The sequence below is a fragment of the Oncorhynchus keta genome, chromosome 19, assembly GCF_023373465.1.
Source record: "Oncorhynchus keta strain PuntledgeMale-10-30-2019 chromosome 19, Oket_V2, whole genome shotgun sequence".
Lineage (NCBI taxonomy): Eukaryota > Metazoa > Chordata > Actinopteri > Salmoniformes > Salmonidae > Oncorhynchus > Oncorhynchus keta.
In genome coordinates, this window is record NC_068439.1 from 68932834 (window position 1) to 69077012 (window position 144179).

Sequence of the window (144179 nt, forward strand, 5' to 3'; positions counted from 1 at the left end):
TGTGCACTATATAGTGAAGAGGGTGCCATTTGGGACTAGGCCTCTGTCTGCCTGGGACATCTCCACACCTCCACTGCTGCTGTTAGTCATATGGCAATACTCTCTTCTTCTGGTGGGACATGTCTGGCATGAGAAGAAAGGACATAGATTGAGGAATGCAATGAATCTTCATACCTATACTGTCAACATTGCATTTTAAACTAATCAGTTGATCCACGTGTACAAGTAAAGACACTTTTTACTTGTTGGTTTCCTGTATCTAACCATTAATGGCTGAATTTTATATTAGCAGATCATTTGCATAAACAACTGACATAACTTCATTTTGGCTTTTTGTGGTGTTGAATTTTGGTTTAAAATATACAGTTGAAGTCGGAAGTTTACATACACTTAGCTTAGAGTCATTAAAACTCGTTTTTCAACCACTCCACAAATTTCTTGTTAACAAATTATAGTTTGGCAAGTTGGTTAGGATGTCTACTTTGTGCATGACATAAGTAATTTTTCCAACAATTGTTTGATTATTTCACTTATCACAATTCCAGTGGGTCAGAAGTTTACATACACTAAGTTGGCTGTGCCTTTAAACAGCTTGGAAAATTCCAGAAAATTATGTCATGGCTTTAGAAGCTTCTGATAGGCTAATTGACATCATTTGAGTCAATTGGAGGTGTAGCTGTGGATGTATTTCAAGGACGACCTTCAAACTCAGTGCCTCTTTGCTTGACATCATGGGAAAATTAAAAGAAATCAGCCAAGAGCTCAGAAAAAAAAATTGTAGACCTCCACAAGTCTGGTTCATCCTTGGGAGCAATTTCCAAATGCCTGAAAGTACCACATTCATCTGTACAAACAATAGTATGCAAGTATAAACACCATGGGACCACACAGCCGTCATACCGCTCAGGAAGGAGACGAGATCTGTCTCCTAGAGATGAACGTACTTTGGTGCGAAAAGTGCAAATAAATCCCAGAACAATAGCAAAGCACCTTGTGAAGATGCTGGGGAAACAGGTACAAAAGTGTCTATATCCACAGTAACCGAGTCCTATATCGACATAACCTGGAAGGACGCTTTGCAAAGAAGAAGCCACTGCTCCAAAACCGCCATAAAAGCCAGACTAAGGTTTGCAACTGCACATGGGGACGAAGATCATACTTTTTGTAGAAATGTCCTCTGGTCTGATGAAACAAAAATAGAACTGTTTGGTCATAATGACCATCGTTATGTTTGGAGGAAAAATGTCAGATGTATATGTTTGTGTCCGGAAGAATTTCATGGTACAGTGCGATGACATATCATGTATCTTTTATTTAGTCACTTGTCAATGCAGCGTGGAATCTTGAAATGACCACATTTGTCACTCTGACTGAAGATTCATTAATAAAAGTTTACAAATTACGCTTGTGGAGATGTTTGAAAATGCGGTATCATCCGTTTACATTATGTGCTCACTCATCTGAGAAACCATGACTTTATTGCATTTCATATACATTTACAGAGGATACTGCAGGATAAACTAATGTTGATTTGCTGATTTTCCGGGTTTCAAGGCATCAGCTCCCAGTACTTCACTTTCACCACCCTGAATGTTTTGCTCAGAATCCATTTGAGTTGTAGACTGTGGGATATTTCACTAGTTGAAACATGATACATTTTCAACGATTGATGTCCTTTGCTGCCAGATTTTGAAACATAAAACACAACCTTGTCAAAAAAGGGAATGAGGGCTAAGGAGAGTGCCCACATTGATAAATGACTACCACGCAACATTAAGTCAGAAAAGCAGGCAGGCTGCAGTATGCAAATAAAAGATACATGATATGTCATCGCACTGTACCATGAAATTCTTCCGGACACAAACATATACATCTGAAATGCACTGGCAGGTGACATGGGAGATATTGCAGGTTACTTGCATCATTATACAATTGTTTGAAAATACTCAACTTATGTAACGCAGGTATTCCTTCAAGGGAACACGCAATGCCATCAGGGGTACGCCAATTTTACTTTTTTTAAATATTCACATTTTCAACAGTCCATTGAGTAAGGCCCGCATCCATGGAGACACATACCAGCTCTACTGGTAGTACTGATGTGCGAGCATCAGTAATTCTACATTTGTTGTTAGCCTAGCTAGCATGGATACTGACAGTTGTGAATCTGATGCAGCTGAAGAGCTACTGCTCCCTCACCCGAGAAAGCACCGACCAACAGGCAGGGACGTTGGACCATCGAAGAGGAACAAATATGATGAGAACTACATTGATTTGGGGTTCACTTACTGTATATTGGGAGTAGTGCCTTTTCTCAGCCACATTGTGTTATATGTGCAAAAGTACTATCTCACAACTCAATGAAACCTTCACTCTTACACAAACATTTAGAAACAAAATATGCCAATTTGAAAAATAAGCCAAGGGAGTTTTTTGAGCGAGAATTAAGATGACTTTCGAGTAGTAAGACATGTATAAAAGCTACAGATAGCATTAATTTGAAGGAGCTAGTAGCATCTTATATGGTGAGCTACCGAGTGGCTAGTACATGCAAGCCCCATACTATTGTGAAGGACTTAATTCTTCCTGCTGCCGCTGATATGGCTGGGACAATGCTGGGGGGAAAGGCCAAAAAAACTACATAGACAATGACTTCATCAAACAACACTGTTTCACGATGCATCAGTGACATGGCAGGAGATGTTTTGAAACAATTACTACTTCGCATACAAGCCAGTGAATTCTATGCGTTACTGCTGGATGATTCAACAGGTGGCGGGCCTGGCACAGCTCCTGGTATATGTCCGTTACGTTTATGGGGGTCAATTAAGGAAGAAATCCTCTTCTGCAAACCACTGGAAACCAGGACAACAGGAGAGGATATTTTTAAAGTACTGGACAGCTTTTGTACTGATGGCCTAAAAGCCATGACAGGGATACATATTGGAGTGGTCACGCGCGTGCAAGCATTAGGCTCCTGATGCCACTTGTGTACAGTGCAGCATCCACCAAAAGGCTCTTGCTTCCAAGGGAATGCCTGGCAGCTTGAAAGTCGTTTTGGACACTACAGTAAAAATGGTTAACTTTGTTAAAGCAAGGCCCCTGAACTCTTGTGTGTTTTCTGCACCATGCAATGATATGGGCAGCGACCATGTAGCGCTTTTACAACATACAGAAGTGCGCTGGTTATCAAGGGGCAAAGTATTAGCCTAGTGGTTAGAGCGTTGGACTAGTAACCGGAAGGTTGCAAGTTCAAACCCCCGAGCTGACAAGGTACAAATCTGTCCTTCTGCTCCTGAACAAGGCAGTTAACCCACTGTTCCTAGGCCGTCATTGAAAATAAGAATTTGTTCTTAACTGACTTGCCTGGTTAAATAAAGGTCAAATAAAAAAATTGACATGTTTTTTTTAAATTGAGAGACGAGCTTAAAGTTTTCTTTTCTGACCATCATTTTAATTTGTCTGACCGCTTGCATGATGATGCGTTTCTCACACAACTGGCCTGTCTGGGTGATGTTTTTTCTCACCTGAATAATCTGAATCTAGGATTACAGGGACTCTCTGAAACTATATTCAATGTGCGGGACAAAATTGAGGCTATGATTAAGAAGCTTTTCTCTGTCTGCCTTAACAAGGACAACACACAGGTCTTTCCATCATTGTATGATTTTTGTGTATATCGAAGCACCTAAGTGAGTTGGGTGAGCAATTACGCAGGTACTTTCCAAGAAACGGATGACAGAAAGAACTGGATTCATTATGCCCTGCCTCTAGTCCATTTACCGATATCTGAACAAGAGAGCCTCATCGAAATTGCAACAAGTAGTTCTGTGAAAATTGAATTGAATCAGAAGCCACTGCTGCTCTCAGAGTATCCTGCCTTGGCAAATCTCACTGTTAAGACACGGATGCCTTTTGCAACCACGTACCTATGTGAGTCTCTCCCCAATACAACCCAACACTGCAGAGTTATGTGAATCCTTTCAAGCACACCCTTCTCATGAACCTGTGGTGAGTTATTCACAATTTTCACAACAAATAAGGTTTTATATGTAAGATGGTTAAATAAGAGCAAAATGATTAATTATTATTATATTATTATTTGTGCCCTGGTCCTATAAGAGATCTTTGTCACTTCCCACGAGCCGGGTTGTGACAAACACTCAAACTCATTCTTATGTTTAATAAATGTATAGTGCCAGGCTTACAATGATGGCAAAAAACAACATTTGAGAGTGGCTAACCCTGGTGTTGGAGGGGTTACGCAGCTGGAGGTTGAATGTTTGAAGGGGTACGGGACTATAAAAAGTTTGGGAACCAATGTTCTAGGAGAAAGGGATGTTTGATTAATCACATGATTGGAGAAACAGTCATTTGTCAGGAACTGAACATGGAAGGGGTGCTGAATAATCAGAAACAGACCATGGTTGTATTGCTGCTATTTATGGATACACCAGATCAACAAATGGTTTCCTTTTATGGTTTTCTCAGCATTTTCACATATTCAGATTTCTGCAGAAAACATTTGGAAGTTAAAGACCTGGTGTAGCCAACAGTGTGATTTTCCTGTGTTTGAAAAGGCGGCCTGAAATTTCTGCCTGTTTTGGTGGGATGGAGTGTTGGCCTGCCTTGTGAAATCATTTGGAAGACATACCTTTGCTTCGGTTTTTCCTTATGAGAACTATGAGAGGAGTGCAGTAGGTTTCCATGACTACGTCCCAAATGGCACCCTAGTGCCTATATACTGTAGAGGTAACCTATATAGAGGGCCCTATGGGCCCTGGTCAAAAGTAGTGCACTATATAGGGAACAGAGGGACATTTGGGACAGAGACAGAGAACCACTGGCTACAGATGTCAATGGGAAATGTGTTTTATTCAAGAGCCAGTCCCTTCAAATAAACATGATTGATTCTCAGTCTGCATGACACCATAATCACTGTGATCGCAACAGGAAGTTTCCAGTTCAAAAGAGCAGTTGAGAGGCATCCTAATGAAAATGAAAACGTTAATTCCCTGGTGATAGGGCCTTGAGGATCTCATTCCAAGCTCTATGTTACACTGTGGGCTCATCTGAGACCCAACAGGACAAAATGTATGACACGGTGTGAGACCCAGATGGCAATGTATTTTGCTTGTGTCACTGTTCACCTGATTGGCATAATGTAGTCACCAAAATGATTGAACTATATACAGTCAAAATACACACTCGTTCCTAAATCATTCAATGTAAAGGTTTAGCAGCTTTTTAAATATCACATAAATATCCCAGATAAGCTCTGTTCTGCCTCCTCTCCAATCTGAGTGTCTATTCCTCATGAACCTAGAACCTATTGGTTCATTATAGCCTACATTTGTCATTTAACTGTGTAAATATATTACCTTTTATATGTGGCATAAACATAACCAGCCACAACGTTTTTAATCTGAAATTAATCTGAATGAGTGAACTGTATAACCTTTTTTGACTGTATCTCTGTAATTGTAAATGTATTTATGTAAAAAATACATATTTATTATTTTTTTACTAACAAATTCAATCAATCAATCAACACGTGCAGCGGCCATTTGATGAATGGAAAGAGACTGTTACAAAACACAAAAGTTGTCAAGCCAAGGCTTCGATACTGGTTAGGCCTACGAGGTAGGGAGGGATGTATTTTCTGTTTCTCGAGATTGACATAGTGTATTTATTGTGATGTTGAAAACGCAAACCATGATATTGAAGCTCCTGATGTCGGTATACTTTGTTTCTTGGTTGTGTGGTGATTTGGCACAGAAATCTGTTGGTGGAACATTTGTTACATATACTGTATTTTATATAATTAGAAATATACCATCAAAATGTAGAACATCTGATTTCCCCCTAGCTGATCATTGTCTGCAGCTGGCTCTGATCGTAGTGTAAATGAAACGGGGAGGGAGAAGGAGCTCGTCTGTGGTGGTCGGCGAACCCTCAACCTTCTGGCCCATTAACCACCCTGCGTGTCATCGACTGTGGCACAAAAGCATGTTGATGTCGATATCCACATTCATACACAGGTTCGTTGCAGTTATTGTTGTTTGCGGTCGTAAACATTATTTAACATTAATTTTAACAGTGTGTGTGGGGGGGGTGGACCAGGCCATATTTTGGTGATTTATACAACAAATGAATGTGTTATCCCTTGCTTTATCTAATAACATAACCAAATGACCTGGATTGCAGTGAGTTGAGATTACATTAAAAATACATACATGGTGCAAGTGATCAATGCTGTTCGAGATTCTGCGCAGATTACAGCAATTTTAATTTTCTCCACAGACCAGCAACAACCTATGCATGCTATCTTGAACATGCACGCTTTATATGATTACGTAATAAGACATTTATAGTTAGAGTAACCAAAAAAATGTGGCCATGGATGTGTTACTCATTTTAAGGTTTTTAATTGTATTTCAAAAGTGATAATGAATTGTGTTTAGTTGTCAACGCAACCAAATGAATGTTCTGCTTAGATAGTTTCATCTGTGCCACTGACTTAGTCTGGCTTAATTACAGTTTGTCTACAAATGAGTAATTGACATGTTGAATTCACAACTCCAGCTCAACCAAAAATCCAAGTTAAAGAATATGAATAAATCTAGATGTATGTATATATATTTTTTAATTCTGAGTTGAATTTACACAATAGCTGTTGATTACTTTCCAAATGCTATATACTGTAGGCCTAAGTAACATCATTGATGATATATGAGTGATAAAGTATGGTACATTTAATTTGCTCTGTTAAACCTACCATATGGAATGACTTTGATTGCAACAGTGAATCTATCTAGTTTAAGTGGAACTCTCTCAACAACCAGTATCACGATAACACATTGGTAATAGTCAGTGACAAATATCATAGCTAAGCAGACCTGGGCTTGGCTTGGTTAAAACCCTTAACGGGAGACCAAAGGAGAGCTGTAGATAGATCAATTCTCCAGTACGAGGTGCTTTCCAACGTACTTTCTTGTATGTGTGTGTGTGTGTGTGTGTGTGTGTGTGTGTGTGTGTGTGTGTGTGTGTGTGTGTGTGTGTGTGTGTGTGTGTGTGTGTGTGTGTGTGTGTGTGTGTGTGTGTGTGTGTGTGTGTGTGTGTGTGTGTGTGTGTGTGTGTGTGTGTGTGTATGTATGTATGTATGTATGTATGTATGTATGTATGTATGTATGTATGTATGTATGTATGTATATATATATATATATGTGTGTGTGTGTATATATATATATAGTGCATATAACATTAAAAATCTGACATTTGTTTTAAAATATGGGGGTGAGTGCGGTTCTCTTGCAGGAAGTTTAAGACGGAGTGGATCGGTTCGTCAGTTTCTTGTCCCGTAAGTTCAAATCGTGGCAGTAAAGGTACTCTACAATTGAACAAGAGACGCTGGATTTATTGCTTGCATGCTCTCTGGTCATGGCTATTGTGGAGAGGTTGATTGAGTGTGTGGACAGGTGTCTTTTATACAGGTAACGAGTTCAAACAGGTGCAGTTAATACAGGTAATGAGTGGAGAACAGGAGGGCTTCTTTAAAAAAACTAACAGGTCTGTGAGAGCTGGAATTCTAAATGGTTGGTAGGTGATCAAATACTTATGTCATGCAATAAAATGCAAATTAATTACTTAAAAATAATACAATGTGATTTTCTGGATTTTTGTTTTAGATTCCGTCTCTCACAGTTGAAGTGTACCTATGATAAAAAAAATTACAGACCTCTACATGCTTTGTAAGTGGGAAAACCTGCAAAATCGGCAGTGTATCAAATACTTGTTCTCCCCACTGTATATATTGAAAGTTAGGTTGGAGAAAGATGCAAAACAGAACAAAAACAGAATTGGACATTGTTTCTAAGTTCCCACTGAATCCATAGCCAGCCTTGTCAGGGCGTGACAACCTAGATGCTATTTCAGCAGAGAGAGAGATTGAGAGAGAGAGAGAGAGAGAGAGAGAGAGAGAGAGAGAGAGAGAGAGAGAGAGAGAGAGAGAGAGAGAGAGAGAGAGAGAGAGATGTGGATAATACTCTTCACAGTCAACACACCTCTAAAGGACGTTTTAATAGGCTAGGCCATTGGTGACAGTCTGAAATAAAAAGTATAGACCCTGATGAGCACTTGGTTTATTATTTCTCATTTTGTTCGTTTACTGCTGTTGATGTTTTTATTACAGACACAGATAGAAAGTGTTGGCCTCCAGGGGTCAACTCAAACTTTGATGACACTGAATTCAAAACATGATTGACTTTGTTTAATCAAAAATGCCATACGCGCTATAGTTTCATGAACACTTTCATGACAATGTTGTAGAAAGTGGAACTAGAAAAAGGCTAACCTCTCAGCTGTGGATTTTCACTGCTACTCTTTTTTGCACAAAAGCAGCAATGGGGGGCTAAGATATTGGTACCTAAATTAACTACAATTTTTGTATTCTTCACCCCCCCTACAATCAACACTGAAGGATACACCTCTTCATGGGAGGTGCACGCCCAATATTTCAGTTTTTGATTTGTTAAAAAAGTTTGAAATATCCAATAAATGTCAATCCACTTCATGTTTGTGTCCCACTTGTTGTTGATTCTTCACAAAAAAATACAGTTTTATATCTTTATGTTTGAAGCCTGAAATGTGGCAAAAGGTCGCAAAGTTCAAGGGGGCCAAATACTTTCGCAAGGCACTGTATACTGGTTATCAACATGCCCATGCACCTCACTCCTCCCCCCTCGCTGGCACGCCACGTTATTTCAACTTGGATAATGGGTCATATTTGGTTGATCAATGAGATTACAACCTATATTCACCCACTCAATTAGACAGCCAAAAGTTAGTTGAATTTCCCATCTGTAATCCCTATGCGTTCAACCATATGAAAGCACAAACAAATTCCAATGGAAATTGACAATCTCCACAGAACTGTGACGACCTTGCTATGTTGAACTTGCGCACTTTAGTTATATGATCACATAAGAAGAAATGTATAGTTACATTAACCTCAGAATGTGGCCAAGGATGTGTTACTCATTTTAAGGTTGAATGTTAAATTAGTTTGTAAGCTAGCCTTAACTGTAGGCTATTTACTGTATTAAAAAGTAATATTGAATTGTGTTTGGTTGACAATGCAACCAAATATAAACATTTGAAGGAGATGTATCTGCTGCTTGGATAGTTCCATCTGTGCCACTGATTTAGTCTGGTTTTAATTCCAGTTTTTGTCTTCAAATTAATAGTTGACATGTTGAATTCACATCTCCATCTCAACTTTAAAAAGTAGGACAAAATCAAATCAGAACTTTATTTAAAGTGCATTTACATTTTTGGGAGATTTAGTCCTATTCTTTAACTTGGACAAATATCATAGCTAAGCAGGGCTGGGATTGGATAAAACCCTGAATGGGACGCCAAAGGGTAGCTGTACATAGATACATTTACATTTAACATTTAAGGTAGCTGTACAGAGCGACTAGATACATTTTCAGCAGTCTAGGAGATGCTTACTTACCCTTACTTACCCTAGATACATTTTCCAGTAGGAGATGCTGCGTAGCCTATAGTTTTTTTCTGATTTTGGATGTAACGTTGAAGATCTGACCTTGTTTTAAATGTAAAAACTCAACATATTTCAGACAAGGTTTGTCTATGTTGAAACTTGCTTAACATGATGACATAATCCTGTGATTGATCTTTTTTTAAATCCAATGTATTTTCCATGTGGATTTCACATCACAATACGTTGACAAATTATGTTTAAACAAGGTTGATTCAACCAGTTTGTGCCCAGTTGGCCCTCTTAGATATCTGCCTTTTGAGGTCAATATCTACAGTAATTGATCATAAGACTGACAATGAGCTATCCCAAGGGCATTGTCCTTTCATCTTCTCTGGCCTATATAATCCTTAATGAATAACATTACAGTGATGGGAAAAACATACATGTAGCAGTCTGGAAAAGAAACAGATGTCTAAAGAAAAACACAGGCTAATGATACAAAATGATCATTTGACATAACATACTGTGCTGTTGAGGACTACACAATGCATGGTACTTCTGAGGTGATTCATCAAAATAATGAATCCAGAAGATGTCTAGGCTACTCTCCCTTGCCCCACTCTGCATATGTCACATCATTTACATTCAGTGTGTGCCACTGACAGGAAATCACCTAACGGATCACTCACTGGTGGGATTCAAATGAGCTTGTTTAAAGCAATATTTTAATTGGAAAAATATAGATAAGTAGCCTAATGAACAATAAGTTCAAACAAGTTCAATTTAAAGAATATTATAGAATGTAATGTTTCATTATAACACATCATAGCCATTGAAATCATGAGAAATGTATATTTTGCCTTATACAAGCTTATCCATATGTAAACCTATTTGAGCCCTAATGCACTGAACCTGTTAAAGTACCTGTATGTGCAGCTATCGTTTTGTCCAAGTGCAAAATTCGTTTATTGTTCTTACAGTTGAAGGCTGCTTTGGGGTTGGCTATATAAATCTATGGAGAGCGCGTTTCGCAGCACGTGATGTGGCTTTCGAAAGTGATGCTTCATAAATATGCACACACAGAGAGAGACTTCAGACATCGCAGCAGCCGCAACTTAGGTCCACTGCGGGAGGCGCACATGAGAGAGCAGATGCCATTCTGAGCGCCCATCAATAAACCGTATTAACCAATGAATAACTAGATCGTTGGACAAATATATTTTCTATATAATTGTAAATGTTTTTAACGTTCCTTGTTTTAATGATTACATTTATAGTTCTTTTGTCAGGTATTACGAGTCAAGGTTGGATTAATGGTTGGATACATTTTGGGTGGAGGGACCTGTGCGAGCAATGTGAAGGTAAAGACTTTTAATTAGGTTATTATAAAGCCCACTGGAGCCGAGGACTGTGGCACTTCAAATGTTCTACTGCTTGAGTTCATGCACATCTTAGAATATTAGCTCAAAAGTATTTCAGAGTTCCTGCACCTACATATAAACGGTGCCGGCACTCAAAATTAGTTTTTCATTCATTTCACCGTACAAAAACGAGAGGCTATAGCAACGGCATCGAATTGTAGATCTATAATTGAGGAAAAATAACCCGTTAATTAATGTAAAAAATAAATGCGAAACCTAATTAACAAATAATACATGCTGGTCTCATAGACTAGACGTAACATAGTGAAAGTAAAACCCGAAAACCTCAAATTAGTATGATATGTTACATTTGGTATGTTTACATAAAACAGAAGGTTACTTAATTCCAAAACGAAAGGAGTGTGGTTGGTCATGGTGGAAGGGTGTCCTATAACACGAACTTCTAGTAACCTGAAGGTTGCGGGTTTGAATATCATCATGGACAACTAACATTTCAGCAACTTTTCTACTACTTACTACTTTTTAGCTACATTGAAACTACTTAGCATATTAACTAAACCTTCCCTTATCCTTAACTCTTTAACCTAACTCCTAACCTTAAGGTGAATAAATGTTTATTCCCATTTAGATAACAGTATAATACCCCATCAGCTTCGGTATGATTGCACCTGTGCACCATCCTGTGGCTACTGCTAAACATGAGCATGACTGTAAAGGGAATGTATAACAGGAGCTGCATTTAGTGATCTCCGACATAGCCTAGCTTGGCCAAACGTGAACAAAATAGACTGCCTCTTGTTGCACATGACTTATCTGATAGGAATGGAATTGTTCTCTCTGTGTGACATGCAGGGCAACAGCTAAGTAACAGTGAACTCTCTTTGACCATTCCTAATGGTTAACCTAAAAAAATGGAATAAAAAGCGTTGCCCCTCATGCACCCCAAAAATCTGAGGAGGCACCAAGTACGTAAGGATGGCTGGAGGTGGTCCGGGAGTTGGAGAATTTCGATTTTTTTTCAAACACCTGAAGCCGTTTTCCTGCCATATAGAGCCATAATCATTATGCTTAATTCTATGTAAGAAATATGTCAATTTTTCTGCATAGCTAAATTAGCTAAAATGTAATAATGAATTATAATTGTAAATTTAAAAAACGATTTTATTTGGTGTGCCACTGTGTTTTAATGATTATGACACCTCTGCTGATCATCATTAGACAATTCAAATTTTATATAATTAAATATACAGGTAACTGCCAAAATAAAGGAAACACCAACATAAAGCGTCTTAATAGGGCGTTGGGCTGCCACGAGCCGCCAGAAGAGCTTCAATGCGCCTTGGCATAGATTCTAGTGTCTCAACAATTTTTCGATGAGAAATTCCATCTTTTGATGTTTTGTTCATGGCGGTGGAAAGAGCTGTCTCAAGCGTTGCTCCAGAATCTCCCATAAGTGTTCATTGGGTTGAGATCTGGTAAGAGAGACACGCGCACACACACACTTCTAGTCATGGTAACTAAAATCATGGGCAACTGGGCATTTTTATACATGACCCCAAGCATGATGGTATGTTAATTGCTTAATTAGCTCAGGAACCTGCTTTCAGTATACTTTGTTTCACTCATTTACTTATGTTTCCTTTATTTGGGCAGTTACCAGTTAGAAGTTTGTAATTAGAACACCCCGATGATTTTGCTCATTCAAGCAATGTGAGAAAAAGCCCAATCTAAATTATAGTTTAATTTTGGCAAATAATATAGGATTAAATACCATTTTGATACGACAACTCTTTAACAGTTTAACTGTCATAAAAGGGCACAATTCTTGCTGTGCTTTCCAATTTCTCCTGTTCAATGTTAAGGCATAAACACAAACATTTCTCTTATAATTTCATAGGTTAACCAGAGGTCATCTTAAACCCCAGTGTTCACCTCTCAGGCCCAGTCATGAAGTCTGTGCTGGATGGTGTGGCAGACACCACCTTCCGGACTATAACCTCTGGACTGCTGTACCTTGGCTCCAATGATGCCAGCTATGATGACGCCACCATCAACACTGACTTCACTAAGGGTGGATTGTCCGTCCAGAAGCCTTTACCTGCTTTCCGCAGTAACTCTTTCCCAGACAAGGTGCCTGGAGATGAAGAACTCATCCTAAAAGGCATTCCATTCTTCCCCACCAATGCCACAGACCTGTTTGGCAACAGTAGCGGCTTTGGTGATGAGGGAACCGGAATCCAGTGTGCGGAGAACTTCGTGGACATGGAATGCTTCATGATCCTGACCCCTAGCCAGCAGTTGGCAGTGACGGTGATGTCCCTCACTCTGGGAACCTTCACTGTGCTTGAGAACCTTATCGTGCTGTGTGTGATCCTCCAATCCCGCACACTGCGCTGCCGCCCCTCCTACCACTTCATAGGAAGCCTGGCTGTAGCCGACCTGCTTGGCAGCGTCATCTTCGTCTACAGCTTCCTGGACTTCCATGTGTTCCACAGAAAGGACAGCCCCAATGTGTTCCTCTTCAAGTTAGGTGGGGTCATCGCTTCGTTCACAGCCTCTGTGGGAAGTCTGTTTCTCACTGCTATAGACCGCTACATCTCCATCCACAGACCCCTGGCCTACAGGCGCATCGTCACGCGGACCAAGGCTGTCATCGCCTTCTGCGTGATGTGGACTATCTCCATCGTCTTCGCAGTGCTCCCTCTGCTGGGCTGGAATTGCAAGCAGCTCAACTCGGTCTGCTCAGACCTTTTCCCGCTAATCGATGAGAAGTATCTAATCTTCTGGATTGGGGTGACCAGCGTGCTGGTCCTCTTCATCATCTACGCTTACATGTACATCCTGTGGAAGGCCCACCACCACGCAGTGCGCATGCTGAGCCGCACCTCCCAGAAGAGCCTGGTGGTGTACTCAGCAGACGGAACGAAGGTGCAAACCATGCGCCCTGAGCAGACGCGCATGGATATCCGGCTCGCCAAGACCCTGGTCCTCATCCTGGTGGTGCTGGTCATCTGCTGGGGCCCTGTGCTGGCCATCATGGTCTACGACCTGTTCTGGAAGATGGATGATGATATTAAGACAGTGTTTGCTTTCGCCAGCATGCTCTGTCTGCTCAACTCAACAGTCAACCCAATCATTTACGCCCTGAGGAGCAAGGACCTGCGACACGCCTTCCTCAGCTCATGCCAGGCATGCCGGGGCAGTGCCCAGCAGCTGGACAATAGCCTGGAGTCTGACTGCCAGAGCAGGCACATCGCTGCCAACAGGGCTGCAGAGAGCTGTGTGAAGACCACTGTGAAAATAGCCAAAGTGACTATGTCTGTCTCCACTGAGACATCTGCAGAAGCTGTTTAGCTGGTCATCATCATGCCACAGCGATATTGTGCAACTTATCTGTTTCAGAGGAAACTTTCTCACAAGGTGGTGGACCTTCCACAGGATGTAATAAATTACACAAATAGCTAAACGCTTCAACGGTTCATTACTTCATTGTTTTATGTTTATGAGGTGTGCTGGTATAGTGTTCTAGTGCCTAAGTGCCAAATTGATTTGTAAAGGTGATGAAGAGAGTGGATGGACTCAAAATGTGTTTGACCTATCCAAGACTGTCATAAGTCTACTGCTGATCATAGACTTAATGATTATCAAACTGTAGATAGTACTGATGGTGAATTCATGAAGGCTTAGTATATTTTTGTACTGTGAATTCAGGTTCTGAAACAATGATATCTTAATTCATGGGATAAGGGGCTACTGAAGTTTTTGATTAGAAGTATGTGTTATCAAGATGTCAATATGTGTACGTACCATAAAGAAGACAAATCTTTGAGGCTTTGAGCAGCCAGAAGAGGCATTGACTTTGTCCAGGCATCATGTACAAATATACAGTATGTTTTGTGAATAGTTTACATTAATTTACATAAGGGTATAACTTTAATATGTATTTATTTAAGACATGTATGATTCATAAAGCAACAGAGTTACTCATGTATTTTCTTTTTGTACCTGTCTGAGTTTATTATTTAATACAGAAACAACCGAGGCGTAGGATAAATAAAGCCTGACCTGACTTTGTGTAGACAGCTCCATTGATTGTTGGGAGTCATCTTTCATACAGAAGCTGGATGAATCTGAAAACCACATTGTTCAATTTAATGACATCAATTTGTCATCTGAAGCCATAATAAGCTCATCTGCAAGATGTGTTTAATAAGCCAAAAATCTACAATGGAATTCTCTGTAATGTAGGTACTGACCGACTGATACGTAACTCCTCCCAACAAAAAAATCACATGTATTCTGTCTTTCACTTCTTCCTCTCTACTCTTGGCTATAGTAGTATTTTTTCAATAAAAATGAATGTACACCAAACAATTGTACAGTGTTACATACAATGCAGTTCTGAAAAGTGGTGGCCACACTACCATAATAATCATGCCATAGATTAAATTCAGATGATTTAAGTGGTTTTCATTCAATTCAGTACATTTGTGAATAACCTTACAACTTGATAAAAACAATGTCAACCTGTCAATCTTATCAAATTGTTTCAGTGTTACCGTCAATAAATATAATTTAGCACTATTGACGCGGATTCTTTTGATATTTGAGGAGACAACAGCTACCCTAGAGCAGGCCGAGAACTCAGCTTTTGGATTAACTAAAAAATAAGATAGCCTGTTAACTTTTTGGTTTTCTGAGTATTTTTATCAAAAGCAAGCCTTTCATTATAACTGACAACATGTTAGAATGGAAGTTATACTGTGTATGCATTGTATGGAAATGAGCCTTTTACAAGTGTTGATCAAAATGTAATTTTCAATTAGATTATATAGGAATTTTAATCTAGAACTATGACTCAGTTAGCACAATTGTTCTTTAGATATTTATCTTGGTGTTAAACTACTACTGACAGCTGTTTACCAGTGTGCTTTGCTGCCTCTTGTATTGTTGAGTGTTGAAGATCAAATGTCAACTGTCAAGTGGCTTCTGTACAGTGGTGGCATCTGAGGATTGTCTGTGGAAAAAAATAATCTGCAGGATTCTTTTTCTTCCGTATTGCAATGTAATGTTTCCAAGCTTTTGAATAAAGTCACAGCTGGTTATGATGTCTGCTGACCATGTTCATTTTTATTTGGTGAATAGTTGTAAGTACAGTGTGTTCAGCTTACAAAAGGCAAGAAAATCACAATAGAACAAATTTGATATACTCATAAACTGTGGTAGCGGACACCTAGGTCATGTTTGAACAACATGCTTCCTTCCTTCCTCCCGCCTTCCTTTGAAGTAATCTTTGATAACATGGTGTTAGATCCAACACAAAGAAGTGTAAGCAATCACCCATATAGCTTCTACACCTACATCAATCAAGTCAGATGTGTTATTACTCCATCTCAAAATGGCTGGAAGGAAAGACACAACATCTTTTCTTTTCCATGAATGGAAGGGAAGCAGTGATTCCTGAAGATGATTCTCGCCCTCTTCTGGACTAACTACAACACTGCCCTCACATTCATACAGCATGGGAATTTCCCAACAATTCTTCATTGTCCACATTATAGGCCTTTTTGGAAGATGGTTTATCAGAACAATCCTGCAGGGTGAATGAATAATGATACTATGGCCAAATACAGGGCCAGGGGTTTGTATGTATAATGCATCTCCGATTAAAAATTAGGTCCCACTGTCCATGTAATCTCATTCATTGTGATCTAAAAGGTCAAAACGGATCCTTAATCAGCTCTCCTACTCTGAGACTCTTGATACATATAGGGCCCTCTACATGGGACTTTGAACCAGTGCTATTAGCACTGCTATACCTTGTCTGTTTATAGAACAGCTCAGACTTACAGCTGAACAGAGACATATGACAGAGGCAATGTTATGACTATGATTTAATAGGATGTCAGTTCAGTTACATTTAAATCAGTTACATCTGAACATGGACTCATGGACAAGCAAATGACATGTAAGTAGAGAAGGAAGTGCACCTCAAACACAATGGGGCCAGTCCTAAACTAAACTGAAAGTATGTAGCCTACTACTGACATACATGGGAATGTCCTACATAAGAAAGACACATTGAAGGAATATTGAACTATTCTCCAATCATTTGAAACAGCTGTGGGATGAGCTGTTGAATGAGCTGTAATAACCTAATATATCTCCTGGAAACTTCATGATGCTTTTTCCTGCTGGTAAATTAATCACATTGCAGGACAGGGCCAGTTTTCCCAAAAGCATCTTAAGGCCGAGTTCCTTGTTAGAACCTTGGTAGCAACATTGTTAATTATCTGAGCGGTTACCAAAAGCCATCTTTATTAAGGTTGCACTTGTAAACGCTTGTAATCCAACGCCGGCCTCAGACCAATAGTAGAACAGTTAAGTGCGTCATTAAATGTTTTTTTGCCCTCCTGCATTACTTAAAACCTCTTAAGGATCGGACCCTTTTTTTTCAATTTTCACCTGAAATGACATACCCAAATCTAACTGCCTGTAGCTCAGGACCTGAAGCAATGATGTGCATATTCTTGATACCATTTGGAAAGGAAACACTTTGAAGTTCGTGGAAATGTGAAATTAATGTAGGACTAGGATAATATAACACATTAGATCTGGTAAAAGATCATACAAATAAGAAAACATTCCTTTTATTTTTTGTTCCATCATTTTTGAAATGCAAGAGAATGCCCAATATCTGATGTAGAAATCTAGGCGCAATTTAGATTTTGGCCACTAGATGGAAGCAGTGTATGTGCAAAGTTTAACACTAATTCAATGAAGCATTGCATTTCTGTTCAAAATGTTGTATCAAGACTGCCCAAATGTGCCAGATTGGTTTATTAATACATTTTCTGTAACTGTGCACTCTCCTCAAACAATAGCATGGTATTATTTCACTGTAATAGCTACTGTAAATTGGACAGTGCAGTTAGATTAACAAGAATTTAAGCTTTCTGCCTATATCATAAATGTCTATGTCCTGGGAAATCTTCTTGTTACTTACAACCTCATAGTAATTATATTAGGCTACGTTAGCTCAACTGTCCCACGGGGGGGACACCGATCCTGTAAAGGTTTTTTAATACACAGATCTCGGCTACACATAGAATCACATGATTAATCCATCTTTCTGTGACCGCGGATAACATCAGAACAAATCAAATCAAATGTTAATATTCACATGCGCCGAATACAATGCGCCGAATACAATACCTTACAGGTCCAAAACGATATCATAACCACCATCGATAAAAAACAGTACTGTGAAGCCGTCTTCATCGACCTGGCCAAAGCTTTCGACTCTGTCAATCACCGTATTCTTATCGGCAGAGTCAACAGCCTTGGTTTCTCTAATGACTGCCTCGCCTGATTCACTAACTAATTCTCAGATAGAGTTCCGTGTGTCAAATCTGAGGGCCTGTTGTCCGGACCTCTGGCAGTCTCTATAGAGGTGCCACAGGGTTCAATTCTTGGGCCGACTCTGTTCTCTGTATATATCAATGATGTTGCTCTTACTTTGATCCACCTCTACGCAAATTACACCATTCTGAATACATCTGGCCCTTCCTTGCACACTGTGTTAACAAACCTCCAAACGAGCTTCAATGCCACACAACACTCCTTCCGTGGCCTCCAACTGGTCTTATACACTAGTAAAACTAAATGCATATTCTTCAACCGATCGGTGCCTGCACCCGCCCGCCAAGCATCACTACTATGGACGGGTCTGACTTAGAATATGTGGACAACTATAAATACCTACAGTTGAAGTCGAAAGTTTACATACACCTCAGCCAAATACATTTAAATTCCGTTTTTCACAATTCCTGACATTTAATCCTCGTAAAAATTCCCTGTTTTAGGTCAGTTATGATCACCACTTTATTTTAAGAATGTGAAATGTCAGAATAATTGTAGAGAGAATTATTTATTTCAGCTTTTATTTATTTCATCACATTCCCAGTGGTTCAGAAGTTTACATACACTCAATTAGCATTTGGTAGCATTGCCTTTCAATTGTTTAACTTAGGTCGAATGTTTTGGGGAGCCTTCCACAAGCTTCCCACAATAAGTTGGGTGAATTTTGGCCCATTTCTCCTGACAGAGCTGGTGTAACTGAGTCAGGTTTGTAGGCCTCCTTTCTTGCTTACGCTTTTTCCGTTCTGCCACAAATTTTCTATGGGATTGAGGTCAGGGCTTTGTGATGGCCACTGTTTCATCGGACCTGTGGACATTTCTCCAAAAATTATGATCTTTGTCCCCATGTGCAGTTGCAAACCGTAGTCTGGCTTTTTTTATGGCGGTTTTGGAGCAGTGGCTTCTTCCTTGCTGAGCGGCCTTTCAGGTTACATCGATATAGGACTCGTTTTACTGTGGATATAGATACTTTTGTACCCGTTTCCTGTTTTGTACCTGCATCTTCACAAGGTCCTTTGCTGTTGTTCTGGGATTGATTTGCACTTTCGCACCAAACTACGTTCAGAATGCGTCTCCTTCCTGAGAGGTATGACGGCTGCGTAGTCTCATGATGTTTATATTGTTTGTACAGATGAACGTGGTACCTTCAGGTGTTTGGAAATTGCTCCCAAGGGAAACCAGACTTGTGGAGGTCTACAATTGAGTTTGAAAGTAGGCCTTCAAATACATCCACAGGTACACATCCAATTGACTCAGATGATGTCAATTAGCCTATCAGAAGCTTCTAATGCCATGACATCATTTTCTGGAATTTTACAAGCTGTTTGAAGGCACAGTCAACTTAGTGTATGTAAACTTCTGACCCACTGGAATTGTGATCCAGTAAAATATAAGTGAAATAATCTGTCTGTAAACAATTGTCGGAAAAATTACTTGTGTCATGCAAAAAGTAGATGTCCTAACCGACTTGCCAAAACTATAGTTAGTTAACATCTTCTACAACCAAGCCATAAGACTCCTGAACATCTAATCAAATGACTACCCAGACTATTTGCATTGCCCCCCCTCTTGTAAAACCGCAGCTATTCTCTTTTGTTATCATCTATGCATAGTCACTTTAATAACTATACCTACATGTACATATTACCTCAACTAACTGGTGCCCCCGCACATGACTCTGTATTGTTACCCCCCTGTATATAGTCTCTCTGTTGTTATTTTACTGCTGCTCTTTTATTTCTTATTCTTATCTGTACTTTTTTAAAACTGGATTGTTGATTAAGAAGTCTCTTGGACCTAGACTTGGCGCTTCAGTACCGCTTGCAGTGCGGTAGCAAAGAGAAGTCTATGACTGGGTGGCTGGAGTCTTTGACAATTTTTAAGGCCTTCCTCTGATACCGCCTGGTATAGAGGTCCTGGATGGCAGGAAGCTTGGACCCAGTGATATACTGGGCCATTCGCACTACCCTCTGTAGTGCCTTGCAGTCGGACGCCGAGCAGTTGCCGTACCAGGCAGTGATGCTCTCGATGTTGCAGCTGTTAAACCTTTTGAGGATCTGAGGACCCATGACAAATCTTTTCAGTCTCTTGAGGGAGAATAGGTTTTGTCGTGCACTCTTCACGACTGTCTTGGTGTGCTTGGACCATGTTAGTTTGTTGGTGATGTGGACACCAAGGAACTTGAAGCTCTCAACCTGCTCCACTGCAGCCCCATCGATGAGAATGGGGTGTGCTCGGTCCTCTTTTTCCTGTAGTCCACAATCATCTCCTTTCTCTTGATCACGTTGAGGGAGAGGTTATTGTCCTTGCACCACACGGCCAGGTCTCTGACCTCCCCCCTATAGGCTGTCTCATTCTTGAGGCAAATACAAAGTTGTTGATGTTTTGCAATTGATAGACCTATTAACAAGCAACATACAAAAATATGCTTCAAATGAAAACCGATATGACTGCATTAAAATATAAACAGTAGGCTATAGGTGTTTTTAATCATATTGAAATAGATTTCATGTTCAATCAATTGAGTTATATTTTGCTACATGTAGGCTACTTTCTGTGATTTGTCTCAATATGTTCCTTATGTGTATCTTGCTCAATGATGTTCCTAATCAGTGATTTTGTGCATTTTTATTGTGTAAACATTCAAATAAGCCACCTCAATATTTGCAGTCATAGGTGGTAATATCGCTCTATATGAGCTGACCCATCCTCAGTATTGTGAAATAATTAAAATATTTGAATTGAGAAAGCTGATCTGAGAGCAGCGCTCACTTTCTTTTGATCCTATCAGTATTGACACGTGCTCCAACGAAGCACTTAAGAGGCGTCCGCATGCGTCATGTACGAAACAGTTCGGAACAGTTCCTGCATATATTATGATGACATTTTGTGATGTCTTGGTCTTCAGAAAAAAAATAATTTGAACGTTTGTGCACACATATTTTTTTCTTGAGGCAAGCCGAAATTCGGAGCCGAAGTCCATTCCCCTTCCTCTGTCATTGGTCAACAGTAGGGATTCTTCAATTTAGTATTTGTTATCGTTCAAAGATAGATACAGTAAAGAGGTCAATCGAGCCTTAATGCCCCTCAAACTCAACTCTGGACCTCGAAACCAGATCCGCTGCATTTTTTCATTGTTCCCCTCTAATACGGGACTGATGTAGACCTGGGACACAAAGTGTATGCAATTCATTATCAGGTAGAACAGAAAACCATCAGGCTCCGGAACTTGTAGAGTAAAGAGTTGAGTACCCCTGCTCTATGCTATGCTAAACGGAATATATGAATGGGAGTTTTTTTAAATGTATTTGTGGAATATCTTTCCTTCTTAATGCATTTGAGCCAATCAGATGTCTTGTGACAAGGTGGGTGGGTATACAGAAGATAGTGCTATTTGGTAAACGACCAAGTCCATATTATGGCAAGAACAGCTCAAATAAGCAAAGAGAAACGACAGTTCATCATTACTTTAAGGTCAGGCAATAGGGAAAATTTCAAGAACTTTTAAAGTTTCTTCAAATACAGTCACAAAAACCATCAAGCGCTATGATACTGCTCTCATGAGGAATGGAAGAACCAGAGTTACCTCTGATGCAGAGAATAGGTTCATTAGAGTTACCAGCCTAAAAATTCGCAGCTCAAATAAATGCTTCAGAGTTCAAGGAACAGACACATCTCAACATCAACTGTTTAGAGGAGACTGCATGAATCAAGCTTTCATGGTTTAATTGCTGCAAACAAGCCACTACTAAAAGATCCAAATAAGAAAAAGAGACTTGCTTGAGCCAAGAAACACGAGCAATGGACATTAGACCAGTGGAAATCTGTCCTTTGGTCTGGAGTCCAAATTGGAGATTTTTGGTTACAACCGCCGTGTCTTGGTGAGACGCGGTGTTGATGAGCGGATGATCTCCACATGTGTATTTCCCACCGTAAAGCATGAGGAGGTGTTATGGTGTGGGAGTGCTTTGCTGGTGACACTATCTGTGATTTATTTAGAATTCAAGGCACACTTAACCATCATGGCTACCACAGCATTCAGCAGCAAAACACCATCTGGTTTGGGCTTAGTGGGACTATCATTTGTTTTTCAATAGGACAATGACCCAACACACCTCCAGGCTGTGTAAGGGCTATTTGACCAAGAAGGAGAGTGATGGAGTGCTGCATCTGCAATCACCCGACCTCAACCAAATTGAGATGGTTTGGGATGAGTCGGACGGCAGAGTGAAGGAAAAGCAGCCAACAAGTGCTCAGCATATGTGGTAACTCCTTCAAGACTGTTGGAACAGCATTCCAGGGGAAGCTGGTTGAGAGAATGCCAGAATGTGCAAAGCTGTCATCAAGCTGCTATTTGAAGATTCTCAAATATAAAATACATGTTGATTTGTTTAACACTTTTTTGCTACTACATGATTCCATATGTGTTATTTCATAGTTGTCTTCACTAATTATTCTACAATGTAGAAAATAGTAAAAATAAAGAAAAACTCTTGAATGAGTAGGTGTTCTAAAACTTTTGACCGGTAGTGTACATACAAACCATATACACACACTCACTCACACATGCTACATTGACACTCCCACACACATTCACACACTTTGACACTCATAAGTAGCTGCTGCTGCTCTGTTCTTTATTTTAAACATATTATTACCTATCCTGATGCCTAGTTACCTTACCCTGCCTTCATGTACATACAGAATATATACTAAAGTATGTGGACACACCTTCAAATGAATGGATTTGGCTATTTCAGCCACATCCATTGCCGACAGGTGTATAAAATTGAGCAGAACCATGCAATCTCCATAGAGAAACATTGATAGTAGAATGGCCTGTACTGAAGAGCTCAGTGACTTTCAACGTGGCACCGTTTGTTAAATTTCTGCCCTGCTTGAGCTGCCCCAGTCAACTGTAAGGCCTTTAAAGAGGAAACGTCTAGGAGCAACAGCGGCTCAGCCGCAAGGTGGTAGGTCACACAAGCTCACAGAACAGGACCGCCGAGTGCTGAAGCATGTAGTGCTTAATAATTGTCTGTACTCAGTTGCAACACTCACTACCGAGTTCCAAACTGCCTCTAGAAGCAACATCAGCACAAGAACTGTTCGTCGGGAGCTTTATGAAATAGGTTACCATGGCCGAACAGCCGCACACAAGCCTAAGATCACCATTCGCAATGCCAAGCGTCGGCTAGAGTGGTGTAAAGGTTCTCTGGAGGGAAGAATCACTCTTCACCATCTGGCAGTCCGACGGTCGAATCTCGGTTTGGTGGATGCCAGGAGAACGCTACCTGCCCCAATGCATAGTGCCAACTGTAAAGTTTGGTGGAGAAGGAATAATGGTTTGGGGCTATTTTTCATTGTTTGGGCTAGGCCCCTTAGATCCAGTGAAGATAAATCTTAACGCTACAGCATACAATGACATTCTAGATGATTCTGTGCTTCCAACTTTGTGACAAGAGTTTGGGGAAGGCCCTTTTCTGTTTCAGCATGACAATGCCCCTGTGCACAAAGTGAGATCAATACAGAAATGGTTTGTCGAGATAGGTGTGGAAGAACTTGACTGGCCTTTACAGAGTCCTGACGTCAACCCCGTCGAACACCTTTGGGATGAATTGGAATGTCGACTGCAAACCAGGCCTAACTGCTCAACATCAGTGCCCAACCTCACTAATGCTCTTGTGGCTGAATGGAAGCAAGTCCCCGCAGCAATGATCCAACATATAGTGGAAATTCTTTCCAGAAGACTGAAGGCTGTTGTAGCTGTTTCGCTCACAAAGATGCTTTCTCAGGTGAAATGTAATAGATTCAGAAGCGAGGTGTAACGTTCGTCTTCATCCTCCTCTAACGAGGAGTAAGAAATGTCAGACCAATGCGCAGCGTGGTAAGTGTTCATCCTTTTAATAAACTGAACTGAACACTAAAGATAAAGTAACAAAAGAGAACAAACGAAACAGCTCCGTCAGGTGCAACACACACTAAACAGAAAATAATCACCCACAACTCAAAAGTAAAACCAGGCTACCTAAATATGGTTCTCAATCAGGGACAATGATAAACAGCTGCCTCTGATTGAGAACCATTCCAGGTCAAACACAGAAATCCCAAAACATAGAAAAAAGAACATAGACAACCCACCCAACTCACACCCTGACCATACTAAAACAAAAACATAATAAAAGAACTAAGGTCAGAACGTGACAGTACCTTCCCCCCCAAAGGTGCGGACTCCAAAACCTAAAACTATAGGGTAGGGTCTGGGTGGGTGTCTGTCCGCGGTGAGGGACGTGGACCCCACTCCACCACAGTCCTTCTCCGCCTCTTTACCCGCCTCCGTGGCCTCTTTAACGCGGCGACCCTCGCTGCCGACCTCGGACTGGGGACCCAAGCCACGGGTCCCGAATAGATGGGAGACTCCGGCAGCACCGGACGGACGGGAGATTCCGGCAGCACCGGACAGGCGGGAGACTCTGGCAGCTCCAGAGTGAAGGGCGGCTCCGGCAGCTCCCGGCTGACTGGCTGCTCCGGCAGCTCCCGGCTGACTGGCGGCTCCGGCAGCTCCCGGCTGACTGGCGGCTCCGGCAGCTCCCGGCTGACTGGCGGCTCCGGCAGCTCCCGGCTGACTGGCAGCTCAGGACAAACGGGAGACTCTGGCAGCTGCTGCTGCCACGCTGCTTGGTCCTTTGGTGGTGGGTGATTCTGTAACGTTCGTCTTCGTGCTCCTCTGGCGAGGAGTAAGAAATGTCAGACCAATGCGCGTGGTAAGTGTTCATCCTTTTAATAAACTGAACACTAAAGACAAAGTAACAAAAGAGAACAAACGAAACAGCTCCGTCAGGTGCAACACACACTAAACAGAAAATAATCACCCACAACTCAAAGGCTACCTAAATATGGTTCTCAATCAGGGACAACGATAAACAGCTACCTCTGATTGAGAACCATACCAGGCCTAACACAGAAATCCCAAAACATAGAAAAAAGAACATAGACAACCCACCCAACTCATGCCCTGACCATACTAAAACAAAAACATAATAAAATAACTAAGGTCAGAACGTGACACGAGGAAGAAGCAAGCGAGAGGGCTCACTCTCGCCAAACTGTCCAGAATAATCCCAAGGCGTCTCTATGGCAGACCTAAAATTGTCACCGACCTTCCCGCTTTTTGGACAAAGACTCCCCTTATTAGGGCGGAGACATGAGTATCTCGTTATTATATACAGATCTATGGTTTCAGCCTCTTGCGAACTGGAAAGGAGAGTTAGCGGATGCACAGTGCACTGTTAGAATGCTGGACTCCCCTAAAGTAAATTGATGTTTTGCCAAAATTATATAATTACTCCTGTCTAAATAAAATCCTTCTTCAAAATAATCCTCCTTCAAAATAATTCACCAGGTATCATTAGCTTCTTTTTTCATAGCTGTGGATTGTTTCAAATCCCAAGTGTGTTGGCCCTATGCCTATTTGGGAGCAGTGGTGAAACTAGACTTTTATACATGGGGTGGCCAAGGCTAGTTCAGGGAGACCAGGACAGAAAATGTGTGTGTAACCCTAACCTGGCATCTAAGGAGCATGAATGAATCCTATGATTGTTGATTAGAGGTAGAAGTGATAATTCACTTAACCCAGAGTTCTTCAATGTGGCAGATAGTGTGGTCCAAAAGGGTTACTTCACTAGAATTCTTTAACATACTATGAATAGTCAGTGTCTCTACCTCAAAACTGCAGTTCAATTTCTTTCTTTCTTTCTCTCTCACACACACACGCGCACACACACACACACACACAATACTGTACTCACATACTGCAGAGACTTGAGTCACTGTTTTCATGAATATATAATCTGGGTCTACGTGTTCAACATCAAAATATTTTCAGAAAATAAAGCTCAAGCCCCAAGGAGATAAGATAGCATTTGTGTGTTACATAAATTCCATAGTTAATTTACTTTTTAAAACATTTTTAAACACTGCAATTTGACATAACAGGTATCCATCAGAAAATTAAAATTAATTTGGTGTCCATCAATATTACAAACTTACAGTATCATATTTAATGCTCCTATATATTATGTTTACTAATAGCAAAGAAACGTTTTGGAATTGGGCTAATCAAGAACAAATTAAATCTGTGACATGCTACCTTTGGAATTTATCATTTTAAAATGTCACTGTACTAGATAGTACACAGTGCAGGTTTTAATCATGACCAGAGGGACCGCCTAAGTGCCAAATTATCCTAGGTAGATTTAAAACAGCATAATTCTGCGGTTCTGGTGAGAACTGGCTAAATGTTTCACAAACATGTTGAGGGAGCATGCCCTCCTTGACTCAACACTGAGAATTCCGAGGTGACTTAACCTGTCATCAACCATTATTGTCTTAAGGTGGGTTTTAATCAGTTTTAATGCTAAGAAGCTTCTCTCGCAAGAAGCACTGCTGACTGGTGTAACAACAGAAATCTTACAAAGTCGAAATAGCCCATGGAAGACCTCTTTATAAGGTTCTAGAAACACAACAAAGTAAAGAATAGTAGACGGTCTGTCCCTTCCACTTTTCTCTCTCCTATCAAGAAGCCACTTGGTTTGATGAACCTCATGTTTGAGGTCCTCTAAATCTGACTCAAAGGTCTGAGCAAAGGCAAACAGAGGCTCCTCATTCAAGAATGTTGTCTTCTTTGGGTTGTGAGACTGGACCCCTTGCATTATCTCGCAATTCTTCTTTGAAAAACGTCTGTCAAGCACCTGATAAAAGAGAGCTCGTTGGAAGCTCACTTTGGTCACTATTTTTCTGTCCTACAGTGCTCATCATCAATGATTTGTAAAATCTTAAGCTTGTTTTCGGCTGGATTTTACACACTGTTTGTATACTTATTTTGCAGTGATTCTCTGCCTTCGAATGGAGCTTAAATCCAGAATCTTTAAACATGACCGTTTTCCAGTTACAAATATTCAAGCCATGAATTGTCCTTGTACCAGGAGCTGTTGAAAGCCCTAGTAGTACCTATGCTGAGTTCTGGGAAATGTTTTCAAACACGGCTGTACAGGACCCTCTTCTCTGGATCTTGAAATGTCTGAAATACAAGTTAAATAATGTGTCATATCTCTCTGGAAATGTATAATTAAGGGATCCACAAGATTAGATACTAACAGCTGCTAACTAAAATGTGTAGTTTAAAGTATAGGCCTGGCCTACCATTGGGTCCTTTTGGAACAGCATATCTGGTGCTTGACGCAGTTGCAAGGGGCTCGATGACATCTCCTGGCAGCTCTGGCTCACTGTCTTGCTCAGAGCCAGAGGTCTCTGTGGCATCCCTTGATACATCAGTTACATTAAAATAACACAAGAACCATTGGTGTATAATAAAAATGGCACAGCCATCAAAACAAGAACACACATGAATCATCAACCATAATTTTGAAGTGAGGCTTAATCTGACAAAATTACCTATTACAAAAGAAGCTAAACTTAAATTCTGAACTGGGCATGTGACTGACTGTCTGGTAGGTGGTGGTGGTGGTGGTAGACTGGTCCTTGTGAAGTCTGACCACACTCAGCTAGGGAGCTGCTCTGGGGTCCAGTAGTGATGCAAGGGCTGGGGTCTGTTTGCACCTGATCTGCCTGTTTGTGCTTCTTTAAAAATAAGTCTGGTATCTCTCTCCCTTTCTTTTAATGTTTAATTGACACTGCAAAAAAAAGACAGTCTATGGTTACATCTAAGCATCCAATTACCCACATTTTTGTCCAATCTCAATCTTAATTACAAATCCCCATTATCGTGACTGTACTTTAAAATCAACTACCAGCCTAAATTACAAGTCAGATCATGGCTAACGTTAGCCCTACTCTGCAGTAAGTAATTTAGCTAGTTATAATTTCTTACACTTTTTTTTAACGATAGCAAACAGGCTATCTGCAAATTGTGGTAATCTTTTGAGTAACGTTAACAAATTGATAATAAACAATTGTTCGTTTTGAGTTCAAGTAAGAAAATCTAACTGAGTTAATGGATTTCAAATTGCTGAATGTTAACCTTCTTAACACTGACAGCTGTAGCCTAGTAGTTACCCCACATTAGCTAAACATTCGTATACTGTAACTTACAACAATGCACTGTATATGCGTGTATTACTAGCACAGATGTAAACATAATGTTAGGCTAACAGTCTGTTAAAGGTAACGTTAATTTACACATCGACTCAACTTTCGTAAAAGCTGTTCAGGAAACCTAAACCTGATGCTAAACCTTAAAATGTACTACAAATATCATGCTTTCGCCAATCGCGAAAAAAGCTCGTGGAGCTGTGGAAATATTCTCTCTTCATTTTCTGTATGTTATACTAATTATTCTGTATCTCGCAACCAACTAGAGCCGGCACTTGTAGGTGAACGTTGGGAGGAGGCTCGCATACGTGAAGAGACGAATCTAGTTATAGAAATATTAAAACATTAATATATTAATAATCAAAGGATTTAAATTAATATAATTAACAAATGCAAAGAACGAAAGAAGAAATACAATTATATTGTAGCGATGATCTGATGATTCCATATATCCAGTGGAAACTTCATAAAAACAGCAGTCTGTCGTGAGCTCACTGGTGCTGGAAACTCTGAATAGGCTAGTTGATACAATGTTGCAAGTTCGCTAGGGACAAGTCAAGACAGATAGAAAGGGGTGCAGACAGGCTGAGTAGAGATGTGATTGAAAGATCCATCACTTATCAGGATAAACAAAAACGTTATTATTGAAATTAAACTGTTCCACGAAAATGCGCATATAACAACAATCATAATTGGCACGTATAAATGGTAGGATAAATTGTTATCTTCCACAACCTTGAAACTCACGAGCTGCCTATGGTCTTTAATATTAACACCCGAGGTCTTGTGACAAACGTGTCCACCTATGGAAATCAAAGGCCCATCCAACTGATTCGTTCTAGCGGCCCTACTTGATTGTAGTCTAATTGAGTGGCCCAGCCTAACCGAAGCATGCACAAGCATTTAGAGACCGTTCTCATTGTGTTTTGTGATCTTCGGCCGTTGTAGAGAAGATACATCTTTAAAACACTTATAAACCTAAATTACATCACTATCGGGAAACTGGGCCCTGAACAATCGAGAATACGTCTACCACATAACTGTTATGTACAAGAACAATACAATTAAGTTGAATCCGATTTGCACATTCAGAAATGAGACCATACTTTATAATGAACGGTGATTAACTAATAGCTTTATTCAAATTCTTCAAATCGTTTGAACGTACTGGATAATTTAAATTTGGTAGGTGGTTTTGGTATTCATGGTTTGTGGGGAATGTAGTGCAAAAGCCCAACTATTGGATATGAACGAATGAAAACTGTATGGCAAATACACTACATATACCAACATAACAATAATTAATTGCGCATGCCCATTGGCTCAGAATTTGACGCCATGTTGGTTGTCATCAAGGAAAGAATTTGTCAACGACATTGGCAGAAGGAAATACGTGTCCGAATCTACTATCATCTGGTTGTATATAATAATTAATATAAAAGGATTGACTAAATTAATTTAAACTAACACTCGGCCATTACAGGGTTTGCGATTTGGATGCTATTAAGACTCACATAGGCGAAATAACTACGCCATTTGTTTCTCATCTGCATTTTCCTTGAGGTAACGTTAGTCGGAGAAGAACGGCCCTGTCACAGGAACTCTGATTGTTGTGCCCTCTGATAGCGAAAACCACAGCTTTCTCGTTTTTATAGCGAGAAGATCTTGTGCACGGAATGGCTTGTGGGGCTACTTTGAAAAGGACTATGGATTTCGATCCATTGATTAACCAGGCGTCCCCCAAAAGGAGGAGATGCGCCCCAATGTCTCCAGCCGCGTACACCTCATCACCCCAGAAATATCTGCGTATGGAGCCCTCGCCATTTGGAGAAGTGTCATCCAGACTCACAACCGGTTAGCAACATTTCATAGCTACTAGATTTGAGGCAGGCATGGGAATTTATTCATGAAATGTGTTGTTGGGGTACCTTCGTGTGAAGTTAACTGACAAATCGTTAGCTGGCTAGGAAAACTCAGTTGGCTTAGCGTTTACAACTAGTAATTTACATACTGATATGCTTGTAAACACTTTGCATGTGTTGTTGGCTAGCTTGTGGTAGCGACAGACATACTAACTGTCCATAAATGTTGTTTGCTAGCCACTTAGCATGGCAGCTAGGTCGGTCATAAACATTCAACCAACAAACTAAGCTAACTACTGTAGCTAACGTTAGATATTTTAAATGAGCATTTTACATTTAGCTGAAACCCTTTACCACCAACATAGGATGATGCCATGTCACCATATTTTGGCAGTATAATACTCTTAACATGGCTAGGATTGGCACACCCCTTGTTCTCTCAAATGGCTGTGCACAGGAACTGTCTCGGGGGTGTTTGGGATTGTTCTCATTTGCTAGGGAAGTGGCTAACTAGAGTTTTACTGCTTCTCTTCTCAAATTAAGGTCATATTGTGATTTTTATTTTTTTTATTTAACCAGGTAGTCTAGTTGAGAACAAGTTCTCATTTGCAACTGCGACCTGGCCAAGATAAAGCATAGCAGTGTGAACAGACAACACAGAGTTACACATGGAGTAAACAATTAAAAAGTCAATAACACAGTAGAAAAAAAGGGGAGTCTATATACAATGTGTGCAAAAGGCAAGGTGGTTAGTTACTTTAAGTATAACTACACTAACAAAGTATATTACTAGAGTATGTTGTGCAAATGATATTTTGAATAAGTGATTAACTTGCCCTAACCAACTATTGCCCTTGTTCTCCAATCCAGAGCAAATCCTGCACAATATCAAACAAGAATACAAACGGATGCAGAAGCGAAGGCACCTGGAGAACAGCATTCAGCAGACAGAGGTCTGTTGTCCCCTGGAGTCACAATCGCATAGCTCCATCCTTAGTGGATCCAGTCTGCCAGGTATGTCCAGTCTGCTTTTACTCAGGAAGGACATCAGTAAGAATAAAGACATGTCTTAGGGTCTTCATCAACTGGATACCATTGGTTGTCTCACAACAATTTCTATCCCTTTTGTTAGCTTGCAGTTGTATGCCCCTTGGCTTCATTTAATGTCAGAATTATTTTAGGGTAAGTGGTTTTGAGAACGCTCTCCCTGATAATATACTCTCATTCTCCATACAGGTACTATCTCCCCATCTAGAAAAGAGCAGCCTCTGTTTACCTTGAGACAGGTTGGGATGATATGTGAACGACTGCTTAAAGAACGAGAGGAGAAGATAAGGGAAGAGTATGATGAGATATTGACAACAAAACTAGCAGGTATGTTGGAGAAACTGTTTCTGTGACTTGTTTTCTGCAGAAGAAGGTATTGCACAATCCATTTGTCTGACCTTTTGCTCTTTCTGCAGAGCAATATGATGCTTTCGTTAAGTTCACTCACGATCAGCTAATGCGGCGATTTGGAGAGCAACCTGCTAGCTGTGAGTAACAAACTTTATCAGCGACATGCCTCCCCCTTGATAAACATCCCTGTCAATTCTGTACCATGCTGAATGTTAACCTTTGTTTCCATTAATCTGTATTTATAGTTGCTCTCTCTCCCTCTCCAGATGTTTCCTGAGTGAAACCAGTTTCCCCATTTTATTAATCGCTGAAAACTCCTCAGCTGATTCTCTGCCAACGGTATTCTCCAGGGACTCAGTGGGTCAAGTTGAACTCGTAGCAGTGACATATCTCCCCTGTGGGCACAGGCTGCCTGAAACTTCTGTCAGTGGCAACTACGTTCTCTTCGTCTGGAATTTGGTGTGTGTCCCAAATGGCACCCAATTTCCTGTATAGTGCACTACTATTGATTAGTGCCCATATGGCTCGTCAAAATTAGTGCACTATATAGAGGGAATAGGGTGCCATTTTGGATGAAGCCTTGGCCTGCTCCTGGCAACGCATATCTGGACCTCTGCTACCTATTACTCTACCAGTGGCCTGTTTTCATTGCTGTATTGATATTTATTCAGGGTTTTTTCTGATCCATTTTTTGTTAGTGACCTGCCATTCCCAACTCTGCTAGGCTTGTCGCAGATGTTTGTGCTCTTGCCAACTAGATTGCTGTCCTTGTCAAGCCCAGACAATGAATAACAAGTTGGCATTATAGCCCAAACAGACTGGCACAGGCTACAACTCTGACAGTTTTTGTTCCATAAATATGTTTGTTGCAAAGATGCCACATTTTTTAGCAAATCAACATGCATCTTTGCAGGGGTGGTCACAAAATAGTGGATAAACTAAAGAAGCTTCTGGCCTAGACTCCAGAAGAGGACATCCTGGCCTTTGATCAGTTGTGGTTAGATTGTACTGGTGAATGACTATGTACATTATGTAGTTTTGCTTGACTTTTGTTCGCTATGTAGATTAATGGACTTGGGTTGGGAAAAGCTAAATAATAAAATCTATACAGTAAAGGGTGTTCTGATTTGACATTGTGGTATTTTTTATAAATTGTAGTTAACATCTCTGGCAATGCATAAGTTCAGATTTATTGCCATTAACATTGAAGGTCAACAAATGTATTTTGAATGTTCAAAACAGACGACCCAAGATTGTATTATAGATAATGACAGCTACAACAATGAGATTGTATATACATTTAGTACTGTGACAAGTGGAATGACTGACAAAAGATTAGTAACTATTGTCCGTGACTAACAGCAGTAAAACAGGTAATTTCTATGTCTCAGCTCCACAATATTGAAGTGTATTTTAAAATCCCTTAATTTATGCTCCAGCATTAATGATAAATTAAAGTTCCTTGCCGACGCTCTTATTCTATACGCAACAGAGGGCCTCAGGCATGTCCAGCTCAGTGGTCAGGAAAGGCCATAAACGTTTAAGTTCTTCCAGGCCTCAAACAGTGATTAGTTTCTGCTTGGCAACCGTGTCTGCTCTTGGAAGCTTGGTGGTGTCTTGTTTTGGGAGTCCATACAGGTATATGGAGATACACACTAGCATTGCTCCACTGGCAAAGTTAACAGCTGAAAGAAAAGAGAAAATGGTTACTGAAAACCTGCAATGGACTATAAATTCACTCACAGCCAAAATATGTTCGTCAGATTCTAATTTTATACGATATAGTAACGAGTCTCAAAGCCCAGTGTCTGAACAGTAACTCATGATAGTCCCTGCCCACAGAGATCTGATTGCTCAACTCACTTATTTGTAGCCCAAACAGAGCGACAGATGCCACAGTAGAGAGAACGATGGCGGCTGCAGCAGAGAAGCCTTTCATGATATTGTCTGTGTACTTCACCACCACTGATGTGTACAAACCACCCACACTGGACAGAACTGGAAGGATAAAATAACAAATGTAACTTCAATGTACAAGACAAATTCAGGTTAGAAAAAAACATCCCCAGGCATGGTAGAAAAGTAAGAACCTTAATTGCATAAAAATCTGCCTTGCTCTTTGGGGTTTTGGGATGGGTATCTTTGACAACTGCTGCTGAAAAAACAAAATGGTTGTGTTTATGTATCAAGCTTAAAATGACTCACAAACTGCAAAGCACACCCAAGGCGTGTAACCGTAGAAGAAGCCTTTCTGTATAACCTGAGTACCCTCAGTCATGTAAACAACAGCGAGGGTGACCACGATGCCAGACATGTACAACTGGATGTTCCGCACCCATAGGGATGTGTCTGAGCTCTTCAGGACCTTCTCAAAGTACACACCTGTTCAAACACAAAGTGACACCATTAAATATAACCTGCCATTATCATCATGGAATATTAAAAGGTATGAAGATAAAAATTAAGATACATTACCTGCAAATCCAGAGCAGAATACAGCGATAGCAATGGCCATGAACCCCCAAAAAGGGTTCTGCTCAACCTGATAAGATTAGAACATGTGTAACATCCTTATCAAATCCTTGGATTCTAAAACAAGCCATTATGAACCCTGAATGCTGATTGGCTTATATCAAACCATATACCACAGGTATGACAAAACAAATATTTTTACGTTGGTAACCAGTTTATAATAGCAATAAGACACCTCAGGGGTTTGTGGTATATTGCCAATATACTATCTAGGCCTTCTGCGTTGCGTCGTGCATAAGAAAATCCCTTAGCCGTGGTATAACCATAATACAGTGCATTCAGAAAGTATTCAGATCCCTTCACTCTTTCCACATTGTTAGGTTACAGCCTTATTCTAAAATATATATTTAAAACAAATTATCCACATCAATCTACACACAACATCCCATAATGACAAAGCGAAAACAGAAAATAAAAACGTATTCAGACCCTTTGCTATACTGTTTCCATTGATCATCCTTGAGATGTTTCTACAACTGAGTCCACCTGTGGTAAATTCAATTGATTGGACATGATTTGGAAAGTCTATCTGTACAAGGTCCCACAGTTGACAGTGCATGTCAGAGCAAAAACCAAGCCATGAGGTCAGAGCAAAAACCAAGCCATGAGGTCAGAGGAATTGAGCTCCAAGTCAGGATTGTGTTGAGGCACAGATCTGGGGAAGGGTACCAATAAATGTCTGCAGCATTGAAGGTCCCCTAAAACACAGTGGCCTCCATCATTCTTAAATGGAAACCGTTTGGAACCACCTAGACTCTTCCTAGAGCTGGCACCCAGCCAAACTGAGCAATCGGGGGAGAACGACCTTGGTCAGGGAGGTGACCAAGAACTTGATGGTCACTCTGACAAAGCTCCAGACTTCCTCTGCAGAGATGGGAGAACCTTCCAGAAGGACAACCATCTCTGCAGCACTCCACCAATCAGGCCTTTATGGTAGAGTGGCCAGACGGAAGCCACTCCTCAGTAAAAGGCACATGACAGCCCACTTGGAGTTTGCCAAAAGGCACCTAAAGAACTCAAACCATGTGGAACAAAATTGTCTGGTCTGATGAAACCAAGATCGAACTCTTTGGTCTGAATGCCAAGTGTCACATCTGGACGAAACCTGGCACCATCCCTGCAGTTAAGCATGGTGGCAGCATCATGCTGTGGGAATATTTTTCAGTAGCAGGGACTGGGAGTCTAGTCAGGATCGAGGGAAAGATGAAAGGAACAAAGTACAGAGAGATCCTTGATGAAAACCTGCTCCCGAGCGCTCAGGACCTCAGACTTGGGCGAAGGTTCACCTTTCAACAGGACAACGACCCTAAGCACACAACCAAGACAACGCAGGAGTGGATTCGGGACAGGTCTTAATGTCCTTGAGTGGCCCAGTCAGAGCTGGACTTGATCCCAATCTAACATCTCTGGAGAGACCTGAAAATAGCTGTGCAGCGACGCTCTCCTTCCAACCTGACAGAGCTCGAGATGATCTGCAGAGAAGAATGGGAGAAACTTCCCAAATACAGATGTGCCAAGCTTGTAGCGTCATACCAAAGAAGACTCGAGGGTGTAATCACTGCCAAAGACGCTTCAACAAAGTACTGAGTAAAGGGTCTGAATTGTTTTTTTTTTATAAATCAACTTGCAAACATTTCTAAAAACCTGTTTTTGTTTTGTCATTATGGGGTATTGTGTAGACTGAGAAAAAAAACAACAAATTTAATCAATTTTAGAATAAGGCTGTAAAGTAACAAAATATGGAAAAAGTGAAGGGGTCTGAATACTTTACAAAAGCACTATATACACACACCACACCCCCGCGTGCCTTATTGCTTAATAAGAACATCATCAATACACTTGACATGCCCATTGGCAAGGTCTCCCTTGTACAATAAGTATTCTGACATCAAATGGGTGTTTTTAGATTAATGCAGATTAAATTTAAAAAATAATGCTAGACAAATACCAAGGGTACCTGGACTTTAGTGGCCTCTGCAGGTTTCCACTGGACCAAAGCAACACCCCCACACAGCATGCAGACAGACAACCACTGCAGCCTGCTGAGAGAGCGGTTCAGCATTAGGACCATGCATAGGGCTGTGCACGGGATCTTCAACTGATAGGTCACCTTGGTAGGGAGATGCAGTGGAACAGTGAGCATATGAACCAGGAATAAAGTATACAAGTCAATTATTAATGTGCAGTTTTCTGAAGAAATCATTTAATTTCAAGTTAATACCTGATACACAGCTGCATCAAGATTGCTCAGGGCTATGAAGGCCATGTTATTCTGAATCGCATAGACCACAGAGGGAACACTCAGTTTCAGCAGCTCTTTTGGACACTGAAACACATGTTCAACTATGGATGCTTTTAACCTGCCAAAGCTGCCAGCTTCTCTGAAAGGTGAAAATTAAAACAAACATATACAAAAGTTGAGCAACTAGGGCATTAATTCTTTCAACAAATTACTCAATACAAGGCAAAGATTGACATTTAAGGTCTGAAAGGCACTCCCCTATCGGGCAAGTCAGGAGTATTATTTGGTTGCTCGAAGATTATGATCAATTTAATTAAAGTAGCTAGTTTCACCTACACACAGGAGGAGGAACAAATAGGACTACTGGAATACTTTGCATGTTGGTAATCAGTGTAAAAAAATAAATTAAATAAATAATCTGCCTAATGGGGCTACCAGAGGGCAAGGCTCAACTTGCAACTGCTCAGGTCACTTGCCTGGGCAATATGGCAAACTATTATGTCAATCCCTTCAAGGGTATTCTATATATTTATTCAAGGCTGAGACCACTTGGATAGCAATCACTTGTTTAGTTTACACATGGATTAGAAACATTATTTGGTCTGTCATGAAAACACAGGATATAGAATAGGTGGCAAATCTGGGCTCTCGATAAAGCCTACTTACTTGGTCAACATCCCAAGGCTCAAGAACAATTTAATAACCTCTGTGACGCATACTGCTGTTGTAGAGAAGTACATAGCTGTTGATGATATGGTCCTTGTGTATCGTAATACCAGTGTGTAAGTTGCTGCCACCATTGTCATCACTGACAGACAGTACACCTTGAACACCACACTCACTGGCTCTGTGGAGAGAGGACAGAATCTTGACAGCAGAAAGTGTAAAGTTGACAGCAAGTAGGTCAGTGAGGCAAGGAACCAGAAATCACACATACTAGGCATGTTCACACTGCACCTTAGCCCAGGGCTAAGAGCCTGCTTAGTCCTGGGCTAAGGGAGATTTTAGCCTGGGGCTAAGTGTGTTCACACTTGGAACATTCTAAAATGGGCTAGCACCAACCTTAGTCCAGGGCTAGTTGGCTCTGCTCAGGAGCAAGGTTAGCACTGACTTTTCGGGACTGTTGGGACCCCAGAAACATGATGCAAAAATAGCCAGTGTGAAAAGGGTCAGAATAACTCATTTTCATTGTCCAATCACAAAAGCTGCACTTTCACTTAATTTGCATATGCTGTGATGCCTTTGTAGCTATTTTGATAAGTAAATGTATACACTTTCATCCTTCCATCTAAACTGGAAGGGCAGCATACGCTCAATATCACCTGTGTGAAGCTAGCCACAATAAGGAAGTCACAATAGTGGAATTTGGGTTTCGCATTAAAAATGAAAGTCCCCCATTGAAAGTGATGCACACCTTTATTTAACTAGGGAAGTCAGTTAAGAACAAATCCTTATTTACAATGAAAGCCTACCCCGGCCAAACCTGGACGACACTGGACCAATTGTGCGCCGCCCTATGGGACTCCAAATACAGCCGGATGTGATACAGCCTGGATACAAACCAGGGACTGTAGTGATGCCTCTTGCATGGAGATGCAGTACCTTAGACCGCTGCACCACGCAGGAGCCTTCCAAACAGTAGAATCAAGCCATATTTGGACTAGATATGGCTAAACAAATCCAAAATGAAATACAATTGTTAATTTACAGACATTTTTTTAAAAATCCCCACATCTGCATTGGGGGCATACTACACAGCTTATACAAGAGATTGTGCACCCATGAAATGGGGTATCAGCCTACTCGGTGACACCCACAGAACACAACTGAGTTTACACAAATATTAGCATCTTAACTCTTACAGTGCAACACTAAAACCAGTGTGAAATTAACCACATTAAGCCTATAATAAGTGTTGACTATTGAACTCATATTGGACAGTAGATGCCTAAGCGAGAGATTGTTCACCCATGAAATGGGGTATCGGTCTATATAAGTGACACCCACGGGACATAACTGAAGAGTTTTCACAAATATTATGGTCAATGCACTTATTGGGGGGACTTTGAAAACAGTGTGAAACTCGCCACATTAAGTTCACTACTTAACCAACAGTGTATTGAACATTTATCTTGCAATGTACAACCTTACCTATGGATCTTAGGTCCACGGTTATCAGCCTACTCGGTGACAGTATTTAAGATACCCAATAATAACAAATTGCCACAGAAATGTTTTATTCAGTATTTATTTAAAGAAACAACTTTCCAGAGGGAAGTAAAAAACAGTAACCAATTTGAGCCAATATAGGAGAAACTGACAAATTCGTCCCTGTTCTCTTTTTAATAAGACAACCGAGCAAGCTCCTGGAAAATACACAAATCAACATACACCCATGAAATATTTACAAGAAAATGTAGAATAAAGTAGATTGAAGAATAACAGTTCACCCATCAGGGCTTCTCTTCACCCATCAGGGCTGCCCCCACCTGCTCTTTACGAGCTGCAGGCTATTACACATTTGGTTCTCGACCAGATTCTAATACTCTTGGTAATGTTGAGCAGTTGATTAGTAAAAAAAAAAAAAAAGATTGGTGTGGAAGAAAGGTGACCGAACATCCACCTCCCTGTCACACTGACCATCAAGGGTGATCCTGGGGCTGCAGATAACCGCACTGTTCACTTTACCCTGTAATCATATGGATATTTTAGGTTTCGCATTGATTACTAAATACTTTTCAACACATGCACACTTAAACATATATTGATGACATTTCTACCAATAACAGTAAATAACATACCTTGCGAGTCGGCTGAAAGTACTTATTTGCCTCCACACGGCTGAACTGATGGAACGACAGCCGCTGGGTGTCAAACCTTGCCTCTGCCCCCATGCTGTAATAATAGAGGTATTAGACACCTATAATTTCTGGTCTGGATAGTGCACAAGTGCAGAGAAAATAAGGAACGCTTGCGCTTGTAACGCCAGGGTAGTGGGTTCGATTCCCGGGACCACCCATACGTAGAATGTATGCACACATGACTGTAAGTCGCTTTGGATAAAAGCGTCTGCTAAATGGCATATATATATAAGGAACAATCACATTCAATTCTAACATCTTACACTGTGGATCTCAAGGCCAGCCATTGGAGGAGCAGGTGGTGCTGCAAGAGGGGGTCCTGCTGGGGGTGCACAAGAAGTAGGTCAATCTTGTCTCCACTCCCATCCTGAAATGAATGCATTCGACACTTAATTTGACTGGACTATGCAGAAATGCAGAAAAAAAAGAGAAAAAAGTGATGATTAAAATGAGAAGTTATCTTCTTACACTTTAAATCCCAGCAGAAGTAGGCCTAGCAGCAGCCATGTCCCTCAAACGAAGTGTGATCAGCATGGCCAAAATTGCAATCCCATAATCATCACTCAGTTGTACTTTATTGTGGGACCAGGGGAACCAGTGGGAAGGCACAAGTCACACCTAGCTCCCATGCTTGGTCTTCATACTCCAATGCCAGCTGCTACTGGTACTTTGGATCCTTTACGACGTCAATGCGACGTGGGAAGTAATGTACAAAGACCTGCAAATAATTACATGTGACATTCCAGGGTTTTAGTCCTTTGCAAAACATGGTCGTGGAAATTGTGATTTTCACTTACGTCATTCCTTTATGCTACTAGTAATGGTAATTAAGGATTTACTCAGTCCACTTGAACAGAGCATCATCGAGTTCTTTAAACCTTTTCCCTGCCTGATCGATGGATGGACAATGGCAGGGACAAGAACTTGTGGTAACACAATCCCATAAACATCTGCCTCCAGATGTGGAGCTCTGGCTCCAGGAGAGTGGACATGAAGCCAAGTCTGGTCAGCATGACCTGTGCTACCAGCTCGGTTTGACATGGGCACAATATCCACGAAGGCACAAAGATTAGAAATACCGACATTTTAGAAATGCATATCCTCAAACTAAATTAAGATTGTGGACTGTAGGTGTTGCTGTGAAATACAAATAATAAGGGGGGAATAAAACTCAACTATTATACCAAGGAATGTGCAATACAAAAGAGAACATCCTTATTTGTAGTCTGTCAAATTTTTTAAATAATTTAAACAGTTATACAAATTAAACCAATTCTTGCCTCTTCACCCAAGATCTCTCAGCCACGGCAAGTGCGTCTTGTGGCACTTGGGGTGGGGGTTGTGTGGTGATTGGGGCCTATTATTAGCTCTATGGCGGGAACCATATGCATACATGAAGTCTTGCATGATTGAAAGATGAAATGTCATTAAACATGATTTTGGGCTACATATCACTGACGACAGGTCAAATCAAGCTTTTACCGCTTGCCCTATAATAAAAGTCGTATTTTGATTTAAGTAACAATTTTCTTACATGACTAAAAATAAATATTTTGAATGGGAATGTTACAATATATTGTTGAACATACTCTACAGGCATATCAAATTTCCAGAGTTGGATCTCTGCTAGTTTTAAAGTTATGCCAATTTCTCTATAAAATGGATCATAGCACATCCTGCAAATAACCAGCAGAGGGTGCCAAATACCATAGGCATGTACATTTTGAATGACTAATAACAAAGAAACAAACTATTGATAACTGTCTACTTGAACAGAGTAAAACTGTAAATGAAGGTGAATTGGAGAGTCTATGGAACCATAATGCATGTTGCGCAGTGTGATCCTCATCTCATTTAAGTGTTGAATTTAGGCCTCAGGGTTGGGGTCAATTTGAGAAATGATATTCCAATGCAATAGAGGTAGGTTTATCTATTTCCATTTACTTATAAATAAGCGGACAAGGAGAAGCTATTTATGTCAAGTTCTCTCCATTTTGTAAATTCAAATCACTTCCTGAATTGACTGACTTCAATTCACATTGACCCCAACTCATGTCACTGTTGGAGCTACAAACATAAGCATTTCACTACACCCGCAATAACATCTGCTCAATGTGTATGTTACCAATACAATTTAATGTAGGCCTATTAAATTAACAAAGGCCAACATACAAAGAGTACTAGTTACAACAAAATTGACCAATAACAAAAGCACCATTGACACCCTTCATACCTGATAAAGCAATGAGGCCTCTCTCCAATAATTGAGATCAAGCTGAAAGTAGCATCGCCAAGCTGAGTCAACCAAGGTATGAGTTCAACCAAAGTGTGTGTAAATGTTGTCCCATTTCTCTGGTTAAGGGGATATGACCCCTCCCATTTTACAGGTAGGCCCTGGCCTATTCTATGAAGTCTGCAGTTGTGCCTATTTTTTTTAAACAATTTTTCTTACGTTTTTTTTACTCTTTAGTGTGTACTTTACTGTATTTATACTTATATCAGGCCAAGCGATTGACTTGATGCATTTTTGGCACATATCAAGGCGAGCGTTGGGCTGATTTAAATGTGCATCACCATTAGGATAATATAGGTAATTAACAACTATGCCAGTCCATCATGGATTACATTGTCTTTGAAGCAGTTCGTTTTTCAAATAATTAGCTAAGACGCGAATATGTGTTTACAAACTCTACAGTTGTGTTCTGTGAGTGTCACCGAGTAGCATACCTTGTCCCGGACCTGCTGTTTTTCCTACGCTCTCTCTCTAACGCAAATTCCACTATTGTGGCTAGCTTCACACAGGTCTCAATTTCCGTCGGTTTTCAGTAATTTATTCTGTTAACATTTATCCAGATATTATCATGGATGGTAATATTGTTGCATGCTTTTGCCTGGATCAGAAAAGTTGATGATGTCTCGTCCGTGAACAACATTCTCTGTGCAGGGAGGGGCAAGATCACATTTCAAAAGTGAAACCTTGTTTCCGAGGTCAGGGAAAGGAGGCAGCAATGTTTTCAAACATTCATTATTGGAAACAAAATGCTATGCTAGCAGCAAGGGGACCTAATATGCTAATAAATGCCTTGCATGTAACAAATGGTCGCGTGGCTGAGTGTTGGTCGCATCAGCAAGTTACGTTTGTCCGTTTGCACAGGGCTTTGGAATACACTATAAGTGTGAATCCAGGGATAAAAGCTTAACAATGCAGTTTGAAAAGGGCTAATGTGGACAGACACTTGACGTGATTCGTTATTTTCTGAATTCGTTTACAAAAACAAATCTTTGCAGCCGGGGGATTGGTTTAGCAAGATCCACCTTGCTAAATCTGCACCTGGCTAACTAGCTAGCTACATAGCATTTGCGCTTCCATGATTCAGAGACTACTCTATTCCGTTCGCAACATAAAACACTTTGTTTAACTTACTAGCAAATAAATTCACAACCAATAATATTACTGATTTAAACGCTAGCTTACTGAGTTTAGTTTCGAAACATTAAAGACTAGCTAGCCATCTAAACGTTAGCATTGCAAGTAGCTAAGAATTGCAAATTCCACTTACCGTTAGCCATGGTTAGCTAACTTGATTGTTATGGTGCGTTGTAAAATGAATGGGTATTTAACGTTGAACGAACGAACCAGACTTCAAACCATTGTTATCTGTCTGCATCTAAGATGCATCCAGCTGCAGTCCCGGAGCCTAGCCGCCTGTCACCAAGCGAATCACAAATAGAACAATGAGACGGATTTTTCACCGGATGTATAAATGTCAAGCATTCTCTTGATGTTTGTCAATTATATGTCAGTCCGCAAACCAACGTTAAATGTGCATGCCGCCAACTTTATTAATCTTTATTTAACTAGGCAAGTCAGTTAAGAACACAATCTTATTTACAATGACGGCCTAACCCCGACAACGCTGGTCCAATTGTGCACCGCCCTGTGTAACTGCATATCAAATTCAGGAACTTAAACACCTGCTCCTGTATGCCCACTAACTGGGTCCTTGGATCCATCTGTGAAATGGAGCAAAACAGTCATCTAGAACAGTAGCAATGGGATGCACAACCTTTCAACCTTACCCGAAAAGCTAATAAAAAGCTAATATTTTTTTTACGGCATATATCCAAAAGCATCTCACCTGCCTCCACTAGTAAAGCACATACAGAGATGTTGATTTAAACGCATCAATACATATCCTTAAACTATTTACTGGATTCTGTCCAGTTTCTGAAGCCAAGTCTTCGCCGCTGTTCCATAACCTATACACCTGCAATCAATTGTCGTCCTGATCAGAGCCCTATACCTATCCATTAACGATGGTCTGTCAGCAGCCCATTCGTAACCAGAGACCGAGGGCATAAGATTCACCACCTTCTTACACTTTGTTTCAACATGTATGACATTACCTTTCCATATATATCACTCATTGAACCATAGACCCAAATAGTTCTACTTAGAAATCCTCCCCCATAGGCTGTCCATACAGAAACACCTGTATCAGATAAAATTGATCCTATTGAAAATTGATCCTAACTTGAAGAGCAATTAAATTAGGCAGCCAAAACCCAGTTATAATCTCCCACCAATACCAAGTCTCATCTTAAATTAGTAGGCCTTCTCTCCATAGCGTCATAAGCCTTTTCAATGTCAAAAAAAGACAGCCACTACTTCTTTTATGACCAGACCAGAGTTTTTTCAACTTAATTTCTCACCTTTACTAATGCATCCAAAGTAGATCTACCTTTACAGAATCCACTTTGACATCGACTCAATAAACCTCTATCATCTTTTCCATCAGTTCACACAAGTTAGAGGTCAGTGCTATTGATCTGTAACCATCAGTGCATGAAGGGTCCTTACCAGGTTTCACAAAAGGTGATATTACTCCACTTTTCCAACCAGAAGGTCTAAGCGCCTCACTCCAAATCTTATAAGCCCAGGAAAACATATTTGACCTCATCAGGTAGATGCTTAAGCATCACAGCACAATTGATCATGACCTGGGGCTGTATATACACAGCCTTTTAAGGCTGAACACATCTCATGTATGGTAAAAACAGCATCCAAGGAAGAGTCAACAATATCCCTTTTCTTATACACATTAACATGAGCATTTAAAAACTCCCACCTGTGTTGCTTATATACTTCAGTCAAATTAACCCAACTATGTACCCTAGCAAATGTCTTCCCCAACAAGTCAGCTTTTTCTATCAGTTAAGAACATTTTTTGACCCACAACCAAAACTGGAACTCGATTGGGCTTGCTTCTTCCAGTCATCTTCTTCAACATAGACCATACATCCCCCAGTTCAGTACCCCTGCCGATTGTAGAGCAGAACTGTCTCCATGCATTTATCTTGACAGACTTAATGATCCTGCGTTCTAAAAGCGCTCTTCCTTTGAAAATCAACAAAATAACATCACAGTTCATGGTACACAAAATCAGGAACTGATCACTTCCAACAGTAGAATCATTCATTCCATTCCATTCACACACATGCAATAGAGTCAGAAACCATTGTGAGGTCCAGGCAGTATGTAACCCCTCTAACAACAACTCTTGTACCACACCCATCATTAAGACATATCAATGTTCTTGTTTCCATCATATCTTCGACAATAGTACCATTAGCATCTACAGTGCCTTGCAAAAGTATTCATCCCCCCCTTCACATTTTTCCTATTTTGTTACGTTACAACCTGTAATTTAAATTGATTTTGACTTGTATTTCATGTAATGGACCCCTCAATGAAGCACAAAAGTCAAAAGTGAATTTAAACTTGTTTTAAAAAAATACTGAAAACCCCCCCCAGGAAAAGTGGTGTGTGCATATGTATTCACCCCCTTTGCAATGAAGCACCTAAATAAGATCTGGTGCATCTAATTACCTTCAGAAGTCACGGAATTAGTTAAATAAAGTCCACCTGTGTGAAATCTAAGTGTCACATGATCAGTCACACATATATACACTGCTCAAAAAAATAAAGGGAACACTAAAATAACACATCCTAGATCTGAATGAATGAAATATTCTTATTAAATACTTTTTTCTTTACACAGTTGAATGTGCTGACAACAAAATCACACAAAAATTATCAATGGAAATCAAATTTATCAACCCATGGAGGTCTGGATTTGGAGTTACAATCAAAATGAAAGTGGAAAACCACACTACAGGCTGATCCAACTTTGATGTAATGTCCTTAAAACAAGTCAAAATGAGGCATGTGTATGTGGCCTCCACGTGCCTGTATGATCTCCCTACAACGCCTGGGCATGCTCCTGATGAGGTGGCGGATGGTCTCCTGAGGGATCTCCTGGGGAATGGGGGGGGGGCAGTCCATAGCATCAATGCCTTCCTCTTGCAGGAACTGTTGATACACTCCAGCCACATGAGGTCTAGCATTGTCTTGCATTAGGAGGAACCCAGGGCCAACCGCACCAGCATATGTCTCACAAGGGGTCTGAGGATCTCATCTCGGTATCTAATGGCAGTCAGGCTACCTCTGGCGAGCACATGGAGGGCTGTGCGGCCCCCCAAAGAAATGACTGACCCACCGCCAAACCGGTCATGCTGGAGGATGTTGCAAGCAGCATAACGTTCTCCACGGCGTCTCCAGACTGTCACATGTGCTCAGTGTGAACCTGCTTTCATCTGTGAAGTGCACAAGTGGCGAATTTGCCAATCTTGGTGTTCTCTGGCAAATGCCAAACGCCCTGCATGGTGTTGGGCTGTAAGCACAACCCCCACCTGTGGACGTCGGGCCCTCATACCAGCCTCATGGAGTCTGTTTCTGACCGTTTGAGCAGACACATTTGATTTAGTTCCACCAATCTGCCCTGCAGACTCTGCATAAGATACATTGAGTGATTTTATATCTTTGGGCCTCTCTAGCCTTTTTACTGCACCCGGCATACATCCATCCCATATCATTTTGTTCCCCTCCACACTTGGCATATATTTTCTTCCCTTTGCAGAGCCGCTACAAGTCCCATTCTTTGGCATTTAAAACACCTTAGAGGTCAGACAAACACTCCAACAGGCAGAAATGACTCTGGATTGTCGTTTAACCACTATACACAAACATAGTTTGTTCTAAGCATTTGTATGGTTGAAATCAAGATGTCGGATTTGTAAGTCGCTCTGGATAAGAGCGTCTGCTAAATGACTTAAATGTAAATGTAAATGTCGGATAATGTACATTATAATACGAATTTTAGGACGTACGACTGCTATTCCATTGATATGCTATCAATAGAATAAGGCTAATGTAATGCAACCTAACATAATATATCATACCAAAGCATTGAACCATAATATATAATACTAAACGGGTCAATTCATACTGGTGCAAACATTATGTAAGATACTGTACGTCCTATAATTCATATTGTACGACCACTATTCCATTGGCAGCCTAATGTAATCAAACATGAAAATTGAAATTGAAACATTGAAAATAAGAATGTGTTCTTAACTGACTTGCCTGGTTAAATAAAGGTAAAAAATTTTAAAAAAATACTAAAGCATTCAACCGTAATATATAATACTGAATGGGTCAAAGCATACTGATGCAATGAAGACATCCAGGGCTGCAGTTGGATCCTAGTTTTCGTCACTGAATGTGCTCGCTAATGACAGCTCCTGCAACCTTCTCCCAGGATGTAATGAGGAGCGGGGTGTTTTGGGTGCATTTGTTTTCAAGTCGGAGTTTGCCGTGCCACCGGAGGTCATACCCCTCGAACTTGGCCTATGATAGGCTGTGTGTCTTGTGCACATGCCTGCTCCTACAGTCAGTTATGTGAACAGTTTTGTCAGGCACGGTTTTGACCAAGTGTAACCCTCTATGTTATCCTTCCTCAGTTCAAACACTATGACCCGTTTCTTTTACTGGCATACAACAATGTTCTATGGGCAGTAACACCCCTAGGACAATGTTAAACTATTTTTAAAAACAAATAGACTGGCACTTCCATCAAAGTTATCTTTATTGCTTGAAGATAGACAGTTATTCACTTATTCACTTACTGATCTGGTCAAGTTTGTTTTTATCATATGTGTAGTCTTGGTTTTCCCTCCTCGAAGACCAGCCAGGTAAACCTGAGGCTTGGGGACATTGCTATTGCCATCCCTCTTGCTCTGGCATGCAACATCTTCGAGGTGGTAGGTTTGGGTGACGTTATCCCTCCTCATGTGACTTAGATTAGTCTGCATTGAGTGGGTCACTTTACTACGAAGATTGGCCTGAAAAAACAACATGCCCATTGCCAAAGGCAGGACATAAAAGTGAACCTTTTTGAATAAAAAAGATCCATGCAAGAAGACCATGGTAAACCTACCACTGATAAAATGAAACAGTACACTCAAGTCAATTAAAATCACATACCAATTTGATTGCTTTTCTCCTCAGCTCCCACTCATTCCACTCATATGACTTCACAATGTTGGTCTCCAACAAATGAGTGTCTGTCTGAGTGCTGCTGTCACACTTTGTAATGGGTTTCACCAACAATCTCTCCCCTGACTGCATCTACAGAGACAACATTTAAGTGAACAGTGGGTAAAAAAATATTACTGCAAGTTCTGAAGATGCTATTGAAGAATTATGACTGTTAGTGAACATACAGTACCTTCGGAAAGTATTCAGACCCCTTGACTTCTTCCACATTTTGTTAAGTTACATCCTTATTCTAAAATTGATTAAATGGTTTTTTCCCCCACATCAATCTACACACAATACTCCATAATGACAAAGCAAACACAGGTTTAGAAATGTTAGTTAATTTATTAAAAAATATATATATCACATTTACATAAGTATTCAGCCCCTTCACAGTACTTTGTTGAAGCATCTATGGCAGCGATTACAGCCTCAAGTCTTCTTGAGTATAACAATACAAGCTTTAAACACCTGTATTTGGGGAGTTTCTCCCAATCTTCTCTGCAGATCCTCTCAGGCTCTGTGAGGTTGGATAGGGAGCGTTACTGCACAGCTATTTTCAGGTCTCTCCAGAGATGTTCCATCAGGTTCAAGTCCGGGCTCTGGCAGGGCCACTCAAGGACATTCAGAATTGTCCCGAAACCACTCCTGTGTTGCCTTGGCTGTGTGCTTAGGGTCGTTGTCCTGTTCGAAGGTGAACCTTCGCCACAGTCTGAGGTCCCAAATGGTCTGGAGCAGGATTTCCTCAAGGATCTCTCTGTACTTTGCACCGTTCATCTTTACCTCGATCCTGACTAGCCTCCCAGTCCCTGCCGCTGAAAAACATCCCCACAGAATGATGCTGCCACCACAATGCTTGACTGTAGGGATGGTGCAGCAAGGTTTCCACCAGATGTGACGCTTGGTATTCAGGCCAAAGAGTTCAATCTTAGTTTCATCAGACCAGAGAATCTTGTTTCTCATGGTCTGAGTCTTTACGTTCCTTTTGGCAAACTAAGCGAGCTGTCATGTACTGAGGAGTGGCTTCCGTCTGGCCACTACCATAAAGGCCTGATTTGTGGAGAGCTGCATAGATGGTTGCCCTTCTGGAAGGTTCTCCCATCTCCACAGAGGAACCCTGGAGCTCTGTCAGAGTGACCATCGGGTTCTTGGTCACCTCCCTGACCAAGGCCCTTCTCCCCCGATTGGTCGGTTTGGCAGGCAGCTTTAGGAAGAGTCTTGGTGGTTCCAAATCTCTTTCTTTAAGATTGATGGAGGCAACTATGTTCTTGGGGACCTTCAATGCTACAGAAATGTTTTGGTACGCTTCCCCAGATCTGTGCTCCAACACAATCCTGTCTCGGAGCTCTACGGACAATTCCTTCAACCCCATGGCTTAGTTTTTGTTCTGACATGCACTGTCAACTGTGGGGCCTTACATAGACAGATGTGTGCCTTTCAAATCATGTCCAATCAATTGAATTTACCACAGGGGGACTCCAATCAAGTTGTAGAAACATCTCAAGGATGATCAATGGAAACAGCACACACCTGAGCTCAATTTTGAGTCTCAAAGCAAAGTGTCTGAATAATTATGTATGATATGTTTTCTATTTTTTATAGATTTGCTAACTTTTCTAAAAACATGTTTTTGCTTTGTCATTATGGGGTAGTGTGTGAAGGTAGATTGCTAAGGATTTTTATTTAATCCATTTTAGAATAAGGCTGTAAAGTAACAAAATGTGGAAAAAGTCAGGGGGTCTGAATACTTTCCGAAGGCACTGTACCTCAGGATATGGAGTGACACAGGCAAACTGTTGGTGGAGTTGGAGGAGCTGGATAAGCTCAGGGGACTGCTTTGCTTTCTCTGCCACATGGGCAATGTACTCATCTGGCTTGGATCCAAATCTTAAAGCTGCCTCCTTGGAGCTGAAAACATAGTATTTCTCCCTATGTTTCAGGACTCCTATGCTTGGGTTGCCTGAAACAACAGTCTTATTTTATATGCAGCATTGGGATGTTCAGTTAGAAGACAAGTTGGCATATTACATCACTTCTGGTGAATATTTTCAATAAGGGGGGGAATGAACATTAGTTGTACAACAACGTATACAATTGCCACATCCAAAACTCCACATACCTGGCAGTAAAAGCCCATCCTTCTTCACAAGTGTATAACCACAAATTCCATTGTACTGCAGTGGTAATTTGTCAAAGTTGGCTGTTGTCTCAGGCAAGAGCCACTCTTGTGTTTTGATCTCATAGGGGTCAATACGGTTTTCTGACAAGGTGAATAACAAACAAAACAATTTATCTACTACAAATTAAACATGTAAAATCATTAGCTAATGATAGAGATGTAGGAAATGCAGTGCTTTGCTGTGATAGCCTGTGTTTATACCGCCACAGTTTATACCGCCACAGTCCCAAATAGCATCCTATTCCCTATGTAGTGCACTACTTTATACCAGGCCCCATAGGAAATAGTATACCATTTGGGATGCACCCAGAGTACTTACCTGAAGACTCCTTCATTCTCTGCTCGTACTTCTTGATCTCCAACCCAAGTATGTCCTCCAACTGACCATCAGGGAAGAGCTGAGACTGAGCAGCCAGGAAGGGCTGCAGGTTCTCCATTATGTTACTCAGGATGCTCAACAGCACCATCTCATCTTGAAGACCTGACCAGAACTTTGCCAGAGCTGTGAAATGGGGCTGGAAGAGGATACATAGTACACGAGTTGAGGCTTAGACATTGAAAGGCCCTTTTTCCAGACACAGGTTAAGCGTGGTCCTTCTGTAGCTCAGTTGGTAGAGCATGGCGCTTGTAATGCCAGGGTAGTGGGTTTGATTCCCGGGACCACCCATACGTAGAATGTATGCACACATGACTGTAAGTCGCTTTGGATAAAAGCGTCCGCTAGTCCTGGACTAAAAAGCACTTTCTAATGGGGATTATCTATCGAGTAAGCTTTTGAGTCTAGGACTAGGTGTAATCTGTGTCCGGGAAACCGCCCCATAACAAAACAGCTCAAATATATATGTGCAAGATACTGTACTTACAAAAACCTGTGCAGTGGGTACTGCAGTCTTTGAATGTACGGTGACCCTCAAAAGCTTCATACATGTCGCTAGTTCAGTCTGTAGGGTTTCAACTTGCTTTGCACATAGAATGACATCTGCCTGGTGAGGGATTTAATCAGAATAATGGGTAAAATTATTATGCAACTCAATACTCTTGAAGAACTGCTCATAGGGACAATTTCATGTACTGACTTGAAGTCATGACGCCCATCACCTTCTAGCTAACTCACCAAAATAACTTTGAGAAAGGCTTCATGTTGTCGTACATTATAAAGAGCCTGTTTAAGCATGTCCAGGGGAACAATACATTCTCTGGTCTCAACCTCAGGGTCCAGGAGCCTCTCCAGCCAGGATGTGTACTGCCAGGCCAAACTCTGAGAAAGCTCCAGCTCCCATTCAATGTCTTTAGTGGTGGATGGAATGGCTTCATTCAGAATAGCTGGCACTATATGGAAGTCGAGGACAAAATTGAAATACACATTTGGAGCTCTGAGAAATTGTTTCAGTTATCAAGGTCTATCAAAAAATATATATGTGATGTTTTGGAACTTACAGTCGTCTATGCCCTCTCCTCCTTTCCTGCTGTCTTTGTTGAAGAGACGGATGCCAGTCACAATCATGCTGAGGTCATTGAGCTGTTGCTCCTTGTCCTTCTTGATGAGGGACAGGAAGGTCCCCAGCTCTGACTGGGGAAAGACGCTCTGTAAGGCAGCTGCAAAACCACACACAGTCAGTTGTGAGCAAAAAAGGAACAAACTGATCAATGCTGGAAAATGTGATGATTCCCACATTGTAAAAACTCACTTCGGTGGACAGTAATTACAATTGACCATTTCCTTCCCCACCTTTGTGAATAGTGATCCTTAAATTGTGGTACAAATTACAATGCAATAGTCCTTATGATTACCTGTAGCCTCTCGCACTGTGGTGATGTCTGTGGAAGAACCCAGGCCCGAGCGCAGCAGAACATAACTGACGATCTTACGGTAAAGGCCCTCCAGATCCTCACGTGTTTTCACTCTGCTGTCAGTGATTTCTCGACTCACTGGGACTAGCCTTGACTGTAGTACCCGCTGGTGCTCCTCAATGAACTCACCTGGGACACAAAACAAGACCTTTGAGGCTAAACTGATGAATGAGTACAATACCAGTATCCCATGCCCTTAGACGTCACACGTGTCCCAACAGCTAGGGTTTAGTTAGTACGCCTTATGCATCATAAGTTCATGCATTCCTTGAGCATTTTAAAGCAACCACTTACGTCGAGATGTGTAATTCATGTCGAAGTAGACTTGCATCTTGATTGTGTCAAGGGAAGGGCTCCCCTGGTCCATGAGTTTGTCCACACACAACTGCAAAGGAATAACACGGACGTCGAACCCATTGCGCAAAGATCTCAGGCATGCTACCAGCCAAACCGGACACAGGGTCTTAGTTATAATTAAATGCACTTACTTCCACAAGTTTCCTAACATCTTGCTTGGTAAGAGTCCGATCAACGTTAAATAGATTTCGTGGGTCCAACACAACAGCTTTTACCTAATAGAAAAATAATTGATTTAGACAACGTAAAACACCGACATATTACCACACACGGCTAGTTACCGAACGCTTGCCACGTTCCTAATTAGTAAGCCAGGTACCTACCATGAAAGCCACTAATGTTTCTGACACAGCATGCCCCTTTCCGGCACATTCTTGGGCGATTTCTCTAATTATGTTTTTTATCACACTTTCTGCTTGAGCACGAGACATGTTTCAAGCTTGCAAGCTACGGAGATCATGCAAATTCCCCACCGCGTACTCCCGAGTTCCCCGTCGGTTGCCATGGTCACCAATGAAACACTGCCACAGGATGTAACACATGTAATGCACATTGACTGGTGAATCTTCTCATTAACTCGGTGTTATTACTTTGCAGGTAATTTTTTTATGGAGGATGGAATGGAAACATGCAAGTCAGATAAATAAAAAATATTTATTAAAAAAAACAGACCTGACATACAACTTGGTTTAAGTAAATCATAGCAAGACTCGAGCATGGAATATACCATCAAAAACGAGAGGCTGGGACTTCAATTCTATCTCTGACCACCAACTAACAAATGAGCCGACTATTCATCCCTCTCCAAATTTCAGCCCTCATAAGGCCTTTTCATTTCCCACAGGGAACGCTTCAGACCTCCATTTAAAAAGACCTGTGATTAAGATCACATGGCAACCCCACTTCTTTAGAGTAGAAAAACGTGGCAGTTCTAAAAACACATTGAAGAGAACAAGAAAAAAATCGTGCCAAAATCAAAGGGCAGCTATGTAATGAGTGAATCACACTAGATACTAGTAAGTCTACTGTAAATACAATGGGGTTGATACAAATAAGTTAAAACTAATAAGGCCAATTGCTTGTCCATAGTATCCATAGGAAGTCAAAGAAAGCAATAAAATGGTAAGGGCATAGCCAACATGGCTAACAGGTAGCCTCAATGAAACAAAATTCAACATCCTCATCAAATTCAGGTATTTGCTGTCAAAATACTTAGAAAAACCATGCATTTAAGTCAGATATGACCCATTCATAAAAGTTGAAAGATCACTCAATTTTCACAAGTCAAAAAAGTCAATATATTGTGAACAAACATGTAAAGTCAAATATGAAAATAAATAAATGTGAACAAACAAATCATACCAGTCAAGAATAGAGGTTGTTAGTACATTGAATCAAGGGCCAAATCAAACAAAAATGTATGTTAATGATCAATGCACAATAAACAGTGATTGTATACAGCTTAATAATGACACTAAATTCAGGACTTGCGCAATATAGGCCTTATACTTGGTACATGAAACATACCCTAAACAACACTAAGTGCAGACTCAAGACAGAAGGAAAACTCAAATGGATAAGTAAAATGAACAGTCAGTCTACTTTTCAGGCATGGTGGCATCAACATACTAAACTCTTCACCTGCATTGATTTAGCTACAAGTCTTGGAGGGAAAACTACAGTATCGCACCAAGTGGACACAGAAAATGTAACGTGGACATTTTAGGTTAAGTTATTCCAAGACAACTTTAGAACGCCAATTTAAAACATAAATATTTACAGACAATTTCCAGATTAACTTTAGAAAGCTCATCTTAAAATAGGAAAATGAACTGAGAAACTACTCAAATTGGGGGCATTACATACAGTTCTGGTCATTGACCTTGCTAGAGCAGTGGCATTGTCGTAGTAGCTCCTCAGAAACGGAAAAGATTGCTCAAAATGGGCCCTTAAATAAAATAGATAGGTTTCCCTACCATCACCAAAATACCTGGTTCAAGTGCCTTTTGTCATATTCCTAAAAATAAAAAGGTGGAGAAAAGGGTAGAAAAACACCCTAATATTTCAAGAGGCACACCCATCCCAGTTACTCTCTTTTAGGAGTCATTCAGAAGAGAATCAGTCACCTTTCTTTACGTAAGGCCAGATCCTGATCAGGGGATTCATGACAAGCACTATAGCTAGAAAGTAAGTTAATCTTCCTTTGACAGGATTTCTGCCACAGTAAGCATAAAACAGAACATTCAAGTATTGTCTGATCCGACAACATTAGAAACATTTTATATCACACTCAAAGTACCACATCGTTGGAAGTCTCAGTGCAGAACATCAGTAATGAAGGACGTAGTACAAAAACACCACAATTGAAAACTATAAAAAAACGTATAAAAAGCACAGACGTAGAAACTAGGCACTATACTCTATTGCACATGTGTAAGAACTTGCACCCATACATTTCAGGCGAGTCCAGCTCAGAAGCACTTCCTGAAAACAATCTGGGGGCCATATTCCTCGTATTCCTCTTGGCTGATCCAGGCCGAGGCAAAGGAAGACATGTTGGCCAGCAATGCACCTCCACACCATACAGAGAAATCTCTGTCCTTAGGGCTTTTCACCCGCACACACTCCCCCAAGTCTGTAGGCACCATGGTTCTAATTTCACTCTGGAGCCGCTCAGGCAGGCCAGCCAACAGGGTATTTCCACCTTCACAGGGGAAATAAATACATTCAGACATTGGCAGTTGAGTGGACAAGTATTCAGCAACTAATAAAACAAAAACTATGTACCTGATAGGACAATGTTCCCCAAAAAACTCTGCCGGAGGTCAATGTCTGAACTAAGGATAGACTTGAAAATACTCTCATGAATCCCGTAATGGTCTCGTCCAATCAGCTCTGGCTTAAAAAGAATCTCAGGAGCCCTGTGGATGGAAGACGGCACCGATTAACAGATCTTAGCCAACCCTTGGTGGCTATCCAAAAGCTTACTTGGTAGCACCATAATCAAAACTGAACAATAAATGGCACCGTTTGCAAAGGTACACACTTAACAGTTCTTAGTCTCAATTACCTCAGACAAAGCAGAACACTTAATTATCCAAACTCATTAGGGTGAGTGTTAAATCTTCAGAGTGAGGATACAGTGGCCCTGTTAGATGGTTACCTGAACCGCTCTGTGCTGAGGTGAACGACCTGGCCATCAGGCATGGTGTAATTCATCGCACTGCTGGCCGACCCTCCACAGGTTAGCTCATATTCATAGTCCTGGGACACCCGGCAGCATTTCTCCTTCATCTCCCTCACAATCTCCATCTCGGCAGAAGTGCGCATGCAGAAACCCTGCTCCTGCAGAAGCTGGTACACAGGAGAGTGGCACACAATACAGGTAATGGACATTGTTTTCAAGTAATCATCATTTTGAACTATTGTTTTAGACCAAATCCCTGTCCCAAATACATACAGATAATTATGCGTTAATATCAAATACCTTTTTAAGGTGCATTGTAACATCATGGCCAGCCAAGGTGCAACGCTGCACTGCGTGTGGTAAACAGTATCCCTCAAACACTGGCACACTATGGCTCACTCCATCCCCAGAGTCAAACACTACACCTAGTAGGAGGAACAGATACTCTAATGATTATCTGCCATATTCAAAACGATTCAACCAAATAGTAGATGTACAGTAAACAGTCTCATATTCTAGCTTTAAACAGGTCTTTGAAAGCATACTGTCCTCTACTCTGGGATACAACTGCCTTAAATATGTTAACCGACTAGACATATTTGTATATAATCGTGCTCGTTTTACCTGTGGTTCTCCCTGCTGCATAAAGTGCCAGCACTGCCTGCATGGCCACGTAGGTGAGAGGAACATTGAAGCACTCAAACATGAGTTCCACCATGCGCTGACGGATCGCCAGTGGGTTCATGGCTGCCTCGGTCAGTAGGACAGGGTGATCGTCTGGTTCCACATGCAACTGCTGGAATGTGTGGTGCCAAATCTGAAACCAGTCAATTGAGCAGTGAGGTCAAAACCACCAGTATGATACTATGGCTTCATCAGTACTCCCAAACGCACCACTAAAGCACATACAGAATATTGGATAAAATTAAGGTCAACAATATATCACCAACCTTTTCCATTTCATCCCAGTTGCGTATAATTCCGTTCTTCATGGGATACTTCAGTGCCAGGACTCCTCTCATATGTTGAGCCTCATGTCCAATATAGGTCTCCCGTTCCAAGTAGCCATTCATTATTTCCTGATGGCAAATTAGAAAGAAAGTCTGCACATAGGGAAAGCCATGGTGGCCAATACGACCTTAACTTGATGAAAAACAGCCCAAGAGTATAGATGCCACATACTTGGCTGTTGCCTTACCTCGTATTTTGGCAGCCCAATGATATTTGGGAATATCGTATTCGGGAGGTCCTGATCGGCAAACCCTGCTTTCATCAAACCAGACCCTGTGTCCAGCACAATAGGGGTCTTGAAATTGGTCATCTAAAAAATAAATAAAGCCTAACAATTCACATTTTACCGAAAGATAAAGTATAATAATCAGGTCTATGGTGAATAATGTGGACGTCTAACTAAAGCCTTACGTCTCTGGTGGGGATGTGGTGATTGGGTTGATTGGCAGGTGATCTCCTGGCAGTACCACACCTCTGAAACCCATCAGGGACATCTACTTCTCTCCACTCATCAGCTCCACTTGGTTCACATGATCCAGATGTTACCTCAGCAGACATACGAGATAGCTCTTCAGAATTAGACCCCAAATGTGTTAACACATCCTCAGATTTCTGGGAGCAGTGGATTTCTATCTGAACACAGTCAGAGTCAACAAGCGTTAATGTTGATCCCATAGAGCAGCCGCCTAGCGTTGACTGTTCATGGAAGTCCAAAGGGTCATTACATAAGGATGCCTGTTGATCAGCGAAGGGTTTGTCATTGTTGTCACTTCTGTGTTTATTCACATCTTGACTCAGAACAGGATTAGGAGAACTGTTTGTAGGTTTGAGGTTTCGCTCTTTAGGCTTCGGGTGAGTATTGAGCGCAACTTGCGGTGTGAGCCTAGGGTTAGGGTCAGAATCACTATCAGGGCAGAGAGTTCTATATATGGGTTTGGTTGGAATTTTGAGTTCTTGACCTTTATCATTCACAGGAACAGATGCCTTTCTTGGTTTAGGCACAGAGGTGTTGGCATTAGCCCCTGGGTCAAATGCTCCATGTTCAGGGCACATTTCACATATAAGGGAGGTAGTCTCTGGTGTGCAACTTTGAAAGGCTTCCCCAGATCTTACATCTTTCTCTGTACCCTCGTGGCTTTGGATGCCAACCTCTTCAATAGATTCATTGGGATCAGAAGTGATTTGTGGTAGAGTTAAAACTTGTGAATTGTGATCAGTAAGATCACAGTAGCTGGGGGTGTCAACTACCATGGCATCACCACAGCCGGATATATTAACGTCACCATGTGGGGAATGACCATTTACACTTTGAACACATGTTTGTGATACAGGGGTTTTGGCATAATCTGGACATGGGGTTGCAGTAATACTGAGGGATTCATTAGGATCCAGGTTTATGGAGTGTTGGGGTAAGGATGGCAAGTGCTTCATTTTGTGGTGTTGGCTCCTATTGTCTGATATAAGATTATCACAGAGTGCACGGTCCTCCAAGTTAAGTTTAGAAGTCCTTTCCATTACTGAGCATTTCACTACTTTCCTGGTTCTGCTCATCCTCTTGAGTTGACATTCTTCTGTCATCTCTTTGTCTAGGCTATTTTCCATCCCCTCCACTTCTCTTTTCTCCCTCGCTAGTTCTAATAGAAACTCCTGCCTCTCCTTGCTCGTACTTCGGGAAACCACTGATTGAGTGGGCTTTTCATCAAGGCACTGCTTCTCAGCCCGGCGAAGCTGGTGGATCTTGAGGTTCTCCTCCATGATGAGCTCATCCAGAACATGCAGTCCTCTCAGCTCCTTCAGCAACTCTCCCCTGCTGCTTTGAGGGCACATCAGACCAGTCAACCCAGTCTCAGTCAGCCGTCCATTGTGGCCCATGCTGTGTTCTGAGGCCACAGTTTCACTAGTTGCCTCTGGTGACCTGCATTCACTCTGGTTGTCAGTGTCTGCAGAGGCAAGACTGTCATCAAGGCCCAGGACACCATGTGCCTTAAGGTCACTGGAGGACATCTAGAAAACAAAAACATTGTTATTATTAATAACAGAAACATAAAAGTGGAGATTCCCATCAGCTGATTATCTAGTATGATTTAAAGTCCGACAAACAAAATAAACTTAGCTTGTATTAAATTAAATCTATTTTCAATCTTGTAAAAACAATACTTTCTTACAAATCTCTGGGGGGGGGGGGGTATAATTTGTTGACAAGTGCATTTAGTTATTGCGAAAAAATAAAAAATAATTTATAGAATCCAATTTGTAATGTATGGACAGTGGTCTACGTTGTTCATAGTTCACCAGCTTAAATGGTTCCATGATCCACATCTGACCTAGAGGTACACATTTACATCATGACCTACCACACTTCCCTGCGCCTCACTGCCCCATGATTCCCACGGTTTGCTCGTGCTCTCAGTCTTCAGAAGGACAGCCAATATCTGCTCCTGTACCATCACGTTCTCTTCCTCCTGTAAAAAACAAAAACAAAGTTAAGAGAAGTGTTTACAAATGCAAGCTATTGGCCTACGCCATGGTTTAGGGAGGGCTGCAAAATTCCAGGAACTCAAATTCCCTGGATTTCAAGAAATCCTGGTTGAGAATTCTGAATTGCTGCTTATTCCCTCCTGATTCTGGGAATCCTCCATCCAGGATTTCTGGAACACCAGGGAATCTATTGAACGTTCCTGGAATTTCACAACCCTAGGTTCAGGTCACTATTAACAATCTCAGTAATGTGCAAATCTGAGAAGCCAAACCATTTATTGCATCAGCATGAAGACAATCCATTTAACATTTGTACCAACATGCCTCTAGTATTCCAGCTGCTCGGTCCAAGATCTCCTCTACCTTCCTGAGACCCTCCTGCTCCTTCAGGTCCCAGTCATTTAACGAGACTTCAGTCATGGAGCTGGTTATCCTGCAAAAATCAAACAGCAACAAGATGAGTGCTTTGGCTTTCATAGTTTACTAGGCACAATGGGCACCTATGACGACCATGTCAGGAGACTAGAGCATAATGTGTCATTACCTTTCACAGCTGTCCTGTTCGGGGTTGTGAAAGTCATACGTATCCCAGAGTAGAGTGGGGCTGCTCTCTGCAGTGTAGTTGGGCCCATCTCTTGCATCTGTGATGGTGCTTGAAAGGGGATCCCGAATGGCACTCAGTTCCGAGTCATCAAAGCTGTCCTGTGCCTGTAGGATACTGTCGCTGGGCTGTGCCCCTCTGCTTTGAGGGTTGGTTTGTACCTCTGTCTGTGTGGGCTGGTCTCTGGACCAGTTGGATAATTGGTCACTGTGGTGGTAGCACTCTGAAGGGTTTGGGTTCTTAACGTCCCGCAACTGTGGTGACTGTGATGGGTTCTGAGTGATGGTGACCGTGTAGGAGTTCTCAAGGTCTTCCACAGGCAGACTGAGCCATGGATTATGGGGCAGGGTAGCCGAACGCTTCAGCTTGATCTCAAAATGCATCGAGTCCACAGTTATCTTTGGGATGATCTGAATGCTGGCCCTTGAGGTGCTGCCCATGGAGCCAAAGTCAAAATCCTCCCTGCGCTCCTCAACGTCAGACACGCTGGAGATGTTCTCCTCGTAGATCTTGGGCTGCCTGGTGATGGGCCTGATGGAGTCCCTGGTGCCTGGTACCCTGGACGGCCCCTCCCATCCCTCTCGCCCAGCTCCTGTCTCCATGTGGCCACTTCCTGCTCCATCAAAGCCAGAGTCAAAGGAGCTGAGGGAGGGAGGCTTCCCTACAGCAGACACAGCCCCAGAGACTGCACTGGAAGGAGACGTACCCAGAGGGGCCTGATGGTGCTTGAGGTTGGAGAGAGAGCCGTGGCTGTGCATGTTGTCCTTAGTGTGGCTGTCAGATCTGGAACCAGAGGTTCTACTGTGACTAAACGTCACATCTGGAATGTTGAGACTGGCCTCAGGTACTCTGCCTACAGCCAGGTTAATGTGTGGCCTAGGTCCTTCCCTGTGGCTGGCTCTCAGAAACTCATACTGCCACTGCAGCGCTGACTGGAGGTCGTTGATAGGTACTACACCTGGACAGGTCAGAAGTTTACACAGATTCATGCATCTGAAAGAAAGAAAGCGCCAGGGTCAAAGCAAAAACAGTGATAAGTCACCAGATCAAATACACTACTCAAAAAAATAAAGGGAACACTTAAACAACAATGTAACTCCAAGTCGATCATACTTCTGTGAAATCAAACTGTCCACTTAGGAAGCAACACTGATTGACAATACATTTCACATGCTGTTGTGCAAATGGAATAGACAACAGGTGGAAATTATAGGCAATTAGGAAGACACCCCCAATAAAAGAGTGGTTCTGCAGGTGGGGACCACAGACCACTTCTCAATTCCTATGCTTCCTGGCTGATGTTTTGGTCACTTTTGAATGCTGGCGGTGCTTTCACTCTAGTGGTAGCATGAGACGGAGTCTAGAACCCACACAAGTGGCTCAGGTAGTGCAGCTCATCCAGAATGGCACATCAATGCGAGCTGTGGCAAGAAGGTTTGCTGTGTCTGTCAGCGTAGTGTCCAGAGCATAGAGGCGCTACCAGGAGACAGGCCAGTACATCAGGAGACGTGGAGAAGGCCGTAGGAGGGCAACAACCCAGCAGCAGGACCGCTACCTCTGCCTTTGTGCAAGGAGGATCACTGCCAGAGCCCTGCAAAATGATCTCCAGCAGGCCACAAATGTGCATGTGTCTGCTCAAACGGTCAGAAACCGACTCCATGAGGGTGGTATGAGGGCCCGACGTCCACAGGTGGGGGTTGTGCTTACAGCCCAACACCGTGCAGGACGTTTTTCATTTGCAAGAGAACACAAAGATTGGCAAATTCGCCACTGGCGCCCTGTCCTCTTCAGATGAAAGCAGGTTCACACTGAGCACATGTGACAGACGTGACAGTCTGGATACGCCGTGGAGAACGTTCTGCTGCCTGCAACATCCTCCAGCATGACCGGTTTGGCGGTGGGTCATGGTGTGGGGTGGCATTTCTTTGGGGGGCCGCACAGCCCTCCATGTGCTCGCCAGAGGTAGCCTGACTGCCATTAGGTACCGAGATGAGATCCTCGGACCCCTTGTAAGACCATATGCTGGTGCGGTTGGCCCTGGGTTCCTCCTAATGCAAGACAATGCTAGACCTCATGTGGCTGGAGTGTCAGCAGTTCCTGCAAGAGGAAGGCATTGATGCTATGGACTGGCCCTCCTGTTCCCCAGACCTGAATCCAATTGAGCACATCATGTCTCGCTCCATCCACCAACGTGGCACCACAGACTGGCCAGGAGTTGGCGGATGCTTTAGTCCAGGTCTGGGAGGAGATCCCTCAGGAGACCATCCGCCATCTCATCAGGAGCATGCCCAGGCGTAGTAGGGAGGTCATACATGCACATGGAGGCCACACACACTACTGAGCCTCAATTTGACTTGTTTTAAGGACATTACATCAGTTGGATCAGCCTGTAGTGTGGTTTTCCACTTTAATTTTGACTGAGACTCCAAATCCAGACCTCCATGAGTTGATACATTTGATTTCCATTGATAATTTGTGTGATTGTTGTCAGCATATTCAACTATGTAAAGAAAAAAGTATTTAATAAGAATATTTCATTAATTCAGATCTAGGATGTGTTATTTTAGTGTTCCCTTTATTTTTTTGAGTAGTGTACCTAGAGAAGTCTGTAGTTAATACCCTCCCTTAATACCCCCCCTTAATACCCAAATTGCACTGTGGTATAAAACAGTATTATGCAACAGTAGTTTCTCACCTTTGTGATAGCTGTTTGCCAGTCTGCTGTAGGTGGGCGTCAGGGATGACGTTGGCCAGGTGAGCAAGCTGGACCAGCTCATCCATGTCCGGGGAGGGGTTGTTTCTCAGGAAGTCACAGACTGCCTGCCTCCACACAGGGACAGGGCCATGCATCTCCAGCGGGTGGCGCCGCCTGGGGAGGGGGTCATAGTTCACACCCCACAGAAGGTCTTGGAGAAAGTTCTCACACAGGACTATGTTGTACCAACTATTGGCCTGTTGAGATGAAAGAAATTTAGTTCATGACGTCAGATTAAATTGACAATGTCTAACCACAAAACACCACATACACATCACAGGACCTAAACATGTAAAATGTTGTCATTTCAAGAATTTCTAATTGTAGTCTATTTCAATTACATCACCACTTCAGTATAATATAAAGTTGGCATGCACAATCAGGTATCATAAGACATTAGTGCAAGTGGACAACTACCTTTGTGTAGTAGTGGTAGAAGTCAGAGACTGTTCGGAGGGTCTGATGAGGGAGCTCTACAGCAGCGTGGAAGTTCTCCTTCAGTCTGTCCAGATCCTGCACCCACTCTTCCCTGGTCTGGACATCACCAGGAGGCAGAACCTCAACTAATGTGTGGATCACATCTTCAGAACAGCGAACCAGGGCCTGACAAGAGGGAGGACAAACCACCGCTGTGTCATTAAGGATCCATACAGCAACTCGAATATGGCAATGCACCAATCTTAGGAGGAAAATATCAGAGTAGCCTAGATTTACCATGGCAGGGGTATAGATCGATGCCTCGAATTCTGACATTAACATCTCAGCCCTTCTGGCATCTTTAGAGATCTCTATTCTGTAAGGCTGGAGCTTCTCTTTCTGAAGGCTTTTAATCTGTTCTGTTAACTGCAAGTGGAGGTAAATAAAGCAAAATAATTAAACATTTAAATAAGCCTCTGAAAATGGAAAAAGGCAAGACAACTGGGTCATGTTCATTAGGCACCAAATGGAAGAACTGACAAACAGGAAAGGACTGGACTAAAGACCAATTTTTGTTTTCCGTTGCAAAGCATTTTAATTTTTTTTTTGTTTTGTGCCCTAATTAACAACATTTTAGAATAATTGTTGTTATGTATTTTAACAAACCTGCTGTGCCTCATTACGCAGCTGGAAGACCTGTAGCTGGAGGTGGGCCTTGGAAAAGGCCTGTTGCCACAGCAACTCAATTTTTTCCACAGCCACAGTTATCCTGTCAACAAAAACAACAATAAGATACCTTCAACCTGGGGAGAAGACTCAATGTAGCAGAATACTATGAACCTTGAAATAGAACAGTTCTGTGTACATTACTTGCACAATATCTATCCATTGACAGATTTGTCTAGATAGAAAGTAATTTGGTGTCAAATATGCAAGTCTATACTTCAAAAACAAATAAAATGCACACCCTACTCCTAAGGAAAACGCTATATGCCAGCCTGCCTACATTTACTTCGTCAGCAGTGACCGTGCATACCACACAGTAAAGTACCTGCTGTAGTTCTGCAGCATGTCGAAGGCTGTGTTGGTGAAGAGGGCTGTCCCGACCATGGCCTGATAGCATGAGTTCTTCTCAGGGTAGCGCATCTTCTCCACCACACACTCACAGTGCCTTAGCAGCTCATCCAACCCCAGCTCCCTACACACCACAAGGATAGTAGAGTTCAACATGTCCTCTGTACATAATATGTACATATGCAGTCACTCAGCCTTTTCAGGGGCACAAGAGTCCATAGATTCAAGGAAATCCTTCAAAAGGCGTTGCAACTTTAGGCAGGTAACTTAAGCCATTAAAAGCACTTAGAAAGTGTGCATATGTACAGCAGCTTTATATATATGTAGAGCAACTGGGCGTACACATGTACTACCCAAAGTAGGCATTTGTTATGTCCAACTGAATGAGAGCCCAATGGTGAAAACGGAGTCTCTTACCGCCGAAGCATATGGAACTTGGCCTCGTTGGTATAACAGAAGGCTTTCAGTTCAGTGAAGGCAGAGGGGACAGGCTGTCTGGAGAGGGTCTGCAGGGTGGAGATGGAGGACGGGAGCCTCTGGACCACCGAGAGAAACTCCTGAACAAAGCCATCTATCTCCTACATAAACAGTCCAAGAAGCTAGTTAGAAGGATAATGAGGGTGAGATGAAGTAGAAAGAAAAATACAATAAAGTAAATCCTTTAGCATCAAAAAAGCATTATTCACATGCTTGTCAAAGTTGTACAACCACCAACCAATAGGCAAAGACAACCAAAATCTACAACAAATTTGCTCACCTACTCAATCTACCAAGAATGTCCATTTAGTTACTGTAACAGCACAACATTTTAACAGAAAACATTATAGCATCTCAAAACAGACTGCCCTCAGCAGTACTAATGAATAGTCAACATGGGTGAATACCCAGTCAAACATGAGTGAATATGATCAAATGGTTAGAGGCCGCCTTTCACTTGGTAATGAGGTCCACTGATTGCACTCTGCAATTGCGCAAGCTTCACCAAGGTAACAATGGGTCAGAGGCCACATCACTGAAACTCATGAATGGATTCGCAAATGAAAAATCTCTACCCACAGATGACACAGTTGAGTCACTAACTGCACACTCATCTCTCCAGATAGATTCATTAACTGAATCTACCACAGATGTTCACTAGTGGAAGAAATAAGTAAATAGCTTGGATTGGAAGCAGAGTTCTCCCGCTCTCTTATTCATTTCATCCTTAAGACAGGCAACAAATCAAAAGCAGAGGATAGGAGGCAGTGAGGTCGTCCTTTGACCCCTGACGGGGAAAGGAGGACAATGCTGCCGTGTATTAAACCTATTAGTGGAGTTATGACTGATCCTAAGATCATCTACTGCCAAAGCTCGCTGTGGCAAACAAGACTGTCCTTTTAAGATCACATTACACGCACGACATGACTAGTCATGTACTGCCTAAGATTTATCATGAGAAAAGTCCAGTGTGATTATTTTACAGAACGAGTTCTGACGCAGTCAATGGAATTCTTTGAAAGAAAACTGAGAATTCTGCTGAGATTACATGCCAATGAATGGACACAAGCATTTTACAGCTGGCATAACTTTCCACTTGACCAATAAGCAAAACACCACAGGATGAAATGACAACAGTCCGTGTATTTGATTGTAAGAAACAAACCTTGACAAAGGTAACCCAACTTCGATGACAGTAAACCAGGTAGCCGCCTAAAGATGCAGTCAACTGGCTTCTATCAATGTAGTTGGAAAGGTCAAAGACCGCTTTCAGCAGAACTCTCTGTTGGTATTAAAAGGATGTTTAGACACACACCCCACACACACAATATGAAAGGTGACGACAGTGAACCCATCTTACCTTAAAGAGAGCAACATAAGACTTTGATGGTACCAGAAGTTTCAACAATAGTTTCAGAACATCTTTCTTTTTCGGTTGAATTATGTATACAGTGTGCACTGTCCTCCTATGAAGCTAGATGGGGCAAGACATTTATGTTAATTTTCATCAATATTACTTAATGACAAGTCAAAATCACACACCTAGTAGTACAACTTGGGTGGGGCACAAATGTCTTCCCCAAATTTGGAATTTTAGTGAGCACCACAGTTCTTTCAGTGGCCATGACAAATGAGGACAAACTGACATCAAGACTCACTGCACCATTATCAAAAATGACGAAATCAAATGTACACATTAGTATGCTTGTGGACATAAAGAGTATACCATTTGATTGATTTTCAAAATGATATGTAATCAGACAAAGAGCCACAGACAGCTGAATAGTATGGCAGATTTCCAAACACCTTAACCAATTTAGCTCAGATAATGCAATTCCTCATACAATTCCACTAGAGCTTAATAAATAACTGAAGGCATATGATCCAGCATGTGATCTCCCTACCCGCCACCGCTTCAGTATTTTAGCCCATAACCATCATCCAAGCAGGAAGTGACGCACTTCGCATTATGCCCTAAAGAGCAACATCAGACAAGAACACTTAATGAGCTAGGAGTACCAGAAAGGCCAATCCGAGGTGGAGCTATGAAGTGCTTTACAAAATCATTGTGGTTGAACTGGGCACAGCAATACAAAAAACAGACTCACTGTCAACACATCCAAGACATAATCAACTTATTATTTTTAATTGTGCAAAAGTGGATTGAGGTGTACTAAATAGCACTACTTTAAGAACCAACTATTACCATTACTGTAGAGCAATGCCTACAAGCCATCTAAAACATGAAATCTTTGTCTGTACAAAATATGAAATGTTCCCTCAAATTATTCAAGATATGGATGTTTTTCTGCAAAATGATAGAATAGATACCTCAAGGAGAAGAAGTGTTTCAGCAATGAACCTTGTTGTATTAAGAGTGGCTTGTCTCAAATCAGCCACAACTGAAACCAAGCTCTCCTTCTCCTGTTTCTTACTAAAAAACAAAGTGGCATCAGTGAGGCTCAACATGACTTCCAGTTGACCAATCTTAAATATACATCTGCAAAAAAGAAAAAACACACAATACATTGTAGGTACACACTTGTACAAACAGAGAAAGTAGTGTATGAAGTCAACCACTTCAGATTTGCTTAGATCTGAAAGACTGCCATGAGAGTCCACAGGGAACAGAACCAGAGGACATCCATGCTGATCAAAGGCACCTGTTGACAGAAATACAATCATTTCATGCGCACATTGTTACAGTTCATGATTTGTTATTGTTTTTTTACATTTTACACATTGTAACATACAAATAATGAATCGAGTGTTTATTATAGCCTACCAGGGAAAACTACTGCTCCCGAGTTCAACACATGATCTGGAGGCAGCGGAAGGGAGGGGGAGGCCACTTGGAATTCTGAAAGTATTTGTGCGAAACGAATATTTACATTAGAAACATGCCTGGGTACAATTTCATCGGTGTTTTTCCACTAACCTTAGAAACCAGAGCGTCCGGCGCCTTCCAATCCCCCTCCCCACCCAACCCAACTGCAGCCAATAAGTAGCAAAACTACCCTCACGACAATACATCAGAACAGAGCTTATTTGCAAGCACATTTTACACACTTCATTTACCACAAACAAAGCGCTACCATAACACGTGATATTAGATTGCAACATCATAATAACTTCGTAAAAATTTAACAAATTATCACGCTGCAGCGTGCACTTGACTCGATTGTTACCTGTTGCTTGGCGGTGGCTCATTGTGGGGTTCTCACAGTCCTTTCCAAATGTTGAAGCTTTCGTTATTTTTCCTGCCGGAATGCAAAAAAAACATTTAGAATCGATCCTCTCATATTTCCTAACTAAACGATCTAAAATACATCATTATATTTGAGTGTCGGTTGGACAAGAGACCTGGGATCTAGTCCACTTGTTTCCGCCATATTGAGTTCATTCCGAACAGGGTATCATGCGGTTGAGCAATTCCATTGAGTGGAAGCTGCGTGCCCTCATTTATAACTTCAAATATCGGAGGGCGGGGAAAGATAACGAGAACGTGACTTGCATGGAGAGACGCCTCGTTGTCAACATTCTGTGAATTGATGGCAAGCAGCAATGCAATGCTGTATTTATATTTTATTATTTTGAGATTCATGATCATGCAATGCTAATAAAATAAACCATTGAACAATAAATGGCACGCACAGATTATTTCAAAGAGATGTAACACAGTTCAACCTAATGAGAACGTAAATCATTCCTGGCATTACAGATCATGAAATTCACTTTTACCTACCAAAGTTTTGTTGTTGAAATCAACATGTGACCTGCCTATATGACAGGTACTTGTGATGCCTGGCATAATCACATGATCAGATATCAAACAGACAAAAGTACTGCAATTATTACACAAACAAATGGCAAATTCCATTATTTTGCACATTCTTCCATTGCAAAACTACCATTCCAGTGTTTTACTTGCTATATTGTATTTACTTTGCCACCATGGCCTTTTTTGCCTTTACCTCCCTTCTCACCTAATTTGCTAACATTGTATATAGACTTGTTTATACTGTATTATTTATTGACTGTATGTTTGTTTTACTACATGTGTAACTCTGTGTCGTTGTATCTGTCGAACTCCTTTGCTTTATCTTGGCCAGGTCGCAATTGTAAATGTTCTCAACTTGCCTACCTGGTTAAATAAAGGTGAAATAAAAATAAATAAATAAATGTGGATAATCAGATTTATTACAGTTGACCAATTGTGATGAGCCAACGAGAGCATGCTTTTCTGGGCTTCTATTCGTTCACTTGTCATTCAACCTGTACATTTCTTTGATGGTAGGATAAAGTCAGCTTGATCAGGCTTCAATTCTTTAAACTGCTGATTGATGAAATGTTGAAATGCTGCCCTTGTTTCTTCCAGGTCATCCATATATACTTGCTTATCGGCTACAGCTGTACGGAGGTCCCTGATGGTCTTGTCCAGCAGAGTCTCCAGTGCTTGTGTTGACTCCTTCAAGATAGTTAGTTCTGCCTTGTACCGCCCCTCTGCCTTATCTATGTTGCGTTGGGCAATATCCATCTCCTCCCTTCGGGTTTTCTCGATGTTGCCAGTGATGCTGGATATCATCACTGCCCTCACTTCCACCAGTACCTCATCTTTTTTCTTGCTGGCCACAGTCTTCGCATCCTCCGGTTGCAGCATGAAGTCCCTGTTGTAAACATATCACATAAAGAGTTTGTGAACCACAAAAGGAAAATCATTAGCCGGTCACAGATCCATTTGAGATTTTGCCTACTCCTCCGTTGTCATCATTGTCAAGCCAAGCATGTTTGCCACGACAATTCCAAGATGGCAAAAACAGACAGGCAACCAAGCTAGAAAACTATTGACTATAAAAAGCACACAAATCTCACTCATTACACCAATTTACACCCATGAGCTGCTTTTGAAATACTGTAGCTATCACTCTGATCACATATGTCTACCAACATCTCCAAGATAGTGGCAGCGTGTGCAGTAGTTTGTTCCTCTTCTCTTCGGGTTCTCACAACACTCTTAGCATGCCGCTGGGCTATCTTCTCTATGGCCCTTCGGATCTCCTGAGAGGCCCTCTCTTCGTTTCGTTTGCGCAGTTTCTCAATGTCGGACCTGACCTTGCGCTTTGTTTTGATATCATACTCAACCAAGGTATCCTGAGGATGTCATGAGGCAATTCAATTGATTACATAGGCTTACACATAGCCAACCCTACACTCTATTAAAAGCTCTGAGCATCATGGCAATTGTGGGTCTACAGCTTTTTATAAAACAATTGATATAGTCTATAGACATGTACAAATAACAATTGTTTTCCTTTGATAATTGTCCTCATACCTGCAAGTAAGAGTTTGCATTTTCCACTTTCCTCCTCAAGAGCTCTCTCTCCTTTCTGGCCCACTGAAGTGTCTGTAACACTATTTTCTCAATTTCCATGTCAGCCTGAATGCAAGACATATCATTAACAAAACCTCTTGCAATGTATTGTAGTCCAGACCTAACGCAATATTCAACAACAAAAAGCAGCACATTTTTGTACCTTGCCCCACGCCTTCTCAGTAGCAGCTCTAATACACTCCTCCTTCTCTTTTTGAAACTCTGTCATGTAATACTGGTGTATGTTTTCTCCTATATCTGCAATTCAATGTGACAGTCACTTACACATCTGTTACAGGCTGCTACCATTGATACATGGAGTGGATGTAGTAAAGGAGGAGTGGGCATACCAATGATGTTTGAGTGAGTACTCAACTGCTTCAGCTCTTTCATTGGGTCTCCATACAAAACTGTGAGAGCACAGCTTGTGGGCTCTCGCTTTCTTGCAGTGCATCTATGACCTCCTTTAGATAGAGTGGCAGGATGCTGTGAAGCTTTGAGGGTTCCCACGTTGGGTTTCCATTGCTCTTTGAGTGTGTCCATTTTAGCTTATACAGTGGACCTCACAGAGCACGTAATTATTGTAGCTTTGACTCACCCCATGGGGCGGGATATCTTGCTTTAATCAAATCTAGTTACAGAGATTTGTTGGAAGTACTAAAAAGGTTATCTTGCTGAAGAAAACAACTAAGAATTTATGACTCCAAATGCATGTGCCAGGAAAAATAATAATCAATTGTGATGCTATTTGGAACGCACGTGGCTCATTGAGACATTCCAATTACTGGGGCTGTTTTCGCACTGGTCAGCTCCTAAGCCCAATAATGGTGCCTAAAGTAACTCCATCTAACATAAATCGATTCTCAATTGCGGTACTCTACTTTCATATCAAAATAATTCCACAAATGCAAAATACACACTTGCGGCATACTGTTTTAACCTGTTATAACAACAGTCGCAGCCGACCGTATTTTTCAGTGACAACACGTTTGTGGCGTCCATCTGCCGTTTGCAGTGTTAAGAGACGCATAAATATAATTTGCAAAGGTATTCCACTCTTGTTTTCCGTTTAAAAAAGCCATGTATCATGGAAATGTGGTCGTGTGGGAACCCTAAACCTACAAAGGTGTGTAGTCATGTAAACTTTTGTTTATACATGTTTTTTTATGCTGCTAATATGAAATATACATTTCTTGTTTCCATTATCGCACCCCAAGAGATGAGTGTTAACGTTTAAAGCGAAGTGTCTGCGGAGGCTCTTAACAAAACTCCCCCCTTCAGAAGATACTGTAATGAAACAGCAGGGAGCAGGTCTCGAACCCTCGACTTTCTAGCCCGAAGTCCAGTGCGCTATCGACCGTGCCTCAAAAGCATGCTCATGCGGCAGAGTCGATATCCGCGCTTATAAACCCAGGGTCGTTACAATACTATCGTCAGTTTTCAGTAGCGCGTATATGACTTGGGTATTCAGCTCCTTGCTTGATGCTAATTGCTCAATATGCTTTTATGAGTTTTACATTTTTACCCTTACTCGATGGTAAATTGTTATTTCAATAGTTTCATAAATGAATCCAAGAGCTATTGCCTAATTGTAACAATATTTAATAACCATCGTCATTACATAGATCCAGTGCTTTCAGGCAAAGCCATTTTTACCACAATAATGTTCAGGATATATTGCACATCTGATTTGATCAGTCCCATTTAGACGTTTTCCTCCCCTTCACTGTCAATAACGTCATACAGCTGCGGGTCGTTCTCTTGGTGGCATGAAGGTATCCCAGGTAGCCCACACACAAGGAAATTGTCACAAGTCCAAATGCCATCACTGGATTGTTCTGTAAAGGAAACACAATTTGCATCGACAATATAACAGACGATACCGATGAACAAGCAGACTCATTGTCCGTAATATAATAGTGACCAGTGAGTTAGGCCTTACGGGTCTAACGGTGAGCTCAGTGTTGACAGATCGGAAAAGCGTGGTGGTCTTCGCTCCTCTAAGGCCAGGCATCCTGAAGTCCCCTTCTTTCGGAGCCTCCTTACCGCTTCCAGATGCCATTGTGCAATTAGTTGAGGAGATGGATAAGGTTTACATTTACTGTATAAAGAAGTGCAACGCGTTTGAGGAAACGCTATTAATGATGGAAAACATTTGGAACGACCAATAGCGCATCCACAACAAACCGTCCACTTGTTTTGGAAGTCATGACTAACAGTCAAAGAACTCCAAGAAAAAACACATTGTTTGCATGTTATAATAGTAACGTCCTTATAATAGTAGAGCGCCACCTTGTGGATGGAGTAGGCTACACTATGGTTTCTGTATTTTTTTTTTTTGAACCTTTATTTAATTAACAAGGCAAGTCAGTAGCATTTCAGTCACTGTAAGTCAGACCCTTGGTTTGGCATTTTGCTTACAGTATACAAGACACCCATCAAACGATTTTATATGAACGTGCTTTCCCCGAATTCAGAAAAAAAAGTGTAATAGCTTGCTAGCCTTGAACATGGGGAAAGGTGAGCCTATCCACTACTACCACTCAAGTCATAGGACACCTGAAATACCTATAAAAAATGCATGGCACAAGTTGTAATTCATGACCAATATAGCTACAAAGAAGTCAACATTTGCAAGGGACATTCAAATAATCATTGAACTTAGATACAATTCTATATCTTTTCATTCATTCAGCAACGCAACATGAACTCATGGACTTATATATCCTACAACGGGTAACGGGTTCAGTGTTTAATGTGACCATGGTGACGCTGTCTGTCCAAGAACAAACTGTAGGGTTGACGAAAGATGAATCAATGCACATAGCGACTCATAAATGGTAGCTACAGGCTTTAAGGCATATTGAAAATAGACATACTATAGTGTTAAATACAAGATGCTTTCACTTTCTTTTTTTTCTTTTTTAAAACCTTTCAGAAACAGTCTTTCATCTTAAACCTACCCAACAATCTAATAAAAACAATTCTAGGACATAGGCTAATATAAAAATACACATAGCCTACAGGGTATATTTAACTATACTTGTGGTATTTGTATAGTGCTGCTCGCCTGCAATAGACTATCCAAACAAGCCCTCTGGGTACAAAATAGGTGTGGCCTCTCAGACAGGTGTGTTCGACGTGCAAATCGACTGCAGTAGCCAGCATCGGAAAATTAGTCCCCAAACACATAACACAAGCAGAAAAAACTGGAATAGCCTGTTTATAATCGGTGAGTTAATTATTGTATTTTCTTTCAATATTGTATTTGTCTGAACATAATAGTGTTCTTAAAATAGGTTTAGCCTATTCTATTGGAAAATGCGCACCATCACAGTTTTGATAGCCTAGGCTACTTGAAATAAATGAGTTAATCAATTGCGTTTATTCACTGGAGAGCAATTGTAAAAATAGAAGCTTTCTGTTTTTGTAAAATACGACTTAATTTATACATGATGTGATGCTACTGTACTGCTACTCAGGAAACACAGAACCAGCAGATGTTGTAAAAGCGTAATAAAGAAGATATTCCTTCCTCAGTAATTCTAGCCTACACAGATTTGTTATCAACATATTTGCCCTTTCCATTAATTTGCTATCAAAATAAATGTTAATTTGATAACACTGCACTACATTGTCCTTATTACACTGTCATATTTACAAGTAGCCTACAGTGTAACAAGTATAAACAATAATACCTGTTACTATTTATAGTGGAGAGAATGGTGAATATAGAAATGTAGCCTTGCCTCCTATGGGCAATGTATGATTGGAATATATTTACAGTGCCTTGCGAAAGTATTCGGCCCCTTGAACTTTGCAACCTTTTGCCACATTTCAGGCTTCAAACATAAAGATATAAAACTGTATTTTTTTGTGAAGAATCAACAACAAGTGGGACACAATCATGAAGTGGAATGACATTTATTGGATATTTCTAACTTTTTTAACAAATCAAAAACTGAAAAATTGGGCGTGCAAAATTATTCAGCCCCTTTACTTTCAGTGCAGCAAACTCTCTCCAGAAGTTCAGTGAGGATCTCTGAATGATCCAATGTTGACCTAAATGACTAATGATGATAAATACAATCCACCTGTGTGTAATCAAGTCTCCGTATAAATGCACCTGCACTGTGATAGTCTCAGAGGTCCGTTAAAAGCGCAGAGAGCATCATGAAGAACAAGGAACACACCAGGCAGGTCCGAGATACTGTTGTGAAGAAGTTTAAAGCCGGATTTGGATACAAAAAGATTTCCCAAGCTTTAAACATCCCAAGGAGCACTGTGCAAGCGATAATATTGAAATGGAAGGAGTATCAGACCACTGCAAATCTACCAAGACCTGGCCGTCCCTCTAAACTTTCAGCTCATACAAGAAGACTGATCAGAGATGCAGCCAAGAGGCCCATGATCACTCTGGATGAACTGCAGAGATCTACAGCTGAGGTGGGAGACTCTGTCCATAGGACAACAATCAGTCGTATATTGCACAAATCTGGCCTTTATGGAAGAGTGGCAAGAAGAAAGCCATTTCTTAAAGATATCCATAAAAAGTGTTGTTTAAAGTTTGCCACAAGCCACCTGGGAGACACACCAAACATGTGGAAGAAGGTGCTCTGGTCAGATGAAACCAAAATTGAACTTTTTGGCAACAATGCAAAACGTTATGTTTGGCGTAAAAGCAACACAGCGCATCACCCTGAACACACCACCCCCACTGTCAAACATGGTGGTGGCAGCATCATGGTTTGGGCCTGCTTTTCTTCAGCAGGGACAGGGAAGATGGTTAAAATTGATGGGAAGATGGATGGAGCCAAATACAGGACCATTCTGGAAGAAAACCTGATGGAGTCTGCAAAAGACCTGAGACTGGGACGGAGATTTGTCTTCCAACAAGACAATGATCCAAAACATAAAGCAAAATCTACAATGGAATGGTTCAAAAATAAACATATCCAGGTGTTAGAATGGCCAAGTCAAAGTCCAGACCTGAATCCAATCGAGAATCTGTGGAAAGAACTGAAAACTGCTGTTCACAAATGCTCTCCATCCAACGTCACTGAGCTCGAGCTGTTTTGCAAGGAGGAATGGGAAAAAATTTCAGTCTCTCAATGTGCAAAACTGATAGAGACATACCCCAAGCGACTTACAGCTGTAATCGCAGCAAAAGGTGGCGCTACAAAGTTTAACTTAACTTAAGGGGGCTGAATAATTTTGCACGCCCAATTTTTCAGTTTTTGATTTGTTAAAAAAGTTTGAAATATCCAATAAATGTCGTTCCACTTCATGATTGTGTCCCACTTGTTGTTGATTCTTCACAAAAAAATAGTTTTATATCTTTATGTTTGAAGCTTGAAATGTGGCAAAAGGTCGCAAAGTTCAAGGGGGCCGAATACTTTCGCAAGGCACTGTATTTTGTCAGATGATGCCCTCTTCATCATAACAGGCAGAATTGAGTATTGGCCTTGTATCTACATGGTTGTGTCACAAATGGCACCCTATTCTCTACAACATAGTGCATTTCACAAATGGCACCCTATTCTCTACAACATAGTGCATTTCACAAATGGCACCCTATTCTCTACAACATAGTGCATTTCTTTTGAACAGCCTGGTAGTGCACTAATGTAGGGAATAATATTGGTTCCATTTGGGACAGAACCCCATATCTACAGTTTCTCCCTTCTCCACAGGCTCATGTAATCAGAGAGATGTCAAACTGGGGGTTTCTGGAGAACGTCCTGAGTGGGGTGAACAAGTACTCCACAGTCATCGGCCGCATCTGGCTCTCCATCGTCTTCATCTTCCGCATCCTGGTGTACGTGGCGGCTGCTGAGCAGGTCTGGAAGGACGAGCACAATGACTTTGTCTGCAACACCCAGCAGCCTGGCTGTGAGAACGTGTGCTTCGACCACTTCTTCCCCATCTCCCAGATTCGCCTGTGGGCCCTCCAGCTCATCATGGTGTCCACTCCATCCCTGTTGGTGGCTCTACACGTGGCCTACCGTGAGAACAGGGAGAGCAGGCATGGCAAGAAGCTGTATGAAGACAAAGGTAGGATTGATGGAGGTCTGCTCTGCACCTATATCCTCAGCCTCGTCTTCAAGACTACCTTTGAGGTAGGCTCCCTCCTGGCCTTCTACTTCCTCTACAGTGGCTTTGACGTTCCCAGACTGCTTCGCTGCAGCCTGGACCCTTGCCCTAACACCGTAGACTGCTACATCTCCAAAGCCACTGAGAAGATGGTCTTCCTCTACATCATGGGCTGTACGTCCATTTTGTGTATTGCACTGAATGTCTCGGAGATGGTATACATCCTATCTAAACAGTGCTGGAAGTGTTTCAGCAAGCGGTATATCCCCATTGAAGAGAGAGCTCACTGGCATTGTAATCACACTGTCCCAATCAGCAACAGTTCCTCAACCCTTCATCCCACACCTAACAAAGATACAATAGGCTCACAAGATCCACCAACAAAGGGAACCCAACCCTTTCCCTCTTAAATTGCATTAAATTACCTAATAATTTGTGATCAGAATTCAGGACTTCTTTTAACTTACATGATTTCAGAAACTATGTAGAACTTTTAGTTATTCACCTTGAACTTTTTTGTTTTTGCACTTTATTTATAGATTTTCAGATAAGAGAACAGAAAAACAGTACAGCCCCATCCCCTCATTCCCCCATCCACCCGCCCCTCCACACCTCCCTCCCTCCACCCACCCACAAAGCACCTTTAACCTTTTAACAGATACTGTTACTTTTAGCATTAGGATCGTATTTAAGGCCTTTATGTCTCAAAACTGTCTGCTAATTGAATCTAGTATAATTGATATAATCACCTTCGGTATTATGATTCATTACCCAAAAATCTAATGAAAATGGTAGGCCATATATGCTTATAGAAAATAAACATGTAAGCTATTGTTACTTTACTTAGGCTATTTGTATAGTGCTGAGGCTATTTGTATAGTGCTGCTCGTCGGCAATCAACTCTCCAAATAATCCATCGGGATAGGCTACATAATAGGTGGCCTCTGACAGGTGTTTGACATGCAAATCAACTGCCTTTTGCATCCCTTTGATGTTTTTAGTAGAAATTGTGCACACAGACATTTAAAAGCCTGTTATATCAAATGAAGTGCTCTTTAATATAGACAATATGGAAATTACAATCAATTGGATTTTTAATATGAAAAACACTATTGACATGTCCCTCTGTGCACCCTCTGCAATGCCTAGGAACATTTTAACCCACTTAGCAAACATTTCTCAAATATTTCACCATTATTGTAAAGCCCTAGTCATTGCATTACTTTGACAGTCATTTCAGACTTTGGTATTATGATTAACAAAGAATTTAAAACAATTCAAGCTTTACATCTCTACGTTCAGTGCTGGACTGCATTCATACATAGACCATGCCTTTTTCCCTACTGACATCACAGCATTCATTTTGTGTTCGTGTCATGGTCCTCAGTGGAGCCCATTTATGTAAATATGACCATCAGTGTAATTCTAAACTATAAATTGGCAGATTCATTCCATTGCTTTCATCTTACATGGGAGAGATAGTGAGTGTGCTAGCCTTAAGATGTTTATCACATCAATATAAAATGTTACATTTCAGGTCATGCAGAACTCTGATCTTTCTAGATTAATGAAGAGAAATCCATACAACTTGATTTCAACAATTGAGAGTTTAGTGATCTTGTTATATCACAAATCTGTTAAAAGGCATTACTTTTTTACAACAAGCACTTAACTGACCCCTTTCTGATTGTAGGAGCTCCAGCATTCTTCCGTGTGTAATGTATCTCCTGTACTTAAAAAAAAAAAAAAATGTTATAGACAATTCTACCAATTTCTCTCAATCATTTTCCTCTGGGGGGGGGATATAAATTGGGGCAGCAGGTAGCCTAGTGGTTAGAGCATTGGGCCAGTAACCAAAGGTTGCTAGGTCGAATCCCAGAGCTGACATCTGTTCCGTCATTGTAAATAAAGAATTTGTTGTTAAATTACTTGCCTACTTTAATTAAATTTAAGTTCTCTACTAGCCTTGTCATTTTGTTTAAATTACAAATCTGAACACATGTGAAAGAAACACCAGTGAGAAATGCAATCTGTAACAAAATTGTTTATCTCAATTAAGTAAGACTGCTGGTGGCAGTAGTTCATTGAAAAAAAATAATATTTACACAACATTGTCTACGTACAAATGAACATTTACAAGGCATATTGAAACAACAACATTCAAACTATACACATCACATTCCGTTTGTTTAAAGGACCATTTCATTGTCTCATGGGGATACTTATCACATGACATTAATGTTTTTCGCCTTCAATTTTAAATTTAGTTTGCAAAGGCAATGTGCTGGGAAGATAAATACAAACATGCTTAAATTTATCCTACCAATAATACATATAATATAAAATGAGATCAATATATAAGAGACAAAATATATTTACAGACTCAAGGTTACAGTTAATAATGTATCATTTTAAAACAACTTCCACATAGTCAACTGAAAAACCGTGGATTTATATTTTGCGGTGAAAAAACAAAATCAAAAGTATTATTGTTTTGGGCAACATTCTGCAGCAGGTTGAAAACCATTCTAATCCTGAGTTACGGTGTTCTGACAAGAAAAACATTTAGCCAGTCACTTAAATACTACATCGGAATCTATTTTTCTAATATTACTGTGGGTTGCATTTCCTGGAGCTGCCTCAGCAGAGTATCAGCTACGTCCGAAAAGGATTTGTCCACTACAATTTTTACATTTTTAAGTGACGTCAGCTTCTGAGGGTTCCTGAACTCAAGGGTATCAAAGCCTTTTGGGTAGTGCAAGTGTGTGTCTGACCTTTTGCACAACACTGTAGCGTTTCTCAGTCGAATCCTCTTCTTCAGAGCATTTTTAGATGGGCTTGATTGCTCCAAGAACTTTAAGAAAGATACCTCGAATCCCATGGGCTTAAAGGAGGTCAATGTTTCACTTTGATCGTTCATTTCATCCTGGGTAAGGGCAGTGCTAGAGGAGTCGTAGTCAGATCCATTTTCTCCACAATAAACCGCATTACTCCTTGTCAGCCTCTTGCGTTTGACAATTTTTTCAAAAACACTTTTCCGTGGACTTCCTCTCTTGCGTTTCACCACCACAGAACCATCAGATGCAGTTTCTGAGCTTTCATCGTACGAAGGTTTGGTGTCACACAGTTCGCCCTTCCCCTTTCTCCGTAACACAGGTTTTGAATACTCGTCAAACTCACTTCCTTCTAGGCCCGTGTCTGCTGTGTCCTCGCTGTCGGATATCTCTGAGGAGGTCTCAGACTTAGAGTCATCGCTCCTGGCAGCGCGGAGGTTTCTACGTCTTGGGTATTTCTTGCAGAATATGAAGTGGCTTCTCTGCTCCTCTAAGTATCGCTCGGACAGTCCGTGCCCCATGTAGTGCTTCATGATACTCCGTTCAGACTTCATCACTGAATCACAGCCCTTTATCATGCAGGGGTATTGCAACTTGCATTTCTTAATGCACATTGCAGACGCTTCATCCTTAGTTTTCAAGGAGGGTTTTCCATATTTCGTCCAACTATTTTTTTCTGTCTTGTCAGTTTTCTTTTTGTCACCTCCCTTCTGTGTAATCTTTTTGTTGCCCTCTATGTTTTCTTTCCCATCACTTGATTTAGTTATTTGGTAATGTGAATTCTTGGAGTCAGATTTCTCACAATCTTCACTTTTCCGTTGGTTCATCAGTTGGAGTTTGTAAAGGTCATGATGCTTTTTCATGGTGTGCCTCAGCAGGTTTGACTTTGTAGCGTAAGCACGGTCACAGCCTTCGACATCACATTGGAACATCCCATCCACAGGTTCCATTTTGGCAAGTTTTGCCTTGTCATGTTCTTTTTCAATATGTCCGATGTACTTCCAGAAAGCAATGAAGGATGCTGTGCACCCTTGCTGATCACATCGGAATCTGCCTAGGTTGATGTTTGACATCAGAGATCCTGCTTTATCCAGGCTGAACTTGTGAAGCTGGAGGTAATGCTGCAACATGTTCGGAACGTCTTGGAATACTCTCGAGCAGTCGCTCACTTGACATCTGAGTTCTGTTACCTGGGTTACTTCAACCTCTGGTTCCTCCTCCATAACCCCCTCCTGCTTGATTCCGTTTTTCTCATCCTGTTCCTCATTTTGATCATTTTCATTTTTCATTTCACATATAGATAGAGCAGACTGATGGACAGCCCTGTAATGGAGGATTAAATTATGCTGAATTGTAAAGGCTGCTGCACATCCTTGATGAACACAGCGATATGGCCTGTATGGACTGAAAGAATCATTTGCCTCAGACTTCTTCTCTTTCGTCTTCTTGGGAATTTCCATTTTAGGCTTTTCTACTTTAGGCTTTGGTCCTCTCTGCAGCTTGATTTTGGATGTCTTTTCTAGCAAGGGAGCACAAACCTGAAGGGGATCTGATGGAGCAGGCGTCATTGAGTCAGCTCTTTCTGCCAGGTAGCCTCCAGATTGTTGACTGTAATGAGTAGGCATAGGCCGAGATGGAGCTGGTATGTGTTGTCCATTGGACCATTGATCTGCATCAGGAGGGGTCATTAAAGGCTGTTGGGGTATTGTTGAGTAGTGTGCGTTAATTTGATATTCAGACATTAGCATTAATGGTGTCTGATCATGTATGGGCATCCTTTGCATTGGCTGCATTCCCATGGAGAGGCTATTATCATGATATCTCTGGTCAGCGATGCCTTGAGAAGTCTGCTGTTTGAAAGGATGTGGGTGGTAGTCTTGTTTGATCCTTTCTCCTGAAGCAAACATGTTTTTTACAGTCATATCTTGATTTTGGCTCACATCCGGGAGTGAATGTTGACGTCTAATATTCTCCATTATTGAGTGGGGCGCTTTGGCAATCTGACCAGACAAAGGAGGCTCTGAAGGCACACGTGGTTTGTCTTCGTTATTAGCAAATCCAACCGTGTTGCTTGACTTGCGCTTCATGATTAGTTCTGCAATCTCCCGCTGTGTCAATCTGTGAGCTGTCTGACAGTGTGCCTTAAGGTTTGAATTGCGGGTAAAAGTCTTATCACACATTTGACAAGAGAATGGGGCAAATTTCCCATGGCTTTTCTTAATCGAATTGATCATCTCATTGGTGTAATTGTGAGTCTTGATGAGGTGTTTTAAAATAGCATCTTTTGTCATGGCCCTGTATGTGCAGTTGTCACTCTCACAGGCAAACAGCTTTCTACAGCCATCAGGAATCTGTGTATCCTTCTCTTTTGAGACATTAGGCTGGAATGATTCAGTATCATTGCAAATATCAGTGCAGCTAGGTTTTGTGGAGGAATATGTTGGAGTAGAATCACACACCTGTTGTTTGTCTAAGTCTAGCCTCTCTAATGCAGTCTGAATGTCCATTATCCAATGCTGTTGGTTTGCAGGTGTTAGATTTGGACCAAGATCAACATCATTCGCAACAATGCAGGTAGGTGCAGGTACGTCATGGTGTCGAGAGGAAGCCTCTCTGAAATTAGTAAAGCTCTTCATGGGTGCTGCTCCGTTCATTTGGGCAGATGATACAGAGGGGATTCCGTGATCAATCATCTTGGAAGGCTGAGGATTTTGACGCACTCCAAAATGTTGTACATCATTGGTTGTTGGATTGGATGACACCAGATTCAAACTGGCATGTGTGTCAGTGCTGCTTGTCCCAGATACACTGCTTCTTCTTTGGAAGTCTCCAGCTAAAATCTGTTCACGCAATCTTTTCTTGACATTATGTTCCGCACTCTTCCTCCGTGTCTCCACCGGTTTGATACTTGTTGCTGCTGGACTGTGTTGAGGCCGAGGGTCTGGTGAGGTGATCTGCAACATGGGGTTTGTCATAAGGTTTTCCGCCAAACTAGCCATTGCAGCCAGAAGTCCATCATTAGACAGCCCTCCCGAATTGGAGGCAGAATCAGAATTCCCCTTCACTTCTTTCATCTTCATCCGTGTTTCTGCTCTGAGTAAATTATCAATATGGTCTGTGGGAAGTCTGTGAAGTGAGACAGTGGGGTTGTTTTCTGCAAGCACCTGAGTGAGAAGTGGCTCATAGAATGCACTACTGCCAAACCCAGGGTCACATGACTGCTGAAGATAACCATCTGTATACGATTCATTTTCTGTCTTCACTTGGACATTTCCTGTGTGCTGTATGACTGTGCTTTCTGGCAAGCGTCCAGCAGGTCCGTAGGGGCCATAAGGATTTTGGAACGTTGGCTGGGGAATTGCTGAGGGCTCAAACATATTGTGAATATTTGGAGTAACCATAATTTGTTTAAGAATCTCATCGGGTTGTTCGCCATCATTTGCATACGGTGCAGCAGGGTTATACTGTGAAGCTGGTGGGGGCTGAGTATTGAGAAGTTGCTCTGAATTGAGAAGATCAAGAAATGATGAAGGCAAGTCTGCTGTCAGGAGCTCAGTGTCATAGGCTTTGCAGTGTAAACGTTTGGACAAATGGCCTCCAAGTGATTTGGGATTTGTAAATTCTCTACCACACCTAGAGCAAATGAACTTTCCATCTTTAACAATGGCAGGCCACTTTGTTCTTTTGTTGCGCTTGACTTTTTTGCCCATCTGGTTTTTTTCAGCAGCGTTTTTGGTGCCGTCTTGAGATTCACTGTTTCTCGCTAGCAATTGGTTTCCTGCAAGGACATGTGATTCCATGTTGGTTTTCTGCATTCTTCGACTCCTTTCAGGGGGATTGAAATTACAACGCAAATTACTTTGAGTCTGCGGTGTGTAGGGAAGTGCAGCATTTCCCAGCTGATTTGAGAGACTTGAGTCCTTCAGAATGTCCACATAAGAGGGGAAAACAGGCTGAAGAACATTATCCATAGTTGTTGGAAGCAGTGACTCTGCTGGTCTTTCCACATTAGGTCGCATCATATGACCGGATGGAATAACATGAACATCCATTCCTCCACCACCCATTTGTGGCATCCCTTGCAGGTTCGAGGAGGGATATACCTGTGAGTGATAATTCTGGATTTGGTTGTTTCCTGGTGTTTGTTGCCATGGCATACTAGGTGGTGCATATTGATTGGGGTTGTTTCCTAGCTGGGAGAGTACAATGGGATCTAAGATATTGTCCATTTGGTTGGGGAAAGCTTGGCTTTGGACAGCAGCTGAATGGGAAGCGTAAGAGTGGTTTGAGTTTGAGTACAGGGGCGGGGTTGGCTGAATGACCTGTTGATGTTGTATTGGAGCAACAGAGTTATGGTTCCCGATCAGAGGCAGACTCGACGGGGCAGCTTTTCTTGCTTTTTCATGTTCCCTTGTTTTTCTCTTAACAAGTTTCCATTCTGTATAAAACTCTGGGTGAGCTGCTTTCATATGCTTGGTAACACTTCTGTAGGAGCTGTAGTTGCGATCGCATGACTCCAAAGCACAGTGGTGTCTCTCTCCTTGGGGTGGGGCAGGAGTAGTTGGTAATGGGTGTTGCTGTGGGGCAGGAGTAGCTGGTAATGGGTGTTGCTGTGGGGCAGGAGTAGCTGGTAATGGGTATTTCTGTGGGGCAGGAGTAGCTGGTAACGGGTATTGCTGTGGGGCAGGAGTAGCTGGTAATGGGTGTTGCTGTGGGGCAGGAGTAGCTGGTAATGGGTGTTGCTGTGGGGCAGGAGTAGTTGGTAATTGGTGTTGCTGTGGGACAGGAGTAGTTGGTAATTGGTGGTGCAGTGGGGCAGGAGTGCTTGCTAACGGGCCCTGTGTATTCTCTGTTCTGCAACCAGTGGCTGGCAAACGAGTTACTAGTGGAAGAAGTGTGTGAGAGACCGATGGGAGAATTTGAGGCATTGGAGTTGACATGTAATGGGAGGTCTGGCTTGATGCTGACATGGTAACAGACATGTGTGGATGTTGTTGTTCTTGCACTGGTACTCGGTAGTCAGAATTGTAGTTCCTGGATTCATAATTTACATCTTTGCGAAAACTCTGGACCTGACCTTGAAACACACTTGGTTGTTGGGCATGATGCAAATCCCCAGGATATTGGTATGAAGCTAATGGAGGATTATGTGGTTTGAGTCTCATGTAGTCATATGCAGCAGTCTCTGAGGGGTCTTGGTGTCTATGTCTCAGCTGATTTGGGTCATGTGTTTGTGCATTTGTGGTAGACCGAATAACAGATCTTTCTGAATTTGGGTACAGTTCTTTTACTGGTGGCTCACTTTGAATCATGTATCGTCGATCATTCTCAACAGGACCTTGAGAAGCATTCAGCAGGTTGTCAATCGAGTGCTTCACCTCAACAGATGCTGATGGATGAGAAGCCTCATCAACATCCTCTGAGAAGGAAGCCTGATCAGAAAGCATCCTCTGGTCCAGAAAATGAGAAAGGTTAGTGTCTGTAGCTGGGTATTCCTCCTCTTTTGTGACATGTTCCTCCTGGTGCAGATCCAACTGTGACTGAGAATGGAACACTTTTCCACAGTTAGGGACTTTGCAGGTGAACGTTTTGTAATGCTGTGACTCATGGTCGTAAAGCTTATAGGCTTCATTGAAAATCTTCCCACATCTAGGAAACATGCATCTGGCTTTAAATACGACATGTTCTTTTCTGTGTACAAGCAGCTCTGTGTTGGAGAGAAAGCTGGCCTTGCAGTTCAACTGTATGCAAATGTATGGTCGGACACCACAGTGCACTTGCAAATGATCGTTAAGGTGTGTGACATTAACAAATTGGCGACGACAATACTGACAAATCACCTTTTTGTTCTCCATTTCAAGGAAGCGCTTTGCTTCATCGTTATCTCTATGTGCTTTCACATGAACAAGAAGATTTCGGAAATACTTGAATCCCTTTTTGCAGTTTACAACAGGGCATGTGTTTTCCTCAGTGCTGCTTTCGGTCTTAAGTCCAGAGACTTTAGTCTGAACTGATTCTGTCTGAAGCGACTCCCCATTGTGTTCTTGGGAATCGCTGTTTGCATCTTTTTTCCAAAGTAGATTTTCAGTCTTAGCTTTCAGAGCCGCAATAACAGGAGCAGCCGTTTTGGGATTAGCTAATTTTTTATTTGTTTTAATTGCAGCTAGTCTTTCCTTGCACGATAGCTTGACGTGTGATGCCACGTGTGGTTCCAATATGTCTTTTGAGGTGAAGGTCTCTGCGCATATCGGGCATCTATAAAGTCCATCTTTGTAGTGAGTCTGTGCATGACGTACAATCCTGTGCCCCAGAAACTCCTTGTCACACAGAACACAGTACTGCATGTATGCCTGCCAGTTTCGAAACCTGGCCGAGATGAACCCTTTCTCTCTCAGTTTCTTTGTCTCTCGGATTTTCCGTCTTTTATCTGTTATTTCATTCAGTTCATGTGTGGTGTCAACGAAGTAGTCTGTGACGTCTCTGAACACTTCCTCACCCTGGGCTGTGTCCTCCTCCTCAGGGGCCTCATTGTCATTCAGCAAGTCAATGGAGGACACAATGGAGGCCTCCTCACCCATAAGGGTTAGGCAGTGACGCTTCAGTGTCTTCCAGTCCCAGAACTCAGGGTCAAAAGGCCACTGGGTCTTGAACACCAGCAGGAGCTCACAGCGGAGCGAGTTAGACACAGGAAGATTCTCCTCCTCCAGCTTCTGGTCTGGCTCGTTGTACAGAGTCTCCACGGCGTAGTAGGAGTCCACTGTGGGTTCCAGGAGGAACTCTGTCAGCTGGCAGGCCCGCTTTACCTCCAGATCAGTGGGCAGCAAACAGGAGATGGTTTTGCAAATGGTGGCCTTGTTGTTTGCGTCACTTGATTCCAACTGTAGAGCCCGTATGCACATGTCAACACACACTGGCAGTCCAACCTTACCCACCTGTAAAAAACAAACAAAAAAAGAACAGGGTTTTAGAGGGAAACGCACTAAATATTAATTAACTATCAATGAAACAATAGAGCATATGGAACAAAAAAGGTGGAGTGCTGACTATACAATGCACAAATTATAGTGTTCCATGTTCAGTCTATATACACCCAGAAAAAAATGAATGTATCAGGGCAGAAGCTTACCTCTGATTGAATGACTTTGATGAAGAAGAGGATGTGGAAGACCGTTGTGGACAGCAAAGACATCTGACGACAACTGTCCAGGAACGTCTCTTCAGAGGACTCCATCCGCTTCAGCAGTTTGCTCCAAAACAGTGTCAGCTCCCTGGAGAGAAAATAAATAAACCAAATAGCTCAATAGTCATAATATATTCTATAATACCTGAATTATCTGAAGAACTAAACAAGAGATTGCACAGTGTGTTTTATTTTGTTTTACGACTACTGTAAGTTGAAACAGGTAATAACACAATAGATATACATTTCATAAGTCAAACAGATAGGAGGGGTGGGATTTAATGCAAGAAACGTAGCGCCGTGATCTTACCAGGCACAATAAGTGTCTCCTTGGAGAAGCTGACGTGTTAGAAAGGCTGAGCATAAGCTGAAGGCTCCCCTCTCATCCCCTTCCGACTCCAGGTTACAGATCATTTCTAGTGCATCACGGCAATCGACCTCGGAGAGCTGTCGATAAAAAGGAAGAGCTGCATTGCATTCAAATTATAGGCAGTCAAGCCGCAATTACACCTTTTCCATTGAATGGTCTGCCTTTTGTTGATGAAAGTCTCAATTTCATACACTAGAAAACAATAGCGAGGACAGAGAAATTCTGATTGGTGCAATGAATCCACTGAGGCCTGACAGTTAAATAATTAAAGTATATATGGGCCCTGTTCATGGGCCCTGTTAAAAAGTTGCGGACTATATAGGGAATAGGCTGCCATTTGGGACTCAAACTGTTTCTAGCAGACTGTCCCAACCTACCTCCTCCATTAGTGGTTCCTGTGCTGAGGCAGAGCACAGGCAGACCAGGTACATCTGCTTAAAGATGTGCCCTTTTCCTTCAAACTCGGGACACTCTGCACAAGCCCTTGCCAGCAGTGCAGCCCTCTCCATGTGGTTCTCCTTAATAAGGTGCTTTACTCTCATCTCCAGCAGAATGGGTCCCTCAAGTCGAAGGAACTTGTGAACTAAAGAAGAGGATATTGAGATTCATACAGACACAATACAAATAGAGTACTGATTCAAATGTACAAGACTTGAATAACAACTAGTATCAAAAGTTGTTCCTGGATCTAGACACACTGTTGTGCACAGGGTTTTCTTCCTTTATTGTAGTAAAAGAAAACTCACCCTCCTCTGTTTGTGGAGACTCATTAGAGAGGAGACTACGCAGGGTGCTGTTCGTCCACACACCTGTCTCCTGGGCCACAGCAGACAGGAGGGCCAGCTGTGTGATGCCATTCTCCTGCAGCTGGGAGTGTGCTGACTGCAACACACACAATTCACTCAGTGACAGTATTCTCAAAGCCGTAGGTACTTTTAGAAGCAATTACGCATTCAAATTAATGGTGCATCCTTGCAACATATATAATATTATGTAGTACATTTCAGAAACAGACCAAATGGAATCTTATCTTAAAAGACTATCCTGAACAGATAAAGCAACTCAATCAGGAATACAGTAACCTACAAGTGTAGTTTACAAGACCTCATTGCATATAAAAAGGAAACATTTCATCCTCTGTGTGACATGACAAAGAATTTTACCTGAACAGATGACTTGAACTTTTCCCACAAGGCATCTGGGAAGTTCTCTGGCAGGGAAAGCAGCAGCTCTATACAGCTCCTGCACAACCAATAGGAAATCAAATGAGCTACCCAAACATGATGACTAAAGCCTTTGTATTTTGTGCAGTGATTTAAACATAATCTGAAGAATAAAGGAAAGTCTGATTGGTAATGATCAATAATGTTAACAAAGCACTGTAAAACAAATAGCTGGAGATGGTGTTAGGTAACATCATTCTACATCTGAGATAATGTACAGTACAGTAATTAATCTGATGTGCATTTCAAATTAGTTTCTTCTAAAAATCTCATGGGTACTAATCTTGCAGGCACATGGAGAACAACAAGCAGGTTAAACCCCTCCACAAATTAGACAGGCGTACTCACAGTGAGAGACGTTCAACTACGAGGGGGACGTTTTCACACTGAGAGGAGAGGCAGGAGGAGACCTGGGCATAGCTCAGCAGGGCCACTGTATACACCTCCACCAGGGGCAAGGGCTCCTCCTCCATCCTCCATCGACCAGCATACTCCACCAGAGTCTAGAGAGAGAGAGACAGAGGTTACACTCACCTTTCTCTTATGCACCAATAAAGTCATCCAGAGAGCTACAAAGGCAGATGTTTGACATCTTTAGATGCAATATAGCGCCTACCACCACTACTGCTGAAATTAATTTGCAACAGGAGGGGGGCGAAATTTCTATAATTAGCCTAAATGTTTGTATGTGAAATGACAAGCAGTTGTAATCCATCCTGTTTAGAACAGTAGAATACATTTTAAAAAGCTACCAACCACTTCATTCATGTTGGATATGGTATATGAGTCTACATTTCTCCAATGTCCTACAGAATAGATGTGTTGCTCCTTTCCATCAAAGCAGAGGGGGCTGGGCAGATGCCCACACACAGAGAGCAGTGAGACTCTGGAGAGCGCAGACAGACAGATGGGCCTGGAGGAGAAGCCCTGTTATGAGCAGCATTAAAAGACAAGTAGTTCTGACAGCTTCTCTCGGAAAGGGCCATTCCTCAGAGAGAATTAGGTTATAAAAAGGTTCATGAGAACTGTGCAATGACGAATAAATCTGATTTAAGTGAGAAACCACACAACTTTATTCTGCTCATGATGGAGAGAGAACCTTTCATGGCCTATGTCACATGTGTGCAATTAGCTACCTCAGTATTGTTGAATTATTCACAATCTCAGTGTACCTTGGCATAGAAACAACAGTCTATGTTACTGTTAAAGTCACTGCATGGATGGTTTGCTGCACGTTGTCTCAGACGGCTCAGTAACAAGAGCCTACTAGTGGAAAAATCCTTTGCAGGTTGGTGAGGTTATGGGGACTTCTCTCCAGTAACAGCTTCCCGTTTTGCTCTTCAGGAAATAAATGCTAGCTGGAGACAGGGCTGAGGCTAGTTGGATGCTAGAACATTGGGCTGGGTGACATGGCCTAAAAATTATATCTAGATCTCTCAAATTCATGGGTGATTCACGATATATCTGGATTTTTTTAACGTAAAAAGTCAACACTGCATTTCAAACAGTCAGGAATAATGTAAAGAATTAAGGGCCTGTAAAATTATTAATAGGCTAAATATTCAGAAAGTATTCACACCTCGACTTTGGTACAGCCCGAATTTCAAATTAAATTGAGATAGTGTCAATGGCCTACACAAAATACCCCATAATGTGAAAGTGGAATTACGTTTAGATATTTTTTACAAACTCATTAAAAAAGTGAAAAGCTGAAATGTCTTGAGTAATTATTCAACCCCTTTGTTATGGCAAGCCTAAATATGTTCAGGAGTAAAAATGTGCTTAAGTCAAATAATAAGTTGCATGGACTCACTGTGTGCAATAATAGTGTTTAACATTTTTAATAACTACCTCATCTCTTTACCCCACACATTCAATTATCGGCAAGGTCCCTCAGTCGCGCAGTGAATTTCAAACAGACCAAAGACAAGGGAGGTTTTCCAATGACTCGCAATTGGTTGACGGGTCAAAAAAATTTAAAAGCAGACATTGAATATCCCTTTGAGCATGAAGTTATTAATTACATTTTGGATGGTGCATTAAAACGGCTAAAGATTTTAATGACTGTGATAGGAGAAAACTGAGGATGGATCAACAACATTGTAGTTACTCCACAACACTAACCTACATCACCGGGGCCAAGCTTCCTGCCATCCAGGACCTCTATACCAGGTGATGTCAGAGGAAGGCCCTAAAAATGGTCAAACTCCAGCCACCCTAGTCATAGTGTTCTCTCTGCAACTGCACGGAAAGCGGTACCGGAGCGCCAAGTCTCGGTCCAAGAGGCTTCTAAACAGCTTCTACCCGCAAGCCATATTACTTCTCAACAGCTAATCAAATGACTATCCACACTATTTGCATTGCCCCCCCTCCCCCACACTGCTGCTACTCTTATCTAATTATAGATACTTTAATAAATCATTGTGGCGGTACCCCCTGTATATAGCCCCGCTATTGTTATTTACTGCTGCTCTTTAATTATTTGTTATTCTTATCTTACTTTTTTTAAAGGGATTTTCTTTGCTGCATTGTTGGTTAAGGGCTTGCATGTAAGCATTTCACTGTAAGGTGTTGTATTCGGCGCATGTGACAAATACAATTTGATGTAATTGACAGAGTGAAAATAAGGAAGCCTGTACAGAATACAAATATTCCAAAACAAACTTGCTTTCTGTTTGGAATAAGCCACTAAAGTAAACCTGCAAAAAGAAAAATTACAAAGAAACATACTTTATGTCCTGAATACAAAGCGTTATGTTTGGTGCAAATCCAACAACATATCACTAAGTACCACTTCATATTTCAAGCATGGTGGTGGCTGTTTCACGTTATATTTATGTTAGTCATTGGCAAGGAAAAGGAGTTTATTTATAATTAATAAAAATAAACAGAATCGAGCTAAGCACAGGCAAAATCCTAGAGTAAAACCTGGTTCAGTCTGCTTTCCAACAGGGAGACAAATTCACCTTTCAGCAGGTCAATAACTTAAAACACAAGGCCAAATAAACACTGGAGTTGCTTACCAAGACAACATTGAATGTTCCTGAGTGGCCTGGTTACAGTTGACTTAAATCAGCTTGAAAATCTATGGAAAAACCTGAAAAATCGCTGCCTAGCAATGATCAATATCCAACTTGACAGAGCTTGAAGTTTTTATTTTATTTTGATCATGTGCAAATATTGTACAATCTAGGTGTACACAGCTCTTAGAGACTTACCCAGAAAGACTTGTAATTGCTGCCAAAAGTGATGCAAACATGCGATGACTCAGAGGTGTAAACACTTAGTGGGGCAAAAAAGTATTAAGTCAGCCACCAATTGTGCAAGTTCTCCCACTTAAAAAGATAAGAGAGGCCTGTAATTTTCATCATAGGTACACTTCAACTATGACAGACAAAATGAGAAGAAAAAAAATCCAGAACAATTACAGTGTAGGATTTTTAACGAATTTGCAAATTGTGGTGGAAAATAAGTATTCGCGTCGCTGCACAGCTATTTTCAGGTCTCTCCAGAGATATTCGATCAGGTTCAAGTCTGGGCAACTCAAGGACATTTGTTGTCCTATTGGAAGGTGAACCCCCCCCCCAGTCTGAGGTCCTGAGCGCTCTGGAGCAGGTTGTCATCAAGGATCGCTGTACTTTGCTCCGTTCATCGGTGCCTCGATCCTGACTAGTCTCTGCCGCTGAAATTCATCCCCACAATATGATGCTGCCACCGCCATATTTCACTGTAGGGATTGGTGCAAGGTTTCCTCCAGATGCGACGCTTGGCATTCAGGCCAAAGAGTTCAATCTTAGTTTCATCAGACCAGGCAATCTTTTTACTGATGAGTGGCTCCCATCTCGCCACTACCATAAAGGCATGATTGATGGAGGGCTGCAAAGATGGGAGAACCTTCCAGAAGGACAACCATCTCCCCCAGAGGAACTCTGGAGCTCCGTCAGAGTGACCATTGGGTTCTTGGTCACCTCCCTGACCAAGGCCCTTATCCCCCCGATGCCTAAAGCTGGCCAGCTTTAGGAAGAGTCTTGGTAGTTCTAAACTTCTACACTAAGAATTATGGAGATCACTGTGTTCTTTGGGACTTTCATTTACATTTAAGTCATTTAGCAGACGCTCTTATCCAGAGCGACTTACAAATTGGTGCATTCACCTTATGACATCCAGTGGAACAGCCACTTTACAATAGTGCATCTAAATATTTTAAGGGGGGATCTTTCAATGCTGCAGAAATATTTTGGACCCTTCCCCAGATCTGGCCAGCTTTAAGCATCGGGGGGATAAGGGCCTTGGTCAGGGAGGTGACCAAGAACCCAATGCACTCTCACTTATGATCTTTTAATCTACCCTTGGGTGGCATGTGCTTGCCCCATCACCCATGCCTTCCCCTCTCTGCTCTTATGTTTATATAAGAATTGCATACCGGTCTTTTCTACAAAGTACCTATACAGCATTCTTGTGTGTGTTCAGAAAATAAAAAATAAGGTCAAGATGACCATTCAGTGACTAAAGAGGGAGGGTGAAGCAAAGTAAGTAAAGGATGGGAAAGACAAACATATTTTATTGTATATTGTTGTTTAATAGAGCACCTGGTAGTGGAACGTAATCTCTAACTTGAGTTGATTCAGTAACCAGTTCTCAACCACATTGTTCTGTTTTAGATATATTGTATACATGTGGTTAACATGTTCAATTAATACATAATGTAATGTTTATCTGTTTTCATTAAGATGCAAAAAAGGTCATCTTAAATCAAGTTTATGTAATAAAGATTTATGTATTTCTGAGACTGATAGACAATTACTTTAAAAACACTGCAAATTACCTAGACCCATGTTGGCATATGAAAACATAAAAAACAAGTATTTCATTTTGGGAGGGTTCAAGGTGACTGGCCCTGCCTGGCAGGCCAGTCAACTGCAAGAGAAAAGTGCCTCCCTGACAGATATGGATGCAAGGACTGACCATCCATGATATCAAAACTATAGCTGTAACCATGTTGAGGCTATATAGTGTTTCTATACATTTACTTTGGCTTTAAAAAATCTTATGGGATAGGACAGTTGAACTAAGCTCATGAGGCATTTATAAATTATATTATTTAAGAAGCAACAGGATCGTACCATTCATTTAAAAGTAAAAAATAAATACAATTGTTGCAACTACAGATTTCCCCTTTACAGAGCACTCTCTCCTCCAACAGCAAGTTGGCAACACTGTCGCAGATTGACTGATCCCAACTCATGCTTCTAGTCTTTACCTTCAACACGCTGACAAGACAACACCCTGCTTGATGCCACCTGTAAAACTAATAGGATTCAAACATGTATGCAGTGTACTCTACACAGCCTACAGTGGCTGCCTAAAAACTTCTGTCTAACTTTCCCCATAGTCTCCCTCTCTCTACAGGTGTTTATGACAGTTGCTTTTTAATTCAACTGGGCTCTCATTGGCTCTGAAGTGAATAACAACAATAAGCAGCATTCATAATCATAACAGCAGGTCCTCATCTGAACCCGAATCTAGGATTACAATAGATGTTGAATATGGCTATTCTCCTTTATGATCAGGATGCAAACATTTAACTTCCCATGATTAATAATTTCTAAAATACTTTCGGTACATACCAGAGAATGGAGTTTGCTACCGTTACGACCAGTATGTAGAAAAGGTCTATTGCAACTGAAAAAATGTTTGGAAGAACGTACGTATTGTTTTTGACTAAGTGTGCATGTGCCAAATCCACCTCTTCAACACCTCCTGTAACATTAGTAATGAAATTAAAGTACGGTAAATAAAGCCTATCCTGAATTATAAGCTGGTTGGTTCAAGCCCTGAATGCTAATTGGCTGGCAGCAGTGATATATCAGACGCTATACCATGGTTATGACAAAACATGTATTTATACTGCTCTAATTACATTGGTAAACAGTTTATAATAGCAATAAGGCATGTCATGGGGTTTGTGGTATATTCCATTCGCTAATGATGCTAGTGAAGAATATCCTAGCCTATACATTGATGATCGGCCCTGCTTTACTGAAGTTGCGAAACTTTGCAAGCCAGGAAATTGCCAAATTTAATTGCGGGAAATTTAGAAATGGGGTGAGCAAAATGACTAGAGGCAAAAAGGTCACAGTCCTATTTAACCCAACAAAACATTGGCACTCTCAAACTGCAAGGCTAGAGCATAAGGCTCAAAACCAAAGCAAGTAACGTCAGTCTGAACAAAAATCTGGAGATATCTCTGACAGGACATGAAATATTCTAACGCAACTGGTCTGGACAATATGCCTGCTAGGTTTGTAAAAGACACTGAACATATTTCACCCTGCAGCACCTATGTATCTCAACAGAACAAGGGAGGGTTCCAAATTACCTGAAACTTGCTAGGGTTATCCCACTACACAAGGTAGTAAGGTAGAAACCAAGGTAACTACAAATCTCTATTCTGGGAATCCTGGAGAAGATGATCTATGAGTAAATTGACATGTACATATCCAAGAACGCACGATTTGCAGACCGGTTTTACAAAGTCACATTAAACTAATTAATGTTTACTGTATTTAACCGACCGTATCAGGAAAGAGATTGATGGAACATTTTGTGGGATGGTTTTACTGGACCTTCAGAAAGCCTTTGACACAGTAGCCCACCAGATACTACTCCACAAGGGCCCTAGTTGAGTTGTAAAATTCCTGGAACTTTCGATACATTTTCCAGAAATCTCATTTGAATGTTTCCCAGAATCAGGAGGGAATAGAGCAGGTAATCCAGAATGCTCCAAACAGGATTTTGGGAAAACCAGGTAATTTAAGTAAAGTTCGTGGAATTTTGTTAACTCTAGGCCCTAGGTTTTAGCAGCATGGTATCAGATGGTTGATATCAATGGCACCTTATCAGATGTAAGATTAATCAGCTGTGGAGTGTCACAAGGAAGTGTTTTATGGACACTACTCTTCCTGTTTATATAGTGCATTCAAACTGTATTCAGAGCCTTTCCCTTTGGTTACATTTCAGCCTTATTCTGAAATGGATTAAATAAAAATCCCCAATCTACACACACAATACCCCATAATAACAAAGCAAAAACATGTACTTTAGTATTGACCCTTTGCTATGAGACTACAAACTGAGCTCAAGTGCATCCTGTTTCCATTGATCATGCTTCAGATGTTTCTACAACTTGGTGTCCACCTGTGGTAAATTCAATTGATTGAACATGAAAAGCACACACCTGTGAAAGATGGAAGGTGTGTGTTCTCGTAAGTACGGCAACTAATCAGTCTCCTCCGTTCCAAATATACTGAATCTTTGGAGTAAATTCCTAGCGGGAGAGTTTTTTCCCCCCCATCTAGATGTCTTGGTAAGTCACAGTACTCAATGAACTTTAAACAACTTTATTTTTTATGAGAGAGTAGTCTGCCAGCAGGCAGCTTCAGAAGCAGTATTCCTTTACAGACAAATAAAATGCCTGTTCAGTGGCGAGTCGAAGAGTCAGAAGGAACATGCCGTAGCCAAGGTGCTTTCACGGGTACATGACCGCGGTATCATTTCATCTCTGAACAGAACCCTTCCCCCCGTTCCACTATTCTGACCAGCAAAATAACATTTCTGAACCGATTCAAACCCCCAAAATTTAAACGGTATATATCGTTCCTTTCAGTTTCTTTTTAAACCTCTGAAAAGTACATTATTTTGTTTACATTTAGCTCAACATTAAATGACTTACTATGGAGCAGGCAAGCAATTTTCATGCATTGGACAGACAAGTGTAGGGCTTCAGAGCATTGGCTTAACATTGGACTTGAGCTACCTAGCTTGTGTGTGCACCAGAATTTAAATAAAAACACGGTTTACCTTTTTGTAGTTAATAAATCCAATGCATGGCTCTACAGTGCAAACTTTTTATTTGCACATACAACTAAATATTGTGGACTGGAATTGTCTATTTAGGCGCACCAGTGCGTCGAAAAAATTAAGGATTCTAGCTTTAATACCAGAAATATTTTTTCATAGTCCTTGTAAAAATAGGTCAGTGTAGAGCCCTGCAATTTTAAACGTGATAAGGATACTATAGTTAACTATCATTGAAAAAGTTAATCCATTCTTCGCTCTAAAAACTAAAATAAAAAAATCTCACTCCCTAATTTCTGAATAACACTAATGTCAGTAGGCAATAGTAGACTATGCTTCGTAGGGAGAGGTAGCCTGCGCACACACACACACACAGGCAAAGATTTTCAGCTGGCAGGCTAACACTGAAAAAAGTTGTGACATAGTGAGGGCTTTATAGGCACTGTTTTTTTTGTGGGACTAGGAGAAAGAAAAGAAAATGCCCGGAATGTAAAATAACAGTATTAACCGGTTCCCATGCTGTTAATGGTTATGTTCCTGAAACAGTATAGATTACTTTCATTCCCAGTTCTGATTCTGTTCCTCAAAAAAATGTACAAGTAATTCTGGTTCCGTTCTCTGAACTGATTCCAACCCCTGGCAGTAGACATAACTTCATTGACCGGCACTAGAATTCATACATACACAACAGGACAATTGTTCTTCAATGTGAATAGACTGGGAATTTGATGATTTCATCTTATCGATTTAATGGAAAACTAACCCCCCCCCCCCCAAAAGTGCTTAAACATTATGCAAAATTGTCCATTTGTCACATCCCTAACATATCCTATATTGTTTACTTAATCTACTTACATTAAATATTAATGTATTCCGTGCGGTGCAGGTGAAACAGATATGACATCCAAATCAAAATCAATGACCTTTCCTGCTGCTGGATCAGCCGACCTGTGCCCGGCAGTAATAAGGGATTTTATTGGAAGTGCATGAGAGGTGAATTTGGCAAATGTACACTTGGTCTAAAACAAAACTTAAGATTCTTTCCAGATAAGGCATTTTTTTCAGTTGCATGTAACTTTTTACTTAGACTTTTTTTGGAAGTACATACCGGATGTAACGGCAGTAATGACGATAGTTACTCAGCGAAACTCCATTCTTTAATAAGCACTGTATGCATTTTGAAATTATTAAGCTTAAAAAGCTGGTGAATGGCTTCTTCCTGGACATAAAGGAGATACGCAATATTCAATGTCTCTTGTAAATCCAGATTCTGGTTCAGTCCTCATCCTGTCAACTTAGAGTAGCCTTATTACTTGATAACAAAAACAAGGTTCCACAGATAAGTTGTAAACACAACACACAACACACTGACACATACACCAACCCACACATGCTGATAAAATTATATATTTTAAGTGTGTCAGCACAGGGATATACTCCCATCAACATCCATCAAACCCTCAGAGTGAAAGACATAGCATAGCTGTCAGACACGGAAGGAATCCCAAAGGACACCTTTTGACATGAGCCCCATGGGCCTTGGTCAGAAGCAGTGCAATATAAAGGGAATAGGGTGTCATTTGGGGCGCACACACAGCTGAGGTCAGAGGTCATGTGTATTTGATTTCATTGTAAGCTGCGACTGGGATGTGTAGGAGGATCTGCTGTTCTCCCGGCTCTCTCCACAACCTCTACACCTTGGTAGATATCACAGTAGGCCTTTAACAAATGCACTGGCCAACATAATCCAAACAACCAGTTATAATTTATTACAACTTTCTTTAGACTGGAACCTAATGAAAAAGTAGCCTTAGAATTGCAAATAAATTAAACCATCAAGTGGTTCTTAGCTAGGCTAAATAACCCATTAGAGTATATAATGTAATACAGTCTAATAATGTATTGTGATTGTATTTAGGTAACAATGCCTCAACAAGAGACTTTCCTCATGTCACCCCTCCATTTTGATCTGGTCCTAATTAGAGAGAAGGGAGGCAGGAGGGGGACATGGGCTGCCTGGTAGACATCTGGTAGAAAGCACACTGCCAGTCCAGCCAGGCTAACACCAACAGTAGAGTAGGATCATCCATATTCATCACCATCCATCATCCATGCTGTGACCAGGGGCAGTGGCTTGTCTCATGTCTTCAATCTCCAGACAACACAGGCATCCTGAGACCGAGCCGGGGTCGGGTGGGAGGAGGCGATTTACAACACTCTGCCGCGCGGATGGTAGTCTAATAACACCACCATACACTCACTCTGCTAGATGAGCTGAGTGGAGGCTGGGGAGCCATGCATATCTAGGAACCCAGCTGGGCACCTGGGAATAGTGCTCTTTCAAGCATCATGCAGCTGAGTGTGGAGGGCAGAAAACAAGCAGTTCTTCCACACAGACAGGCAGAAAAGGAAAATGCAAAACAATGTATGCTGTTTGAAAAAGAATGCTGGATTGTCATGAATAGCCAACAGATACTTTTTTTAAAGATGTCATTTTGTAAACACACTGCTGAATTCAAATGACAATTTAAGTGTGAAGATGAAGAACCATGCCTACTGCAGTGGCGCTCATCCGTTCTCTCTGTCCTTCCATCCTCCCACACAGCGCAAGGACAGTCGTTGCCTCTAGCCACAGATATTCACACATGCTTGATATTCTACTGCAACAATGGCTGGCACATCAAAGTCCAAAAACTCTGTATGCAACTAGATTCAACAGAATTATTAACAGCATGCTAATGAGGCCTGCTACTGTTCGTTTAGACCTCTGTTCATGTGTTACAATGCAAATCATTATTGTTACAGCAATTAAAGTTGATTTAGCCAAGGCTGGCTCCATGCATAAGCAGTCACTTAGGGGCCAAGGCCGTCAGGGGCCCCTAACCCCCCAAAAATAGACACGTTTTTGGGGGTGGGAACTCAGTCAGGGTCTCAACTTACTGCTGAGAGTTATAATGGCAGAACACACAAGGTGCAAGTTAGAAATGTGGTTGTACATGAGCAGTTTTTGTCTTATGTCAGTCACTCAATTAGCCATGTAAGCTAACATTTTTTTGATTGGCAAGTCTGTCTAGCCAGCTATCATGGCCGAATACCCAGGGGCCCTGTACTACAGGGGGCCCCTATTGATTTTGTTAGTCACTCTCACTCAGATATCATTAACATAAGGCAACATAAACATATGGCATAAGTCATGGCAAAATGGGTAGATTTACAGGGAATTATCTTTAAAAATGCAAAGTATTTACCACATGGCAAAATTAATAGAATAGCATTAAATTAGCTGAAAAACAGTTTTGTTTTGCTCCATGGCAAAATTAGTAGAATTTCATTTAATGTGTTGTAAAATTGCCAAACTCTCTCCACCCCTTGGCAAAATGTGTATAACCGCAGAAATTCTGCTTTAAAAAGGCAACATTTTCTCCACACCCCATAATCAAATGTGTAGGATTGCAGGAAATTTAAACGTATGTTTCTCTCTGCCGTCAAGAGGGGTCCATGTTTTGTCCTTGAGGACTCTGGAGGACTTATAAAGTAATTTTACTATCGTCGACTCAGTCATGAATGGTACAAGCCCTTGACTATGAGCAAAACATTTGATTTTTTCTACATGAAAACCACGTGTATAGTAAGTAACAGTTCATTGTTCTTCATCTGACACTACCCAGTCGACTGAAAACTTGGCCAGATTAAATATGGGTCAGTAAACCAATAGCTACGTGAAAGGCACAAGAAAGTAAAAGTGGAGCAGCCTCAGTAGTTCATCAAACTTGATGGGAAAATGTGTTCAACGATTTCAAAAGGAGTTCACACTGTGACAGAATAGCCTAACTCAGGTGATTCAAACCTTTCCTCTGGGACCTCCAACAGTCCATGTAGTTTACCTAGCCTATACCACAGCTATGACACACCTGATTCAAACTTGTCAACTAATTTTAAACCCTTTGAATAGGTGTATGAGGGCTACAAAACAATTGTGAAATGTCTGGGGGTCCACGAGAAGAGGTTTGAAAACTACTGTCCTAGTTAACTCAATAATTTGTTATATAACCCACATTTAGGAACAATGGCTAAATGGGTACAGTTTCAGTTTGACAATCCGAGACCATGCATGGACACAAACACCCCACATTTATTTGAGACCTGTCAGCAAAAGATGCGGTGTAGTGTGTGAGGCCTGTCCCATTGCAGTGAAGGCAGAACAAAGCCATTTGTTCACTAGTTAGCTACTAGCTAGCTAGCTGCTTCATTATCGTTAGCATAGTAAATTAGTTGCTAGCCAACTACAAAGCTGAGACAGTAATGGATAGTTTAACGTTAACTTTATCAACGGCCGTAAAGTCAGCGTCTCTGCGTAAACTAGACATGACAAAGCAAGGCTGATGATGGACCTCCTCATTGCGCCTATGATAATTCAATAAGCTAGCTATGTCAGCACACAGTATCAAACGGGTAGCTAAGCTACAGACAGTGTCAACATCAAATCATTTAGCGGTCTAACGTTACCGCAACGTGCGAAAGTCAGTCACATAACACAATAGCACCAGCTAGTGTTACAATAAGTATACGTACGCTTATTTGACATAAATCATTAAACCATGTACAGATTGACAATGGCAACACTATCCAGGATTGTAAACTTGCTTAAGCTAGCTATGCTAATGCAAGGCTCGAGGGTTATTTTGGAATCGCCAGCGCGCACAGCGAAAGAAAGAACTAACCTGGCAAAAGTGTTGACAATACTGAGTTGACGACTGAGTCGGAGAGTCCGTACTGTTCTTCAGTGCAATTGCTAATTTTAGCAATTTCTCTCGGAGCGCAACAATCGTTGCACTGGTATCGGTCTGTGCGCTGAGGTTTTGTTCGGCCTCTTCGTCCGCCATCTTCACACCCAACTCGGTCGCGTACCACTGCCGCGTACGCAGACAGCATGTGACCAGAATAATTAACGCACGCAGAATCAAATGCCACTGTTGTCCACCGAGGGGCGTAGCAGTTTTGAACTCTGTGGTAGGTAGCAGGCTGCGCGTATGTTTTTTTTTGCGTGCAGGCACTTAACTATTATAAATCAACTAAACTTGAAGACATCAAGAGGCCAATAAATAATGAACATTAGGTTATCAGTTCAAAACGTAATTTTAGTGATTGTATTCATCACAATCAGGTAAGGTAATCATCTATCAGTCTTACCAGGCCCTTTAAAAAAATGTATGGGTGCAGAAGTCAGTTTCTCATCCAGGTCTTTGGTCACTCACATACCGTTTATTTCAGCCTAGTATGGAGGGATAGATACCTACAGTGAAATCAGTGAGTGGGAGGACGCCTCATAATAATGTCTGTAATGGAGCAAATGGAATGTGATTTAGAATTCTATTTGCAGGAGTGCCTGGTGTAGTAAAACCAATTGAGACAAAAACATTGAATATTTACTTAAACCCCACATTGGTAAAAATGTAATTCATTCACAAAGCCATAAAAAATGTATGTATGTGCATTTATAAGCCATGATTATTCATGGTCAAAGTTTGTGTTTACGCAAAGAGCAAGAAGCATTACTTTAAAAAATAATAATAATAACTTTTATTTTGAAAAGCACAACATCACATAGCCAATGGACACACTGCATGTAACTTTCCTTCATACTTTCCCCGATGGGACTATTCTGTACGTTCAACCTGGGCCTGTAAATCTATGCATGCTCCTTTCGTCTGAGCAGTTTCTTAAAGGCCAACTTAAAATCCTCATTGAAGCTGGTGTAAAGTAGAGGATTAATAAGTGAGTTGATGTAGCCCAGCCAGGTTAGGAATTCTGACACCTGGGGTGAGGCAGTTATGACCTGTAGGCCCACAAGGAGTTCCTTCAGAAAGAAAGGCAGCCAGCAGAGGATAAAAGCCCCGAGGATGAGGCCCAGGATACGTGCTGCCTTCCTCTCCCTGGAGGTACAGATCTGGCTCCTCTCATCTGCCCCGTCCATATCTGTCTCAAATGAGGGGATACGGATGGTGGCATTGAGCCTGTCAAACTCCAGAGTGGGGTCTGAGGTGGATAGTTCCGATACGCAGAAGGTGTGTGCCATACGGCAGTGGTTCAGAGAGTTCTGGCTATCAGTCTTCGTCTGGCTTCGGCTGCTGAAGTGCCGCGATGAGCCCCGTTTCTGATAGAGCGTCTTAGCAGCATTGTAAATCCTATAGTACAAGATGAGAATAAGGGTCATGGGGATGTAAAAGGCCCCGAAGGTGGAGTAAATAGTGTAGCCCACGTGGTCATGCTCTATGATGCACTGTTTTGGGCCGTGGCTACCGGGCCTGTGTCTCCAGAAGAGGGGTGGAATGGATATGAAGACTGAGATGACCCAGATGATACCCACCATGACAGCTGCCCGGCGGGCTGACCTCTTACGGGCATACTCGATGGCCTTGGTGATAGCCCAGTAGCGGTCCAGCGCTATGACACACAGGTGCAGGATGGAGCAGGTGCAGCAGGTCATGTCCACACTCAGCCAGGCCTCACACACCACCTGGCCCAACGACCAGTACTCTGTGGCAATGTATAGGATGCTGATTGGCATGACCAGGATAGCTACCAGGAAGTCGGTGAACGCCAGGGAGCAGATAAGGTAGTTGGCGGGAAGGTGGAGCTTCTTGGTGGTGCAGATGGCTGTGATGACAGCACTGTTGGCGAGCACAGTGAGGAGGGTGAGTAGCGCCAGGATAACCACCAGCACCACCATCCTGTCTGTGAACACCACCACAGGGAGAGTGCTGTCTGGAGCTCCTGTGCTGTTGGTGATATTGGGCCCTGTGGAGTTGTCCCCAAGGTCCCTCTCCATCTCCATCTTCCCCAGACAGGGCCAGCTCTCCCCCACTGATGGGCACACTCTGTCCCAGGAATAGGATCCACACTATAGGTCAGTGGTCACACTGTAACACACAAAACAGACATATATGGTACATTAGAAAGTGCATAAAGATTCATATTTCATAATAGAACATTTGCACAGACTGTCACAGTGACCTTGGTGAAAACTTGTTTTCAGTAGGATACTTTCATTAGAACTCATACAAGTACACTAGCTGTAATTTTATGTCATATCTTTTGTATAATAGGCACTTAACACCGGAGGGCACATTGTTTCTTTGCTCTAGCAAACTTTAAATTAGTCTTTGTATTTTTCACCTGCCTTTTAATCAACAGAGCTGCCCTTGGCAATTGGAGGTTGTTATACAATAGAAGAAAGATAGACAATAAAGGTAAAATAGTGCAGCCCATGGCAGTAGTTGAGCTTCTGAAAGGTGGGGGATTTGGATTTATAGTGAAGACTTTATAATCCAATGTTATTTGGGAGATGAAAGCCACTTAACACAGCAAGTACTTATAAAACTGAGGGGTCCTAAAGTCCTAAAGTGGAGGACACACTGATAATTGTCACTGATATATTTTTTTGTTTTGTCTACAATTAAACACATATAAAGATATATTACTGTACCAATAAGGGGGAAACTGTTAAAACACTCTGGAAGAGAATACAGAGGAAAATATACAGAACAGTGAGTGAATATAATAAAAATAACAACTCCAGCATTCTGGTGATCTTGATGCTCCCAACAATTTAATAGATCATTTTGACCAAGGTTTCAGTCTAAATCAACCTTCATCAGGGTGAGTGAACGTAGCATGTGGCAAGTGTAAATGAGCCCTAATGATGTAAAAAGGTTTATCTATCTCATACAATGTCTCTCGTCCACTCTGAGAGGCAGAAATATAAGCCTTTATATCTGCAGGCAGGCCTGAGAGACTGCTGAAGGACACTGCTTGAGGAGGCAAATTCATTTAGCTAGACTCGGTAGATAGAACATTTCAATGTCAGCTGTCAGCATTGAGATGGTTCACTACTGTCCCTAGTGCACCTCTTAGCACAGACCTCGCCTGAGTCAATATAATTACTGACAGATGGTCCATGCCAGGGTGCCCAGGCTGGTAATGATTTGCATTAGTCAATAAAGCAGAATAAAATTACTAAGACCATCTACTTGGTGAGAGTACAGGGAAACAGCAAGAATAGCTGAGAAAAAAAGTGTTGGAATTGATAATACAACTCATTCAAGATGATCTAATTTTAGAGGTCTAAAAGGACGTTAGAGGTCAATCTAAATGTCACACAAAAACATTCCTGGTAAATAAGAAATATTAATTCTTCTCCATAGTTGTATGTATTTTTAAAGATACCAAAATGTAATGATAAAGAGCTAAACATGTTATTTTATTTGTTACATGTGCCGAATACAACAGGTGTAGACCTTACTTACAAACCCTTAACCAACAATGCAGTTTTAAGAAAAATAAGTACAAAATTAAAATAACAAGTCATTTTATTACTGCTCTTAAGCAGTAAAATAACAGCGGGGGCACAGGTTACTCAAGTAATTGAGGTAATATGTACATGTAGGTAGAGTTAAAGTGACTATGCATAGATAATAAACAGAGACTGGCAGCAGCGTAAAAGAGGGGTGGGGGGGGGGATAGCCAGGGTAGCCATTTGATTAGCTGTTCAGGAGTCTTATGGCTTGGGGTTAGAAGCTGTTAAGAATTAATGGACTACACCTATTTCAAAAATGGAATCTAAATTACCAGTAAGATATGTCTACCTCTGTATTACTCAGCCTGAAGCAATGGTTTCAGACAATTTAGTCAACACTGGAGGTGTCCAGAGGCTTGAAACCAGTTTCTTTTCAAAGAATTCTCCCCTCGACCAAGCCCACAAATTTTTTTCCAAATTTTTTTCCATTGACCCCCACTGTAAAAGAGACAACTTTGTTGTCAATATTTAGTTATACAGAAATAAACAAAACATGCCAAACAGCTGCTGTGTTGTTCAGTTTACATGTAACCAGGTCAGAAATCCCAACCTACAGTTTGCAATGCTCCCACGTAGGGAAATAGAGCCTGCGAGAAGAGCCCTATGGCTCCAGGTTACTCGGCGTGGTAAATGTGGGGACCCTGGTGTCCAAATAGGCTACACGTAGCTATGTGTGTGGGAAAACTTTTAATCACAGGTAATATATTTAACTTGTTTAGTATACTGTAGTCTGTTTGTAACTCCACTGACTACTTGTAGCTGTATTGTTTGTTTGTGTTGTTGGTCTTGGCTAGCTGGTCGCTAGCTAGCTAGCTAGCACTCACGTGGCTGCTAGCACCGTCATCAAAAGGGGCACGAGGGAAGCCGTACAATATTACTTCTTTCTAAGTAATGAGAACTCTCGGTTGCAGGCAAAACAGAGCAGTACGCCTTGTCCTTAACTGCACATACAGAACTAACATCAACAACATGAATGCCAGTCTTTCCTGGTTGAGGGTTGACAAGAGATTAACTGCTTCTCTTCTAGTTTTTACGATAAGTATTACTGTAATGAAATGTACAGATTGTCTGCCTAATAAAATAACATTCAGCTCAGACACCTATACATACCCCACGAGACATGTCACCAGAGGTTTCTTCACAGTTCACGGCAACGCACATTATTATATAGAGCCATGATCACACGGAACTCCCTTCCATCTCCAATTACTCAAGCAAACAGCAAAATTACCTTCAAAAAATATTAAACAGCATCTCATTGAACAGCGGGGACTATGAGGACACACACGCGCACACACACACACACACACACACACACACACACACACACACACACACACACACACACACACACACACACACACACACACACACACACACACACACACACACACACACACACACACACACACACACACACACACACACACATCATTTGTTTTAATTGTATTGTTTGTATATTGTTGTATTAACATTTTTTGTGACTGTGCTTGTCTACCTGTGATTACTGTATGCCTCGCTGTATGTCTCTCCCAAATGTCAATATGCCTTGTATACTGTTGTTGTTCAGGTTAGTTATCATTGTTTTAGTTCACAATGGAGCCCCTAGATCCACTCTGCATACCCCTGTTACCTCCTTTGTCCCACCCCCCACACATGCGGTGACCTCACCCATTACAACCAGCATGTTCAGAGATACAACCTCTCTCATCATCACCCAGTGCCTGGGCTTACCTCCGCTGTACCCGCACCCCACCATACCCCTGTCTGCGCATTATGCCCTGAATATATTCTACCATGCCCAGAAACCTGCTCCTCTTATCCTCTGCCCCCAACGCTCTAGGCGACCAGTTTTGATAGCCTTTAGCCGCACCCTCATACTACTCCTTCTCTGTTCCGCGGGTGATGTGGAGGTAAACCCAGCCCCTGCATGTCCCCAGGTACCCTCATTTGTTGACTTCTGTGATTGAAAAAGTCTTGGTTTTATGCATGTCAACATCAGAAGCCTCCTCCCTAAGTTTGTTTTACTCACTGCTTTAGCACACTCTGCTAACCCTGATGTCCTTGCCGTGTCTGAATCCTGGCTCAGGAAGGCCACCAAAAATTCAGAGATTTCCATACCCAACTATAACATCTTCCGTCAAGATAGAACTGCCAAAGGGGGCGGAGTCGCAGTCTACTGCAGAGATAGCCTGCAAAGTAATGTCATACTTTCCAGGTCCATACCCAAACAGTTTGAACTACTAATTTTGAAAATTACTCTCTCCAGAAACAAGTCTCTCACTGTTGCCGCCTGCTACCGACCCCGTCAGCTCCCAGCTGTGCCCTGGACACCATTTGTGAATTGATCGCCCCCATCTAGCTTCAGAGTTTGTTCTGTTAGGTGACCTAAACTGGGATATGCTTAACACCCCGGCAGTCCTACAATCTAAGCTAGATGCCCTCAATCTCACGCAAATCATCAAGGAACCCACCAGGTACAACCCTAACTCTGTAAACAAGGGCACCCTCATAGACGTCATCCTGACCAACTGGCCCTCCAAATATACCTCCGCTGTCTTCAACCAGGATCTCAGCGATCACTGCCTCATCGCCTGTATCCGCCACGGAGCCGCAGTCAAACGACCACCCTCATCACTGTCAAACGCTCCCTAAAACACTTCTGTGAGCAGGCCTTTCTAATCGACCTGGCCCGTGTATCCTGGAAGGACATTGACCTCATCCCGTCAGTTGAGGATGCCTGGTCATTCTTTAAAAGTAACTTCCTCACCATTTTGGATAAGCATGCTCCGTTCAAAAAATGCAGAACCAAGAACAGATACAGCCCTTGGTTCACTCCAGACCTGACTGCCCTCGACCAGCACAAAAACATCCTGTGGCGGACTGCAATAGCATCGAATAGCCCCGTGATATGCAACTGTTCAGGGAAGTCAGGAACCAATACACGCAGTCAGTCAGGAAAGCTAAGGCCAGCTTCTTCAGGCAGAAGTTTGCATCCTGTAGCTCCAACTCCAAAAGTTCTGGGACACTGTGAAGTCCATGGAGAACAAGAGCACCTCCTCCCAGCTGCCCACTGCACTGAGGCTAGGAAACACGGTCTCCACCGATAAATCCATGATTATCGAAAACTTCAATAAGCACTTCTCAACGGCTGGCCATGCCTTCCGCCTGGCTACTCCAACCTCGGCCAACAGCTCCGCCCCCCGTAGTTCCTCACCCAAGCCTCTCCAGGTTCTCCTTTACCCAAATCCAGATAGCAGATGTTCTGAAAGAGCTGCAAAACCTGGACCCGTACAAATCAGCTGGGCTTGACAATCTGGACCCGCTATTTCTGAAACTATCTGCCGCCATTGTCGCAACCCCTATTACCAGCCTGTTCAACCTCTCTTTCATATCGTCTGAGATCCCCAAGGATTGAAAGCTGCCGCAGTCATCCCCCTCTTCAAAGGGGGAGACACCCTGGACCCAAACTGCTATAGACCTATATCCATCCTGCCCTGCCTATCTAAGGTCTTCGAAAGCCAAGTCAACAAACAGGTCACTGACCATCTCGAATCCCACCGTACCTTCTCCGCTGTGCAATCTGGTTTCCGAGCCGGTCACGGGTGCACCTCAGCCACACTCAAGGTACTAAATGATATCATAACCGCCATCGATAAAAGACAGTACTGTGCAGCCGTCTTCATCGACCTCGCCAAGGCTTTCGACTCTGTCAATCACCAAATTCTTATCGGCAGACTCAACAGCCTCGGTTTTTCGGATGACTGCCTTGCCTGGTTCACCAATTACTTTGCAGACAGAGTTCAGTGTGTCAAATCAGAGGGCATGCTGTCCGGTCCTCTGGCAGTCTCTATGGGGGTGCCACAGGGTTCAATTCTCGGGCCGACTCTTTTCTCTGTATATATCAATGATGTTGCTCTTGCTGCGGGCGATTCCCTGATCCACCTCTACGCAGACGACACCATTCTATATACTTTCGGCCCGTCATTGGACACTGTGCTATCAAACCTCCAAACGAGCTTCAATGCCATACAGCACTCCTTCCGTGGCCTCCAACTGCTCTTAAACGCGAGTAAAACCAAATGCATGCTTTTCAACCGATCGCTGCCTGCACCCGCATGCCCGACTAGCATCACCACCCTGGATGGTTCCAACCTTGAATATGTGGACATCTATAAGTACCTAGGTGTCTGGCTAGACTGCAAACTCTCCTTCCAGACTCACATCAAACATCTCCAATCAAAAATCAAATCCAGAGTCGGCTTTCTATTCCGCAACAAAGCCTCCTTCACTCACGCTGCCAAGCTTACCCTAGTAAAACTGACTATCCTACCGATCCTCGACTTCGGCGATGTCATCTACAAAATGGCTTCCAACACTCTACTCAGCAAACTGGATGCAGTCTATCACAGTGCCATCCGTTTTGTCACTAAAGCACCTTATACCACCCACCACTGCGACTTGTATGCTCTAGTCGGCTGGCCCTCACTACATATTCGTCGCCAGACCCACTGGCTCCAGGTCATCTACAAGTCCATGCTAGGTAAAGCTCCGCCTTATCTCAGTTCACTGGTCACGATGGCAACACCCATCCGTAGCACGCGCTCCAGCAGGTGTATCTCACTGATCATCCCTAAAGCCAACACCTCATTTGGCCGCCTTTCGTTCCAGTACTCTGCTGCCTGTGACTGGAACGAATTGCAAAATCGCTGAAGTTGGAGACTTTATCTCCCTCACCAACTTCAAACATCAGCTATCCGAGCAGCTAACCGATCGCTGCAGCTGTACATAGTCTATAGGTAAATAGCTCACCCTTTTTCACCTACCTCATTCCCATACTGTTTTTATACTGTTTTTATTTATTTACTTTTCTGCTCTTTTGCACACCAATATCTCTACCTGTACATGCCCATCTGATCATTTATCACTCCAGTGTTAATCTGCAAAATTGTATTATTCGCCTACCTCCTCATGCCTTTTGCACACATTGTATATAGACTGCCCATTTTTTTCTACTGTGTTATTGACTTGCTAATTGTTTACTCCATGTGTAACTCTGTGTTGTCTGTTCACACTGCTATGCTTTATCTTGGCCAGGTCGCAGTTGCAAATGAGAACTTGTTCTCAACTAGCCTACCTGGTTAAATAAAGGTGAAATAAAAATAAATAAAAAATCAGTGTAACAGTGTTTTGTTACTTGTCATGCTTTGTGTTTTTTGTGGACCCCAAAAAGAGTAGCTACTGCCTCTGCCACAGCTAATGGGGATCCAAATAAATAAATGGACAACAAGAAAATGTAGGTTTGAAAAAGGTCAGGTTTTTGCTGTGAGCCAATGGGGTAACCTAGGTAACCACATGTTGTTTTCACCAAAGGCGGGCGGGGCCGGGACTTTCTATCTAATACCGACTGGGACTATGCCTTTCAAAGACGCATTCCCCTCATCACTGGCTTCACCTCTCCAGCACTCTCTGAGATAATACAGAGCTGTGTGTACAATGCATCCTAGTGCCTACCCCTCAGAGCCGACGAGAGCTCCCTTCATGTAACCACTCAGTCTGGCATCTGAAAGGCAATTTTCACTGAGGAATAGGGTCAGCACACCACTGTCACATCATTTATGGTAGAGAGCCAAGAGCTAGCACATTTTGATTTTATCCATGGCTCTGAAGACATTCCTTTGTTGCTGATATTTCATTAAAGTATTTTAGATAGAACTTGGTTCAGTGCTACTGCTTGTTACTTAATAACCTCTATGGGATCATTTAGCATTTAGTTGTTCTTCTGAAGAATTACAAGTCCCTCTCAAATGTAATGCACAAACTCTGCCTTGGACTCAAATGCCCCATTAGTTTCCACTGGAAAGGAAGTAAAAAAAAACAACTCCAAAGCCACAAATCTCTTCCGCATGCCATATGCTAACCCATGTCCATGACCTGCCTACTAGCCTAAAACAGAATCTGGGCCAACCCATTACTGAGGTCAGCTTCAGCATCACATACCCAATGTAATGTTGTTGTTGATCTTTCAAGAAATGAGCACAAATCCCGCAATTTGGCAGTTTCAGATGAAGTGACAGACAGAGTAGGCCTATGATCCATTGGGGCATAGAGTCCTAATTTGCTATTACTTTTTTATGTAGTCAGAGTCAAGAATCATAGGGAATAAATAAGCCATCGTTGTCATCTATTTGTCATCACATTTGAATCACAAATTGATACATTACTGTAGTGTAATAATACTGACAGTAGTGTATAAATTGGACCACATAAATCATTTAAAGCACCTTTTGAGAGCAACTAATCAGCCTAATAAAGATTGCTATTTTTCACGTGAGCTGTGCAAAAGTAATTGCTGTAACACAGCCAAGTCTTGAAATGCCTGTGAGCTAAATTAATAATTCAACAGGACACTGTATTGTATCACACATGACCATGGTAACATTCACAACAACACTTTATAATGCCAACTGCCGTGGAGAACATTAACACCTTCTATTTCTCATTGAAAGCAGCAATCAGCAGTTTAAACAATAACAACGCATTTTCCCTGCCCCTGTTTCTGTAAAAAGCTGAGGAATGGAGCTGGAGAAATGTAACCACTTTCAAATTTGTAGATAGAGCTATGGATACAAGGATTGAGCATTCATGATATCAACATTATAGTTTTAACCATAATATATCGTGTTTGTTTACATTTACTTTGTTTACAAACATTGGAGTTAAACAAGCATATATTTTTAGGTTCTGATGAGTTATGACAGTTGAACTAACCTCAGGCATTTATAAATTATATTCTCCAAGCATCAATGTTCTCTACAGAACTTGGCATTATAAAGGGTTGTTGTGAATGTTACCCTGGTAATGTGTGATACAAAACAGTAGCCTGTTGAAAAATGAATGAAGTGGTAAGCAAGTAAGGTCTAAAAAAAACAGATTTTCATCAAGTCAAATTAATTTATTGTGTTAAGAGGATTCATGATGTTTGTATCTAAACCAAGGCAATTCATTTTAAGATTGTTCTATACATCAGTTGGGGTCTCTGTAAGTTTCAGGTCCTTAATCTGGCATGAAAGTGCATCCTTGTAGCTATGTGTGTTAATATAGTCAAAATGCTTGCCTTGGGGTAAATTGAGCCAATGGCCTTGGGGTAAATTTAAGTGTTTTCTTTCCAGGCATAATGCAAGGCATTATAGCTGGGATTTGAGGTAACAAGGGCCTATTTTCAAATTGTGTGTTTGTTAGGTGTTAAGCCTGTGTTAAAAGATGCTTAAAATTATTAAAAGACAAAAAGTGATTGTGTTGAATTGTGTTTGGGAAATAGAGATAGACATGGTTTTAAAAAGGTAGTGGTAATATTTCATTCAGTACAGAAATGTGTAGGTGGCTTAACTTACCCTGTCCCATGGCCTAACTTACCCTGTCCCGTGGCCTAATTTACCCTGTCCCGTGGCCTAACTTACCTTGTCCCGTGGCTTAATTTACCCTGTCCCGTGGCTTAACTTACCCTGTCCCGTGGCTTAACGTACCCTGTCCTGTGGCTTAACTTACCCTGTCCCGTGGCTTATCTTACCCTGTCTCGTGGCTTAATTTACCCTGTCCCGTGGCTTAACTACCCTGTCCCGTGGCTTAACCTACCCTGTCCCGTGGCTAAACTTACCCTGTCCCGTAGCTTATCTTACCCTGTCCCGTGGCTTAACTTACCCTGTCCCGTGGCTTAACTACCCTGTCCCGTGGCTTAACTTACCCTGTCCCGTGGCTTAACTTACCCTGTCCCGTGACTTAACTTACCCTGTCCCGTGGCTTAACCTACCCTGTCCCATGGCTTAACCTACCCTGTCCCGTGGCTTAACTTACCCTGTCCCGTGGCTTAACCTACCCTGTCCCGTGGCTCAATTTACTCTGTCCCATGGCTTAATTTACCCTGTCCCGTGGCTTAACTTACCCTGTCCCGTGGCTTAACCCACCCTGTCCCATGGCTTAACTTACCCTGTCCCGTGGCTTAACTTACCCTGTCCCGTGGCTCAACTTACCCTGTCCCGTGGCTCAACTTACCCAATACCCGGGGGTAAACTGTCAAGAGACCACTTTGTTTGGACAAGATATGTTTTCAAAATAAATGTTTACAAAGATATTTTTCAGGGATACACAACATCCTGAAAATATGTAGATATCTTTATTAGAAAGAATACTATACTTCCTCTTGACAGAGTGATGCTGAATGTAAAAATTCCTCAACGTACCCCACTCTCCCCTACATATTATTCATTTATAAGTACAAAAAATGGTTAGAGCAACTGCAGATTTCCCCTTTACTACTGTTCTACAAACACAGAGCCAGAACTCAGAACTGTGCTGTGTAACATACAATCATTTCTAGTAGGGAAATGACAAAGTACTGTAATTCAGAGCCATGATAAAACACAATTTATGTGACCCAATGGCACCCTATTCCTGATTTAGTGCACTACTTTTGAATGGGCCCTGGTCAAAGGTAGTGCACATTATAAGGTATAGGGTGCCATTTGGGACATAACCAACTGGCTTTTACAGCTTTGGTACATTCCAGGTAGAAGACTGAAGGATGACATCTAAATCATTCACTGACTATGCTGACTGGGCTTGATTTTGTAGGGAACCAGGCAAGTCACACTCAGGAAGTCGGCAAACGATGCTGTTACTCACCAGAGAAATGGATGGCTTTTCAGGAGTGGAGATTGCAATGGTGATCTTGCATTATCATAAAACTGCCTGTATCACAAGTTGTGGGGGAACAATCCATCATCAACACACACTGGAAACCCATCATAGCCAAACATGGTCTGATTATATTATTCAAATCTGTTAATGATCTCTTTGCTAAGCCCATTGCTAGAGATAGGGGAAAATTAATGCAAAATTGATAAGGAAAATTAAGATAGACTTATACGTGTGTTATCTGAAGAAAAGAGCCTGGAGTAAAGAGATGAGGGGAAATAGAAATGGAAAGATAACTATGATAGGTCAGGGGAAAGGTCAATGCATCTCCATTTTCAATTCATATCCAATTAGATATGTTATGACATCCAGGCATATTATTGGCTCCTCCACTAGCATCCTGCTCTGGAATGCATTCTTCCTATTAGTGAGCTTAGACACAATGTGCATCCCAAATGGTACCCTAATCCCTATGTTGTGCACACCAGAGCACTACATAGGGATTAGGGTGACATTTCAGACACAGGAAGAGGATTTGAGTATGATGGATCATAAAGAGGGGACAACTGTTCATGACAGGTAGAGGGCTTTATTTTCGACTGGCGCTAAGGAGGCGCAAGTGTCAAACGCATGTCCGTTTGCAGCTTTGTCATGTACAAACTGGGTCAATTGCATTTTCAAGCCCTAACGCCAGGTTGGGAAATATACCTGTCTAATATCAGCTAGTTTGCACTGACGTGGGAGGGGAGGCACTATCTGAGGTGTGTCCTTAAACAGGAGCGCAAAAGTGACCATTTCATGCAGTGCTAATGGGAAGTTTTAAGTACCACAAAAAGCAAGTCTTAACGGTAACACAGTTGATAATTCCATGGATTGTGAGAGCGGAAGCGCAGCCTATCCAGCCATGATGGACAGTGCCCATGGAATGAGATATGTGCCTTTTGTGCCGGTGAATCTCGCATTGAGAAACATACGATTGGTTTTACCCCATTTCATTTAATTTGATTAAAAACAAAGTATAGCCTACCCTCCTCTTAATCCAGGCTGGTTTAGCAGGTGCGTCTTTTTATCCTGGCCATCAGCCTAAAATGGCCTATAAATAAAGGGGTTTTAAATGGTCTACTGAGAGTACTCTGAAATATTTTAGAGGTTTTTGCCCTCATGCCTTTTCATTCACATAGCTGCATTTTGCTTGTTCAAGTAGGGTATCCATCCCCATTTTCAAAAGAGCGCCCCCCCAAAGACAGGCTCCTCCAAACTATTCAGTCCTCCTATAATGCCACATCAATGGCAGATTATTTTTTGAAAATCTGCAAAAATCTGCCTTGTACATAGGCAACAATACAATAGACAAGAGCCTAGTATTTTGTAGAGACGTGCAAATGTTTTGCATAAAGACATTTAGGTCTACTGACAGCTGCCTTCAGGATGCAATTCTTGGTGTGATTGAGAGGACAACTGTTCACCAGGAAGGGTATATGGGATGCTGTCAAAGGTCCTGAAATGACTATGATGCCAATGCCATGTTTCTACTTTAAACATATCAAAGATCACAATCTTCAAATGCTTTGGTTTTAACTCCTGTTTTTGATCATAACGGTTTCGCTTGTCATCAGAACATCAGGTAGTAATGTCACCATATGAACGCACTGTCAAAGTTGTGGCAAACAGTATCACATGCTGTCCTCCTAAACGTCCACAGTGCCATGTCTTTGCTCAGAATGGTGTGATTTAAACGTTTTTTTCAAACATTGTTAATGTCACCATCTAACTGCACTGTGAAAGTTGTGATGTAAATCTTGCTGTGATGGAGGAGTGGACAGACAACCGTCTACCACGAAAGGGTGCTGTCCAAGGACCTCAAATCCCATCTGGCACTTCCATAACTCTGATTAGCTTTAAACCCAGCCAGATAACAATATTTTGAATGCTTTGGTATAAACTCGTGTTTCGCTTGTCTTCCAAATGCCAGGCAGTAATGTCACCATATAAATCCACTGTCAAAGTTGTGATGAACAATGTTTGTGAGATTATACTTTTTATTAATTGCCTCCGATGTCTGTTAAAGGAATAATGTCCCTCCCTGGGAGAGAATGAATATTGATTGAATAACTTTCTGTCTGCATCCCAAATGGCACCCTATTCCTTACTTTAGTGGATTTTGACCACGGACCATAGGGTTCCGGTCAAAAGCAGTGCACTGTGTAGGGAATAGGGTTCCATTTGGTAAACAGCCTCTCTTTCCTGCTGTCCTAAACCTTTGCTTATCTGTTGTTCTATACATCTGGCTGGTGGTGAGACTTCCTGCTCCTAAAATATAATAACATTTGACCATGATGGGAAGTCAGCCACACAGCAGCACTAAGACATGATTTAATACTGATGCCCCTGATCTGTCATTGTTATTGTCTCGTTCTCTGTCGACCTAAAAAATGCACAGGATAAGAATTACAGACTTGAATACATAATCAAGCTCTGTCTCTTTGTGTGGATGTCAATAGTTTAATTGGATTTGCTGTGATACAGGAACCTTGCTGTGTACGCCCTTTGTGTTTCTCCAGCTCTTGACAGCACTTGAATTGTTTCCTTTGCAAGTTACCCTTTCCACTCTGGCTTCAATTAATTACTGTTACTTTCTCTTAAGACAACACCTGAAGAATCCCAAACAATAAAGACCACCCTTGAGATCACCCTGGCCTGTGGTCGTCAGAGACGATAAAGGAGAGTGGCAGAGTGAGGTTTTAGTGAGTAAACACAGAGCTTGAGTTTATGTGGTGGTTGTGAATGACGACCGACAGAATGCAAGGCCATGAGTCGTTTGTCTGGACTGCTGTAATAAAGGGTGCCTTGGGAGGAATAAAAGTAGCAGACTATTGATTTTCACCTGAGGGCTCAACCGAGCTGCTATAGTGGTCTTCCTCAGGTAGGAACGAGGCACAACATCAGTAACGTATTTAGATTGAACAAAGTGTGGGCACACAGTGACAGACAGAGCCTGGACTTTCTAACAAACTTTGGTCTCAGGGAACAGATATTTTAACACAAATTAACATTTACCTTTTTTCAGCAACAAGTTTACTGTTGAGTCAAACAATGTCCAACATGCTGTCTTAGAAAAAAGGCTTCCAAAAGTGTTCTACAGCTATCACAATAGGAGAAGCCTTTTTGGTTCCAGGTAAAAACCCTTTTGGGTTCCTGGTAGAAACCTCTCAGGAGGTTCTACCTTGAAGCAAAAAGGGTTCTTCAAAGGGTTCTCCTATGGGGACAGCAGAATAACCCTTTTAGGATCTAGAGTGTTCTAAGAGTGTACTAAATAGCTCAGAATTTGAAAAAGAGAAGTGAGACAAGTGGAATCAATTAGGATCCTCTCAGATTCAGCATTAAATATCGCACTACTTTCACCTCTAGCCACACTCACACTCAACAGTTGATGATTGAGGCTATTTATCTTCAGCTGTCTGGCAGAATCTCAAATATTAAAAGGTCTAATCACTGCACTATCAGAAAGATTAAATATGACTTGGGCACTAAGCCATTCCAATCCTTAAAGACTAAATTGTATATCTGTTATGATTCACAGCATAGGCTATGGAGTTGGCAAATGTTGCAGGCGTAATAAATTATGAGAACATGACATCTTAACTCAAAATAATATTATAAAAACATTTATCAAATTAAACAGTTATTATACTGTTTTCATAGACAGACTATTTTTAAGGGAGATAGACCATGTATAATCCAGCACCTTGTCTGAATTGGACATTCTCAGTGCATTTAAATGAAGAGATATGATGTACATCCCAAATGGCACCCTATTACCTACACAGAGCACAACGTTTGATTAGAGCCCCAGAGCCCTGGTCAAATGCACTATACAGGGAATAGAGTGCCAATTGGCACGCAGCTATAATCACAAACATCTGCCTCGATTCTTTAATGTCATTGGCTGGGCCTTGTGAGCTGTTTCATTACTGCTGGAGAGGGATAAGTACACATTACAGGTGTGCTAGCTGGTAGGTGTGTGCTAACACACACACACACACACACACACACACACACACACACACACACACACACACACACACACACACACACACACACACACACACACACACACACACACACACACACACACACACACACACACACTCAGATAGGCTTGCGATATAATTTGTGTCCCAAATGGCATCCTATTAACTATATAGTGCACTACATTTGACCTGAACCAAATGGGCCCTGGTCAAAAGTAGTGTGCACTATGTAAGGTATAGGGTGCCATTTTGGACTAATTCATACTGTACAGTAGCTCAGCAGAGTGCAGCTGACGGACATTGCAAAGAGGCATGTGAGACCTAGGTGCGACTAATGCTGATCCTGATCATCTGGGCATTAAATACAATATTATGTGATTTGTGTGAGAAGCTTACCTATCATTCCTGTGAGGCTAAGCACAAGGTAGGGTGATTTATGGAAAGAGATTATGCTGTTCCAGTGCAAGGATGCACTCATCTCAGTTCATCTGTGTTCATCTAGTAAACATTGTGGATCCAGTGAGGGGGGTTTGACTAGGCTGAAGCCCCCTCAAGAATAGGTCTAGCACCCCCAACAGAATATTTTATTCGTACCAAAGTTTTATTAGCTATCCCAGTGGAAATTTCCTGGTCCCGCTAGTGTTAGCAAATGTGAATTCTTGGGGCCAGAGCCATATGCCTATTCTAAGATCTTCACACTTGTGTTCTCTTTCCTGTCACATGCAGCTTTTGTTTAGATCATTAACAGAACAGGAGTGCAAACACACTTGATGGTGACTGATCTCCAAAGAAGGAGAGAATAGGTTACAGGCTACCAGCCCCACCTCAACCTCACTCCAAGCTTTGGGTTCACAGATACTAGTAGACTACAGTTGTGGCCAAAAGTTTTGAGAATGACACAAATATTAATTTTCACAAAGTCTGCTGCCTCAGTTTGTATGATGGCAATTTGCATATACTCCAGAATGTTATGAAGAGTGATAAGATGAATTGCAATTAATTGCAAAGTCCCTCTTTGCCATGCAAATCAACTGAATTCCCCCAAAAACATTTCCACTGCATTTCAGCCCTGCCACAAAAGGACCAGCTGACATCATGTCAGTGATTCTCTCGTTAACACAGGTGTGAGTGTTGACGAGGACAAGGCTGGAGATCACTCTGTCATGCTGATTGAGTTCGAATAACAGACTGGAAGCTTCAAAAGGAGGGTGGTGCTTGGAATCATTGTTCGTCCTCTGTCAATTCTTCTTCCGATGGCATTGAAGAGTACCACACATCAGTCACTAGCTTCATCAAGTGCATCGGTGACATCATCCCCACAGGGACTGTACGTACATACCCCAACCAGAAGCCATGGATTACAGGCAACATCCGCACTGAGCTAAAGGGTAGAGCTGCCTCGTTCAAGGAGCAGGACTCAAACCTGGAAGCTTATAAGAAATCATGGTTATGCCCTCTGACGAACCATCAAACAGGCAAAGTGTCAATACAGGACTAAGATCGAATCGTTCTACACCGTCTCCGAAGCTCGTCAGACGTGGCAGGGCTTGCAAACTATTACAGACTACCAAGGGTAGAACAGCCGAGAGCTGACCAGTGACACGAGCCTATCAGACCAGCTAACTAACTTCTATGCTTGCTTCGAGGCAAGTAACACTGAAACATGCATGAGAACATCAGCTGTTCCGAACGACTGTGTGATCACAATCTCCGCAGCCGATGTGAGTAGGACCTTGAAACAGATCAACATTCACAAGGCCGCAGGGCCAGATAAATTACCAGGACGTGTACTCAGAGCATGTGCTGACCAACTGGCAAGTGTCTTCACTGACATTTTCAACCTCTCCCTGTCTCAGTCTGTAATACCAACATGTTTCAAGCAGACCACCATCGTCCATGTGCCCAAGAACACTAAGGTAACCCACCTAAATGACTACCGACCCTGTAGCACTCACGTCTGTAGTCATGAATTGCTTTGAAAGGCTGGCCATGGCTCAGATCAACTCCATTATCCTAGAAATCCTAGACCCACTCCAATTTTCAAACCGCCCTAACATCCACAGATGATGCAATCTCAATTGCACTCCACACTACCCATTCCCACCTGGACAACAGGAACACCAATGTGAGAATGCTATTCATTGACTACAGCTTAGCATTCAACACCATAGTGCCCTCAAAGTTCATCACTAAGCTTAGGACCCTGGGACTAAACACCTCCCTTTGCAACTGGATCCTGGACTTCCTGACGGGCCTCCCCCAGATGGTAAGCGTAGGCAACAACACATCCGCCACGCTGATCCTCAACACAGGGGCCCCTCAGGGGTGCGTGCTCAATCCCCTCTTGTACTCCCTGTTCACTCATGACTGCACGGCCAGGCACGACTCCAACACCATCATTAAGTTTGCCGATGACAAAATCTAATCGTACTACACCGGCTCCGACGCTCAGACTCCGAAGCGGTAGGCCCGATCACCAACAACAACAAGGCAGCCTATAGGGAGGAGGTCAGAGACCTGGCAGTGTGGTGCCAGGACAACAATCTCTCCCTCAACGTGATCAAGACAAAGGAGATGATTGTGGACTACAGGAAAAGGAGGACCGAGCGCCATTCTCATCGACAGGGCTGTAGTGAAGCAGGTTGAGAGCTTCAAGTTCCTTGGTGTACACATCACCAAGAAACTAATATGGTCCAAGCACACCAAGACAGTCGTGAAGAGGGCACAATAAAACCTACTCCCTCTCAGGAGACTGAAAAGATTAGTCATGGGTCTTCAGATCCTCAAAAGGTTCTACAGCTGCACCATCGAGAGCATCCTGACTGGTTGCATCACTGCCTGGTATGGCAACTGCTCTGCCTCTGACCACAAGGCACTGCAGAGGGTCGTGTGTATGGCTCAGTACATCACAAGCTTCCTGCCATCCATGACCTCTATACCAGGCGATGTCAGAGGAAGGCCCTAAAAATTGTCAAAGACTCCAGCCACCCTAGTCATAGACTGTTCTCTCTGCTATTGCACGTCAAGCGGTACCGGAGCACCAAGTCTAGGTCCAAAAGGCTTCTTAACAGCTTCTACCCCCAAGCCATAAGACTCCTGAACAGCTAATCAAATGGCTACCCAGACCCCTCTTTTACAATGCTGCTACTCTCTGTTTATTATCTATGCATTGTCACTTAACTCTACCTACATGTACATATTACCTCAATTACCTCATACCTGCACCCTCTGTGTATAGCCTCTCCATTGTAATTGTATTGCTGCTGTTAAATTATTTGTTACTTTAATTTAAAACAAATTACTTATCTATTTTTTACTCAACACTTATTTTTCTTAAAACTTCTTAAAGGATTGTTGGTTAAGGGCTTATAAGTAAGTATTTGACTGTAAGATCTACATCTATTGTATTCCGGCATGTGACAAATAACATTTGATTTGATTTGAATAGGAAAGTATTTATTTTTAATTGCAGGCAGCCTATAGACTACCTTTTCAAAGGGATTGGCAATAGGCCTATGCATCAATGAAAGGAAATCATGCATTCTGTTGAGCATTATTCAATTTAAACACATTTACCTTAGATGCTTGCTTTTCTGGAGAAATACACCCATGATCCCTTTTATTATATATAAGATATGCTATGAGCGACATGTTCATATATCCGTTCAATAACATCTCATTCTAAAACAGTGAGACAGATCATATCTTAAGAATGAGTAAAATATAGCTTGGCTTATTTGTGAAAATTGTTATTTGGATCATAGACAAGTAATTTCCACTGATAATTTCAACACAAGTTAAAGAAATCAGGACGCAGCTATTCTAAATGTAATCGAGTAGTGGATAAGCAAAAAGGCCATATTTACCTGCAGAAAGCCGTGACTGCTCAGGAGACAGACTAATACAAAGGCATCCCTCATTAAGAAGTGCTTGTACGTTTTGTGCGCTGCGCATCACTTACCGTGGATTGTTTTTCCAAAGTCTTTTGGACTGTCATAATTTCCAATTTTTCACGGAAATGGATAAAGCGAAAACATATATTTTTTTATTCTCTGTGGTTGTCCTTCCTCAGGCGGTGGAATTTAGAGCGCAATTTCCCACGCGCTGAACCGTTCATCAGGTGTCCTCACATTGCCCACCGAAGATTTTCGACTGAGGATCGGTAGAACCTTGGAATAATCCGCGCCATTAGCCCTGGACATAGAAGTGCACTGATGTCATTGTTCTAAAATTGTCAAGTTTATCGGGAGAATCCATTCAAGTAATTCTGACGGTTTCTACAGCCACTTGGTTGCCTTTGGTTTTTGTCTACCTCCAAATATCAAGGTTGTCAGTGAGTCGCACTGAAATGAAACCACTGTAACACTAGGGGGCACATTTTGCTAGAAGCAGTTGCACATCACCAGGCAACATAAGAATCAGATGATAAAAAAGGCTATTTACTGCATGATGTCCATCTACCTTCGTAATGTTTCCAACTCAATAGGTTTTCACTGATCAAATTAATAAGCCTATGGAAAGTACTGTAGGGGTTGAGGTCTGGTGATAAGGACCAAAGGCCCATTTAAAGGTCACCAGAACATCAGTAAGCCTATTGGTGAGGATTGGAACATTTGACATAGCAGCATCAGTAAGATCTATGTAAGTCATAGGCCTACTACTAATCAGATGGACTATAGGCCAAGTTCCTCTGTGTGACTGATTCTCTTTCTGTGAGTCGGCCTATGAGTATCAAATTGTTACATATAAATTAATTATGATATCAGATAAGGGCACACAATCAACATAGAAGTCTGGGGGGGACTGATGTTAATCATTTGTTACTTACACACAAATGCACACAGTCATTTTTTATGCATGACAGGGTAAGCGATAAAGCAATTAATAATAATAATAAAAACGAATTGCTACTTTAAGCCCCCCTTAAGCAGCTCATTAGAATATGAATAATGATATAAACTAACAGCTGTTCAGTGTGTGGACTCAGAAAGGCTGAGATGGGGGGACCTGCTCTTACCATAGGGTTTATGGCCTATCCTTTATCGGGAACCTTCTCACAGTCAGAGATACAGGCTCAATTGATTCAAAATTCAAAATGAATACTTCCTCCTTGATTTCCTTAATTCCTCTACCACACAATAATTCCTCCACCACTTGGCTACATACATGGTGTACCAGTACTGAGTCAACGTGCAGGGGTACGAGGTAATTGAGGTAGATGTGTACATATGACTAGGAATAAAGTGACAGCTATTAAACAGTAGCAGCAGCATATGTGATGAGCCAAAAAAGTTCAAAGAAGTGTAATGACGTTGGCCTGGGAGTTAGGTTAAAGGTTACATTTGCAAAACCCTTGGTTAACATAGAGATTCTGGGAACATCCGTAGGTTTTAATTTTACATTACATTTAAGTCATTTAGCAGACGCTCTTATCCAGAAAGTTCAAAGAAGTGTAAAGGTGATTGACGCTGTCCTGGCCTGGGAGTTAGGGTTATGACAGTCATAAATACCTCTTGTTTGGGTGTAGGGCCCCCTGGAGGTACTTTTCCTGGTCTCTCTACCCTACTGAGGTTACATTTGCAAAACCCAGCCAACAGCGAGTTGGTTAACAGATAGAGATTCTGGGAACATCCGTGTTGGTGGGGGGAAATGAACTATATTCTGGTAATTCTTAGCGCTCTGGGAACAATTGAACATATGCGGTGGTACTTAATGAATATGATGTCAGTTCGGTTGACATCTGAGACATTCTCATCAATGATAAGATTACATAAACTCTACAGTGGAAAGTCTACACATCAGAGTTATCGGATTCACATTGAATTGTTGTTCAATTTAAATGTTTGAATATTAAGTTATTTGTGATGGGATGAAATGTGATTTTAGCTTCTAAAATGTGAGATTTGGGTTTTCATAAGATAGGGCTGCTCAATCAGTGGCCCGCCCCTGTGAAGGGACATGAGCTATAAAACTTTTCAAACACGCCCTCCTCTCCCTTCCTATATGGGGCGGCAGGCTAGCCTAGTGGTTAGAGAGTTGGACTAGCAAGGTTGCAAGTTCAAACCCCCGAGCTGACAAGGTACAAAACTCCCCTGAACAGCCAGTTAACCCACTGTTCCTAGGCCGTCATTGAAAATAGGAATTTGTTCTTAACTGACTTGCCTAGTTAAATAAAGGTAAAATATATATATATATAAGCCCTTGACGACAATATAACTTCCTGTTCCGAGGATGTGTCCCTCATTCTTCCCGTTCTTTCACTCAAACCCTGTCCTTTTCCTTTGTGTAACAAGCTGTCATATCTGTTCCGCCCATCAGGGACGTTTTCCTGTACGACGTAATTTGTAATCAAGTTATGATTTAATTATGTGTATGTATAAATCTGTGTGATTAGTTATGTATTTAGTAAATAAATAATTAAACCAAATTTTGTATTGCTGATTCAAATTGTTAGCCAGGGTTCGTACAGATAACCAAGAATTTACAACTTTCAGATGAGACTGAATTAAGATGATGATTGATATTGACTGCTATTGATGTAAAATATTACTAGGTCTTTAAGAGTTTATTCGGAAGATAACAGATCTATAAATATTATTTTGTGGTGCCCGACTCTCTAGTTAATTACATTTACATGATTAGCTCAATCAGGTGATATTAATTACGGAGAAATTATTTGATAGAATAGCATGTCATATCACTTAATCCGGCTTAGCCAAAGACACAACAGAAGATAGTCCGGGTAGCTATTTGGTTAACTATTTTACGAACTATTTAGCAGTCTTATGGCTTGGGGGTAGAAGCTGCTCAGGGTCCTGTTGGTTCCAGACTGCATCAGTACCGTTTGCCATGAGATAGCAGAGAGAACAATCTATTGCTGGAGTCTTTGACAATTTTAGGTTCTTCCTCTGACACTGCCTGGTACAGAGGTCCTGGATTGCAAGGGAGCTCAGCCTCATTGATGTACTAGGCCATATGCAGTACCCTTTGTCGCGCCTTGCAGTAGGATGCCAAGCAGTTGCCATACCAAGCAGTGATGTTACCAGTCAAGATGCTCTCAATGGTGCAGCTGTAAAACTTTTTGAGGATCTGAGGGCCCATGCCAAATCTTTTCAGTTCCTGAGGGGGAAGAGGTGTTGTCGTGCCCTCTTCACGACTGTGTTGGTGTGAGTGGACCATGATCGATCCTTAGTGATGTGGACACCAAGGAACGTGAAGCTCTCGACCCACTGCACAACAACCCCGTTGATGTGAATGGAGGCATGCTCGGCCCGCCCTTTCATGTAGTCCACGATCAGCACACATCACGACAAGAGAGACACCACAACAATACATAACGAGAGACCTAAGACAACAACACAACATAGCAGCAACCACAGGAGGTCGGTGGCCCCTTGATTGGGGAGGGTGGGCTCCTGGTAATGACTGGAGCGGTATCAGTGGAATGGTATCAAATACATGAAATACATGGAAACCATGTGTTTGATGCCATTCCATTCACTCTGTTCCAGACATTATTATGAGCTGTCCTCCCCTCAGCAGCCACCACTGGCAGCAACACATGACAACACAGTATGGTAGCAAAACAACATGACAACAACACGGTAGCAACACAACATGGCAGCAGAACAACATGTTAGCAGCATGGTACAATCATGGTATAGCAGCATGGTACAAACATGGTACAATCATTGTCGGGCACAGACAACAGCACAAAGGGCAAAAAGGTAGAGACAACAATACATCACGGGAAGCAGCTACAAGCGTCGTCGGCAAACGTAATGATGTTGTTGGAGTCGTGTGCGACCACGCTGTCATGGGTGAACAAGAAGTACTGGAGGGGACTAAGCACTCACCCGTGAGGGGCCTTCGTGTTGAGGAATAGCATGGTGGATGTGTATTGGCTTACCCTCACCACTTGTGGGCGGCCCGTCAGGAAGTCCAGGATACAGTTTCAGAGGGAGGTGTTCTGTCTCACGCTCCTTAGCTTAGTGATGAGCTTGAAGGGCACTATGGTGTTGAAAGCTGAGCTGTAGTAAATTAACAACATTCTCCCATACACTATATATACAAAAGTATATGGACACCCCTTCAAAGTAGTGGGTTTAGCGATTTCAACCACAGTCATTGCTGACACGTCTATAAAACAGAGCACACAGCCATGCAATCTCCATGGACAAACATTGGCAGTAGAATGGCCTTACTTAAGAGCTCAGTGACTTTCAACATGGCACCATCATAGGCTGCCACCTTTCCAATAAATAGGTTTGTGAAATTTCTGCCATGCTAGAGCTTCCCCGATCAACTGTAAGTACTGTTATTGTGAAGTGGAAACATCTAGGAGCAACAATGGCTCAGACGTGAAGTGGTAGGCTACACAAGCTGACCAGACGGGACCGTGGAGTGCTGAAGCGCATTGCGCGTAGAACTTGTCTGTCCTCGGTTGCATCACTCAGTACCGAGTTCCAAACTGCCCCTGGAAGCAAAGTCAGCACAAGAACTGTTCATCAAGAGCTTCATGTAATGGGTTCTCATGGCCGAGGAGCCGCAAACAAGCCTAATATCACCATGCGTACTGCCAAGCGCTGGCTGGAGTGGTGTAAAGCTCGCTGCCATTAACCTCTGCAGTGATGAATCACGCTTCACCACCTGGCAGTCTGACGGACGAATCTGGTTTTGGCGGAGGAAGAATATTGGTCTGGGGCTGTTTTTCATGGTTTGGGCTAGGCCCCTTTGTTCCAGTGAAGGGAAATCTTAACGCAACAGCATACAATGACATTCTAGACGATTCTGTGCTTCCAACTTTGTGACAAGTGTGGGGAATGCCCTTTCCTGTTTCAAGGGGAATGCCCCCATGCACAAAGTGAGGTCTATACAGAAATGGTTTGTCAAGATTGGTGTTGAAGAACTTGATTGGCCTGCACAGATGAATTGGAATGCCGACTGCGAGCCAGGCCTAATCGCCCAACATCACTGCCCAACCTCTCTTGTGGCTGAATAGAAGCAAGTCCCCACAGCAATGTTCCAACATCTAGTGGAAAGCCTTCAGAGAAGAGTGGAGGCTGTTAAAGCAGCAAAGGGGGGACCAACTCCATATTAATGCCCATAATTTTGTAATGAGATGTTCGACGAGCAGGTGTCCACATACCTTTGGTCATGTAGTGTAGGTGTTCCTCTTGTCTCGGTGGGAAAGGGCAGTGTGGAGTGCAATCGAGATTGCGTCATCTGTGGATCCACTCAGGTTTCCCCTTTAATTTGTTGAAGTACTTTATAAACACTGTACATGTACAGTGACACACATTGAAAAACTGATAGAATGATGACTCACTTGCATACTTAAAATTCCCAGAAGTGCTTTATCACAGTGGTTTAGGCATTGTGGAGTGAAGGTGGAAAAACATTCCTGATGTTCAATGGACTAGACTGAGTAGATTCTCTCTCCGGCTGTAGAGATTTCAATCTAACACAATCCCTCTACCTACTATGCCATCTCTTCCTCCAGAACAGCCTTGCCATTATACTCCCTGCTCCAGGTGGTATTTGCACTGCGTAAGTTATTGGTGCTCGAAACTGACATTGTACTACTACATGACTTTGATGAATGCTGTTAGAGCAATGGCGTCGCATAAAGATGGAGGTCTGAAAGGGAGGGAGCTGAGGGCGACAAGTTGTGAGTGCGTTCCAGCAGGTCGTTAAAATCCCAGGCTTGCGTCCCAAATGTCACTCTATTCCCCCTGGGCCCTGGTCAAAAGTAGTACACTATGTAGGGAATAGGGTGCCATTTGGGACGCAAACCAGGGCCATGGATCAGATCAGAACACATTAATCCTACCTTGGTGACCCGACCCGGTGGCGTAGCGGCTGTGTGCTGAGTGCTCCAAACAGGAAACATCCCCTTGGGAGTGCCAGGGGAGTAGGGGACTTGTCACCATTCATCGATGTTGTGTAACATTGGATGATATGATGCTATCCAGAGAAGTGTGTTTGGTGTAGTAGGATTTTCATTTCAGGCTGCTACAGGTTGGAATGTGGACTGAGCTATTGTAACTCTTCACAGATTATGAAATAAGGTTAAAAGGACCCAAATGATTTGACACGGCACTAGATCCAACTCAGAATAGAAGAACTTTCCTCCAGTATCTGTATTTTTCAGTTCCAATTCAGAGAGGAGATAGAAGATTACTTTATTGTCTGTTGTCCACAGGAAAAGTAAATGTTCCTCTCTGCAGTATACCATCTTCACCAAGACACACACACATACACCACCCCCACAAATAGGTTGGAGCACAAGGTCAACCACAGTGCAGCACCCCTGCAGCAGCTTACTGAATACCAAACGATTCTTGGAAGCAAACATGTCACCATTGAAGGGTAACATATCTGATGTGAGGAGACTCCATTTAATAGGTTACCCAAGGTCAAAGACACACAGCAGCAAGAGAGAGAGATGATACGACCAAACCACTGTGGGAATGTAGAGATGAGACAGTGCGAGTGCGAAGAGGAACAATTTCTAACACAATGCCTGGAGGGTGTTCAGTCATCAGAACCTCTACTCAGCACTGTTAGAGACTACCGAGTCATCTTTAGGTGTCTGGCAGCGAGCCATCCCCCATCCAACTTAATGAAGCCATCTGGCATGTCGCCGGAGTGTGAAACAGTGAAACGGCACCCTGCACAGAGAGATAATTGGACAAATAAAGATCTGCCGTCTGCCAGCCTTTTGCCCATCAGTCCTGGGTAGACTCTATGCCAGGCTAGCTGAGAAGATGTGTACTGTATGTGACATCACGGCCCTGTACATACCACAACAACAACACTAAGACAGTTTCAATCATTAGCAGAGCAGTAAAGCTGTGTACCGGAGACATGGATTTTGCCATTAAAAAATCTGGTTTTCTTAGAGACCGTTAGTTGGCTGTAGCTTCTGTAGTGCACACCACTCCTGTACTAAGACAAAGCTCGCTAGGTTACTTGAGGCTGTGGAGTTGTTTCAGCAAATTGGTGTCTGTGAAGCAATTTAGCTTCCCCTGAAAAAACCTGTGTGAGGAATCTGTCATTACAGAGAGCCCTCTCTCTTCTCCCTGTTTCAGGATAAGGGCTTTTATGCTGATTGCTCTACCTTCACTGCAGACAGATGGTCAAATTGGCTATGAGAAGATGAGACCCCCGTCAGCCTCATGGTAACAAATACTTTTGCACACATCTTCAGTGACTGGGCTGGGTCACGCAGTCTTGGAGACAGGGGCATGTCAGCTTGATTGGATCAGTTGTGACTGGTATAAGAGGGATATTTCCGCTGGGTGGTGTATGTGTGTGTGTGTGTGTGTGTGTGTGTGTGTGTGTGTGTGTGTGTGTGTGTGTGTGTGTGTGTGTGTGTGTGTGTGTGTGTGTGTGTGTGTGTGTGTGTGTGTGTGTGTGTGTGTGTGTGTGTGTGTGTGTGTGGCTCTCTCTGCCTCACACTGAGTAAAGATTCCTCCAGATGGTAGAGTTGTAATCTGTTATGTCTCTCTTTGCTCTGCAATAATTCTTTATGTCTGAAGCTTAGCAAACAGCCACGAGGCAGGTTCAGAGTCAGATGTTCAGAATGTAGACTAATGTATACTATAAGAACGTATCTCAGTTCAGACACTGCCAACACACTGCCTGCTACTGTGATTCAGCACTATACATATAGGAATTTTGGTATGAATTCAGATTTTAACAATGTCCTTTTAAATGACCATTGCCTTTAGTCTAGTGCTGCAGGCCGGGTGTTAACAACCAATCCCCATTCACTAGCTGATAATGTGATAAAGTGTGACACTTTCGAGGTGGTCCATCCATAGGCATTCAATATTGCCCTGTCACTGGAGGACCTTTGATAACACTTTCCTCTTTAACATGCTAATTAGACTGTCCAGGATTTATTTTTTTGGCACTGGGGAACAAAAATAACACATACTGTATGTTTATTTACTGAGAAGCAAAGCTCTAGACCAAGTCTTTGAAATGAATGAATCTAGAAACACAGTAGGTTTATAGAAAATGTTAATCCGGCAACAGCCTAGTAGTTAACCAACAGCTGGTGGGAGATAATATTGGAGCAAAACAAGAAGACCATTATTAATGTCATGGCATCATCTCATTATTGAAAAATAATCTTTAAACAGGTCTTCACATGAGTGGGTGTTAACAGTGTGAAAATGAAATAGCTTGAGATTGTGTGAAGTGACTAAGCAAAGCTCAAATCAAATCAAAGCTCATGTTTCCTTATTTACCAACCTTAGTGAGTTAAAGTGTATCTGTGGTACTTCCTCTACCTACAGTATTACCATTAAGATACAGCCCATGTGTGGGCAGAGGATGCAGGAAAATATTCAAGCCGCAAAAAGACGAGACAGTGGGAAATGTTGGTTGAAATACTAAACAGTAAACGTTTTAATCATCTGATTGCAATTGCAAATGAGGATTTAAAGGTATTTTCAAGTGAATAAAAGAAAATGCTGCTTCCCCCTGTAATTTGAAAATCAATGGAAAAGGAGAGGAGAGGAGAGGAGAGGAGAGGCAGAAAGCCCTCTTAGTCCATCTCTCATATGAGATTATCATGATCATGTCTTGGTGATTATCTGAAGCAAGATTACTTTTGCTAATGAAAAGTGCTATATTATGTCCCAATATTTCACATATTACGCAATCCAGTCAAGGAAAAACAAGTTAATGGTGTTATGAATATCTTGGTTTTAAAACTCTTAAAAGCATCAAAGTGATCCAGCTGGTTCAATCCAGAAAATTGCTTCAGCCCCATCCAATTAAGCTTATTGAAGCACATCTTGGAGGGACTCCAGGAATCCCTATTTCCAAGTAAAACAATATCAGAGGAATGAAAAATCTGGGTTTGCATACATTACCCATGGGGCCATGTGTGTCATGTGCCACCAGCATGTGCATGGTTGAATTACCTTGGTGATAAGATCCCTTGGGAGATACTTTCATTGGAAAGCCGTATCAGGAAGTCAATTTATGGCATCTTAATTCTCTCACAGTAATATGTATATTAACTTCCCTTTCAAAACTGGATATTAAAATTGGAACACAATATGCTGCAAAGTATTCAATAACAGTCGTCTAGGAAGTCACTGTCCATCTTGAAATAGTTCGCATGGCGAGGAGTTAGTTGTCCACACTGGGACCGGACTGCAGTGATCCCTTAAGAAATAATATACGCCAGTGAGCAGACACTTTATCCAAAGCAACTTGCAGTCATTAGTGCATGCATTTTACATATGGATGGTCGCAGGAATTGAACCCTCTACCAACTGAGCTACAAAGGACTGATCATAGCATGTCCTAGTTGACGTGGCCCAGATGGAATGGAGAGAAGTTCCAGTGGCGCAGACAGTCACCAGTCACCTAGTGCTCCAGCTGGTCTAGTGGGTGTATGACGAGCTTGGGCTTGGAATGGGCTTGTGCTTCATTTTAATAATTTTTTTTATTTTACCTTTATTTAACCAGGCAAGTCAGTTAAGAACATATTCTTATTTTCAATGATGGCCTGGGAACAGTGGGTTAACTGCCTGATTAGGGGCAGAACGACAGATTTGTACCTTGTCAGCTCAGGGGTTTGAACTCGCAACCTTCCGGTTACTAGTCCAACGCTCTAACCACTAGGCTACTGCCGCCCCCAAATTATAGCGATAGCTTTGACAAAGAGCGAGTCTGACATTACAGTTTTTCTCAATTGCTAAAACACAATTGCTCCATTTCCTGAAAACATTAAACACAAAAACCTCATCTTCAAGCACTATTTACATAACCTCTGACTCCTCTTGCAAAATGAAACATTCGCTTCAAAACAGTTTTACCTGTGTTCAAAATCAAACACTGCTCTCAAATCATAAACAAAGTGATCAAAATGATATACACTCTCAAGCAGTCAGTAAACAATACACCGAAAAATAGTAAACACACAAAACATACAATTCTCAGGGAGAAGTACATTTTTAATCTAAAAACATATTCATATTTTTCCATCATTGCCTTTTGATTAACGAAAACATGTTCTATCATGTAGCTCAACATTGATCAGAAAATACTACTCTGCTTTGCTCTTTTGTTCTTCCTCCTCCTTGTACCCCTATTTTTACAGTACTGTACTCTGCATCTCACAAACTTGTCCTTTGTCTCTGTGATACTGTAATTCTTGTTCTATGTTGATATGAACCTGCAACCAGTCAAAATCTATTGAGCAGTCAGTAATGTTACAGTTTTTCTCAATTGCTAAAACACTAAAACCCATTGGCTGAACAAAGTTCTCAGTTGCCTGGACTCATTTAGCTAATTATGCAGTCTGTTGTCAATACCTTAAACGATTTCACATGATAAAACACAATTTGCAGATCTCACTTCGACTTTTCAGCAAATCTCCACACACACATTCTCAAAACACATTCTGCACTCTCCTGCATATGTCATCCATACTGGTAAACACAAGTGGCAACAATCAAATACAAATAGAGAAGACATGTCCTTGATTGAACACAACCACTCAAAATTGATTTAACCTGTTTCAAATGATACGACACAACCAATATAAGCCAGTTCAGAGAGCAAACAGGTTGTTGAAGGTGGGAAGGAGAAAGTCTGAGAATGGATACTGTAGTACAGTGCAGTAGGCTGTATACTGTACAATGGATGAATTGTATGGCCCTAAACATTGTGCTTTCCATTTACAGTTTTTCTCAGTCACTTTGGTGCATTTTTCACATCATCCCTAACATGTGCATTTCTCAGAACAATTTGTACAAACTGCAATATACAATAGATATGTTTCTAAAGCTAGTCAGTCACTAAAAATCCTTAGTACATCTCTCAAAAGTAAATATTCATGCCAATGATCATGTCAGTGTCATCAGAATGATAACTCATTGAGTCATTGTTCACGAACATGGTCGTCAAAATGTTTAGGCATGTTGTCAATGTAACTGTGTACTTTGACAGTATTACCTGATGCAAACTTAGGCTACAGTTTGAATGACAGTTACTGTATTGAAAATGCACAAGGCTGCACGTCTATGGCATATATCAATTTCAACAGTACTATTTACATATTACTGTATGTGTGTTATTGATTGAAAGAGACTGGACAACCCAAGGGGCACAAAGGAAAAAAAACTAAATTAGAAAGAAACACAGGAAACCACCCCTAAGGCACAACTTTGCCCGCAGCACTGTTGTGCTGTCTCTACACATCCAGACGTTCCTGTCTGTCGGCCCACATATTCTCATCCACATCACACCAGAGATTTTCCCTTCCAATGCAACGTGGAAAGAATCTTTTGGAATGCCTTATCCATCCACTGCAGGTGTCTACTGTGATGTCCTCACCTGCTGCATCCATTGCAGCCAGCAGGGTCATCTGTGTGTGTGGCTGATGATCGTACACCTTCCACCTCCATGCTGAAAATAACTCCTCAATTGGGTTAAGGAATGGTGAATAAGGTGGGAGAAATTCTATGAGCATCCTCGGGTGGGTCACAAACCATTGCCTTATGATGTTTGATCGATGGAAACTCACATTATCACAAATGACCACATACTTTGGCAAATCCTCTCTAAACAGACCCCTCTCATCCTCAGGGATGAGAGCCCTGTAGAGAGTCTCTAAAAAGTTGAGTAGATGCTGGGTGTTGTATGGCCCTATAAGGTGGATATGGGTTAGGACACCATGCTCCGAAATAGCAGCACACATGGTGGTATTTCCTCCCCGTTGGCCTGGCAAATCCACAGTAGCTCTGTGACCAATGATATTCCGACCCCGCCTTCTGCATTTGGTCAGGTTGAAGCCAGCCTCATCCACGTATACAAAGTTGTGAGAGGGTTCACTTGATTCTAACTCCATTATACGCTATATCCCAGAACACACAGTTTAATTTGTTTTGGTAAGGAAGAGTGACATAACATGTACATATATTGCATGTTCCTTCCACAGCAACGGAAATGTGTGCAGTTTATGCTTACTGTACTATGTATCACTATAAAATGTTGCTGTAAAGTAGTTACATAGATATATGTTTTACCTGTACATACTGGTACCGTAGCTCCTTAACTCTGTCCTCATTCCTTTGGAATGGTACACGGTACAGCTGTTTCATACTCATCTGGTTTCTATGCAGCACCCTGTCGATGGTTGAGATGCTAACCGTATGGATGTTTTCAAAGACATCGTTGTCTTCTATAATGGTCCTTTGTATTTCCCTGAGTCTCATGGCATTGATTGCTCGGACCATGGTCCAAATAGCCTCCTCCAGTTGAGGTGTGAAAAGGCGTCCTCTGCCACCGGTTTGAGGTAATCTTGCAGTCCTATGTGGGGAAAAATGCAGTGATGCATCGCACCCTTTCACAGACAAAAACTATGCGAACACACATTTTACTGTAAAACATACAGGTGGGTGCATGTAAGGTGCAGTATGTATCTGTATATAATATATTTCTGTATGCTGTGAAATACAAGTGGACTACTGTAATATGAAGCATTGTAGGAAGTATACAGTATACTGCTTATATACAGGAACAGTGCACTGTACATTGGTGGACATACCTGTTCTCCCTTCGAAACGTTTGAACTATTGAGGACACGGTTGATCTCCCAATATTCGGCTGCACCCTTCGACCCGCCTCAGCCATTGTAAGGCCATGATTGACAACATGGTCTACACTAGTGGCCCTTATGTCATCAGATATGTGCCTATGTCCTCTTCCTCTGTTTTGCCTTCCACCACGCATCCTTGCTCCTCTTCTTCCTCCTCTTGGCTGTTGACCCTGTTTGTTTCCTGGTCCATCCATTATTGGAAAATTGCAACTCTTGTTGTGGTCTGTCTATATATGCTTGCCAATTGATTCTTCATGAGATGCAATTTAGACAACTGGTTGATTGTTGGTTGAACTAACACTTTACATTCCTTCGTGAGTGAGGGTCAATTTCACCTGCACGATTAATCAATTCACGTTTTTGTACAAAAGGTCTAATAGAAATGTGTAAAACTATGCTTGACAGTTTATGACAAATAGTATTTTTTTTTTGCATGTAATGGCTTATGCAAGGAACTAATGCCTCGATGTTTTGAGGGGTAAGACTATTCAACAGAGAACCATCTACTATATTTTGATCAACATGACATGAGCAGTTGATCATGTGGAAAAAAGCTGACACTTGTACATTATCAATTGCAATTTGTTCAAAAGGAATAAGAAATTGCTTTAATGATGTGCACAAGTGACTAGATGATTTGGAATTTGTACAAATAGTATCAAGAAGTGCACTTTTGATCTAAGAAATGCACCAAAGCGACTGAGAAAAACTGTATTACAGTAACAATACTGACTGCTCAATAGATTTTGACTGGTTGCAGGTTCATATCAACAAAGAACACGAATTACAGTATCACAGAGACAAAGGACAAGTTTGTGTGATGCAGGGTACAGTACTGTAGAAATAGGGGTACAAGGAGGAGGAAGAACAAAAAACAAAATTGCAAAGAGCAAAGCAGAGTAGTAATTTCTGATCAATTTTGTGCTACTATGATAGAACATGTTTTCGTTCATCAAAAGACTGACGGAAAAATATTTAAAAAATGTTAGATTAAAAATGTACTTCTCCCTGGGAATTGTATTTTTTGAACAATGTGTTTTCTATTTTTCGGTGTATTGTTTACTGACTGCTTGAGAGTGTATATCATTTTGATCACTTTGTTTATGATTTGAGAGCAGTGTTTGATTTTGACACAGGTAAAACTGTTTTGAGGTAAATTTTTCATTTTGCAAGAGGAGTCAGAGGTTATGTAAATAGTGCTTGAAGATGAGGTTTTGTGTTGAATGTTTTCAGGAAATGGAGCAAGGTTTCAGAAATTGTGTTTTAGCAATTGAGAAAAACTGTAATAAATGGAAAGCACAATGTTCAGGGCCATACAATTTGTCCATTGTACAGTATACAGCCTACAATGCACTGTACTACAGTGTCCATTCTCAGACTTTCTCCTTCACACCTTCAACAACCTGTTTGCTCTCTGAACTGGCTTATATTGGTTATGTCGCATCATTTGAAACAGGTTAAATCAATTTTGAGTGGTTGTGTTCAATCAATGACATATGTTTTCTATTTGTATTTGACTGTTGCCACTTGTATTTACCAGTATGAATGACATGTGCATTAGAGTGCAGAATGTGTTTTGAGAATGAGAATGTGTTTAGAGTTTTGCTAAAAAGTTTAAGTGAGATCTGCAAATTGTGTTTTACCATGTGAAATGGTTTAATTTATTGACAACAGACTGCATAATTAGCTAAATGAGTCCAGGCAACTGAGAACTTTGTTCAGCCAATGGGTTTTAGTGTTTTAGCAATTGAGAAAAACTGTAAGTAGACCCTCATCCATCCCTATCAAGTGAATTGCTATTTTTTATGGTTCATTAGGTCAGCGACAGGTTTCTGTGCGTCTAATTGGGTGCCTTGGAACAGGAGGGCCATGTAGGGATAAATGCCACCTGTCGACAGCAGGTTTCAATCAGTTATCCATGGGTCAACAATCGCAAGGATTCCACAGAACCATAAACCTCTGGCAGGGCAATCAGACCACACTCTGTGCATGAGTGATTGCGTGATCTAAACCCATTTCTGGGTCCCAAAATGCACCCTATTCCCTATGCATTCCCTATAACTTCTGCCCAAGGCCCTGGTCAAAAGTTGTGCACTATGTAGGGAATAGGGTGCCATTTGGGATACAGATCTTAACTCCACATCGGGGATGGCATGCTGAAGAGAGCTCATTACATCGATTAGATTGTTTCGATTCTCGTCTTTAATTTGTCTGGTTATATTATGATGTATGATGTAATGGCCATACTTTACATTGATGTGATGTAACAGAAGAGGAACATACTTAAGGCATAGACATAGAATGAGTAGAAAAGGCTTGGAACCTCTGACCATTATGGTATAGTTGACCTGAATGGGGACACCTGTTGTATTTACTCTAATTCTACGTCTTTAGTAACCCTCCTCTGCTGAGGATTAATCAAAAGAAGTCACATGTAGAGCAGTGGCCACAACTGTGTCATCATTGGTGCTGCCATGCATCATGTTTCCATGGAGATTGAATGACACTATATTTTGGAGTTGAAACAGTAATACTGTCTGACAACATCACCAGCATTTGATGCAAATTAACTTGGGGTTTTACAAAAAGTCCAACGCCAACTAAGTCATACCAAAGTAAAGGTCTCTGATCAAGCTTATTTTTTATTGGCTTTAGTCATTTTGTGCATGAAGAGCCCTTACCTAACCTATAATTATTATGTAAGATGTTCAAACATGGCATTTCTTAATCTTTAAAAACCTCAGTTGAATTGATCCTAAATCTGATTGGCTGTTCTCTTGTTCTCTACTCTCCCTCCTCCTGTATCCTTGCATCACCCAAATCTACAACGATCTCATTACATAGAACAGGACATCCAGTGTAGGATAATCGATTAAGAATGACCAGGCTAAAACAAAACCACAATAATGGTAACATTATCTAAACACAACCATGCTAAACAAAACAGCCCATTGTCTATTGCACAAGTATTGCCTTGATTATCTCTCAGGAACTAGACCAGAGCTGCTCAACTAGACTAGAGCTGCTCTACTAGACTAGAGCCCTTGAGTGCCAGGACTGCTCCACCCAGCTTCCTTAGAACTCCAACTTTGTTTTGAACAGTAGGGGTCTTTAATATAAATCATGCATTTAGATATTTTGAGTTAATTTATCCTCTGTCTTGTGGCCATCACTAATAAGCTTCTGGCTCCTCAGGGGGAATATGTCATTAGGCTACAGGTCTGTTACAGTTCTGACAGTCCCCCTTTTTCTGTCATTACCAACAAACCATAGCACTACTTGACAGTGGAATAGATCAGTGTGCGAGTAGAACATCTAACAAGTGCCTCAGATGCAGATAGAAAAATAATAAGTAGGTTAGCATAGTAAATGTTGTTGCATTATACACATGGATATAGACCCACGACCTCTCAGTGTGTGAAAATAATATTAATTTTACTCGGGAAGTCAGTTAAGAACAAATTCTTATTTACAACGATGGCCTAGGAACAGTGGGTTAACTGCCTTGTTCAGGGACAGAACTACACATTTTTCCTTGTCAACTTGAGGATTTAATCCAGTAACCTTTTGGTACACTGGCCCAATGCTCTAACCACCAGGCTACCTGCCGCCCCAAATAGGAACCTATTTAGTTAGTAATTGTTGCTGAATTATTTGAACAGTTTTAGACCCACAACTTCTCAGAGTGTGAAATATATATGAACCTATGACATTTCCTTACTAAAACATTTAAAGGAAAATTTCCAAGTAGATGAGAAATGTTGTGTTATATTTTCGATAGACGGGAGGTTTGGAACTCTTGATCAGCCACCTGTTGGAAGGAAATCAGGAAAAGAGGCATGAGCACAGTACAAGGACCTCAGCAGATAACATAATGGGGATCAGTACTCCTCTAGATATGGAAGTCTGCATTAGACAGATGCTACACTAAAAAGCATGTGGAAACCCCTGAGTGGATTCGGCTATTTCAGCCACGCCTGTTGCTGACAGGTGTATAAAATCGAGCACACAGCCATGCAATCTCCATAATCAAACATGGGCAGTAGAAGGGTGACTTTCAAAGTGGCACCGTCATAGGATGCACCTTTCCAGCAAGTCAGTTCGTCAACAAACTGTAAGTGCTGTTTTTGTGAAGTGGAAACATCTAGGAGCAACAATGGCGGGAAGTGGTAGGCCACACAAACTCACAGAACGGGGCCGCCGAGTGCTGAAGCGCATAGCTCGTAAAAATTGTCTGTCCTCGGTTACAACACTCACTACCGTGTTCCAAACTGCCTCTGGAAGCAACGTCAGCACAAGAACTGTTTGTCGGGAGCTTCATGAAATGGGTTCTCATGGCCGAGGAGCCGCACACAAGCAAAAGATCATCATGCGCAGTGCCATGCATTGGCTGGAGTAGTGTGAAGCCCGCCGCCATTGGACTCTGGTGCCGTGGAAATGCATTCTCTGGAGCGATGAATCACACTTCACCATCTGGCAGTCCGACAGACAAATCTGGTTTTGGCGGATGCCAGGAGAACGCTACCTGCCCCAATACATAGTGTAACTGTAAAGTTTGGAGGAGGAGGAATAATAGTCTGGGGCTATTTTTCATGGTTCGGACTAGGCCCCTTATTTCCAGTGAAGGGAGATCTTATGCTACAGCATACACTGACATTCTAGACGATTATGTGCTTCCAACTTTGTGGCAACAGTTTGGAGATGGCCCTTTCCTGTTTCAGCATGACAAATATTTTTTTATTTTTTATTTCACCTTTATTTAACCAGGTAGGCTAGTTGAGAACAAGTTCTCATTTGCAACTGCGACCTGGCCAAGATAAAGCATAGCAGTGTGAACAGACAACACAGAGTTACACATGGGGTAAACAATTAACAAGTCAATAACACAGTAGAAAAAAAGGGGAGTCTATATACAATGTGTGCAAAAGGCATGAGGTAGGCAAATAATTACAATTTTGCAGATTAGCACTGGAGTGATAAATTATCAGATGGTCATGTACAGGTAGAGATATTGGTGCGCAAAAGAGCAGAAAAGTAAATAAATAAAAACAGTATAAAAACAGTATGGGAATGAGGTAGGTGAAAATGGGTGGGCTATTTACCAATAGACTATGTACAGCTGCAGCGATCGGTTAGCTGCTCAGATAGCTGATGTTTGAAGTTGGTGAGGGAGATAAAAGTCTCCAACTTCAGCGATTTTTGCAGTTCGTTCCAGTCACAGGCAGCAGAGTACTGGAATGAAAGGCGGCCAAATGAGGTGTTGGCTCTAGGGATGATCAGTGAGATACACCTGCCTTAAGCGCGTGCTACGGATGGGTGTTGCCATCGTGACCAGTGAACTGAGATAAGGCAGAGCTTTACCTAGCATGGACTTGTAGATGACCTGGAGCCAGTGGGTCTGGCGACGAATATGTAGCGAGGGCCAGCCGACTAGAGCATACAAGTCGCAGTGGTGGGTGGTATAAGGTGCTTTAGTGACAAAACGGATGGCACTGTGATAGACTGCATCCAGTTTGCTGAGTAGAGTGTTGGAAGCCATTTTGTAGATGACATCGCTGAAGTCGAGGATCGGTAGGATAGTCAGTTTTACTAGGGTAAGCTTGGCGGCGTGAGTGAAGGAGGCTTTGTTGCGGAATAGAAAGCCGACTCTTGATTTGATTTTCGATTGGAGATGTTTGATATGAGTCTGGAAGGAGAGTTTGCAGTCTAGCCAGACACCTAGGTTCTTATAGATGTCCACATATTCAAGGTCGGAACCATCCAGGGTGGTGATGCTAGTCGGGCATGCGGGTGCAGGCAGCGATCGGTTGAAAAGCATGCATTTGGTTTTACTAGCGTTTAAGAGCAGTTGGAGGCCACGGAAGGAGTGTTGTATAGCATTGAAGCTTGTTTGGAGGTTAGATAGCACAGTGTCCAATGACGGGCCGAAAGTATATAGAATGGTGTCGTCTGCGTAGAGGTGGATCAGGGAATCGCCCGCAGCAAGAGCAACATCATTGATATATACAGAGAAAAGAGTCGGCCCGAGAATTGAACCCTGTGGCACCCCCATAGAGACTGCCAGAGGACCGGACAGCATGCCCTCCGATTTGACACACTGAACTCTGTCTGCAAAGTAATTGGTGAACCAGGCAAGGCAGTCATCCGAAAAACCGAGGCTATTGAGTCTGCCGATAAGAATATGGTGATTGACAGAGTCGAAGGCCTTGGCAAGGTTCGATGAAGACGGCTGCACAGTACTGTCTTTTATCGATGGCGCCCCCATACACAAAACGAGGTCTATATAGAAATTATTTCTCAAGATCGGTGTGGAAGAACTTGACTGGCCTGTACAGAGTCCTGACCTCAACCCCATCGAACACCTTTGGGATGAATTGGAATGCCGACTTCGAGCCAGGCCTAATCGCCCAACATCAGTGCCCTACCTAACTAATGCTCTTGTGGCTGAATGGAAACAAGTCCCCGCCGCAATGTTCCAACATCTAGTGGAAAGCCTTCCCAGAAGAGTGGAGGCTGTTATATCAGCAAAGGGGAGGACCAACTCCATATTATTGCCCATGACTTTGGAATGAGATGTTCGACGAGCAGGTGTCCATATACCTTTGGTCATGTAGGTTCACCCTGATAGAGTAGTATGTCCTCTTCCCAGGAATGCAAAGAAGAAGATCACTACACACGCAATACACAAAATAAGCAGTAGGTCAACAATCTCCACAGACCCACTGCATTGTGGGTAAAACAATAGCTTCCTGGATATTTACTATGTATTGAATGTGCTTAAAGACAATAAGGCCCTATTCAGTCCCTGCCTGTTAAAGAAATGGAGTCTGGGAGAATTATGTGCTCAAGTATTTATCTGTTAACAGCTCTCTGAGCCATGCAAAACACAGTGGGGATGAAATATGATGCCGTTCTGAGATATAAACCACCACAGCACAAAATATAATCCTCCTATTGTTTGGGGCACCAGGTAATGTTGTGGAAAAATCTAAAGTGAAAATGGTTGATATGTCTGCTATTGTCCTGTTCATTAGACTGTGTACAATTTATTCACTACATTAATTTATAGAAAACAAAGGTTGGTAGTGGTCAATATTAATGTAGTGTAGCAGAAGGGCAATTCATAGATGTTAAGAGAAAACATTAATCATATGAGTTCAAAATGCATCTCTATGTAAAGCAGGACAAAATCTATGAGCATAAAATAACCACTTTAAAAAACAAGCAAAGCTATGACCAAAGAATTTGAATGATTATATTCTATGATTCAAGCAATCTATTTCTATGGCTTTGACAAACTTGACTTTGATAAGCAACAGCATTGTCTCAGTGATGTCACCTGCTCAGTAAGTCATCGTATTTACTGTGCCCTCATATGCAGTCCATTCATTCACTGTGTAGACATATTTCATTCAGACTTGAAAGCTGAATGCTGAGGTAGGTACAGTGCCTTTAGAAAGTAGTCATACCCATTGACTTATTTAAAAAACATTTGTGTTAGCCTGAATTAAAAATGGATTAAATAAATAAAAATCTCAACCATCTACACACAATACCCAATAATGACTAAGTGAAACATGTTTTCAGAAACTTTAGAAATTATTTTGAAAATTAAATCAAATTTACATAAGTATTCACACTCCTTTGCTCTGACACTCCAAATTGAACTAAAGTGCATCCAATTTGCTTTGATCATCCTTGAGATGTCACTACACCTTGATTGGAGTCCACCTGTGGCCAATTCAATTGTTTGGACAGTGCATGTCTTAGCAGGGACAATACCATGAAGTCCAAGGAACAGTTCGTAGAGCTCAGATAGAATTGTGATGAGGCATGTGAAAGTGTTAAAAGTTTCCAAGAGCACAGCAATCTCCCTCATTGAAGAAGAAAAAATGGATCTAACCAGACTCTGCTTAGAGCTGACCTCCTGACCAAACTGAGCAACCGGGCAGGAAGGACCTTGATCAAGGAAGTGACCAAGAACCCAATGACCACTCTGACAGAACTACAGAGTTCCTTGGCTGAGATGGGAGAACCTGCCAGAAGAACAACAGTCTCTACAGCACTTCACCAATCTGGGCTTTATGGGAGAGTGGCCAAACGGAAGCCACTCATGAGAAAAAGGCACATGACAGCATGCCTGCAGTTTGAAAAAAGGCACGTGAAAGACGGAGAGCATAAGGCAAAATATTCTGTGGTCTGATGAGACAAAGTGTTTACTCTTTGGCCTCAATGCAAAGCGTTATGTCTGGAGAAAACCAGGCACAGCTCATCACCCATCCCTACCGTGAAGCATGGTGGTGTCAGCATCATACTATGGGGGATACTTTCAGCTGCAGGGACTGGAAGACTGGTAAACGATAGAGGGAACAATGAATGGAGCCAAATACAGGCAAATCCTTGATCAGAACCTGCTTCGTAGTGCAAGCACTCTTAGACTGGGGGGGCAAAGATTTTACGTTCCAAAAGGACAATGACCCTAAGCATACAGCCAAAGCAAAGCTGGGATGGCTTCAGAACAAGAATGTGAAAGTGCTTGAGTAGACCAGCCAAAGCCCAAGACATGAAGACTGGTGTTCACAGCTGCTCCCCATCTACACTGAACAAAAATATAAACGCAACGTGCAACAATTTCAAAGATGTTACTGAGTTACAGTTCATATAAGGAAATTAAGCAATAAAGATAACTTAATTAGGCCCTTATCTATGGATTTCACATGAATGGGAATACAGATCCAGAGCATCCCAAACTTGCTCAATGGGTGACATTTCTGGTGAGTATGCAAGCCATAGAAGACCTGGGACATAGAAGACCAGGAATTGTGTACAGATCCTTGTGAGGTGGGGCTGTGCGTTATCAGTCTATAACATGACGTGAATGGCGCGACAGGATCTTGTCACGGTATCTCTGTACATTCAAATGACCATCAATCTTTTATTTCATCTCATGAAACATGGGACCAACACTTTACATGTTGTTTTTAATTTTTTTGTTCAGTATATCTTACAGAGTTTGAGAAAATCTGCAAGGAAGAATGGGATAAAATCCGCAAATCCAGATATGCAAAGCTGATGCAGACATACCCAAAATGACTCAAAGCTGTAATCGCCTCTTCTACAGAGTATTGACTCAGGGGTGTAAATACTTATGTAAATTAGATATTTCTGTATGGGGCGGCAGGTAGCCTAGTGGTTCTTGGACTGGTAACCGAAAGGTTGCAAGATCGAATCCCCGAGCTTACAAGTTAAAAATCTTGTCTATGAACAATGCAGTTAACCCACTGTTTTTAGGCTGTCATTGAAAGTAAAAATTTGTTCTTAACTGACTTGCCTAGTTAAATGAAGGTCAAATATATATATATTTTTTTAATTTTCGATAAATATTCAAACATTTCTGAAAACATTTTTCATTTTAGCATTGAGGTATTGTTTGATGGGTGAGAAATAGAAATGTTGAATTCAGGCTGTAACACAACAAAATGTGGAATAAGTCATTGGGTATAAATACTTCTGAAGGCACCTCACTAAAGTTGCTGACTGTGCTGTTGGATGGAAGCTCTGCAGCAATGATGAGTGAGCGAGAGCCTTGGTCAGGATGGACAGGACAGGAGGCTGAGTGCCATGACACTGGCTGAATCCCAAATGGCACCCTATTCCTTTTTTTAGTGCCCTACTTTTGACCAGGGCCCTGTCAAAAACATATTCTAGAAAAAAGGGTCCTGTGGCTGTCCTCATATGAGAACCCTTTTGGTAGAACCCCTCCTGTGGGGACAGACGAAGAACCCTTTTTGGTTCTAGATCTGCACCTTTTTTTCTTAATAGGATATAGCACCAGGAATTGGGTTCCATTTGGGATGCAACCCGCAATAAATGGCTACTGCTGAACAGGATGAGGTGCGGATGAGGTCATCCTCACTGTTTATAACCAGTCCACTTTGATGTCAGATTAATTTACCTTCATGTACTGTCCATGGGATTTCTAGACATCAGATTATCATGAGAGGAGGCATACCCTACCCTCAGAGTAATACAATAAGATTGTCAAAACAAAAGTTCTCAAGCATCTATACAAGCAGTCTGTTTCACTCCAAACTTTTCCCAAGGTCATCAGATGATCAGTTGTCCAAGTTGGCAGCGTTATGAAGGCAGAGAATGTGTCCCATAATGGCACCCTATTCTTTATATAATGCACTACGTTTGTCCAGGGACCAAAATAAGTTAATTAAATAGGTCGTACTGTAGTGCACTATATAGGGAATAGGTTGCCATTTGGGACGTAGCCTTGGTAGATTTGTTTTGGCAGGTTCAGCAGGTAAAACAAATCTGTCTCTGATTGCTCAGCTCAACAAACAGACAATTAGGTATTTATTTTTTATTAAAATGTTTTTACCTGTTTAATTTGTGGTCTAAATTATTATTGGAATGAGAAACATTGTTTTTGGCAGCCAAACATCATCTTCCAGACTTAATTTCAGAAAATCATAATTACTCACACGTTAGGCCTGAGAGTGCTACACTTTGGGAGATAAAATAAATAAACAGATTGCAGAGTAAAATTCAGAGTGGGTCTCTTTTTATAGCATGTTGAAACTATGCCAAAAAAAAGCATTACACCATACGACCTCTCTGTCCTTGTTAACATATTTTGAGCAAATAGTGTATGACAGAAGCACAGTAGCTTTGCAATACAGCAGCAGTGTTTCCCCACATGTTTATCTGCAGGGGTTCTCTGGCTCTGTTTATCCCCAAACTTTAAACCGCTGAGCTGTGCAGGGTCCGTAGACTCCACGAATCTATCCCAAAGGGCACACTATTCCCAATGTAGTGCACTACTTTTGATTAGAGCCCTATAGGCCCTGTTCAAAAGTAGGGCACTACATAGGGAATAGCGAACCATTTGGGATGTATCCCAGGGCCATGCTACTGTACATCTCCACATCCCCATATCTTGCCCAGAACTCATTAGGGCCTAGCCACATGGAACAATTCTACAGTTTACTATAGAATACTACGGTACTTACTATACAATTATATAGTAAACTGTTGTATACTGTAGAATACCACACTACACACTGTAGTGTCCCTCAATCATGTGTAGTACTTACTATAGAATGTTGTAGTATACTGTAAAATACTATAGTAAATACTACAGTATTATCTACACAAAAAATACTGTACACTAATGTCTGCAAAAACACTACACCCTTTTTTAACAATAGTAAATAGTACAGTATTAGATTTGCATATTTTTTATTTACCTTTATTTAACTAGGCAAGTCAGTTAAGAACAAGTTCTTATTTTCAATGACAGCCTAGAAACAGTGGGTTAACTTCCTGTTCAGGGGCAGAATGACAGCTTGGGGGTTTGAACTTGCAATCTTCTGGTTACTAGTCCAACG

At 41.8% G+C, this 144179-nt stretch overlaps 9 protein-coding genes, 1 long non-coding RNA gene and 1 pseudogene across 18 annotated transcripts; 3 read left to right on the top strand and 8 right to left on the bottom strand.

Annotated features, from left to right (window-relative positions):
- The first annotated feature begins 10578 nt into the window (after positions 1-10578).
- Positions 10579-15995, top strand: LOC118398765 (cannabinoid receptor type 1A-like). Of its 2 annotated transcripts, XM_035794443.2 has the most exons (3): positions 10579-10685; positions 10783-10866; positions 12785-15995. In XM_035794443.2, the coding sequence occupies exon 3, from the start codon at positions 12835-12837 to the stop codon at positions 14239-14241; it is 1407 nt and encodes a 468-aa protein (XP_035650336.1). In that variant the 5' UTR covers positions 10579-10685; positions 10783-10866; positions 12785-12834; the 3' UTR covers positions 14242-15995. The 2 variants fall into 2 exon arrangements, with proteins under 2 accessions (XP_035650336.1, XP_035650334.1); XM_035794441.2 differs by having other exon boundaries at positions 10588-10866; positions 12827-15995.
- A 13742-nt stretch (positions 15996-29737) lies between these two features.
- On the top strand, positions 29738-32796 carry LOC118398769 (akirin-2-like). Its single transcript, XM_035794449.2, has 5 exons — positions 29738-30270; positions 31149-31292; positions 31515-31652; positions 31742-31813; positions 31943-32796. The coding sequence occupies exons 1-5, from the start codon at positions 30093-30095 to the stop codon at positions 31951-31953; spliced, it is 543 nt and encodes a 180-aa protein (XP_035650342.1). The 5' UTR covers positions 29738-30092; the 3' UTR covers positions 31954-32796.
- A 117-nt stretch (positions 32797-32913) lies between these two features.
- Positions 32914-43314, bottom strand: LOC118398766 (CMP-sialic acid transporter-like). Of its 4 annotated transcripts, none has more exons than XM_035794445.2 (9): positions 42872-43298; positions 37513-37570; positions 37117-37297; positions 36430-36589; positions 36166-36318; positions 34152-34218; positions 33882-34058; positions 33540-33674; positions 32914-33361 (listed from the first exon to the last, which is right to left on the bottom strand). In XM_035794445.2, exons 3-9 carry the CDS (start codon positions 37254-37256, stop codon positions 33234-33236), a joined length of 960 nt encoding a protein of 319 aa, XP_035650338.1. In that variant the 5' UTR covers positions 37257-37297; positions 37513-37570; positions 42872-43298; the 3' UTR covers positions 32914-33233. The 4 variants fall into 4 exon arrangements, with proteins under 4 accessions (XP_035650338.1, XP_035650337.1, XP_035650339.1 ...); XM_035794446.2 differs by lacking the exon at positions 37513-37570 and adding an exon at positions 33767-33831 and having other exon boundaries at positions 33221-33361; positions 33937-34058; positions 42872-43314; XM_035794448.2 differs by lacking the exon at positions 37513-37570 and adding an exon at positions 33767-33828 and having other exon boundaries at positions 33221-33361; positions 33937-34058; positions 42872-43313.
- LOC118398770 (uncharacterized) lies at positions 38683-42860 on the bottom strand. 2 transcript variants are annotated; one of them, XR_004828681.2, is made up of 5 exons: positions 42039-42860; positions 39780-40029; positions 39575-39678; positions 39252-39345; positions 38683-39139 (listed from the first exon to the last, which is right to left on the bottom strand). It is a non-coding gene; the product is annotated as an uncharacterized LOC118398770 (long non-coding RNA). The 2 variants fall into 2 exon arrangements; XR_004828680.2 differs by having other exon boundaries at positions 39780-42858.
- Positions 43315-47284: 3970 nt separating the features above from the next.
- LOC118398771 (cilia- and flagella-associated protein 206-like) lies at positions 47285-52629 on the bottom strand. The gene is made up of 12 exons (XM_035794450.2): positions 52465-52629; positions 52273-52356; positions 52079-52169; positions 51725-51913; positions 51371-51529; positions 51048-51262; positions 50797-50916; positions 50253-50448; positions 49874-50014; positions 49521-49714; positions 47701-47844; positions 47285-47558 (listed from the first exon to the last, which is right to left on the bottom strand). Exons 1-12 carry the CDS (start codon positions 52570-52572, stop codon positions 47331-47333), a joined length of 1869 nt encoding a protein of 622 aa, XP_035650343.1. The 5' UTR covers positions 52573-52629; the 3' UTR covers positions 47285-47330.
- Positions 52630-52781: 152 nt separating this feature from the next.
- Positions 52782-67583, bottom strand: si:ch211-241j12.3 (uncharacterized protein LOC566552 homolog). 4 transcript variants are annotated; one of them, XM_035794452.2, is made up of 24 exons: positions 67505-67576; positions 67330-67401; positions 66927-67001; positions 66684-66804; positions 66473-66575; positions 65502-65615; positions 65307-65423; positions 64082-64242; positions 63642-63788; positions 63257-63359; positions 62888-63016; positions 62591-62776; positions 62114-62370; positions 59362-60411; positions 59142-59250; positions 58694-58801; positions 56751-58343; positions 56527-56649; positions 56279-56407; positions 55953-56145; positions 55629-55753; positions 55305-55495; positions 54929-55062; positions 52782-54845 (listed from the first exon to the last, which is right to left on the bottom strand). In XM_035794452.2, exons 2-24 carry the CDS (start codon positions 67349-67351, stop codon positions 54613-54615), a joined length of 5523 nt encoding a protein of 1840 aa, XP_035650345.1. In that variant the 5' UTR covers positions 67352-67401; positions 67505-67576; the 3' UTR covers positions 52782-54612. The 4 variants fall into 4 exon arrangements, 3 of the variants coding, with proteins under 3 accessions (XP_035650345.1, XP_035650344.1, XP_035650349.1); XM_035794451.2 differs by having other exon boundaries at positions 66473-66804; positions 67505-67577; XR_004828682.2 differs by lacking the exons at positions 52782-54845; positions 54929-55062; positions 55305-55495; positions 55629-55753; positions 55953-56145 and having other exon boundaries at positions 56527-56612; positions 66473-66804; positions 67505-67583.
- Positions 67584-67670: 87 nt separating this feature from the next.
- Positions 67671-70968, bottom strand: LOC127909459 (uncharacterized protein C6orf163 homolog). The gene is made up of 2 exons (XM_052471144.1): positions 69474-70968; positions 67671-68808 (listed from the first exon to the last, which is right to left on the bottom strand). Exons 1-2 carry the CDS (start codon positions 69491-69493, stop codon positions 68412-68414), a joined length of 417 nt encoding a protein of 138 aa, XP_052327104.1. The 5' UTR covers positions 69494-70968; the 3' UTR covers positions 67671-68411.
- A 129-nt stretch (positions 70969-71097) lies between these two features.
- On the bottom strand, positions 71098-71757 carry LOC118398773 (small integral membrane protein 8-like; annotated as a pseudogene).
- Positions 71758-72648: 891 nt separating this feature from the next.
- LOC118398775 (gap junction beta-7 protein-like) lies at positions 72649-77369 on the top strand. Its single transcript, XM_035794458.2, has 2 exons — positions 72649-72744; positions 75206-77369. Exon 2 carries the CDS (start codon positions 75224-75226, stop codon positions 76013-76015), a length of 792 nt encoding a protein of 263 aa, XP_035650351.1. The 5' UTR covers positions 72649-72744; positions 75206-75223; the 3' UTR covers positions 76016-77369.
- Positions 77370-77634: 265 nt separating this feature from the next.
- LOC118398774 (zinc finger protein 292) lies at positions 77635-99963 on the bottom strand. Its single transcript, XM_035794457.2, has 8 exons — positions 99791-99963; positions 87561-87715; positions 87153-87231; positions 86736-86871; positions 86367-86572; positions 85930-86066; positions 85566-85707; positions 77635-85371 (listed from the first exon to the last, which is right to left on the bottom strand). The coding sequence occupies exons 1-8, from the start codon at positions 99950-99952 to the stop codon at positions 78202-78204; spliced, it is 8187 nt and encodes a 2728-aa protein (XP_035650350.1). The 5' UTR covers positions 99953-99963; the 3' UTR covers positions 77635-78201.
- A 774-nt stretch (positions 99964-100737) lies between these two features.
- Positions 100738-120360, bottom strand: LOC118397821 (5-hydroxytryptamine receptor 1E-like). Its single transcript, XM_035792697.2, has 2 exons — positions 120112-120360; positions 100738-101989 (listed from the first exon to the last, which is right to left on the bottom strand). The coding sequence occupies exon 2, from the start codon at positions 101902-101904 to the stop codon at positions 100759-100761; it is 1146 nt and encodes a 381-aa protein (XP_035648590.1). The 5' UTR covers positions 101905-101989; positions 120112-120360; the 3' UTR covers positions 100738-100758.
- Between the last annotated feature and the right edge of the window lie 23819 nt (positions 120361-144179).

Bases quoted from the DNA above. Each gene is read 5' to 3' on its own strand.
- LOC118398765 (XM_035794441.2), top strand. From the start codon at position 10,743: ATGTTTTTAACGTTCCTTGTTTTAATGATTACATTTATAGTTCTTTTG. The intron at 10,867-12,826 runs GTAAAGACTTTT...TTCACCTCTCAG, and splicing joins CCTGTGCGAGCAATGTGAAG to GCCCAGTCATGAAGTCTGTG.
- LOC118398769 (XM_035794449.2), top strand. From the start codon at position 30,093: ATGGCTTGTGGGGCTACTTTGAAAAGGACTATGGATTTCGATCCATTG. The intron at 30,271-31,148 runs GTTAGCAACATT...TCTCCAATCCAG, and splicing joins GTCATCCAGACTCACAACCG to AGCAAATCCTGCACAATATC. The intron at 31,653-31,741 runs GTATGTTGGAGA...CTCTTTCTGCAG, and splicing joins ATTGACAACAAAACTAGCAG to AGCAATATGATGCTTTCGTT.
- LOC118398766 (XM_035794444.2), bottom strand. The intron at 34,219-36,165 runs GTACCCTTGGTA...TAATCTTATCAG, and splicing joins CAGAGGCCACTAAAGTCCAG to GTTGAGCAGAACCCTTTTTG. The intron at 34,059-34,151 runs GTAATGTATCTT...GTGTTTGAACAG, and splicing joins ATTCTGCTCTGGATTTGCAG to GTGTGTACTTTGAGAAGGTC.
- LOC118398771 (XM_035794450.2), bottom strand. From the start codon at position 52,572: ATGTCTCGTGCTCAAGCAGAAAGTGTGATAAAAAACATAATTAGAGAA. The intron at 51,263-51,370 runs GTAAGTTCCAAA...ACTTCCATATAG, and splicing joins AGGAGAGGGCATAGACGACT to TGCCAGCTATTCTGAATGAA. The intron at 47,559-47,700 runs GTATGTGATTTT...TTGTTTTTTCAG, and splicing joins GGAGAAAAGCAATCAAATTG to GCCAATCTTCGTAGTAAAGT.
- si:ch211-241j12.3 (XM_035794451.2), bottom strand. From the start codon at position 67,351: ATGAGCCACCGCCAAGCAACAG. The intron at 66,805-66,926 runs GTAGGCTATAAT...TTCTGTCAACAG, and splicing joins GGGAGCAGTAGTTTTCCCTG to GTGCCTTTGATCAGCATGGA. The intron at 55,063-55,304 runs GTAACCATCTAA...TTCCATCCACAG, and splicing joins CTCAGCACAGAGCGGTTCAG to GGCTCCTGAGATTCTTTTTA.
- LOC127909459 (XM_052471144.1), bottom strand. From the start codon at position 69,493: ATGCAAACTCTTACTTGCAG. The intron at 68,809-69,473 runs GTATGAGGACAA...TGTTTACAACAG, and splicing joins ATGCAAACTCTTACTTGCAG to GGACTTCATGCTGCAACCGG.
- LOC118398775 (XM_035794458.2), top strand. From the start codon at position 75,224: ATGTCAAACTGGGGGTTTCTGGAGAACGTCCTGAGTGGGGTGAACAAG.
- LOC118398774 (XM_035794457.2), bottom strand. From the start codon at position 99,952: ATGGCGGACGAAGAGGCCGAACAAAACCTCAGCGCACAGACCGATACC. The intron at 87,716-99,790 runs GTTAGTTCTTTC...CTCTCTCTCTAG, and splicing joins ATTGTCAACACTTTTGCCAG to ACTCTGGTGGAGTATGCTGG. The intron at 86,573-86,735 runs GTGAGTTTTCTT...CCTCTTCTTTAG, and splicing joins GTCTCCACAAACAGAGGAGG to TTCACAAGTTCCTTCGACTT.
- LOC118397821 (XM_035792697.2), bottom strand. From the start codon at position 101,904: ATGGAGATGGAGAGGGACCTTGGGGACAACTCCACAGGGCCCAATATC.